This window comes from Megascapheus bottae, chromosome 6 (genome assembly GCF_031878675.1).
Source record: "Megascapheus bottae isolate mThoBot1 chromosome 6, mThoBot2.hap1, whole genome shotgun sequence".
Lineage (NCBI taxonomy): Eukaryota > Metazoa > Chordata > Mammalia > Rodentia > Geomyidae > Megascapheus > Megascapheus bottae.
In genome coordinates this window covers 12,942,766-13,060,901 of record NC_143514.1, presented here as the reverse complement: position 1 = coordinate 13,060,901, position 118,136 = coordinate 12,942,766, and the positions used below count along the sequence as shown (strand labels likewise).

Below are 118,136 nucleotides of genomic sequence, written 5' to 3'. Positions count from 1 at the left end.
GCAAGCACTTCAACCACTAGGCCAAACTCCTGGCCATATTTAAGAATTTTTAAATGCTACTCAAGCAGAGATCAGAAAGATTGCAGTTTGAAGCCAGCTCAGGCAAAAAGTTACCAACAGTCTCATCTAAAAAAACACTAAAACGTCACTGGGCTGGAGCAGGGCTGAAGTGGTAGAGTGCCTGCCTAGCAATCTGAATAGAGGTCAAACAAACCCTATTCCTGACCACTCTCAAACAACTAAGCTGAAGAAGGGCTTCTGTTTGGGGCAGTAGTAGAATAGCTTTCTCTGTTATAAACTCTGGAAGCAACTCTCTAAGGACCCTTGGGAGTCAGATGCAGACTGAGCTTTTGCCCTGTGGCACTCCCAGAACTTGCCAATGGGGTGGTCAGAACCACAGAACGCCGCAGTCTTCTGGTTTGTGGGAGTAGAAGATGGACGTGGGAGCTGTAGATAGAAACAAAGGTGCCAAAGAGGGGTCTTGTCACATCTGTGTATCTCTGGAGTCCTGGTCTGACTCGTGAGTTGCACACATGTCGGGATCCCAAAGAACCGGTGGAAGCCCCCGCTAGGCTACAGAAGCTAACATATTCTCTTTCCAGAGAAGGCGGCTTGAAGGGATGAGGGCTTGATATGCTCTTGGGTTGTTTTTGTGGTTTTTTTTTTTTTCCTTAAAGCCCAAGGTTAACCTATTATTAATCAAAAGTAGGCCTGGAGCTAGATAATTTCTATCAAAAGTAAGGGCAAATCCTTTAATCACAATGTAAAATCATGTTTCCATCAAAGTGATTAGCCAACAATTTAAATGCTAGCTAGAATAAATCTTAACATGTGTCAGTCTATAAAAAATGATGAGACAGTAAAATGTTGTGAAGCCTGGCTTTATTTTTAAATAGGCAACAGATCCCAACATAACCTAGACATTAAATTTAGTAGATCAAAGGATTAGAGGTGTGGCTCAGGTAGTAGAGTGTCAGCCAGTGAGCAAAAATGTCAGATCAAGAGTTCAAATTCTGGGCTGGGAGTTTGGTCTAGTGGTTTGCCTAGCATGCACGAAGATACGGGTTCAATTCCTCAGTACCACATACATAGAAAAGCCAGAATTGGTGCTGTGGCTCATGTGGTAGTGCACTAGCTTTGAGGAAAAAGCCCAAGGACAGTGCTCAGGCCCTGAGTTCATGACCCAGGACTGGCAAAAAAAAGTTCAAATTCCAGTCTTAGACAATAAAAAAAAAGGAAAATTTAGTAGAGCAAGATTTTTAAAACAGCCTTTAGAACTATGTTCAGACATGAATATGTTGAAATGTATAAATATCAGTGACAAATGAAAACTGGGGCCTTCATAGGCAGTTTCATAGATGTAACTGGATTCCCATAAAGAGAAAAGAAAGGAAATAGAGCATAAAAAATGTAAATAAAGTCCAAAATTGCCACAAATATGGTAAAACAATCAGTGCATATCCATTAAGATCAGTGAATCCCAAACAATAAATACAAAGAAGGCGATACCTACCATATCACTTAAAACTGATGAAAACCAGAGGTAAGGTAAAAGTCACAAGGGATGAGAGGGGAGCTCTGTATTTAAAATGAAAGCCTAAATATTTTAACTTTTTTGTTAAATCTAACAAGTTAACTTTATATGAACTTTTTTTTTGGGGGGGGGGGCAGTCTTGGGGCTTGAACTTGGCCTAAGCACTGTCCTTGGGCTTTCTCAAGGCTAGAGCTCTACCACTTGAGCCACAGCACTGCCTCTGGTTTTTTTCTTTGTATGTGGTACCAAGGAATCAAACCTGGGTCTTCGTGCTTGCTAGGCAAGCATTCTTACCACTAGGCCATACTCCCAGCCTGTTTATATGTAACTTAAAGCTTAACATAAATAAAATTATAAAATGAAAATTCTAGTATTCACCAGTAGGAAAAAAAGGACTAGTATTGTTTTCAGTCTGCTATCCTGAAATCACCAGTGTTTGGGACAGGGTTTATAGAACCTTGTGTCTTGTACCCATTGGCAGGGCCTTTCACAGTGAGTTACACCATCTGAGTTTAAATTATTCTATAACGGGGACATTGTCAACTACATGATACCCCAAAAACTCCCATTGTCCCTTTTTATTAGTCTTTTCCTACCCATAATCCCTGGCAAATTCTGATGTGTCCTTTATTGCTTTTCAGTTGGTTGAATGTCACAATGAATCTGACTTGTAGAAACATGCTTTTGAGATCCATTAAAGTTGTTGCATGTATCAAACATTCATTCCTTGTTAAGAGGCGTGCTAAGGGAGCTTGTTGAGGTTGGTTTAGGAAGAGGAAAATGGGTCCAGGGAAAGTCATGGAGTGGCCCACATTGCATGTCAAATGGAGCTCCTTTGGACAGCTGATACTAGTAAAAAACAAAAAAGAAAATAGTTGTGTGATTTTAAATGGGCAGACTGTTTATCCATTCCTATTGGGGATATATTTGGGTTATTTCTATTAGTAATCATATAGTTTTTGATATGTTCACTTGAGTTATTCCTCTAGAGTACAGGAACATTGCTAGATCTTAGTAAATCTAAATTTAATTCCATAAGAAACTGCCAGAATGGTTCCACAGTGGATATACCATTTTGAATTCCTCTGATTACCTAGGACTTCCTATTGCTCTGAATTTTTGCCAGTTCTTCCTATTGAGAGGGTTTTTTTTGTTGTTGTTTAGATAGGTGTGTAGCCATCTGTCCATCAAGACTAATTTGCTTCCTTTATGACTAATGATGCTTAGCATCTTTTCATATACTTATTTGGCATTGTAACATTCCATTTAATGAAGCATCTGTCTGTCTTTTGTCCTCTTAAGCTGGATATTTTTTATGGGCAGGTTTTGAATGAACTTCATAGTTGTTTGTTTGTTTGTTTTTGTTTTTTCCTGACAGCCTGGGTAGGAAATGGCATCAGACTCTTATCTCCAATTAACCAGCAAAAAGTTGGAAGTGAAGCTGTGGCTCAACTGGTAGATCTGTCATCTCAAGAAAAAGAGCTCAGGGACACTTCGCAGGCCCTGAGTTTAAGCCCCATACTGACACCCAAACATAAATACACAAGGTACTGAGGAAGAGTATTAAATACAGATTGAGACTGTTACCTAGTCTGCCAGAGCCACACAAGGAAGCTTCTCAGCGAGAGGAACAAACTTCTTTTAAAGATTAAAATACTGGCATGGTTCTAGGAAACTTCCTGCCTAAACTTGTGTAGACAGAAGCAGCTGCTGTAAAGGTGGCCATGGGTCGCTATGCACTGTGCTTTAGACCAGACGCTAACTAGAGGACACAGAAGATGGGGAGGCCCGGATCAGGAGTCCACAACCAGCAAGTCAGTGCAAGACACAGTGGGCTGGAAAAAGTAATCAGGAATTCAAAAGGCCTGGGCAGAGGCAGCAGAATTTCCTGTACTCCTTGTCAAGGCCAGAACTATTGCTGAACCGGGCAGAGGGGGAGTGGTTGAAATGAGAATGACATAAAACTAGGCCTGGACCAGATGAGAGTCGGGCCATTCCCAAATGGGATCCTGCTTGCAACCATCAGTTAAGTCCCGGGCCAGGGCAGGAAGAATGGAACTTAATAGATTCCAAAGAAGAAAGGGAAAGACAGTGATGAGCAGAGTTGGGTAAGGCGGTGTTTACATTTACATTTCTAAGAATTCTGTAAAGAATTCTAAATGGGAAAGATGAGCTTGAGTTTCCCGACCCCCCCCCCCCCGCTTTATTTTTGAATGTTTGATGTTGGTAGTTCTGCATGGAGGTGACAAAGGAGCCACTGGTGACTCATAAACAACATGGACAAGACTGAAGTGGAGAAAGAGAAGTAGGAGTTGTGGAAATGTCTGGGAAGAATGGGAAAAAGCATTTGTACCCTCTAAAAACCCCAATCCACTAGCAAACATGCAGATGGTAAGGCCCAAACATGGCATCTCAGACAAAGGATAAAAAGGTCATTTTGATAAGGGGGGGGAGGTGGCTCACACCTATAATCCTCAGGATTATGAGATCTGAGGGTCAGAGTTTGAAGCCAACCCAGGCAGGAAAGCGTGAGTCTGTTATCTCCAATTAACCACCTGAAGGCTGGAAGTGGAGCTGCTCCATGCTCTGGCAAAGAAGAGTACTATCCTTGGGAAAACAAAGCTCAGGGACAGTGCTCAGGCTCTAAGTTCAAGCCCCAGGGGTGGTGGGGGAGAGAGAGAGAGAGAGAGAGAGAGAGAGAGAGAGAGAGAGAGAGAGAGAGAGAGAGAGAGAGAGAGAGAGAGAGGGGGGGGGAGGGGAGGGGAGGGGAGGAGAGGAGAGGAGAGGAGAGAGAGAGAGAGGAGAGAGAGAGAGAGAGAGAGAGAGAGAGAGAGAGAGAGAGAGAGAGAGAGAGAGAGAGAGAGAAGGGGAGGGGAGGGGAGGGGAGGAGAGGAGAGGAGAGGAGAGGAGAGAGAGAGCACGCAATTTGGAATTTGGCTTTAATGGACCTAGCTGGAATACACTGAGATATGTTTATTGAGGTAACAGGATGAGAGGATCCTAGCCACTTCCCCCCTCTCAGCAGCTGTTCTTTCCCAGTTCACCCAATTTACAAGACACAATTGAGGTAAAGGTTTAAACAAATTTTATTGAGAGGATTTTTGATACATTTGTTCATGGTTCTTTTAAAAATACATTGGAGGGTAAACAAAATGTAAATGTGCAAGTAGAAAAGAGAAATATACATTATGGATCCTGTGGTATTGTACTTAGGCCAATCTAATGCTCGCTTTAGTGGCATTTTCAAACCACACTGTGACAGCCTGCATTGTGACACTGCCACCCAGAGTGTTACTTGAATGCTGTACAACTGTTCTGAAGCAATAATCTTCATCACAAACCCAACCCCAAAGTTGGCCATATGTTTAAAATCATTAAAGGCAGAGAGGTGAAATGTTGTTGGGCGATTTGGCAGTTTTCCATTCACAGTATTTCCCATTTCAAACATTCTGTTAAACAGAGAAAAGTTGGGGAAAGTATCACACGTGGGAGAATCTCACTGTCTGCTTGAGAAAGCAATGGAATTACAAAAGATGCACGGCGGGTGATGTGCGGTAGGTGAAACCAAACTCAACTACCAAAATATGGACTACAGCTTTTTTTCCCCAAAGCTGGAAGTCAAAGCAACAGTAGCAAGCAGAAGCAACAATACAAACAGGGAAATGAGCCAAGAAATCATGGAGTGTTCACAAGAGAACATGATAAAAAGGTAAAAAAAATTTTAGGAAAATTGAAACTGGTGAGGAAGGCATTAGGTGTTTTTTTTAGATAGAAGCACCTTTAAGAAATACTCTCTGAAAGAGTTTTGGATGATGATACATCTGGATAAAAAAAGGAAGACAAACATTGGCTTTTAATACAAATAATGGCAGCTTCCTCTAAAATTAAGAGAGACACCTCAGTTGCTGATTTAGCTCAACACAAATCTAAAATTTCGAGTGACTTAGACTGTAGTCCCAGTTCTGCCCAATTACTTTCCAATACTATACAAAAGAAAGCATCCATATCCATCTATGATACGTTCAAAAGAATGTGCCGCTCACAGAACTACTTTCAAGAAAATGGACAAAGTTGCTTAATTCTGCAAAATTCCAAGAAAGGCTAAGATATTTTTGTAATAATGACTGATTTAGCCTCTCCTTAATCCTTGCTTATTTACTATTAAATCATAGTTACTATCTGAACATTTAGAGATTGTACAAGTGTAAATTCATGATAAATCTGAGGATAAAACGATGGGTAAGACAAAGCAAGAAATCTTTTCTACACGTTTTCCAAAAAAAAAAAAAAACTACATTGAATTTTCAAAGCTTTGTTGACACATTCATGAAATCGATTTCTTCCTTTCAAAAAAAGTATGTATGGAATGTAATGTTTTAAATTAAATCCTACTTATCTTCCTCCTACCGCAGAAAACTAGGTATACTTCTTGACAGATGAGTTAGTTCCTCGTGCTGATAGAGGGCACTTACACGGTTTAACTCTGTAACAAAAAAATAGTCTTAAAAGTGCTCCAGTTCTCATTCTTTTCGGCTAGTAAATTTAGATCGCATAAATAAAGCATGCAAAAGAAGAAATCAGTTAAAATAACTGCTCCTCCAAGACAACTGTGTCAGTGACTGTCACCATTTTTCCCCCTGTGGTACTAGGGTTTGGACTCCGGCACTTGAGTTTGCTAAACTGGCACTTGACCACTTGAATTATACCTCCAGCCCTACTTATATTCTAGGAGTGTCTAGATGTGCTACACCTTCTTGGATCTTATTGAACGGCATCCATAAAACAGAATAATCATTAGCAAAGTACTGGGTTTGGATTCAGTGCTGTACCCCGGCTCTGCTCTAGGCAAAGGACTGTGCTGTCTCCTCATCTAATAAGATAAGGATTCCTTACTCAGGTATATGGGAACTGAAAAATATATTTGAAAATGTAATCTATTATAAAATCATGCAAAGTTCTTTTTGTATGGCTCTCTATAGGACCTGTAGTTAGGAAAAGCTTAATAGAAGGCAGAGCTCACCTCATCCAAAGGCTCCCAGCCATCTGGCCTTTAAACGGAATTGTATTTCTCTGAGCATTTTCTCAGGCTTCTGAGGGATGCCTTGAAACAATCTTCCACTAATAAGACTTCATAAATGCTCTTCAATTTTCCAAGGTTCTTTTGCATCTTGGAAAATAATTTGCTTCAACAAAGGTAAATTTTGTAGCAGCAACAAGAACAAAGCTTAATTTTGTCATATTTGATGAAGGATTAGAAGTAGTAGTTTAACATTTGGAATTCAAAACTCCACCCAACTGAGTTTTAGATTGGTTCTATACAAAATCCAATGGCTATTTTTGCACAGCTCTGAGAATTAAAAGGAAAAAATAACTCTCCAGTGGCTGAAACTGCTAAGTAGCAAGACTAAACTTATTCTCTAAAAAGTATCAGATTATAGAACATAAGGAATCTAAGGAATCTTGAAAGTGGCAGGAACTTTGGGCTCCAATAGTAAAAAAGATCCACTGTAAACCCAGCATCAGGAGGCACACAACTGGAATCCTGGCTACTCAGGAGGCTAAAATCCTGAAGATAATAAGGCCACCGAGGCAGGTAAATTTGTGAGACTCCATATCCAAAATGACCATCAAAAATTGGAGCTGGAAGCATGGTTCCAGTGGTAGAGTACCAGTTGAACAAGCAAATAAATGGGAGGACCTGAGTTCAAACCCTGGCTAGCATCAGTCAAAACAAAACAAAAAACTATCAATTGTACAGATGTTATCAAATCAGGACCTAATTTCCTTAGGAGTAAAAAAGTTAAAATATTTATAATATCTTCCACAAAAGGCACTCTGAAAATAAAATTTTCATTGTTAGACATAAAAAATGAGACAAAATTCCATTAATAAAGTGCCTAAATGTACCAAGATGGAGATCACATGACCTTTATTTACAATAGTCAATCACATTTACAGAAAGGCAAATACGACACTGGAAAGACAGCACAGTGGGATCTAACAAACCCTCCATTGGAAACAGGTCTGAATTTTAGTGCTGGCATTGCCACTAACTGTCCCTGTGACCTTGAATAAGTACAGCTTTGCTGAGTTTCCATTTTCTCATCTTGTGTAAAATGGGAGGTAGAGCTTGGCTACTTGCATGGTCCTTGCTTAAATGTCAAATTTTGTAAATGTAATATTCTTAAATCCCTTATGGATCAGTGTTCTTTTTGGTGAAAACTGCTCCCTACATAGGAAGTGGAAACACAGAATTTTGATCACTGCTGCTTTTTCAGAAGTACATGAAAGTCACAGTATCTTGGTTACAGTATACACATATAAGCCTTGAAGGACTGCAAGATGTCCCAGACACTGCCAAATGACATCTGCTACCCCCTTCCCCACCCCTGCCTGCACTACCAGAGGAATATCCTACAGAAACAGTGGTCACTGCTCTCCACAGGGAGTGTGGGAAGTTACTAGTGAAATGAGCAAACCCTGCTCACACTAAACTCTTCTTGAGCAATGAAAAAGGAATTTTAAAAATACGACCAATGTAGGTATATTTCTGATCAATACAAATTTGTTCTCCAGAGAAAACTTTGGTCTTTTAATTAGTGGCAAATTTACAGATAGTTTTTGGTTCAGTTTTGTACTAGTCAACCCAATCTCAAGGACATTTTAATGTTACTTTATAGCCATAATCAAGTGGTATTTCTAAGTAAACATACTACTTACTTTAGTAATATATCTCTGCCAAAACACTGATAAGGAAGCATTTCCTGTGGAAAAACAGTTGCATTCATACTAGTTTGGTTCTGTTTTTCTGTTATGCACATGGGTGTACAGACTATAATTAAACCATAAATGCTAATGCCACCCTGCCCAGTGTTCTAGCTGGTGATCGATCGCCTGTATGTACCACCAAGCTCTCTGCATACTCTGTCTTACCAAAAGGAAAAGTTACCCGTGGATTTGTGCTCTACAACAATAAAATGATACAATAAAGGGGATTCAGTGAAAAGCACAGTTGGATTTTCAAAACCCAAGGGCAAATTTTGTAAGCCAGTACAACTATCTCCATATGTGAAATGTCAGAACCATTACACGTAATTAGCTTGTATAGGCACACATCCAAAATTGCTGCCTACGTCCAGACCTGCCATTTCCTATAATAGACCGAAACCCACAGAAGATCTCCAAGTTCTTACTTCATAATGAAAATACAAAGACTAGTATCTGGACATTGGCTTTATACATTCCTTCTAAAACCTTAATCATTTTTCAAATAAACTACTGATGACAGGAATTCTTAGCTTTGGAACTGCCTGGCAGGGAGCAAAAATGTTGGGAAATCAACTCCATTTGCAGTTTAGAAAAACATGAAGAAAGTAGAAATTATCCTAATAGAGTACAGTTCATAAACTAGGCTAGAAGTAGAGAGGAAGAGGCTCTAAAATTCAGAAGAAAATCAACAATTTCTACCACCATGCTAAAAAAAAAGTGCTTATTATTGATTTACATTCTTAGCAATCAAAACAATCATTTTCCATTTCACCCTAGAAGAGGTTTTTCCTCAACAACATCAACATTTTTAGTTAAAAGGAATGTATGTTGTCATAAAAATGAAGTATAACAGCAAAATGTCCAATATCACTTCATAAAACAGAATAGTTCAGTGTGTAAACACTTGTCATCTCAAATTAAAATTTTGTTTGAAAAAAACACAAGAACCTAGAAAAGCAATTGGTTCCTCCTCTCCCCACCGCCCCGAAACCCCAAGATCCCTGTGGTAGGAAAGTTCTGGATGACCCTTTGCTTCATACTTCTACCAGTTCCAATGCAGTCAAATGCTGCTGGGGGCTCCTGAGAGCAATGGCATTTGTTTATGTACAGCTTACACTGGAAAGTACCCTAGTCACTTGGTATTTGAAGAACACAGAATAATACTGCAGCTTGCATCACTGCTTCAGTCCACACTGCCTTTCCCAGTCAGTAATAATCCATAAAAATGGTAAGAAGAGCTGTTGGAAATTTTATTACCAAGCCTTTATAGAAATTTGGAATTTAGTGGATGTTGCAGGACAAAATAATTTTCTCTGTAACAGAACTATCTGCAAAGGTTTGAAAACACAGTCCAGTCCACAAAGTAATTTAATATGATTATAGATTTTAAAAAAATCAAAACAACACCTTTTTGATGAGATAAAACAATGAAAAGAAATATCACATATCTATCTTAGGCTGGAAGTACACAACAGACAATCTGTATACTTCGCTTGCAAGAGTCTTATTTTGTACAGATTACAGAATATACATGAGCTCGATGGTACACTTCTAAGTTGGCAAATACATCTGTTAATACAAAGGCACTTTGAAAACCCAATATGGTTTGGTTCATAAGTTTGCAAGGTACAAACAGTTTCACAAACATATGATTGTACTGAAGATCGTCAACATCTGTGACATCACGTGTAAAACAGATTTCCTATTTTTTTTTTTTTTTGTAACACTGGTTTTGTGAGGATAAGAGCGGTGGTTTCCAGCAGCTTCTGTGAAGACATTTCAGATGGCTGTGGGCACACAGTCAAAATTTTTCACTGACTGGGTGGGGTGAGGGGACACAGTGAAGGCATCTAACATGAACCTTCACCACCATGGCCAAATAAAGAAGAAGAAAAAATGCATATATATCTATATATATATGACAAAGCATCACCCTAGAACAAAACCAGAAACCTCAGCAATCAGAATGGCTTAGTGGGATAAGCACAAAGCAAGACCCAGTCCAGGTGACTCCTGCTCAGTGAGGACCCCCTCTGCTGTGAGCTCCCTGCAGCACATGCTTGGCTGACCACGGGGTCTGCTTGGTGCTGGGGAGTTGCGGTGACAATTTCGCTAGTTTAAAGATCTGGGTACAATTGTACAGTACCAGAAAAACTGGGTCCAAAAAATAATTTCTCTTCATCCGCTACATGGCTGCAAAGTCAATCTGTACATAAAGCTGTCTCACTCCAGCCTGAAAGTTAGAAAGAAAAAGAAAATTAGGAAGTTGGCCCATAACAGACCACATAGAAAAACAGTAGTAGTAGAGGAAAAACATTTTTGTGTGTGTGGGTGGGGAGGGGGTAAGGACAAATCAACTAATCATATGCCATGTCAAAGTACTATTAGAAAAACAAAGTCCCACATCCTTCCACTATAGAGGACATCATAGTGCATCTCCCTTAAAAAAGCCCTCAGTAATTCTACCTCCTTTCTGGGTATATACCCATCTACACTTCCCTGGATAGTAAAACCCCTCAATAGGTGACCCCTATGTGCTGTCTAAAATTCCTTTTCTGTCAAAATCATTCCAATCAAATTTTACCTTCCACCATTCTACCTAAACTTTCCAGGTCTTCTTCATCTGAGTAAGGTCACTCAGTGCCCCATCCAGCAGTTCACTTTGCAGCTAGCCCAGTTTTTCTAAAGACCTCCAACCTGTGCACACTCTGGGCCATTCCTATCGGAGTTCATTGTCACTCACTAGCTCATTCTGCCACCACCACACTGGCCATTCCGCTTGGAACTCCATCCAGTTCCTCAAGACATGCTCTCTCTCTCATCATATCCCCACTCAGATGTCAAGAGAGGTCTCCTATGACCACTTGGCATAATATGCCTCTACTTCCCCAACCCAACACAGTTATAGTGCACTCCATGCAATGGAGTTACTCGAGTAGGAAAGTACACAAGACAAATCAACCACATAACCTTGCCTCCTAGAGGTCATGCTCTGCTGGGAGCTCGGTGGAGGAGGATAGATGATGAACAAATACGCAAGGAAACAGATGTGTAAAAAGCATTGCTTGGAGCAGAGAAGGGAAATGTCTCTGCACCCCACTTCTCTCTTCTCTTACCCCAGAAGTCATGAGATAAATTACTGAACCTCTCATTCATGAGGCTCACTGGTTACCATGGTTCTCTGCAGGGAAATAATGGTGCCTTTTTTGTTCATTCCTGATTTCCAGAACCTTACATAATATCTGATGCACTATACCTGCCCCATGAACATTTGTTGAAGGAACTACAATTCTATGAGTTGCTTTCTTCTAATGAATAAATGCAAGTCAGAAAAAGCTCTTCTTATCCACACCTTATAGGGAAACATGTAAAGCAGGGCTAGGACCACTGCCTTGCTCTGCCATACATGCAGGAGGTGCTGCTGGAGAGCGCTGAAGAGTCAGGTCTGCCCAAGGAGTACAGTGGGGAAAATCTTACCTAATATTACCAGTCAGGACGGAAAATGTTAAAAACAAACAAACAAACAAAAACCTCCCTAAGGTATGTCACAACTTTCTTTTTCTTTTTCTTTTCTTTTCTTTTTTTTGCCAGTCCTGGGCTTGAGTTCAGGGCCTGAGCCCTGTCCTTGGACTTTCTCAAGGCTACTGTTCTACCACTTGAGCCTCAGCACCACTTCCAGCTTTTTTTCTATGTATGTGGTACCGAGGAATTGAATCTGGGTCTCCATGCATGCCTAGACAAGCACTCTAGCACTAGGTCAAACTCCCGGCCCTGGTATGTCACAACAACTTTGACTCAAACTTATAGTACAGACTATAATTAACAGTACTCTTTCTTGGTTTACTCTTACAGGAGAAAAAGAATGAAATTAATACCCCTGAAATCCATAGATACAAATGAAAACCAAATCCCAGTTGTTTCATTTTAAAACTGTGCTGATGAAGTGGGCAAAAGAGGCTCATGCCTATAATTCTAGTTACTCTGGGGCCGAGATCTGAGGTTCAAAGCCAGTCCAGACAAGAGTCTGGAAGACTATTATCTCCAGTTAATCTCCAAAAAGTCAAAGTGTTATCTCCAGTTAACCTCAGAAAAAGTCAAAGCGAAGCTGTGGCTCAAATAGTGAAGCACTAGCCTTGAGTGATAAAGCTCAGAGACAATGCCCAGGCCCTGAGTTCAAGTCTCAGGACTAGTACAAACAAAACAAGAAAGAAAAACCAGCTGATCAATAGCAACATGATTTATCTTACAGAATACAGAATACCCAATATTTGTATATACATATATATTACACCCAATACTTGGTAAATATTTAATAAATCCTTGCTACAAACCAAGGACTATGAATGTGAGCTTATGAATGTGAGAAGGGATTTTATATAAGCTTTAGAAATTATTCTTAATTATGATTTTATATAAGCTTTATAAATTATCGTTATGATTTAATTTTCTCAATCTAGGTGACCCCAGAAATAACTGCACTTAGGGAAAAATTCTTGTATTTATAAAGCAAATAAATATCCTAACTTTTGGTTTAAAGTTATTACTGAAAGCGAAATAGAAAACTAAAACTAAACTGAGCCCTCATTGTCTCTGGGTTTCCTTACTTCAAGCCTTAACCCAGTGAAGCTGGTAATAAGAAATGAGTTGCCCAAGGCAATAAAAAAGAAAGCAGAAAAACAAAGAGGCTAGATAAATGATCTTTGCATAATCATGAGTTAATTACTCAAGCTGATATCAGGTCCCAGAAGGACTGCAGCTTTCCGCCAAAGCTTGATCTAACAGCAAAAATGAAAACATAATTTTTTTTTACTTTATCCATTTGTCCCAACAGGTACAGCTTCAAATTCTCCAGCCACTCATTTTCCTTCAAAGTAGAGCGAAAAGGAGAATTTCCAAAGACATCACCAATTCCCTAAATGCAAGCTAGGTTTGCTGTGCTTTGGAGATACCACAAAGATAGCATTTTCCAGCAGTCAATGATTTTTAAAAAAGGATGGGGGGGAAGTATGCAAGAGTGTGGCCTAGTGGCAGAGTGCTTGCCTAGCATGGATGAAGCCCTGCGTTCAATTTCTCAGTTCCACACATACAGAAAAAGCCAGAAGTAGTGCTGTGACACAAAGAGGATCAGGGACAGAACCGAGGCCCTAAGTTCAAGCCCCAGTTCCAGGAAACTGGCAGAAAAAGGGGGGATTAGTTACTTTGAACACTTGGAAACTTCTAAAAACAGAAATGTCAACCTGGTTCTACAAGCTTAGAATATCCCTAACAAATATTTATTGTTACAGAAAGGAGAATTAAAAAAAGAACTTAAAACTTAGAAAACTAAAACAGGAATATAACTGCAGAAAATTACTGTATTCTCTACCAGTCAAAAGCTATGGAAACTTTCCACATATATTCACTTCTATCCCTTTAAGACAAAGTCTTGAAAAACCATCTTACTCTATCCTGTAAAACATCCAAGTGGTAAATGAATGAGACTACCTCCTAAGAACAAAAATGGGACTAGGTATGGTGGTACCTCCTATAATCTCAGCACTTAAGAGGCAGAGACATGAGGATGTAGACCAGCATGGAACACAGAGCAAGATCCTTTCTCAAAAGACCAATGGATGGAATTATGCTGAGGACTGAGTACTTGCCTACTATGTACAAAACCTTGGATTCAATTCCTAGCACTGCAAAAATAAAAACAGAAGTAACAATCTGGATTTCCTTCTGTGAATTGTCTTATGAGGACCGATGAAAATGGTCCATACCCATCAGCGCTCATACTTAGCAGGCGCTTGGTAAATGCCAGCTATTGATGCAGTTACTGCTCTTATTGTTATTTCCACTATTATTAACCAACTGATGCGGGCATACCAACTGTATTAATTAAAAACAAGGAACCTATGGATATGATGGATTACAGATATGCTGGTTACCTCAATATCACAACCTTGTCAAGAGGGAGTGTTCTGGTAGATTTCTAGTCCATCTGAAGGAAGATAAGAGCCCAGTGGGGTGGCTCACACCTGTAATCCTAGCTATTCAAGAGGCTCAGATCTGAGAATTGAGGCTCAAGGCCAGTCCAGGCACTCAAGACCATAAGATTCTTATCTCCAATTTACCACCAGAAAACGAAGTGGCTCTATGGCTCAAGAGGTAGGGCAGTAGTCTTGAGCTGAAGAGCTCAGGGACAGCGCCCAGACCCAGAGACCAAGCCCCATGACCGACAAAAAGAGAGGTGGGGGGGGAAGAGATAATAAGAAAGATGTCTAAAGTTTGCAGAGCAAATGAAAGGAAAATTTTTTCCAAAGTAGCTGAAAAAGTTTATGTTCCTACCAACAGTGTAAAAGATTTCTCTTTTGGCCATATCCCTGACAGCACCTGTGATGGATAGCTTTCTTGATAATGGCCATTCTGAGGTGGAAACTCAATATTGTGTTGATTGGCATTTCTGTATGGCCAGGGATGTTGAGCATCTTCATGTGTCTATTGGCCATTCTTACTTCTTTTAAGAGGTCTCTCTATAAGTCTTTAACACTTTTATTAATTGGGTTGTTGATTCTTTGAGGATTTATTTTGGGAAGGGGGATTAATTTTCTGAGCTCTGAGTATATTTTAAATATGAGGTCCTTGTCTGATGCATAGCTAGTAAAGATCTTATTCAGCCATGGAAAGCAGAATGTTTAGTCAAACATAGAGCTTCCCTATGATCCAGCAATCCCATTCCTGGGCACTGATCCAACTGATCACAAACCTGGCCACACTAAAGCTACCAGCACAACCATGCTCACTGCAGCATTGTTTACCATAGCCAACATATAGAATCAACCCAGATGTGGATGAATGGAATAGATCAAGAAAATTTGTGGTATATACACACAACAGAATTTTCTATTTCCATCAGAAAGAATGATATTGCCCCATTTTTAAGGAAATGAAAAGACCTGGAAAAAATTATATTGAGAAGTCAAATCCAAAGAGACATAAATTGCAGTTTCCCTCATTTGTAGTAAGAAGAATGTGCCTACAAAAATCTACAAGTATACAAATTCAATGCAATACCCATCAATATCCCAATGTCATTCTTTAAAGAAATAGAAGAGGCAATCCAAAATTTCATATGGAATAATAAAAGACCCCATATAGCAAAAACACTTCTTAGCAGAAAGAACAGCGCAGGAGGAATTTCAATACCAAACTTTAGACTCTATTACAGAGCTATAATAATCAAAACAACTTGGTACTGGCACAAGAACAGGCCTGAAAACCAATGGAATAGAACTGAGGACCCAGATATTAAACCACAGACCTATGGCCACCTAATCTTTGATAAGGGAGCCAAAAAAATAGAACGGAAGAAAGATAGCCTTTTCAACAAGTGGTGCTGGCAGAACTGGTTAAGCACATGCAGAAAACTAAAGCTGGATCCTTCTTTGTCACCCTGCACTAGAATTAACTCAAAATGGACCAAAGACCTTGAGGTAAAAGGTGACACTGAAAACTTTACAAGAAGGAATAGGAGATACACTAGGCCTCCTTGGCACAGGTCAAAACTTTCTCAATAAGGATCATGAAACACAACAAATCAGAGAAAGGCTGGATAAGTAGGACTGCATTAAACTGCAGAGCTTCTGTATGACAAAGGATATAGCTAGTAAATTAATTAGGAAGCCTACAGAATGGCAGAAGATCTTCACTAACCATACAACGGACAAAGGCCTCATATCTAAAATATATCAACAGCTCAAAAAATTGAATCACTCCAAAACTAATCTCCAAAGTAACAACCATCCATTAAAAGATGGGCCAAAAACTTAAAGAGAGTTTTCTCTAAAGAAGAAATTAACATGGCCTATAGACACATGAAGAAATACTCGACATCTCTGGTCATAAAAGAAATGCAAATCAAAACAACTCTAAGATTCCACCTCACTCCAGTTCGAATGGCCAGGATCAAGAAAACTAGTAACAACAGATGCTGGAGGGGATGTGGCCAGGAGGGATCACTACTACACTGTTGGTGGGAGTGCAAACTTGTTCAACCAGTATGGAAAGCAGTATGGCAGTTCCTCAAAAGACTAAACATAGAGCTCCCCTATGACCCAACAATTCCACTACTAGGTATTTACCCAATTGTCCAGAAACAAGGGCATACTAAATCCACTAGTACAATGATGTTCATTGCAGCACTATTTACCATAGCAAAGATATGGAACCAACCCAGATGTCCCTCAGTTGATGAGTGGATCAACATGATGTGGTATTTATACACAATGGAATTCTATGCTTCCATCAGAAAGAACAACATCGCCCCATTTGTAAGGAAATGGAAAGACTTAGAAAAAATCATATTAAGTGAAGTAAGCCAGACTCAAAGGAACATAGGCCCAATAGTTTCCCTCATTTGTCATAATCAGTAGAAACCTTGGGCTCTCCTAGCAGAGATTTACAACAGAACAAAATCTAGAGACATTAGGCCAAATAGTATGACACTAAATGTAAGGACCTCCAGGAGAAGGAAACAAAAGCCATATAATAAGTGACTGTTGTCCTCAATGTACTATTTTATCTCTCCCCCTTTTGCCATCCCTTGGTTATCTCATATTGTTACAATATTTCACCTTATTATCTGATATATTTTATATGTGCTTAATTGGTTATTTGAAATTGGATAGGAAAGGGGGGAAATCAAGATAAGTGGGCGGAGGGTGAGAGGGAAATGGGGACCATGTCACAAGAAAGGCTATCAATGTTTGTGAAGTTATCACCTTCTATCTGGTGAATATAATGTAACCCTTCTACTAATCAAAATTTTTAAAAGTCTACAAGTAAACACAATGGATGGTAAAACACACACACAAAAAAAATCACACTTGGATATGACAAACTAAACAGGACTCTAAACATTCACAGGGAGACCAAAGGAGGATATTCTTAGGAGAGGATCACAAATGCTCAAGAGCTATGTGCATATGATCATATAAAATGATGTTGATCAAAATGTACTCCAAGGGTTTTTTATGATTTCTTTTTTTTTTGTTTTCCTTCTGTTGCTGTTTTTGCTTTCTGTGTACCTGGATGTAAGTTAATCTGTTTTGTTAAGGGGGAGCACAGTAATAGTGGGACAAATGGTGAACCAATTTAGCAATGATACTAGACACTATATTGAAAATGAACTAACTTACGGGGATAGTGGACTGGGAGAGGGGAAAAAAGGGGGAGAAAACGAGGGAACTGGTGACACTGTTTAAAAATAAATGTACCCATTACTTGACCTATTTCACTGTAACCCATCTGTAGATCATCGTTACAAAAAAATAAATTTAAAAAAGGAAAAACTGGAAAGGGTAGAAACATAGCAATCTACCTACACACGGGTAGACCCCTTCTCCTGCTCCCCTCTTGTCCTTCATGCTGGAGCAGCAAGGCCAGATGAAGTCACTGGTCGGAGACAGGGAGGGATTGCAACCGCAAGAGACTGTGGAGGGTGGAGAGTCTGGAACCCAGGCAACTCCCATTTGGCTTTTGGAGGAGGATTTTGCGTTCCTTCCTGGCTATCAGTGTTAACTTCTATTTTGAGGTCAGAAAACAGCACAAAAAGCTGAAGCAGGAGGCTGGGGCTTATGAGTTAATAGGCACAATAGAGAAGGCAGAAGAGCTGGAAGAAACTAAGGTGGTTCCCAGCAGGAGAAAAATATGCAATAGGCTTGGCAGTTTGGTGAATCTATGGAACCAAGGAGGATAAAGAACCTCAAATATAATCTAGTTTTCCTTTTTTCCCCCATTTCTTGGAGTTATTTTTATATGATTAATGCACATAGGCATTGTACCTTTGTGTTCTCCTTCTAAGAGTATCTTCTTTGGGTTTCATTGCATGTGAATGCCTAGATAGATTTTTCTTTAGCAGTATTTCTAACAAACTAAAAGTGAATTTAAAATGTAAAAGTATAGTATAATCAGGAAGTCTGTTGTTTAAAAAATTAGGTGATACTGGTCTGTTTAAAATATGAAATGTTTAGTTGCTTTCTAATCCAGTATCCTATGTCCTTTTCCCTTTCTACAAAATCTAAACTTTTCATTTCATCAAATTGCAAATGAAAACCTATTAACACAAAATAGTGCAAATGAATAAAAGAAGATGTTCTCTATGGATTATTACTTAATAATGTCAGAGTGTGATTCTGAAGTGACTCCAGCAATTTACAGTATTAGTCTGTATTCAAATGCAACAAACCTATTTCTTTAGCTGTTAAAGATTAACTAATAACTCCAAGAAATGACATTTGCAAGGATAATAGCTTAATATTAGCTCTAAAATAGTGACAAGGCTATAGTTTATTTATAAACAAAACAGAACATAATTCTCAAACTTTTGATGTTGATTCTTTTCAACATAGAAATTTTTTGTTTGTTTTTTGTTAGTCCTGGGGCTTGAACTCAGGGTCTAAGCACTATCCTTGGTTTTCTCAAGGCTCGAGCTCTACCACTTGAACCACAGCACCACTTCCGGCTTTTCTGTGTATGTGGTACCAAGGAATTGAACCCGGATCTTTGTGCATGCTAGGCAAGCACTCTACCATTAGACCAAACTCCCAGACCTCATAGAAATTTTAATAAGAATTTTTTTAGCCTAAAACTATTAAATTCTGATTTAAGAATAGATATAAAGAAGATGCCTCTACTGAACAGGGGGGCTTATGTCTGTAATTCCAGCTACTCTGAAAGCTGAGGCATAAAAGTGGAGAGTTCAAGGGTAGAAAAATTAGTGAGATCTCAAATCAAAATACAAATGCAGGAGCATGGCACAAAAGGTAGAGAATTCATCTATGATGTGCCAGTCTCTGAGCTCAATCCCCAATACTAAATGAAAGAAAGTATCAATTTGGGTCCTTTTTTTTAATGGTAAAATTTACAAATAAGATGTAATAACAGTAAAGTATAATTTAAAAGATTTTTAAATTCATGAAATGAAATGGTTATTCAAGTCCTGATATATATTCATACGCTACAGATATGTATTAAATAGGTATAAACAGAAATGGAAAACAATTTAAATTTTGCATATGTAAAAACTACAAAAGTAAGCCAGGTGTTGTTGGCTCATTGCCTGTAATCTTGGCTACACAGGAGGTTGAGATCTGAGGATCAAAGTTTAATACCGACCCAGGAAGGAAACTCTGTGAGACTTTAATTAACTACATAATTTTATAAAAAATTATAAAAATAAAAATAAAACAAACAAAAACCAGCAGTGAAGCTGTGGCTCAAGTGGTAAAGAGCTAGCATAGCGCCAGAGACAGCACCCAGGACCTGTGCAGAATCAGTACCAAAAGAGAAAAAGGAAAAAAAAACCTTACAACCATAATCATAAGACAACTTTTTAGAATTATTAAATATTAAATGTATAAATGAAAATGGTTAATGGGCTGATCCCTCAACTCCCTCTTTCCTGGCAGGAAAAATGTGCTGAACTATACATCGCAAGCTTCAAAGAGGAGTCTCTGGTGTCTGCCGAGAAGAAAAGGAAGCTGTCATGACCTTGGTTGATAAGAAGGCTGAACATATCCCAAGCCCAAATGTACTTTCCAAAACCAAAGCAACAGCTGAATAAACTTTCAAGTTCAACCCCTGTAAAAGCCAAGATTTCTAAAATTACCAGAACCTCCCTCTGCCTACTTCATTCAATTTCAATGATCCTCAGCCCAGACAGCAGACTGGCACACTTCTCAACCTAGAAACGTCATTCCTTTTCAGAGGGAGAACTGCCTCGGTGCCAAGGTCTTCGGAGGACCAGTGTGTCCCAGACACATTGTATGGACAGGGGCAGCTACTCTAGGAGGAAGGTGAGAAGCCTGATCGGACATGGCTTGTCTCCTCCTCCTGCTCCTGAAACATGAGGAAATATGACAGAAAATCCCATGAAGGGCTTATATGCTCCATTATGAAAGTCACAATGCACACTTACAGTGCCTGTTACAAAAAAAAAGATCTAGTTATTAAAGCTCTAGAAATGAATATTCTAGCATATTGCATACTGGAGAAAATCCTCACTGCATGGAAGAATGGATTAGGGTAAATCCTAATTACACATGATAATGTCATTAATTCATTCCCAAAGGGACCTACCCGCACATCTCTTTATTACAGAATGGAGACTGCTTAATTTATGGTAATGTCCTGAATTTTGCTGAACTGTGTATTCTGTTCTACTGCCCAGAACATAAGTGATAAGAGAAGGAGAACAGAAGACATAATATAGGTAGGAAAGAGAGGAAAAAAGAGAAACAGGTATATTTATCGCAGTATGACATAATACTGCCCAGGGTTAAGGTTAAAATAGAGCAGGGTCTGTCCTCATGGACAAGCCAGCTGTCTAGTGGGTTTGGGGAGGAAACGCCTGGCAATGCAAAGCAGGAAAGACTTGGAAAGTTAACCAGACCATGGCAGAGAGCTGGTGCTTTAACCCAATGCCAATGGCAAGCTTTTCCATGGTTTATTTTAGAAAGGAAAGTTAAATCAAGAGAATAATGCAATAAATACCCCTCTCCAGTTTTGTAAACATTCTGCCACATTTGGTGTATCTCTCTATATACATATCAATCGGTAATTGTTATTTTTCCTGAAGCATTTGAAGATTAAACAGCCTGACACTACTGATACCCTTAGCACATAGCTCCTAATCTTCTCTAAGCACAGTGCCATTGTTAGGCCCAAGGAATGCAATACCCACATGTGTGCATGAATTCTACTGCATAAACCCGTGTTCACAAGGGAGTCAATGTGACACTTAACAAGTTTCATATTTTGGTGCACTTTCATATTTTCGGACTAGGGATGCTCAATTGGTTAAAGTTTATGAAAATGTCCCCAAATCAGGGAAACTGAAAGATGAAATATTTCCAATGTCAAGCATTTTTGAAAAGAAATTCTCAATAGCCTATTACAATTAAGCTATTAAAGCACACAGAACATATAGTGTGAGAGACTACCTAGGCACCATTATGTATGGCAAGAAAAGACCCTACAGATTGGCTTTTAGCTAACGTCCCCAAACAAGTATTATGCTTATTCCTAATGTCAGGAGAGAATTCTTGGCATGAAATTACACCTAACATGTCTTACAAGAGGTGTACATAGTAGAAGGAGAATCCATTTTTACTTGGAGGTAATCAAGTTGTAGCTTATATATAATGAATAACTGATGGATAGAATAAATTTAAAGACCATGTAAAATGTCTAGTAACAAAGCAAAGTCATACCTGAGTGAAAATATTATGTGTTTGACTTAAAATCCACCTGGCATCAGCATCAGGTGCTACAAGTAACTTCAAGGTCCCAACATAGACATCAGAACACAAAGTCCAGAAGTGCTGCTCTTGTAAATTGTAAACTCCTTGCAGCTGCTGCACCTGAAATTCAAGGACAGACATTAATATCAAAACACAGGCTCTTATCTTGTAGTTAAAAGGGGAAAAAAAGGTGCAATGACTCACATCTGTAACTGAAACCACTTAGGAGGCAGAGATAGAGAGGATTTGTGTCAAGGTCAGCTCAAGGCAAAACATTACCAACAGCTCATCTGAGAAAATAAACTGAGCATATTTAGTCCAAGTTGGTCACCCGGGATATGTGGGAAGCATATGCTGGAGGATTGCCGTCCAGCTTTGGCCTGGACAAAACCTCTAGACCTTACCTGAAAAATAACTAACCCCAAAACAGGTGGCGGTGTGCCACTTGTAGGAAGCTCAAGCCTCCTGTGAGAGTGAAGCCCTGAGTTCAAATCTCAGGACCCATAACAATAACAACACTGACAAACACCAATAGAGAATGCTACTTTCTTCATATTTATTTATTTTGATGAGTTAGAACTGGAGTTAGAACTTAAAAGCTTCAGGCTCGCTAAGCAGGCACCCTACTGCTTGAATCACAGCTCTGGCTCCCATATTCACTTGTTCGTTTACTTGTCATGTTTTGGCAGTACTGGGATTGGAACACAGGGCTTTGTAGGCAGGTGCTCTACCATGGTTCTTGCAGTTATGCTAGCAGACATACTAAGGAATAATTTCAGCAGAAAGTGGTTCTCATGTCCATCTCCCTTCCACAATTCTAGTGATTGTTCTTACCTTCAATATTAACAAAAGACCTTAAAAAGATTGTCTTGCGTTTTCTTCATTTTCCTGTACCATTGTAATCATCCTGCATGATTTCACTATCTTTTCAATAATGAGACAATAGAAGCCACACTGAAAACCCTTGTCCATGTCTGTTTTCCTTTTTCCACTGTCTGTTGCTATTTGCACCTGAAGCTTCCAAGGAGTTTCGGTGTGTCCTCACATTGTCGGGAGCTCCACCCTTCAACAAGGTCCCCAGGCATCAATTCCTCCCCTTACTCCCTCCCCCCACCACTAGTCTCATCATGCTCTAAGACTGTGCTCTATAATACAAAGCCACTAGATGTGTGGCTATTAAATATATTTTTTTAATTTAGCAGTTATACCAGCCATGAGTGTCCACACTGCACAGTGCAGATTACAGAATATTCCCATTACTGGGAAAAGTTCTATGGGATGATGTTGACGAAAATATTCTATTTTAAAGGCAAGCAAATACTTCTCATGAAACTCCATCCGTATCTAGACTATGAACTTATTTCTTGGCCTCCATTAACAATACTTAAGCAAGATGTCAGGGATGGACACTTAACTCAAGTGGCATAGCACTAGCCATGAGAAAGCAGCCAAGTTAAGCCTAAGGCTCTCAGAAATCTTTTAAAAAAAATTTTATTGTTATCATGTACAGAGGGGCTACAGTTACACAACTACATCATCTCCCAGAATGGTTTCAGCAGTTCTTTAGATACTATCCATAAGCTGATGACTCCATTTCCTGGCCCTAATCTGTCCCCCAAATATTAGATTTGCAACTTCATTACCATTTCCCCAGAAGAGCAGGCAGTTCAATATAACACATCCCAACTATAACCCCTAATGTGGAAGAACTGTCCATTCCCAAGCAGGCACCAAGCTAGCTAGCCTCAATCGCAATAAGCAGCATTAGTGTTTACCAAGCTGTGAGGCAACACCTTTCTCCCACTCACAAGGAATCCACCACTTAGCGAACAGCCTGAATGTCTATCTCCATCTTCACTATTACTCCTACAGTCTCAATCAACACTTTTTTTCTCTCACTTAAGATGACAATGGTCTCCTAGTTTTCTCTGCTTTCTGTAATTTGTTCAATACATAGATAAAAATCACCTTATAAACACAAAAATCCATGACACTCCCCCTGCCCAGAAGCTCCTGATGTTTCTCATCAAGTGTCTGAGGCCTCTACAGGATGCACTGCTGCCCCCTCTCCAGCCCTTCAAACTTCTCCTGGCTTTCTGTATCAGGTCTCTTTCTGTCCTTCAAACGCATTAACTTTGCTCCAGCCACAGCCCTTCCATGTGAGAGATTTTCTTTCCTGACACATTCTTCTCCAGGGTCCGTTCACAACTGGTTCTTTCTGATTTCAGTGTCTTAAATTTGACTTGCTCAATGAGTTCACAGAGCCATCCATGCCTATCCCACCAACTTGCTTTCTTTCATTTGTAATTACGATCACTGACATTTTTTATCAACTCATGTAGTCTATTTTAGACTGAGCTCATGAGAACTGAACTGGTCAGTATCTGTCTTGCTCAGCATTGTATCTATCTAATGAAGTCTGTCTGCTACACAGAACTAAAACAAATTATGATGAATAAATAAGTATTTATTCTGGTGTCCATATTCTCTATTTTAAAAGAACTGCTTAATTTCTAGAGAAGGAAACAAACATTTCACCACATTTTCATTAGTCAAATGCAGTATCTTCTATTGATTTTACTCTGGTTTGTATAAGTGGCATTTGTGGTCAACATTTAATCTTAGAAGAAAGACTAAATTATACACACATGTGACCTACATTTATGGAAGCTGAAAACAACATAAAACCTGTGGTTTGGGAACTATGAAACTTACCCTGTGATAGCACTGAGGCAGAGAATTTTCCAACAGGGGAGGAGTTCTCTGCATTAATATTCCGACTGATTCTCTTAAAAGAGGAATAACGCTAAGGAAAAGATAACAAATGATCAGGGCTACATGTTGACAGTCTCACTGGGCAAAACAGTAGTAGAACACAGTAAGATTTATCAAATTTTTTATAAAGAAAAAGAACCACCAGTCAATGCTCTACATTATTATCAACTAAAATAAGAACTAGAGAAAAACAGATCAACATACAAAAGATTGAACTTATAGAATAGTGAATTATCTAAGTCTAAACACAGAATGAGTTCAACCTTCTAAGATAAGCACAGCCTACTGAACCCATTGGTCCTTAACATTAACCAAATATATACATGCATCTGTCTTAATAACTGTATAAAGGAAAAAAACAAAAAATTAATGTATCAGTCCATTAGTTTAATAATTCTCATCTGTCATTTATTAGCACACACAGTTCATTATTTAAAATATATACTGGACATCAATGGCTCATGGCTTAATCGTAACGACTCAAGGGATCTGAGGATCATAGTTCAAAACCAACACAGGTAAGAAAGAGTATAAGATTTCTATTACCTATATTGGATATATTTGTATTTGATTATTTGAAATTGGATAGGGAAGGGGGGAAAACAAAATGAGGGGTGGGAGTGGGGGGGAAAGAAATGGGGACCAAGACATGAGAAAGGGTATCAATGTATGTGAATTAATGCACCTTCTATCTGGTGAATATAATGTAACCCTTCTAATAATTACAATAAAAAATATTTTAAAAAAAGATTCTATCACCAATTAACCATCAAAGAGCTGAAAGTAGAGCTGTGGCTCATGTAGTAGAGCACTAGCTTTGAGCATAAAAACCTCAGGGACAATGCACAGGCCCTGATTTAAAACCAACACATACAGACAGACAGATAGACACACACACACACACACACACACACACACACACACACACACACAGAGGGAATCTTGGCTATATCTATAGATGTAATAAGGTTTAGCATTTCTAGACAGGACCCCCAAAACAGCGTTGATGGGATTGGTCTTTAAGCCTACTGCTTTAGGCTGTATGGGTGATTGACTGTACCAAATCCAATAGGATAAATGGCCAGCTGTCTCTAATGCAATGCCTTACTAACCTAGTAAGTATCGAGTTCAGCCTGCAGTCTCATTTGGTTTGCAATCTGACAGATTGAATAAGAACCTCTGAAGGAAGACCTAGGCATCTATGTACTGACAAAGGTCTTCAGTGACTGAGATTAGCCACAGAGGTAACAAAGGCCCAACTGCCCCTAGGAAGGACTGGGTTGAAGGCAGAAGTACCTTCATTACCTGAGTAGTGTAAGCCAGTGCTTACTTTTGAATCCTATAGAATCTCAAATTGTCCAAATACAATTCTCTTGATAACACCTGTGGAACATCTATCTTATTGAACAGTAGAAGTCCAACTGTTCCTTGAGAATTAGTGGTATTTCTGACAGAAATGAGAAGTATTAATAACCAATAGGGACAGAAATGATGTTTGTACTTCTCAATCATATACCCAGGGGCCTAGTAAAATACTGGTCACTAAGTAGACCCAAGGTAATTGTTGGTGAATGAATAAAAGACACACAGACATCAGGTGTTTCAGGATGAAAATAAAGGAACTACGAACCTGTTCTTATGTATAAGTATAGGTTTCTGTGTAATTTGTTATGTATCCATAGACAATGAAGGCAACCATTCTTTATAGAAGTACAGAATAATCTATACAAAATAGGGAGGCTGAGACAGAATAAGCACGAGTTTGAGATCAGCCTGGGCTACAAAGCAAGATCCTGTTTCAAAATAAAAACACAAAAGCAATGATGTCTATGATAACACTATATTCACAGGAATTATGAGGTAGTTTCCTTCTCGCACAACAATGAAAATTACTACAAGGGGTGAGCTGTGTCTTAGTGGTAGTTGGTAGTGTTCCCAGGATCTCAGACAGTGTTTGGGACCTAAGTGCATATGGAAGAGAAATGAAGTACACATAGTTAATTTTTTAGAAGTACATTTGTGGGTCAGGGTCAATAATAAGCCTTCTAGAGTGGACAGGATTTTTAGCAGTTAGAGAAAAGGCATAGCAAATAAAAACATCTGGAGAAGCAGGAAAGGATTTCTAGTGGGAACAAATGCCAAAATGAAGGAAGAACAGCCACATAAAGAAGCCATAGGTTAAGTGACAAAATACTGTCTGAGGCCTTCCATTTTACAGTTTCCAGACAAATCAAAGCCAGGATGGGAAAGTTAAGGGAAAAATAGGTAGAAAGCAAACAGAGGTTGGAGTTACAAATTTTGACAGTGAAGACTTATATTTTACCCATTTAAACTGAATAATAGTATCTATTTCTACATTCTGTGATATTATTAGATAGGTAAAGATTTCTGGGCAAAATGCACACATATATATACTAAGCATAGACTCTACTCTAGCCATACAGCAACAACTTGACACAGCTACTGCTGCTATCTTGAGTGACAAACACCATAATTAGCCCTAATTAGCCCTAGCCAGGTCCTGCAGTTTACAACTATCATAGAAAGTAATATGTAGACTCTCCTAGCAGAGGACTACAGTAGCTCAAAACCTACATACATAAGGCCATATAGGATGAGGCTAAATGAAAAGACCTCCAGGATATGGAAACAAGAGCTACATAATGTGTGATTATTGTTCTTAATGTACTGTTATTTCTCATCCCTTTTGTTTTCCCTTGGTTATTCTCATATTGTTACAGTATCTTACCTTGTTATCTGATATACTGTATATTCATTTATTTGTTTATTTGAACTAGGAAAGGGAAGGGGGGAAACAAGAAGAGGGGAGAGGCTAGGGGGAGGGAAAAGGAGACAAAAACATAAGAAGGGGTAGCAATGTTTGTGAAGCAATGTACCTTCTATCTGGTGAATATAACTAACCCTTCTACTAATTACAATAAAAAAAGAAAAAGAAATATGTGGGACTGTACAGTTCCAGGGATGCTTCCACTCTTCACTGATTTGGCTAGTTTGGAAAAATGTGGAATGTTGCCTCCTTATGGAAATTTCAGATAAAGCATATACAACAGCAGCAAGCACTTCACCACAGGATGTGCATATTCCTCATCATTTTTGTCCAATGGTGAGTTAAAAAGAATGTAAGAATTTCAGCTGTAAGAGCCACATTAGATCCTGACAGTTACAGAAGGTGTGTGCTCAATCCCACAGTGCCATCTTCAGAGTCAAGACCAATTTCCACAGTGATTTCAAAGACCATAAAAGGTAAAATACACTGGTAGAAACTTTAGCTTTTGACTTTCAAAACTGTGTCTAGCTTAGGATCTTGTGTCCATATTTTTCTGATTAACTATCGTAAAGGGAAATTACAGAAGAGATTTCAGCATGGATCTATCCAGCCATAATGAAAGGATATGTAGAAAAAGACAAGCTTTGCAAATTCCTGACTGAGCAAAAACTTAGAGCCACATCCAAACCAGAAAGTAAGCATTTGGCAACAATTAGAGGCTCACTTTTGGTTGACTAACTCAATTCTAACTCTCACAATGAAGTACTATTTTCCTACTATATATGAAAAGGGATGAGTCATTAGGTCTGAGGTTACCAATCATACAAGGTAATAATTTTATTCTTCAAGAGCTGAATGTAAAGCAAATTTATAATCATATGCTAATATATCTAAATAATCTAAAAGTTTAAATTATATAATATAAAGGGGAAACAGCTATTTAGTCATTTAGTTATTTAGTTGCTGTCATTAACTTGGCAAATAAAAACAAATTTAAGTCTTCTGCTTCAGAAGTAGCTTTCAGAGAAAGATGCTTACCCTATTTCAACATAAAATTACCTAACAATAATCATAAACAAGCAAATAAAGAAGGTAAGTAAGAATATACGTTACAAAGCTTTGAAGGACAATTCAACTAGTGGCAACAATCATAATTTTAGCAAAAACTTTCAGCTAAAATTATTTTCTGAAGCCTGATGCCTGTGGCTCATATTAGTAATTCTACCTATCCAAGAGGAGGCTTCGGTCTAAGGATCCAGGTTCAAAGCTAGCCTGAGAAGGAAAGTCTATGAGATTCTTATCTCCATTTAACCAGCAAAAAGTCAGAAGTGGGGGTGTAGTTTAAGTGATGTAGCAAAAGTCTTGGGCAAGTGGCCCTCAGTTCAGGGCCCAGTACAGGAACCAAACCAAAAAAAAAAAAAAAAAAGGAAGAAATTTAAGATTTGAGACCGAATATTCAATACTAAATAAAACATGCTGACTGATTCAACTTGTGAACTGGCTATTAGCCAGTGTTAAGTGCTCCTGCATTTTATAAAGGTTTTTTTTTCCTACTTTTTTTTGGGGGGGTGGGCAGTTTTGAGGACTAAACTCAAGGTCTACCACTTGAACCATGCCTCCAACCCTTTCATATTTTGCAAACAGAGCCTTCAGTTTATGTAGATACCAGCTTGGACCACACTCCACCTATTTTGATACCAGCTTGAACCATACTCTGCCTATTTTGCTTCCTAAAATGACTGTGATAACAAGAAGTGAGCCACCATGCTCAGCTTTTACTAGTTGAGGTGCGGTACCTCAAGCTTTTCTTTTTGTTCGGTTTGTGGGGCTTGAACTCTGGGCCTGGACGCTATCCTTGAGCTCTTCTGCTCAAGGGTACTACTCTACCACTTGAGCCACAGCACCAGTCCCGGTTTTCTGGTGATTAATTGGAGATGAGTCTCAGGGACTTTTGTGCCAGACTTGCTTTGAACAGATATCCTTAGATCTCAGCCTCCTGAGTAGCTAGGATTACAGGAGTGAGCCACCGGCGCCAGGCTGGTTCCTCAAACTTTGTGTCAGGGGTGAACTTGAACTCAATCCTACTGGGATTATAGGTGTGAACTGCTGTGTTTGATTACATAGTATGATTTTAATCTGTAACTGCCTTTTTATTGTAACAACTAAGTTTGAAGATCTAGTTATGTATTACATACACTCAAAAACTTTAGTTAAAAAAGTAAAAGAAAACTAGCTTATAATTGTAAAGTGATCTACATTTAACTCAACTATGCAGAAAACAAATTAAAATCACATTTGCAGAAAACAATGGTTTATCCATGACGATGAATAATGACTAAAATTATCTAGATATAAGCTAGAATTTTATAAACTTGGCAAAGAACAATAGATCATCTAAAGTCCTATCACCCAAGAATGTGATTTCTTTTATACTGAGCTGAAACTTATGGGTTAAATCTGTGCATATTTATAGTATATCTACTTTACTCAAGTAAGGACAGGAGGATACCCTGAGAAACCCCTAAAACTTGACGCCAAAGGCTTTTGTAAAAGGGTTGCCCTTTTCTTTAATCATCTGAAACTTGGTGGTAACACCCAATGCAACTGGTCTTTGGAATAAGTATAACAATAACATTATTAGTAAATAGTTCAGATTTTTCTTTTAGATAGTACTTAATAGCTTTTAAAGTGATTTTGTAAAAACTTCCTAATTTGGTCTTCACAACAGCCTTACGTAGTCTTAAGAAAACAGTAGAGACCTGGAGTTTGGCCTAGTGGTACAGTGCTTGTCTAGCATGCACCAAGACCTGGATTCGATTCCTCAGTCCCATATACATAGAAAAAGGAAGGGAGGGAGGGAAGGAGGGAGGGAGATGGTGTAATCAGACTCAGCAAGGCTAAGACAATTTGTTCTCTTTACAATAAAGCTGGGTCAGAGGCTGAGTTGGTAAGTCAAGGCAAAGAGGAAAGGCTTGTGCACATCTGTAATATGTCATCACAGCTACCTCTGCTAGGGTCACTCAGGGCATTTATTGTAGCATCTATTTAAAATGTTCAAATGTTAATGGAAAACTACTTCATTCAACCACTATAGAAAGCAGTATGGTGATTCCTCAAAAGACTAAACATAGAGCTCGCCTGTGACCCAGAAATTGCACTCCTTGGCATTTACCCCCAAATCCAGAAACAAGGACATACTAAAGCCATTAGCACAATGATGTTCATTGCAGCACTATTTACCATAGCAAAAATATGGACCCAACCCAGATGCCTCTCAGTTGATGACTGGATCAAGATGTGGTATTTATACACAATGGAATTCTATGCTGCCATCAGAAAGAATGACATTGACCCATTTGTAAGGAAATGGAGAGACTTGGGGGAAAAATCATATTAAGTGAAGTGACCCAAAGGAACATAGCTCAATGATTTCCCTCATTTGTAATAATTAGTACACATGTAGGACTCTCCTAGCAGGGGGTTGTAATAGCGCAAAACCTAGATACATAAGGTCATATAGGATGAGACTAAATGAAAGGAACTCTAGGATATGGAAACAAGAGCTTTATCTTGAGTGACTGTTGTTCTTAATGTACTGTTATTTCTCTTCTCCTTTGTTGCCCTTTGGTTAATCTCATATTGTTACTTTATCTGATTGTGTTACCTGGTATATTGTATATATGTTTATTTGAAATAGGAAAGGGAAAGGGAGAAAACAAGATGACTGTGAGGGGTGGGGGCAGGGAAATGGGGAAAAAACATAAGAAGGGGTATCAATGTGTGAGAAGTAATGCACCCACTATCTGGCAAATGTAACTTTAACCCCTCAATACATTACCTTGATTAAAAAAATAATAATAACCCACACTTATGCAACTTCCACACTGTCAATATAAAGAGCATAAATACCATTCCCCCCCCAAGAGAACCTCTAATAAATAGAGAAGCATTGAATCACATGTAAATAAGACTTATACTGAGACTACCACTTCACATTAGCGTGTGTGTGTGTGTGTGTGTGTGTGTGTGTGTGTGTGTGTGTGTGTGTGTGTGTGTTTAAATGGAGATGAGTCTCACAGACTTTCCTGCCCCAGCTGGGCTGGCTTCAAACCTCAATCCTCAGGTCTCAGCCTACTGAGTAGCTAGAATTACAGGTGTGAGCCACCAGAACCCAGCTTTTAACTCTTTTTTAAAGAGTAAAACGAGAGGATTAATTCAAAGAAATAAATGCTAGAGAATTTTTCAAGCTACCATTAAAATGGACTTTAGAAAGCTTATATGAAGTACTATTATGCATTGGAATAGTAAGGAAATCACATTTTAATAGTAATAACATCATATATATTGTATTTCATAGCAAAAAAAACAAGGAAAAGTGAAAAGCCAATTTAAGCTAACTTGTATAAAACATTAGCTTTCCTTAGTATAATTATTAAGGCTGGGGTTATGGATCAAGCAGTAAAAGCACTGAGTACAGACTCCAATACCAAAGGAAAGTTAATAAAATGCGTGCCTTTAGAAAGTGCTAAGGGAGGAAAGAGGTTTTCATATTTGATGCTGACAGTTATGCATATTTTTGTTTAATTAAGCAGTAAAACAAGCTTTCCTTTCACAGAAAGGACTTTGTCTACATAGTGTGATATGACTACCTGGGTTGACAGTGTAGACTAGGCTTTGATAAGTAGGCTGTACAGAGGGTATTTCCATGAACAAATCTGCACTGTGAAGATCTTGATGAAAGTACCAAATACAAGCTACAAAGAGAAAATTCACAGCATTCAGCATTTAAATTTGCAACTAAGTAGCTTCATGTAGTTAAGAGTCTATAGATTGTAACAGAGTTCTATTAACCCAACGTTAATTTCTCCCCAGTAATATTAGACAGTCCAATGAACATACAAACAATGTAAAATGTTAAATGAGACCAAAAAGCTATGCAAGTGTTCACATCATATGCTTAATCTACACGCATCCCTACTGGATGAAGCCTGGTTCTTCCATGAACACTCAATAATCTGTAAGGAAATTGGTTTAACTTAATATGCTAAGAATTATCTCTGACCTCCCTTTTTTTTTAACTATGACATGAAAATATCTAAAGTTTTAATCTACTTTATAGAGCAAAGAAGTGATTCCTAATTGTATTTCATAACCTAAACTGCTCCCAATTGTCTCTGTTATATCTCAGTGTCTAATTAGCTTCAACTTTCTAGCGATCTTTGTCCTTCAGTTCTGAAAACTCACTCGATATCCTTTGAATAGCCTATATTCTATAAATTCTATTTTCCAGTCATAGCATTGACATTTGTTTAGGACAGGGTCTCACCAGCCCAGACTGGGCCCAAACTTGCTGGCCTTGAACTCCTGGTCCTCTTACCTTCACCACCAGAGTGCTGGCATTATAAACATGTGCCAAGAAACCTGACTAAACTTAGCTTTTAACAGGCTAAACACACCATATGTAGACACTCTGAAAAGCAATTTATCATACAATCACAAAATCTGGAAGCTGCCAAAAAAAATCCACACTTGATAAAAATAAAAAATACAGGTCTAAAACTCTGAGTATTGAGGCTGGGAGTATGTCCTAGTGGTAGAATGCTTGCCTAGCATGCACAAAGCCCTGGGTTTGATTCCTCGGTACCATATACACAGAAAAACTGAAGTGGTGCTGTGGCTGAAGTGGTAGAGTGCTAGCCTTGAGAAAGCCCAGACAGTGCCCAGGAGTTGAGTTCAAGCCCAGGACTGGAAGAAAACAAAACAAAACAAAACAACCCCTGAGTATCAAAGAGCAAAATGATGCCAAACACTTGAGGGGACATGTATACAGTGACACATTTCAATGTACCGGTGGGGACATGTATAATGACACACTATTATCTTAGGAATAGAAGGAAAAGATTCAGGGAAGAATCAGCCTTAAAGCTGAGCTTTAGAGAAATACTGGGACCCTGATGAGGAACAGACGAGAAAGAAAGGCATTGGATATCAGAGCATTATGAGCAAAGATACAAAAGCAGCAAAGTACAGGGTATCCCTTACAAATCACAAGTTAACTAGGATGGAGGGTACAAAGGAACTACTGTGGTCTGTAAAGCAGGTGAGGGGTGAATAACGGAGCTCTTCGCCATAACAGATCTATTTTGTAAGCAGCAGTAAGGTACCATCAGTTCTAAAAGAGGGTAGCCTTGACCAAATGACCATTACACTGCTTTGTTGTGTTAACTCATTTTCTATCACTATAACAAATACCCGAAGAAAAATAAAGTTATAAAGATAAAAGGTCTGTTTTGACTCACAGTTTTAGAAGTTTCAGTCTAGGGTGAAAAGTGCATGGCAAGACAAAACTGCTCACATCCTACTACTTCTCAACAGCTTTTGTAACAGGGTCCTTTTGGGAACAATGTAGATCTAGCCTCTAGCACCTGTTTACTCTTTGTGGCCAGTTCTATATCGTTTTTTATTTGCATACAAGCCAGTCTCTTCCAGGGCTTTGCCAGGCAGATACTACTGATCTGGAGTTCCTCCCACAGATGGCACCACACACACCACGTGACTCCTCACTCCAAGATGCTAGGCATAGGACTGCAAGTACGTGTGTACGTGTGTGCGTGTATGCTAGGTGCTTAATGTTTAAAAGGAAACAAATGGATTTCAACCATGGATTTCCGTCAATAAATGGATTTCTATCAGAGTAGAAGAAGGAATCTTTAGTTGCTTTTCAGTTTGCACACAAATTTTTAGATGTGTAATACAGTGCTTTTCTCAGCAATGAATAAATACTTCACACCTAAATTGACTCCTACAAATCAGTTTTGTTTTACAGTATTTCTTTTTCTTTTTAATTTTTTTATTTTTTATTGTCAGGGGAATGTATAGAGAAGTTAGTTACATTTGCCAGGTAGTAGGTGCATTACTTCTCATACATTGATATCCCTTCTCATGTTTTTGTCCCCATTTCCCACCCCTCACCTCCTCCCAATCATCTTGTTTCCCCCCTTCCCTTTCCTATTTCAAATAAACATATACAATGTACCAGTTAACACAGTCAGATACAGTAACAATATGAGATTAACCAAAAGAGCAACAAAGGAGAAGAGAAATAACAGTACATTAAGAAAAACAATCACACAAGATAAAGCTCTTGTTTCCATATCCTAGTGTTCCTTTCATTTAGTCTCATCCTATATGACCTTATGTATCTAGGTTTTGCGCTATTGTGCTCTCTGCTAGGAGAGTCCTACATGTGTACTAATTATTACAAATGAGAGAAAGCATTGAGCCTATGTTCCTTTGGGTCTGGTTTACTTCACTTAATATGATTTTTCCCCCAAGTCTCTCCATTTCCTTACAAATGGGGCAATATCATTCTTTCTGACAGCAGCATAGAATACTATTGCTTATAAATATCACATCTTCTTGATCCAGTCATCTACTGAGGGGCATCTGGGTTGGTTCCATATCTTTGTTATGGTAAATAATGCTGCAATGAATATCATTGGTTTCACAGTATTTTTAAGTTTATTGTTTTAAAAGGCCTCATTTTCTCACAGGAAACAATGCAAAATAGTTAGGTTCTATCATGAATAACCAAGTCAGAGATCATAGGGCTAAACTTTCATGCTGAACTATGGCAACAGAACTATCTCCCACTATCCATGGTTTACTAATGGTAGGAAAAACCAAATGGTATTATAGCCTTCCAGGACATAAGAAAGTACTGAAGACAAAGCAAGTGATGGTTCGATAAAAGCTATTGAATTCTTATTGATTATTTCTTTTCTTTTCAGGCCTGAGAATAGAACTTAAACTCAGTTCCTGTCACTCTAGCTCACTGCCTACCACTCTACCAACTGAGCTATGCCTCCAACCCTGAATGTTTATTAAATAATATTCTTACACAATGACTTAAGTTCAAAATTCTTAGCAGCATTACTATGCTGCTTCTGCTCCTTCCCTTATTTTTACTACCATTCCTGTGGGCCTTTCTTAAGGTTCCTCACCTGAACCCTCAAATCCACAAAGGACTTCCTTAGCTCCCCAAGGAAGGATAATGTACAACCACTGTTTTTCAAGATTCACACCTAAAAAGTTAATGGTGATGCCCAAACAGATGTATAGGGCCTGTCTTCTTAAGAGTGTTACTAGAAAAAGGCTGTTAGATAAACTACTATGCTGTTTGGTATCTGTTAGTACAGATGAAGCATATAAATGCTCTATGATGGCTTTGTATACTTGTTAACAAATATAACTATTATGCAATAAAGTTCCAGTACATTTGCTTTTTCTATGCAAATACCTATGCAGGCAGCAAGTTACAATTTTGACAAACTATCTTAGTCTACTAGTTTGTAAATTTAACCACTTGAAAGGCAAACCACAACGGAAATTGTTAGGGAACACCCAAAAACAGTTTCTTATAAAAATCTATTTTTCATATAGGACTATTTGAAAAGATGATAGCTTTCTGCATTAAAAAAATTACTGTCTGCTTACAAACAGTATTATTAAGAATTAAGAAGTATTCAAAAGAGCTATCTTGGGGCCGGCAGTTTGGCCTAGTGGTTAAAGTGCTTGCCTAGCATGCATGAAGACCTGGGTTCGATTCCTCGGTACCACATACGTAGAAAAAAGCTGGAAGTGGTGCTGAGGCTCACGTGGTAGAGCTCTAGCCTTGAGAAAGTCCAAGGACAGTGCTCAGACCCTGAGCTCAAGCCCACGACTGGCAAAAAAAAAAAGCTATCTTGTTCAAATCCTGTATGTAGGAACACACACTAATTAAAATGTCAAATGCATAATTTCCCTTTTATTAATGTCCTTAAAAAAAAATCTTGCTCTATTTATGACCACCACTTAGTATCAAAAAACTTAGGGGTCAGGGGCCGGGATTTGGCCTAGTGGTAGAGTGTTTGCCTAGCATGCATGAAGACCTGGGTTTAACTCCTTGGTACCACATACATAGAAAAAAGCTGAAAGTGGTGCTGAGGCTCAAGTGGTAGAGCTCTAATCTTGAAAAAGCCCCAGGACAGTGCTCAGTCCCTGAGCTCAAGACCAGGACTGGCAAAAAAAAAAAAAAAAAAAAAAAAAAGTTAGGGTTCAATTTCTTCAATATGCTAACAAATATGTTATTTTAAAACTTTTTATAGCAAAAAGACTTTCACTTACAAAGATTTCTTTTTAATATTCAAATAATTATGGCCCAAGTACAGAAGCAACACATGGTAGATGACAGAAAACTGATTAATAAATAAAATCCAGTAAAGCTTCAGAAATACCATACTGGTAACAAAGCTCATTTCTGTGTTGTTTGTATTTTTATTCATAATGCACAGAACCCTTTTTTGGTGGAAAAAAATCAAGCTATAGAGATACATGTTCATCATTTTAAACTAGGAATTCTTTTTTTTTTTTAAACTTTCTTCTTTCTTTCTTTTTTTCTTTCTTTCTTTCTTTCTTTGTTTTTTGCCAGTCCTGGGCTTGAGCTCAGGGCCTGAGCACTGTCCTTGGACTTTCTCAAGGCCAGAGCTCTATCACTTGAGCCTCAGCACCACTTCTGGCTTTTTTCTATGTATGTGGTACCAAGGAATGGAACTTGGGTCGCCGTGCATGCTAGGCAAGCACTCTACCACTAGGCCACACTCCCAGCCCAAAAATTAGGAATTCTTTTATTATCTCACTACTAGAATCAAAGGAATGACCTTTGGGAAATTTCTAATAGGAAATATATTTTTAGAAAACAAAAAAATTATATTTTCAACATTACAGTCAATCTGGTTCCTCAGGAAAACAAAATGTACCACAATATAATCTTGTTTAAGTACCCTTCTTTAAAAGAAGAGCTACCTTACAAATCACCTTCCAACTTTATTTTAGAATAATTACTAACAGCCAGCAAGATAAAAAGGAAGCCCACAGACTTCACTTGCCACATAACTGACAAGGGTCTTATATCCAAAACATACCTACAGCTCAAGAAATTAAATCCTCAAAAACAAACCCTCAAAGAAACAACCATCCCATTAAAAGGGCTAAAGACTTAAAGACTGACTTCCCTGAAAAGGAAATAAAAATGGTTTATAGACACATAACGAAATGCTCAACATCTCTGGGCATAAAAGAAATGCAAATCTTGGGGCTGGGAGTTTGGCCTAGTGGTAGAGTGCTTGCCTAGCATGCACGAAGACCCGGGTTTGATTCCTCAGTACCACATACATAGAAAAAAGCCAGAAGTGGTGGTGAGGCTCAAGTGGTAGAGAAAGCCTTGAGAAAGTCCATGCACAGTGCTCAGGCTTTGATCTCAAGCCCCGGATTGCCAAAAAAAAAAAGAAATGCAAATCAAAACAACTTTGAGATTTCACCTCATTCCAGTTAGAATGGCCATTATCAAGAAATCTAATAATAACAGATGCTGGTGGGGATGTGGGCAGAAGGGATCTCTATTGTACTGTTGATGGGAGTGTAAACTTTTTCAACCACCCTGGAAAGCAATATGGAGGTTCCTCAAAAGACTAAACATAGAGCTCCCCTATGACCCAGCAATCCCACTCCTTGGCATTTACCCAAATGTCCAGAAACAAGGGCATACTAAACCTACCAGCATAACCATGTTCATTGTAGCATTATTCCCCATAGCTAAGTTATGGAACCAACCCAGATGTCCCTCGATACATGAATGGTTCATGAAGATGTGGTATATTTACATCATGGAATCTGCCATCAGATTCCATGCTGCCATCAGAAAGAATGACATTGTCCCATTTGTAAGGAAATGGAAAGACTTGGAAAAGATCATATTAAGTGAAGTAAGCCAGACCCTAAGAAACATAGGCTCCGTCATTTCCCTCATTTGTAAGTATTAGTATATGTTTAGGATTCTCTTAATAGAGGATAACAGCTCAAAAGCTATGTACATATGTTCATATAAGAGGAGGCTAAGCAAAATGAACTTCAGGATATGGAAACAAGAGGTTTATCTTCGTGATTACTGTTCTTAATGTACTATGTGAAGCTATATTTCTTTTCTCTTCTTTTCCCCTTAAGGTTTACCTCATGTTGTTACTGTATCTGACTTTGGTACTTGGTATATTATATATATATATATGTTGATTTGTGTATTTGAAAAAGGGAAGATAAGAGAAAAACAAGATGATTGGGAGGGGACTGAGAGGAAGGAAAGTGGGAGAAAAACATGGAAAGGGGTAACAATGTTCAAGAAGTAATGTACCTACTACCTGATGAATGTAACTACAACCCTCTGTACAGCACCCCAACAATAAAATTTAAAAAACAAAAAATAAATAAAATAATGACTATACCATTATACTGCTGTACACCATCTGAAAGCTTGAAATGGCTGGTTAAGCTTAACTACTGAGGTATTTTGTAGATGCGCACTTTTTAAATTGATCAAAGATCATAATAGTATTTGCCTATATATACTTTCACATTTTTCTTTTTCTTTTCTGTTGTATTTTACTGTCAGGCTAACATATAGAGGGTTTACAGTTACATTCATCGGGTAGTGGGTATATTAACTTCTTGAGCATTGATATCCCCTCTCGTGTTTTCATCCCTTCACATAATGTAAAGAGTGCATGTGGAACAGTGGTTAGGCGGCTTCTGAATGTGACAGTCTTGACTTCTTTACTTCTTAACACTTTCAGTATCTTCCATGGTTTTTATAATTATATGTTACAATGTTCGAAATAGGTTTAAAGAATTCTAAGAAAAACTTCATATATATATATATATATATATTTATAACAGTTCAGTAACAGTTCAGGGAAACTATGGGTAATTTTTTCCTCACCATTAACTGTATATTACCAAAGTTTGTCAAGCTAACTATTTCTCTAACTTTAAGTGGGCTGCCTTTTTTTTTTTTTCAAGACCTGGGGCTGGAACTCAGGGCCTGAGCACTGTCCTTGGGCTTTCCCAAGGTTAGTGTTCTACTAGTTGAGCCAAAGTACCACTGCCAGCTTTTTCTGTGTACATGGTACCAAAGATTCAAGCCCAGGGCTTCATGCATGCTAAACAAGCACTCTACCACTAGGCCAAGCTTCTGGCTCCAGTGGGCTGCTGCTAAATATCTAATTTTCGTGAATTCTTCAGGCTCTTCTCTTAATAGAGAGAAAGCGTAAGGAACACTGGTTACCACCCTGCACTCTCCCTGGAGCTCAGGAGCTTGCAGTAAGAAACTTAACCCCACCCCCTTTAGACCATTCCCCCCGCCCCCCCATTCCCCTGAAATCCTCACCCACCACAGGACTCTACCCTCTCCCTACCTACAATGCCAGCTGTGGAATTCTTCACTGTTCCCCTTTAGTCACTGCAGTGAGCACTGGGCTCCTCTGTCTCTACTGCTCTCATTATCCTTGAATGAAATATCCACCCAGACAGTCCATTCAACCTTTTGTCTCTATATGATGACCTTTTCCTCACTTCAAGAATTAAACTTCTGACATGAGACCTCAAGCAGTTCGGAATCTGAATAACCCTCCCCATGTCTGGGTCCCCTCCTTCACTACCACACAGCTCTCACTAAAGAAACTCCATGGGCTGGGAGCTTAGTCTAGTAGAGTGCTTGCCTAGCATGCACGAAGCCCTGGGCTCAATTCCTCGGTACCACATACTTAGAAAAGGCCAGAAATTGTGCTCTAGTTCAAGTGGCAGAGCAAAAAGTGTGTAAGGATAGTGCTCACGCTCTGAGTTCAAGTCCCAGGACAGGAAGGAAGGAAGGAAGGAAGGAAGGAAGGAAGGAAAGAAGGAAAGATCTCTAATCTACTAACCCTATCACTGCTTTAAAAGCCTTCCAATCTGGCCAGGAGTTTGGCCTAGTGGTAGAGTGCCTGCCTAGCATGCCCGAAGACCCCAGTTCAATTCCTTGGTACCACATACATAAAGAAAGCCAGAAATGGTGCAGTGGCTCAGGGTAGAATACTAGCCTAAAGGAAAGTCCAAGGACAGTGCTCAGACCCTGAGCTCAAGCCCAGGACTGGCAAAAAAAAAAGCCCACCAATCTTACTTCCCCACCCTAACCTCAGCCCTATTCCTTTCCCACGGTCAGTACTCACCTGATAATAGGTTTGGCTTTTTTAAGTCCAACTCTATCAATTCCCTAACTTTTACCAAGTAGCTAAAGAAGTCTGGAGAAAACTGAAGACTGTTTAGCCTTTCAATTCATGACCATCAACCCATGGGTCCTCAGTGCTGACATGCAATCCTACTGCTCCCCAGCCTAGCAGAAGGCTTGACAGCTGACTGCAACTGCCAGTCACGTCTCCTCTCTCCTCTTCATTCTTACCACTCTTCTGAGTGTCTAGTCTGTTAGCCAAGTTCCATTCCCAGGAGCTCTTACTAGGGCTGATTATCCCTTCCCGAGAGAAATGCTTCTTCACAGGCCTCTACGAAAATGCAGTTCCGATCTTTCCTCCTCACCCTGCTCCACTCTGTTCCTCCTCATTGCTGTCTCCTGTCCTCAGTCCTCTTCTCACCCAATCTCATGGCTTACTACACCCAAATGTGTATCTTTCAACCCCACCTGGGCGCTATACTGCTCTGCTCACTTCACCCCAGCTACACAGCTCAGCAGGCTCCTGCCTCAGTGCCTTTGCAAGTGACATCCCTCCATTAGGCATGTTCTTCCTCTAACAGACTCATGTTCCGCTCTTTCGATTCAATTCAAATGTCACCACATGCAATGGGCTGCTCAGGCCCTCCTGAGATACCACCTCCTACCCAGTTTTGTCATTGCACTGGTACCCGATGACATTACAATACATATTAGCATATTCATTTGCTTCACTGGGTGTCCCACATAATGATGTCAGCTACATGAGGATAAAGTCTTTGCCTATTGCTGTTAAGTGCCTGGTACAGAGTGGACACCACAGTATTTGTTGAACAATTTTAAGTTAGATTACAGTTATCTATTCTTTCTAGAAGGTAGGATTATGAGACATGTCAATAGCTAAATTATACAGTTCAACAATGAAGTTTTGTACAATCAGCATGTATTATTTCGCTTCTCTGACAAAAAGGACAAGTAATACAAATGTTAAAGCTTACTATTAAAAACAATCCAATTATCCTCCCCATACACACACATATAACGTATATGCATATATATATATATATATAGTATAAAAATGTTGACATTTTAGTCAGTGGACTCTAGACAAAGATGACAAATGTGTTTTTATCACAGGAAGCCAAACATTGCCTACCAGCTGCCTAGTAGCTTACTAGTTGTGGCTAGCACTATTTTGGAAGGAAGAATGCCATACCAAGGGTTATTTTCCTAAAAAAAAATAGGAGGAATGGGAGCAGTACATTCACACAGTTGAAAACTTTATATGGTGAGTTTGGTCTTATGGTTAGCTGACCACTACCAAGAATTCCACTTTTGCACACTCACTACCTTCTTGAAATTTCCACATAAATATCTACTAAGAAATCCCAAACTTGCACAATTAAACAGAACTTCTGATCTTGACTCACTCTGAAAAATGTTTTTCCTAGCCTTCTCTCTTTCAACAAAAAAAATCCTTCAATTCAGCCAGGTAAAAATCTCTATGGAAAGAATGCTGATTCCCCTTCAGCTCTGACCATGCATTCATAAAATGAGCAAATCTTGCTAGCTCTACTGGCAGAGATTTTAACAACTTAATTTTTGTCTCTCTATTGCCTATATATTAGACCACTTTAGTAAAAAGGATCTTAAACAACAGTCATTCATTATATGGCTTTTGTTTCCTTAACCTGGAAGTCCTTACATTTAGTGTCATACTGTTGTCCTTAATGTACTATGTTATCTCTCATCTCTTTTGCCATCCCTTGGTTATCTCATATTGTTACAATATTTCACCTTGTTATCTGATATATTTTATATGTGCTTAATTGGTTATTTGAAATTGGATAGGGAAGGGGGAAATCAAGATAAGCGGGGGGGGGGGGAAGGAAATGGGGATCATGTCATGAGAAAGAGTATCAATGTTTGTGAAGTTATGCACATTTTATTAATCACAATAAAAAAAAGGATCTTAAACAAATATCGTCACCCTGGGGCTGGGAGTTTGCCTATATACATATGGCCACTCCTTTATGATTTCACACTGAAATGAGTGGAAAATAACAGTAACTAATATTTGAATGGTTTATTTATTAATTTGATTCTCTCTCTCCCCCACTATTATCATATAAGATTAAAACAGGAAAGATCTCATCTATATCAGATCCTGACTAGAAAGGTATAATTACTAATATGTTTGCTGAAGATGATTTGTGCATATTTTAAAAGCATGGCTTATATTTCGGTTTTAAAAATCCTGTGTTGAGCCACTAGTGGCTCACGCTTATAATCATAGCTACTCAGGAGGCTGAGATCTGAGGATCAAGGTTCAAAGCCAGCCTGGGCACAAAAGGACCCGAGACTCTTATCTCCAATTAACCTCTAGAAAATAGGAAGTGGGGCTTGGCTCAAGGGTAGAGTGGTAGCCTTGAGCTGAAGAGCTCAGGGATAGCACCCAGGCAGAGATCAAGCCCATGACCCACCAAAAAAAAAAAAAAATCCTGTATTGTAGTCATTCATTTACATTTGTGAAATAAATAAATAAGAACAGAACTAAGTGATTCTGTTAATTAGAACTCCATCTTGGATGGGGGAGGGTTACAAAAAGTAATTTGCCAAGATTGATGTAAAAAAACCACAGCAATCCATTTTTTCTGATTCAAGATCAGAAATTGGCAGAATTGGATGCTCATTGTAAAACACTGGAAACAGTTTGCCTTCTCAGAGCACAAGAGAGGCAATAACACTGATTCTCTACATGGTAAATAAATGTCGTGAAAGGGTACTGTGATAGGTGTGAAATGGTTGTACTTCACCTCACCTGGGAGGCAGAGAATGAGGACATGTTTCCTGAAGAGGAACCATCTGAATTAAATCTGATCTGAAAGATTGAAAGACCTGGAGAGGGGGAGTGTGGATCTGGCATGAAATGTATGAAGATTTGGGACAGAGGAAATATGAGCAAAGCCTGGAAACTAGAGAATTCATACACACTTTCCTCTATTTGGAGAGCCAGAATTGAGAGCAAGACTGAAGAGGAAAAGAAGGTAAACAACATATTCATACCCTGGGAAGAAGTTTGGACTTCATCCTGAGAAGAGGAGTCAAGAACTAACTTAAAACAAGATCATTTTATATGTCACATACTCTTCATCAGAGAAACTGGGAAAAGTTTAGAGGGAATAAGAAACATCAACCTGGAAACTGTCAGTTATCTAGACAAGATATAACAGTAGCCAAATTAGGGTAACAATAGTGGAGACAAAGAATAGCAAACAATGAAAGGCTACTCTTAAGAAATATTAGAGGCCAGGAGTTTGGCCTAGTGGTAGAACTAGCATGTACAAAGACGAGGTTCAATTCCTTGGTACCACATACATAGAAAAAAGTCAGAAATGGTGCTATGGCTCAAGTAGTAGAGCTCTAGCCTTGAGAGATCCCAAGGATAGTGCTCAGGCCCTGAGTTCAAGGCCTAGAACTGGCAAAAAAAAGAAAAAGAAAGAAAGAAAAGAAATATTAGAAACAAAACAAATGAATACAAATCCTCCATAAAAATACTCAAGAAATATTACAAACAACTAAGACTATAATATGTAACAAAACAAGTGCATACAAATCCTCAATAAAAAGTGCCACATGTAAAAGTGATGGAAGTGTTCGGGAGTTAAGCTTTCTGGAATATGAACCATGGAGTATGATTTCCAAGATGAAGAAAAGGCCCTGTAAGCTCTAGAAAGCTTTTTTTATAAAAGAGTTTCTTCCCGTACAAATAACATTAAAAGTTACCTGAATGTTTAAAGTCTTTACTTTTGGGCAGAAACTTAAGACACTTCCAGTTATGACCAGTTTTAATATTGAAAATTTTAATATATTCACCTATGAGTTATAAAAAAAAATCATCACAACATGACCTCTATTTGTCTTGTCTATCATTACAAAGAAAGTTTTACTGAATAAAATCATATGGAAGCTGGGAGGGGTGGCTCACACCTGTAATGTTAGCTACTCAGAAGGCTGAAATCTGAGGATTGAGGTTCAGTGCCAGCCCGTGCCCTAAAGACAGTGAGACTCTTATCTCCAATTAACCACTAGAAAACTGGAAGTGGCGCTGTGGCTCAGGGTTATAGATGGCAGCCTTGGGCTGAAGAGCTCAGGGACAGCACCCAGGCCCAGAGTTCAAGTCCCACGACCGACCAAAAACAAAAGTATATGGAAAAATAAAAACATTCTTATTAAGACATATTATGCAAATTTCTAAGTAACTAAAGGTAGACAAGTAAATGAATACTTTTAAGTAACCTTCTTACTCTGACTTATCTCAGGATAGAAGAAACTCAGATGAAACTAATCATACAATCTAATTCAGCAAACATGAGAATTCACACACCTACACATATACGCACAAACACACACAAATACATTAGCACTGTGTTAGACAGTGACATGGTTAAGAGTTAAGAAAAAGATGCACCCTCAAAAACCATATCATCTCAATGTGGGGGGAGGTTGGGCATAAATTTATCTCAGCAAAAACTTTAATGAGACTTCTACAACATAATCACAACTTTAAAAAGTTCCAGCAGGTAAGACTTTTCTAATTTTGATAATCTAAAGCAAATATCTATAGATATGGATATCTAGATGTTAACTATAACATCCCAACAACAATTAATCCATTTTACATGTCCAATTCTTTACACTACACACACAGTGTCAGATTTAGGAAAATGACTTCTGATTTGAGTTATGATGAAAAACTCAACTACCAAATAGCAAAAAGGAACATCTACTTCCAAGACAGAAATAAGTGAGAAATGTGGAAAAAGCAATGACAATAAAGAGAATCTTCTAAGAACTTCTTAAAGATGAAAGGGAAAACACTATCTCTCCTTGTATTTTAGATCTATAATTTAAGTAGTAGATTTCCTGCCTTTCTCTGACTCATAGTTGGAAGTAATCCAGTGCAGCACTTACCTTACAACAATAAGCATGGCTATGAGGATTGAACAGATAGGATCTGCTATCATCAAACCAAAATTCTGCATCATGATAGCAGAGGCAATGACACCAATACTCCCAAGTGTATCTGCCAAAATGTGTAAAAATACACCTGGGGAGAAAGCAGGAAATAAGTGAATATGCTGTCTACATATGTGCAGATTAAAATGGCACTGACCTGAAATACCCATTAAGTATATCCATTATTTAATAGTTATATAAGTCAGTAGCTATTTATGAATCTAAATCACCTTTATAAAACAGAGGTTTAAATCTAAATGGTAAATTATACTTGTACTCTTCTTTCCTTCCTTCTTTTCTTCCTGCTCCCCCTTTCTCATTCAGTCACTGCTCCTCCCCCCATCTCTTCTTCCCTCTTTCCCTTCCTTCCTTCTTGCCTGTTTCTTCTTTCTGTTGTTGAGATAGAACCTCATGATACAATCCTACAGCCCCAGCAAGCCTAGCTTGCTATGTAGCCCAAGGAGGCCTCAAATTTGCTATCTTCCTTCCTGAGCATCCAGGTGTACTTGCCCTTAATACATAGCAAATGAAGAAACAAATTCTTTCTTACAATTTTTTTCTAAATGTTTGTTTCTGATTGGAAAAAGGATACAAGAATTAAGTAAAATAATGTCTTTAGGGAAGTAACAGCATTAAACTAAAAAAAAAAAAAAAAAAAAAAAAAACCCAAGAAAACATTATAATTCCAAATAAACAATGCACATAGCACCCTCTGCTGGTGAGTAAAATCACTACTCTCTGGGACTTAGATCTTTTTTTTTTTTTTTTTTTAGCATCAGACACAGAATTTATTGTGTAGCATCAGCTTTCCATGAATCAAACCAACACCTGTGATAAACAGCCCATAAAGACAAAGCTATTATTGGACTCATCGTCATCATTTTGGATGTTGCACTCCATAATGAGTTGGATTCATTGCCAGTGGTAAGGCAAGCAAGCTATCATCAAAGGGGAACTTAGAAAAACAAAAACATTCACCTGATGGCTGAGAAGTGATAGAAAAAGAGAGGAAGAAACTAGGACTATATAATCCCTTTACAGTGAAAGACCTAAGGACCTCCCACTAGAGCCGTCTTAATGTTTCCACTATCTCCTCATTGAGATTAAGCCTTTAACATGAAGTCCTTTGGGGACATTTGAGATCCAAACAATTACAGTACTAATCCAGTCACTTTGTGAATAAATTACTGCATTTCCCTCAAACCCCACATTTCATAAATACAGTATTACAAGTACTTCTAAACAGCATAAAGAATGCAAAACATTTTTTGCCTGTATCTCAGAATCCCTCCAATTGGACTTAGATCTTTTATGGACCCTAATTTTATTTTCCTCATAGCTTGTATAAAGACAACAGGAGGCCATATTTAACTTTCTTTCCTCTCACCTATGATAATTTTCAAAAGAAAAAAAAATTATTGAAGTTAAATTATAGCACTGACATAGCTATATCTAAAATAATTATTATTGTATCTCAACCAAGAATGTTCTAAAAGGAAATGTTTATAAAAGGAAAATTAGTGTCTAGAAGACACAATAAAGCCCCCTGAAAATAAATTCTTAGGTATGGAAGAACATATTATCAGCCAAAAAAATTTAAAAAGTATTAGACCAAAAACCAGCTGTAGTAGAAACTGGATCAAAAGCTACAGAGAAAGTTTCTCCAGTTTATCAACTGACAGTCCTGTTAGGAATCACCAGCTAATGCCAACATCTGTGATAGAAGCCTTGTCTGCACTTCATTTGTTAGATCTAAACTTCCCCACAGAACAGAAACACACTGAATGCTACTTTTAGAAGAACTGTAATGGTACACGACAGCAAATGTACTGGATATTGATATACTAAACCTGAGGAGGGGGAACAAGGGACAAAGGTATATTGGCTGATTTACCTAATATAGCATATAGAGACTAATCATTAAAAAGGCAACACTTTAAAATGTAGTTTAATTATGTAGGTTTCTTAAACACTCCAGACAATTAAACCTAATAAAACTGGGTTGAGAAATACACAACTGGCTTGTCTTACCTTGTAAAATCTGTCTACTGGGTCCCGTTGTTTCTTTTACAGAAGGACCATCTGTAGAGAATTAAGTTAAATTATTTTAAAATGTATTCAACTCTTGATTCAATTTTTTGTCATTCATTCAGAATCGTTTTCATTCAAATGTATTGTGAAGGATATGTGACTATGTAGCCACAACAGACCTAAAAAAAATGTTTTTTTACGTTTAGAAAAATTACTTAAGTAGAGGTAAGTCAGAAGTGATCATTTTTAAGCGTATTTTGGAAATTTTTGAATTAAAAAACTCAAGCATAAGAAACTCAAAATAATATGAAAATTTGCTAATAGTAAATAAAGTATCTTCTAAAACTTTTACAGTTGGAAAAGTCAGGGAAGATTAGATTTATTACTGAAGTTATAGGAGATCCAGGGCGGGGAACCAAGGTAACTTGATTATGGGGAACAAACAATACTTTAATATTTCTACACAAATATGGCAAGTTTTCTATACAGATGAGAGAAAAACTCTTGTCACAACTTTGCCTTTATGAAGGAAAAGTGAAATCATAATTTCTATACTTAAATACAGTGAGAGGTTTACACTGAAGCAGGAAACAGGTAAGCAAGCTCTCTTTAAGATATACAACATCTTTGGCTAAACAGGCATGGGGAACTTGCAGCCCTCAGGCCATCTAAGGCCCTAGAAATCCAGGAAAGATACTGTTTCTCACTGACTACCCCAGCCTATCTGCCTTTCCTGATAACTTTTTGTGGTACATAATGAACTTATGAATATCCAAATGACCTTTGACAAGAATACTTCCCCCCACCCCAGATGGGATTATCAGGACAGACAAAGTTCCTGATAAGCTCTAAGAATGACTGCCTGTAGTCAGTAGTTTTTCCGCTAACAGCAGCCCTGACAGAACAGTATAAACCTAATGTCATCACTGCAGCACTGGCAGAACAGTATAAACATAATGTCATCACTGCAGCACTGGCAGAACAGTATAAACCTAATGTCATCACTGCAGCACTGGCAGAACAGTATAAACCTAATGTCATCACTGCAGCATCGACAGAACAGTATAAACCTAATGTCATCACTGCAGCCCTGACAGAACAGTATAAACCTAATGTCATCACTGCAGCACTGGCAGAACAGTATAAACATAATGTCATCACTGCAGCACTGGCAGAACAGTATAAACATAATGTCATCACTGCAGCACTGGCAGAACAGTATAAACCTAATGTCATCACTGCAGCCCTGGCAGAACAGTATAAACATAATGTCATCACTGCAGCACTGGCAGAACAGTATAAACCTAATGTCATCACTGCAGCACTGGCAGAACAGTATAAACATAATGTCATCACTGCAGCACTGGCAGAACAGTATAAACCTAATGTCATCACTGCAGCATCGACAGAACAGTATAAACATAATGTCATCACTGCAGCACTGGCAGAACAGTATAAACCTAATGTCATCACTGCAGCATCGACAGAACAGTATAAACCTAATGTCATCACTGCAGCACTGGCAGAACAGTATAAACATAATGTCATCACTGCAGCATCGACAGAACAGTATAAACCTAATGTCATCACTGCAGCACTGGCAGAACAGTATAAACATAATGTCATCACTGCAGCACTGGCAGAACAGTATAAACATAATGTCATCACTGCAGCATCGACAGAACAGCATAGAAAAACTACATTAAAAAAAAACTAAGACTGTATCATGCACTGTCCTCAAAAGACAGCAACAAGTACAACTATTGCAAAAAAGCCAGTCCTTTATCAAGGCACAGACTGCTGTGTATAGCTAGAGCTAGAACAGTTATTCTTGACATCAGTATTTTGAAAGTGCTATCTTATTATATTAAATGTTATATAAAATGACCTAATTCCCAACGATGTAAATCTAATTGTCTTCTAGTTATATAACTTATCTGTGGCAGAGACTAGATAGTTGCTTGGCAAAGTCAGTCACTTCTTTATTTTCTCTCGGGTATACAGCTAACCAGCAGTTCTAGACCCCTTCCAGTGCAGTGCTAGAGGGTGGCTAAGCTGTGGACAGAGGTGTACATGAGCTATAAGCCACTCCAAGGCTCCTAAGACTGTACACTTGAGAATTGGAGGGAATCCATCAGAATCCAAGTGGGGGAATTCCACAGATAGAAAGGAACCCGAATCCCCAATTGCCATGAGGAACAGTTCCCACATTCTACTAACTTATTAAAAGAAATTAATAAATCTTTCTGCATATATTATTCAATTAGAGTGGCTTTATTTTATTTACAAATTTTTGAAGATAGTTAGCTTTACTCACAGTGGAACATTCCAATAAATATAGAGTTCACAGTATTTCCCAGTGAGAATACTTGTCTCTTCTGGATGAAAGGAAATCATGGCCCTATTACAAGGAATCCCACAGTGGACTTACAGAAAACTAAAGGCAGAATAATAGCTAACAGCACCAAGTTTAAGGACTGAATCCCCATCTTCACACCCTAAATTTTCAATGTATCAATTATTATGATTCCTTTGTGGCTTGGTCATGAGAACAATAGCTCTGTTTACTTCATTAGTCCATAAGGAAAATTTAAAAATTAACACATGTAAAATACTTAGAATATTTGTGGCAATAAACTGGGCATTCAAAACACCTAGTGAGGAGGGAAAAAAGGCCCCACCTACTAATGATCAATATTGCTTATTATTAAGATGGTGATTACTGGAACACTTGGGGGCTATTACAAATGCTTATTTTTCAACAAATCCATATAAAGTGGTATTTGCTCCCAGTCATGCAATACATGCATAGTATTTGTGTTAAACCCTAAACTGGCTTTTCTATTAACTTTTTTTAAAGCAAAACAAAACTTTGCTAACTATATCTCTACCAAGTAATTCTAAAAATCAAAATCTAATTTAAATTCTTTTAAAACTACAGGCTAAACAACCCTTTATCTGGAACTCAACTTGCTGAAAAATCTGAGACTATCCAAAGTCCAGCTTCTAGGGTATATTTCAGAGTTTGGATCAGGTATGCTCAACTGGCAAACATATACAAATATTCAAAAGAAAAAAAGAATCAGAAAGCACTCAGACCACACTCATTCTGGGTAAGGATCTCCCAGCCTGTATTGCTTGGTTAAGGGTTGAAAATTATCACAGCAAAATAGTAAAATTTTCAAACAAATAAATGCTACATACAGTGATAAATACAATGTTTAATAAGTTGATCTACATACAAGGACTGGGCTAGAATCTTAATACAAAGAACAGGATATAGCTCTTGTTGTCAAAAAGTTTGTAGTCTTTTTAAGGAGAAAGACAATATAAACTAATTTCACTAATCTATGACCTTCTCTGTCCTTTCCATTTCACTTCTATCTATGTTGAATGTCATCAATAAACAGTTGAAAATTCCCTTTTGGTTCTAGTTATATAATCACACCGTGCTGCATATTTTGCAATTATTCTACTAAATTAAAGAGTTGTTCAGAGTTTGGTAAGGAGAAAAATATTCCACATATGAAAAGGACCCAAATTCTAGTTCACCAAATTCAAAAGCTTTTCTAAAATTGATTGGCCTGAGAATGCCCCAAGGATAAGCCAATTCTTCTGTCCTTTAACTACAGAGAATCTTAGTTACAAAAAGGTGCCCAGGAACACCTGAAATAACATACTAGTGAACAAATCCTTTCATAGGCAATGTAGTTCCCTACTTCGCTTAAATATAATGTAGACATTAGTTAATGGAAGTCTCAATCAATTTCCTTAAAAAGTTTGATGATAGATAGCAACAACTTTTGGACTGTAATTCTGAAGGTATTCAATGAACTGACAAGCTGCTGGAACAATAGAAAGTTCTACTTACAGTTTCTTAATATTTCATTTATAATGGTAAAAATAGTAGCCAAACATGTCAGAATCTGTTCTAGGCCAATGAGTATTATTTATTTGTAAAATACTTTTTAATCTAATGATGTATCTAATTGTGAGATGTATATATGTATGTGTATATATATGTACATATATATATTTCAAGTTAAATGCTGCATTTTATGGCTACTATCCAAATATAAAAATCTGAGCTGGGCGCCAATGGCTCACACCTAGTAATCCTAGCTACTCAGAAGCTTGGGATCTAAGGATGACAGTTCAAAGCCAGCCCAAGAACAAAAGTCCCTGAGATTCTTATCTCCAATTAACCACCAGAAAACCAGAAATGGTGCTGTGACTCAACGTGCACTAGTGCACTAGCGTTGAGCCGAAGAGATCAAGGACAGCACCCAGGCTTACAGTTCAAGTCCCACAACCGAACAAAAAATTTAAAAATCTGAGAAAAAGTTATTTTGATAGACTTCATAGTTTGACTCAAAATTAATTACAAATATACTCTATTATTATTATTTTTTTGCCAGTCCTGGGCTTGAGCTCAGGGTCTAAGCACTGTCCTTGGACTTTCTCAAGGCTAGAGCTCTACCACTTGAGCCTCAACACCACTTCCAGCTTTTTGCTATGTATGTGGGGTACCAAGGAATCGAACCCGGCTCTTCATGCAGGCTAGGCAAGCACTCTACCACTAGGCCAAACTCCCGGCCCCAAATATACTCTATTATTACAAAACTCTATAATACACTAAGAGTTCAAGGAGAACTAGGATGAAGAATCTGTCATTGCTTCCATTGTTTTAAATGGGTGATAGTGGATCTCAAATCACTAAGGCAGAGTCCACAAATAGTAGTCAAAAGAATGATGCAGAAGTTTCATTCTGAAGTATCAATTATGGTACCCCAAAAAGAAGAGCCTTAAAAAATGCATAAACAATCTTCTCTCGCTTTTTTTTTAATTGCAAGTCCTTGGGCCTGGGCACTGTCCCTGAGTCTCTTTGTACTCAAGGCTAGTGCTCTGCCACTTGAGCCACAGCACCACTTCAAGCCTTTTCTGAGTAGTTTATTGGGGATAAGAGTTTCATGGAGCCAAGTAAGGCTCACCCTATAATCCTAGCTACTCAGGAAGCTGAGATCAGAGGATCAAGGTTCAAAGCCAGCCTGGGCACAAAAGGACCTGAGACTCTATCTCCAATTAACCTCTAGAAAATGGGAAGTGGTTGGGGGGTAGGAGGAGAGAAACTTGGAGAAAAACATGGGAAGATGTACCATTGTTCAAAAAGTAATATACCCATTACCTCACAAATGTAACTATAACCCCTCTAACACATAATCCTGACAATAAAATTCAATGAAAAAAAATTAAAGCGGTGATACCTAGACCCAACAGGAGGGGTGGGGATGAGGGGGAGGGAAATGGGGACCAAGACATGTGAAAGGGTATCAATGTATGTGAATTAATGCACCTTCTACCTGGCAAATATCATGTAACCCTTCTATTAATTACAATAAAAAATATATGAAAAAAAAGAAAGAAAATGGGAAGTGGGGCTTGGCTCAAGGGTAGGGCAGTAGCCTTGAGCTGAAGAGCTCAGGGACAATGCCCAGGCCCAGGGGTAGGGTGGTAGCCTTGAGCTTAAGAGCTCAGGGACAGTGTCCAGGCCGAGTTCAAGAGTTCAATCCCATGACCCACCAATAAATAAATAAACAAATATAGAGTTTCATGACTTTTCTGCCTTAGCTGGCTCTGAAACATGATTCTTAGATCTGTAATCCTGAGTAGCCAGGACTACAGGCATGAGCCACTGGCACCAGCTTTGCATAAACATTTTTTTAAAGTTGTTTTCTCATTTATTTTGCCACAGTAATGCAAAGTTTAACACATCTGCCTTCTTGGATATACAATTCTTTTACAAGAAATCAATATAAGAATGTGTAAGAGAAATATAATTTTCACAGTTAATGTGGAATGATGCATGAGTAAAAAGTTAGAAAAGTAAGCTTTCAGAGCATGGTAGTGCAATTATTGTGAACTAGCAAATTCTAAAGACTAACACAGGAAATGAGCAAAAACAGACCAACAGGAATACAAGCAAACTACACAGCTACAATGCTAAGCAAACAAAAGGAAAACAAATATTACCTGATTAAAAAATGGCCAAAGGAACTGAACAGACATTTCTCCAAAGAGGACATATAAATGGCCAAACAGGTATATGAAAAGGTGTTCAACATCACTAATCCCCAGGGAAATTCAACTCAAAACCTCAATGAGGTATCATCTCACACCTGGCAGGATGGCTAGTATCAAAAAAAAACAAAACACAAGTATTGGCAAGCATGTGGAGAAAAGGGAATCCTTGTACTACACTGCAGGCAGGAATGTCAAGTGATTCAGACAATATGGGAAAGTCAGGATATGCCTCAAAAAAATTAAAATCCGCCACACCATCAGCAATCTTATTCCTGGGTAAGATGCAATGGAACTGTAATCAGGATCTCTAAGAGATACCCGTACTTCCTTGTTCAGTGCAGCACTGTTTACCACAACCAAAACACGCAGGCAACATACGTGTACCCCAAAAGATGAATGGAAAAAACAGAAGGTGGCATATACATATAGTGTAGTATTAATTAGCCTTAAAAAAAGGAAATTCTGTCGCTTGAGACAACATGGATAAACGTGGAGGACACATTAGGTGATGAATAAACCAGACACACAGAATGATACACAGGATGTGATTTCACTTTTATAAAGAATCCATGTCAAGTTCACAGAAACTGAGAGTAGAAGAGTGTTTGCCATGGGCTTGAGTGAGGTGGAGGTAGGAAGGCTCGGCACGGGGCACCCAGGTTCTCATGAGGGGATAACACAGAAGCCCTCGGCACTCACCGTGGGCGTGGAGGTGTCCATGACCATGACCATGACCATGAGCATGGTCGTGGCTGTAAGCAGCTCCATGCTTCATCTCAGGACTATGGCAGTGATCTCCATGGCCCTGGGCCGGGTCAAGAGCACCATTAAAGAGGGAATGACTGTGTCCGTGGCCTAAGGAACAAACAGCACCACAAGAGAAAATTAGAACAAATGCACCAATAATTACAGTAAGTGGCTCCAAACCTAGGTTCGGAGCAATAAAAATTTTGCTTGGAAAAAGTATTATGGATTTCCTCAAACTATTCTGAGTTCCTATTACTGTGTATGAGAACAAGTCCTAAATACTGTAGGGTCAAATTGTATTACACTGTCTGAAAAGATCACGACTATAGAAATTACCTTCCGGAATGGTGAAAAGGGAGACCCGACTGTCTACAACAAAAATACAGAAGAAACAAGTAAAAAAAAAATCATGTCAGAAACTCTGCCATCTAATAATAAAACAAAATAAGTAGAAAAACATTTAAAGAAACTACTGAAGCTTGCTTGCCTAGCATGCACAAAGATCAGGGTTTGAGTCTTTGATACCCCATACACAGAAAAAGCTGGAAGTAGTGCTGTGGCTCAAGTGGTAGAGCTCTAGCCTTGAGAAAACACAAGGGCAGAGCTCAGGCCCTCAGTTCAAGCTCCAGGACTGAGAAAAAAAAGAAAGAGAGAGAGAGAGAAAGGAGGGAGGAAAAAAGAAACTATTGAAGCTTGTTGAAGTAAATCTTTAATGTCTTAATTCTAAGAGAGGAAGGGGAGGGGAGGGAAGAGGAGAATATTTGAATTGGAGGACAGTGGTTCACGTCTGTAATTCTAGCACTCGGGTGGATGAGATCTGAGAATAGCAGTTCAAAGATAGTCTGGGAAAAGACTCAAAGGAACATAGGCCCAAGAGTCTCCCTTATTTGTCATAATCAGTAGAAACCTTGGGCTCTCCTAGCAGAGATTTACAATAGAACAAAATCTAGAGACATTAGGCCAAATAGTATGACATTAAATGTAAGGACCTCCAGGATAAGGAAACAAAAGCCATATATATATGAGTGACTGTTGTCCTTAATGTACTATGTTATCTCCCATCTCTTTTGCCATCTCTTTTGTTACAATATTTCACCTTGTTATCTGATATATTTTATATGTGCTTAACTGGTTATTTGAAATTGGATAGGGAAGGGGGGAAATCAAGATAAGCAGGGGAAGGGAGGGAAATAAGGACCATGTCATAAGAAAGGGTATCAATGTTTGTGAAGTTATGCACCTTCTATCTGAGGAATATAATGTAATCCTTCTATTAATCACAATAAAAAAAAAACGATAGTCTGGGAAAGAAAGTCTATGAGACTCATCTCCAATCAACCAACAAAGAACAGAACAAAGTGTGAAGCCCTGAGTTCAAGCCCTAATACTGGCACAAAGAAGAAATGACTGGAAAATACTCCAATTCAATACAAACCTAGAAACCTTATAGTCAAACCCTAGAAAGTAAAACATAAAAAAAACTTGAGAGTTAACAGCAACAGAAAGATAACATATGTACAAAGAAACTATAAAATAGATGATTCTAGCTTCTGAAAGAACCTATAGAAGCTAGAAAGCAATGGAAGGTTACTAAAATGTTGGAGGGAAAATAAAGCTCAATCAAGAATTTTATATTCTACTACATATTCTCCATTAAAATAAAGTAGATTAAAACATTACAAATGAACAAAAATCTGTCCCTTGAAAATAAGTCTTTCATATGGAAATGAAAGAAAGAACACTACACTAGATAGTACCTCAAACCCGTAACAACAAGAAAAGAAGCAATGGTAATTGTAACTACAAAGATAGGAAGAAGTTAGATATATCTACCTATTTTTATTTCTAACTTCTAATATCTGCTTTAAAAGGCAGTTGCATAAATCAATAATTGCAAATTGTGTTGCTGGGTCTGTATAATAAATGTACATTTTTATAATAATGAAGGAGACATACATATATTGGGGCAAAGTTATTCTGAATTAATTTTAGTGAATAACAAATTAACCTTGTTATCCTCAGAAGAGCCCTGAGAAAACAGAGCCAATTAATAACTGGTAATGAAAAATCTGCTTATTCAGAGTGTATAAAAAAGTTAAGGCTTGGGGCCGGGAGTTTGGCCTAGTGGTTAAAGTGCTTGCCTAGCATGCACGAAGACCCGGGTTTGATTCCTTGGTACCACATATATAGAAAAAGCCGGAAGTGGTGCTGAGGCTCAAGTGGTAGAGTTCTAGCCTTGAGAAAGTCCAAGGACAGTGCTCAGGCTATGAGCTCAAGCCCAGGACTGGCAAAAACAAAACAAAAAAAAAACAAAAAAAAGTTAAGGCTTAGCTTACCCATTAAGAAGAATGAACTAGAAGTAGTTGAAAAACCAGGAAGAAAATTTTTTAAAATGAAAACAATTAAAATTTACAAGATTGTGCTTATGTCCTTAGAATAACAAATCCCTTTTAAGACAAAACTAGACTATTTTTGAAATAAAACGCCTAAATAAGACATGTGAAAGGGTATCAATGTATGTGAATTAATGCACCTTCTATCTGGCAAATATCATGTAACCCTTTTACTAATTACAATAAAAAAAAATAAAAAAAAAAAACGCCTAAATATTTAGACAAGCTATAGAATGGTAAAAGATCTGCAACACATAAAACACAAAGCATGAGAGTTGTAAAAATATTAACATAAATTTAATATTTATTAACATAAATATTAATGGACTGAAAAGACAATTGACACCAGCAAAAAAATAATAAAAATTCTAGAAAACTAGCCTGAAAGAACATGCCAGAAAGACATTCACCTTCACTAATGATCAAAGAAATTTAAAATAAAATTAGAAACCATTTTTATCAAATTATTAATAAAACTATATTAAATCTTGGTGGGGAATTGATGAATTCACATCTACTCCAGTAAGTAAATGTGAATTATAGACAGTTCAGAAGGCAGTTTGTAAATGTATATTGATGCTAAAAAGGTTCACATGCTAAAAATGTTAACATACTCTACCAATTCTGGTTGGCGAATTCAGTATAGCACAAGGTACTTAAAGGACTTCCTGGAGCCAGGAGTTTGGCCAAGTGGCAGAGTGATCACCTCACATGCACAAAGGCCTGGGTTCAATTCGTCAATGCCACAGAAAAACGCTGGAAGTGGCACTGTGGCTCAAGTGGCAGAGTGCTAGCCTTGAGCAAAAAGTGTCCAAGGACAGTGACCAGGCCCTGAGTTTAAGCCCCAGGAGTGGCAAAAAAAAAAAACCTTCCTACAATGATGGAAATGTTCTCTAGCTACACTATCCAATACACATGGTTACTGAGTATTTAAATGTCACAAATGTGAAGAGGTAGAGTTTTCATTTTCATTAACTAGAATGTAAATATAAAGAACTCCATATGATTAACAGGTACAATGAAGGCCATTACATATATCTGGAAAAACACTTGTATTATGTTCACAGATATTCTTCATATGGACTTAGTGACCTGAATCTATTCAGGAAACCAGGATTAAAAATACCAAAGTGACCCACCCCAGGGAGTCTCATATGTCCCTTAATCAGACCAAATGGAATGATTGTACACAAAGTAGAAGAACCTCAACAAACACACTATATAGTATATTTGTCTCACACTAAATTTCTAGTGACTAGATTTGTCCTGTGTTTCCTATATACTTGTTTTGTACAAATGGTATCTCTTCTGTAGAGAAGAGCTGCAGAAACTGGTGTGGGAGCCACAGCCAAGTCCTAGAGGCATACCACTGAAAAAACACTGGGGTGGAACAGCACAGAAATGATGGCTCAGAAAGACATTTGGAAAGTCTTCTGACATACCGCATTCGTTACTAAAAATCAATGTATAGTTAAACTTTCACAATGATTAACTTCTCTAAAGTAAGTAATTAGGACAGAAGGCAGAATGAAAATACAGAGACAAAGGTTCTGACCATCATACCAGAGCTGTGAGAATGTCCATGACCTCCATGCTTAAAAACAAATATTCCTATGAGGTTTACCACGAACCCAAGAATTGACACAAGCAGCAGTCTCTCATGGTGAACATCTGGAGGAGCTAAGGCTCTCTGGAAAATACAGAAAACAATAGACATAACAACATAGATATAATCTCTGATGGATCAACTGGTAAAAATATAAGGCAATATCACAAACGCTAGTCATTTCAGATTTAAAAGCATGCCAAAAGGTTTGGGGAAAGAAAACTAGTGCTCACAGACTTCAGAAAAGGTAACAATTGTCATTCTTAGAAAAATGAAAGTGTTTACAAGTGTGACTATTTGGCTATAAACCTGTTCCTCTTTGGTATCAAATGCCACCCTTTATAAATTCACTCATCTTTACATTCTCTTACTTATGATTGAAAACTAACACTAAAAACATTAAACATTAAAGATTTGCTAGAAAAGATCTCAAGATCTATGTGTTCTGAGAAGTTCCCACCTGACCTCACTACTCAGGTTAGACCTTCATTTCTAGGGTGTCAGAGACATCATGATTTCACTCCATTCCATTCCAGAGGTTTCACGTCTATTTTAACTTTGCTCAATGGTTTGTAAGCTCCTGCTGGACACAGTTAATATTTTGTCTACTCTAAGACAAAAGAGCTCTATTTCATATCTTCAGTGAATAAGCATTTTCATTAGAGAAACATAATATATGCTGGCTCTAATCATTGTCTACTATACCTCAACTCCTTCTGAGAAAATGAAAAAAGCAGTGAAGATCAGAAATAGGCCATTGACAAATCCAGCCAGGACTTCTGCTCTCACATACCTAAAGAGAAGCAAAACCAAACAAATGAATCACTTCTTTCAAATCAAATCATGGATTTATCATTTTAGACATTCTAAACCATATCAAATAGTTGTAAGTGCCAGAAAAGTCCTAACATTTATAGAATAGTCCATTTCCTTTTACATATATTGAGAAAAATAATGAGAATGAATTAAGAATTATGTTTAATAGCAGAACAGCACCAAGCCCCAGATGTCTACCAGCCAATCAAAAGACCTCCTTAGAGTAAGCAGGTTTAGAAAGACCATTCAGAGAAATGTAAATCTCAAGGTGCCACTAGAGAAAAAGGAATGGGATCAGTGGGCAAAACAAGATGTATCCACAGATATCACAATGGAAGAAAATGGCTGGCAATAGAGACTTTCAGAACTTACTTACTTCCTGCTTTTCCAAGAACTCCTTAAATGTTCTGTTCTGTACCTTTCAGATTTCAAATCTTTAGAAAGGAGAGCTTTTCTCTCAAGTAAAATTATTCCAGGGACAACTTGAGATTTATAGTATTTTCATTTATTCTTGAAGATTAATAAATTTAGCACAAATTGTGAATTATCTCTAGAATTAATTTTTGCTTCACATAATTCTAATTAAACTCTAAAAAAAAAAATCTTGCCTTTTCTCCATGGATTCCTGAAGCTCTCTGCTTCCTACCTGTGTGAGGTATTGAAGACTTTACTTTTCCACAAGGTATATTGGCTTAAAGTTAGAAAAAAAACTTTAGCTTAATATTTTTTTATATGTTCAAATTCAAAAGTATGCTAGCATCACTTAATCATTCTTGTCCTTAAACAATATCACAGAGCATCAAAACTGCTTGTACAGGCAAGGTGCAGTGGTTTATACCTGTAATCCCAGCACTTGGATGGCCAAAGCAGGAAGACAACTAGTTCAAGACCAGCATGGGCACAGATTGTGTGGCCCCCAAAAAAAGGCAATTAAAAAAAAAGGTTTTGGTTTTGTTAGCTTTCTATGTCAACTTCTCAATAATGTAATTTTTATTGTATATTGGAGGGGGGAGAGGAAGAGGAAGGACTTGAACTCTGGGCCTAGACATTACCTCTGAGCTTTTGTGCTCAAAGCTCTACCACTTGAGCCCATCTCTATTTATGACTTTTTTAGTGATTAGAGATAAGAGTCTCATGGACTTTCCTACCTCAGCTGGCTTCAAACCTCTCGATCCTTATTCTCAACCTCTTCAGTAGCTAGGTTTACAGGCATGACTCACTAGCTCCAGGCTATGAAAATGTTTCTAAAAGTGAAATGAAAAATCTTTTTTGGGGGGGAGGGGGGGTTTGTTTTGAAGACAAGATCTCCCTGTATGGAAACCTTCCTAGGCTTGCCTCAAACTCTCTATAGGACCCAGGCCTCAGCTGCTGGAGTGCTGGGACCACAGGCGTTTACCACAATGCCTGGTGAGAACAAACTGCTTTTTACACTTTGTTTTATTAGTTTTATTTTTATTGTTATTATAAAGGTGCTGTACAGTGGGGTTGCCATTACATAAGGCAGGTAATGTGAACATTTTGGGGGGAGCAATGTCACCCCTTCATTTGCTGTCTCCGTTTTTCCTTCCTGTCCCCACCCACAAGTTGTATCGTTCATTTCCAAAAGAACAAACTTTTTAAATGTACCCTATTTGGTTTTGTTAGTTAATCTTTTTTTTTTTTTTTTGCCAGTCCTGGGCTTGAGCTCAGGGGCCTGAGCACTGTCCTTGGACTTTCTCAAGGCTAGAGCTCTACCACTTGAGCCTCAGCACCACTACTGGCTTTTTTTTTTTTTCTATGTAATGTAGTACCGAGGAATCGAACCCGGGTCTTCATGCATGCTAGGCAAGCACTTTAACCACTAGGCCAAACTCCCGGCCCCTTGTTAGTTAATCTTATTAAGTACATTCCAACATAACATACATTTCTCTACTCAGAAATAATATATATTTATCTCTATCTTCCCATACATAAATAAATTAATAGATTACTTGTCAAAGCATTTTTTTTCCTACAGTAAAGTATTATTTAGGTTCAAATAATGTGTAGCAGATTTCTACAACTTTTATTTAGGGGGAATTTATTTAATAAACAAGATTTACTGTCCAACCCCCCCCCACCATATTCTATTAATCTACCCCAGTCTTGTAGCTAGTGCTAAAATAAAAGCCTTGAGACCTTGAGACTAGTTTTTAAGACCAAAGGCAAAATTTTTTTTCCCCAACCTTTTATTTCTAGTTCCTAGCTTAGAAGTATATTACATAAATTCTGATAAATTCTTAGAATCAAGTGATAATTAAATCAATATATTTGGTATACTTGGTTGCAGGCTTAACATGACAAGCTTATAAAAACTAGACACATGATTACAAAAGCTTGAACATAACAAGTCTTAGAATTAAGTCATATTTATTTCCTAAAAGTGCTTAAAAGTGTTTAAATTCTTCCTGCAGGGTCAAAATAAGACACAAATGTGTATACATGTGTATACAAGCACCTACATATGCACCTAGCTACCTACTAGATGTGTATTACTTTTTTTTTTTTTGCCAGTCCTAGGCTTGAGCTCAGGGCCTGAGCACTGTCCTTGGACTTTCTCAAGGCTCGAGCTCTACCATTTGAGCCTCAGCACCACTCTGACTTTTTTCTATGTATGTGGTACCGAGGAATCAAACCCGGGCCTTAGTGCATTATAGGCAAGCACTCTACCACTAGGCCAAACTCCCGGCTCCTAGATGTGTATTACTTTTATATTGGCTTTATCTTGAAAGGTTAAAAAAGGTGACAAAACACATAACAACACAGATAATGTATGTAACTAGCAATCTTGTCCTCTTCTTCAAGCACCCTGTTTTTTCTTCTACTACAGTTGCTCTGCTATTATGAACATTCTGCACTGGAGTTTATAGGAATCCACACATACCTATTCTCAACCTATTTAGTACTGCACATACGTGCATGCATGTATGTGTATGTATATGTGCGTATTTGGTATGCATGTGTGTAGGTGCATGCACCAATATAAGGATTTGAACTCAGGACTTGTCCTTAGCTTTTTCACTTCAAACTGTGTGAACTGGTAGGTATCAGGACTTCCTGTTCTATACTACAAAATAGTAAAATTAGCCATGCATAGTGGCTCACGCCTGTAACCCTAGCTACTCTGAGGATCGCAGTTCAAAGCCAGCCTGGCACTAAAGACCATGAGACCTTATCTCCAATTAACTATTAGAAAACTGGAAGTGGTGCTGTGGCTCAAGGGGTAAGGCGGTAGTCTTGAGCTAAAGAGCTCAAGAACAGTACCCATGCCCATAGTTCAAGTCCCATGACCAAAAAAAAAAAAACCAAAACAACAACAAAAAAAAGTAAAATGGATACTTTTGTCTAATTTTATTTTACAAATTACCATATCCATTTGGTTAACTAGAATCAGGGAATAACAGAGAATTTCATTTCTCTCTTTTAAACTTGTCGTAATGAAAGCTGTTATAGTATTTTCACAAAACTCTTTTCCCATCAGACTACTAGCTCCTTCAAGGCAGGAATCGTGTGTGTGAGAGCGCTAAAGAACAAATGAAAGTTGCTGAGAAACAAACAGTGAAGAAACAGGAATAAAAGAGAAGACGAGCACGATGGCTGATACCTGTAATCCTAGCTACTTGGAAGGCTCATTTAAGGAAGATCTTGGTTCAAGGTCAGACAAGCAAAAAAGTTGTGGAAACCCTATGTCAACCAAGAAAAAAATATCAGCACAGAAGCATGTGTTCCTCATATAAGCTATGTAGGAAGCATAAGAGAACTGTGGTCCAGGCTAACTTGAACAGAAGGAAGAAAGAAATCCTATTTGAAGAATACTAGCAAAAAGGCTTGGAGTATAGAACTCACGGTGTAGGACACCTGTTTGGCAAGTAAAAGGCCCTGAGTTGAAACTTGCAAAACAACAACAAAACTTAGACTGAAAGGTTTAAGAGACAAAACACATAAGAATATGGATATAGCAGAAGGGAGACGAGAGAAACTACATAGGAAAGGGTAAAGTTGAATAAATGAAACAGAGACTAGGGAAGTAAGATAGTGACCAGAAACAGTTTAGAGACAAGAATTAGAAATAGCCTGAGACACAATGGTAAATGCTAGAGGAAAAGAGCAGGAATAAGGAAACAATAAAGAAAAGATATGCAGGCTGGGGTTGTGGCTCAATGGTAGAGTGCTTGCCTAGCATGCATAAGGCTCTAGGTTAGATTTCTCAGTATCACATAAACAGAAAAGGCCAGAAGTGGTACTGGGGCTCAAGTGGTAGAGGGCTAACCTTGAGAACAGAGAGGCTCAGGGACAGAGCCCAGGACCTGAGTTCACGCCCCAGGACTGGCAAAAAAAAAAAAAAAAAAAAAAAAAATAGGAGAAGAAAAAGAAGGAAAAGGAGGAGGAGAAGGAGAAGGAGGAGGAGTAGGAAAGGAAGGAAAGAAGGAAGGAAGGAAGGAAGGAAGGAAGGAAGGAAGGAAGGAAGGAAGGAAGGGGAAGGAAAAGAAAACAAGAGAAGAGAAAAGGTATACAGGGAGAAGAGAAGGGGGAGAAAGAGGTAGAACGGAAGAGAGAAAAAGGAAAGGTGCATGCAGGGAAAAATGGGAGAGAGGGAGGAAGAAAAGAAGAAAGGGAGAAAAGGGAGTGAGAATTCAGGAGAGGATGAAAGACAATGAGTATGAAGATAGGAACAAGAGAGAGAGAGAGAGAGAGAGAGAGAGAGAGAGAGAGAGAGAGAGGGGAGGAGGAGGAAATGCTGATAATGTAGAATAGAAGAGAACTCTTGGGAAGAAAGGAGAAATAAGAGGGGAAGACCAAGAAAGAATCACTAAGTGGGAGAGAAGAGCACAGAATGGGAAAGGGATAGAAGAGAGAGAAAAATTACTGAATTCTGCTCACATATAAATATAATTGTACTGCAAAATGTTCTAGGAGTTCAAATGAGGAAAGTCAGGGTTATTATTAAATAACAGAAATACTTCCCCAATCACATGAAGCAGAAAACCAATTTGGACTCTTAATGTGATCAAATTCATATCCGTGGCAAAAAAAAAAAAAAAAAATGTGGCCAACTGTCCAAATCAGCAAGGGTATGAAAAGGACTATATATAAAAGTAGAGCTCAAAGTCAGGCACCAGTGGCTCACACATACAATCCTAGCTACTCAGGAGGCTGAATTCTGTATATCTTGAAGAAAAAAATTATCTGTTCCAGTCTTACCCATAGGAGAAAGCATCATTGTCTCTCCACTTTGAAATGACAGAAGCTGCCAATCCGGCCAAAATGGCAGTGCTATCGAAAAACATGTGGAAAGAGTCGGAGATCAGGCCTAAGCTGCAAAAGACAAACATATCAGCTGATTATAACACAAATCAAGTAACAGGCCTGCTTCTCTAAAATTCTAAGGTCTAGTCTCTGTTCATGAGAAATTAATTACCTAAGGAGGAAAAACATGATACAGAGAAGGATATCCACACGCACACACAAGAGAAAGCTGCAGCAGAGAGGTGAGGAAACAAGTTGCTAGGAGAAAGGCAGGAACCCCCCTTCACTGACAGCCCCCTCTAAGAAATAGGCAGAAAAAAGCAGCCATAGGCTACTGGGGGTGAAGCTAAATCTTAGTCAAGTTTTGGATATTGCATAGTGCAAGGACCAAGTCTGCTATTAAATGCCCCCCCCCAACTGTCTGTCACTGTCTCTCCCTCTCTGCATCCCCTCCCTCCCTTCGTCTCTCCACACCCACCCCCCCAAATCTCAGGCTGTGGAAGGGAAAAGAGGAAGATTAGGAGCCTGCATGCCTTCCTGAGTTACTTGCTCTACCATGAGATGCCTTTGCCAGGCTAATGTGCAATAAGGACTTTTCCCAGGGCTTATACTTAGATGTTGACACCCCAGCTGCCAAGCCCAAGTCTTCAATTCAAGTCTTGGATATTGTATAAGGCAAATACAATCTGCCACCGAGAGTATAAGGAGACATTCCCCCATGGCACAGACACACCAAAAGTAAGAATTCCAAGAACTTCCTCCAGTACACCAAATATCATACTAATCTTAACACAGTGACAATTACTACAAAAATCTGAAGTCCATGGTTTATAGAAATTAACTAGCAAAAACTATCCTCAGGGGCTGGGTGTTTGGCCTGTGGTAGAGTGCTTGGCTAGAATGCATGAAGACCCAGGTTCGATTTCTCGGTACCACATACATAGAAAAAAGCCAGAAGTGGTGCTGAGGCTCAAGTGGTAGAGCTCTAGCCTTGAGAAAGTCCAAGGATAGTGCTTAAGCTCTGAGTTCAAGCCCCAGGAATAGAAAAAAAGAAAAAGCTATCCTTAAAACCAGCCCAATCACTGACAGATTTCAGAATCCTAACCCACATTAACAATCAGAAAAATAAATATGCTCATTTCTGAGCATATTATTAATCTCAGACTCAATCATTTTTTTAAATACAATACACAGCCTAGCCAATAATATGTATAGGACATAGCAAGATGGAAAGAAATACAAAAAAGACTCACTGTCAAGAGCTAAAGTAGTAAACAGAATCAGAACCAAAAATGGAATATGCGTTAGAACTATCCAAGAGGGGCTTTAAACACTATACTGCCAGGTACTGGTGGCTCTCACACTGATACTCCCACCTTTAGGGTGAAATCTGAGGACCACAGATCAAAGCCCAAGCTGGAAAGTCGATGAGAGCTGGAAGTGGAGCTGTGGCTTAAATGGTAGAGTGCCAACCTTGAGCAAAAAAGCTAAGAGAGAATGTCCAGACCAGGACTAGCACAAAAATAGGCAAATAAATAAGCTCAACAAAATGGAATACCTAATAATCTAAGCTCTTTAGATAAAAATAAACAAAGAGAAAGCAAAAGGTATTGTTTTAGCTAGTAGATAATGCTGTCTTTGAAAATGGAAAAGTTGATAAGACTTAAGTAGATTAATGAAAGCATTTTCTTTACCCAACAATTACTTTACAAACATCTGTCAAGACAAATTATACAGCAGGAGCTAATAAGTACTCATTATTGTCTTAAACAATTCTTAAACAAACATTTTTGAACTCTATGAAAGACATTAACCTTTGGAGTAAAGGGGAAAAAATGGATCCAATGGCTTCAGTAAATAACAACTGAAATCAAATATTTATATAGATGGCAAAGTAAAAATGAAAGAGAAGATCGTAACAAGTAAAACAAAGTACACTAAGATGGCACAGTAGGGAAAGTAGGCCCTGCTACCCTGGAAAGCATAAAACACTGGGTCTCAATTTTCTACTTATAAAAGATGTTAAAATTACACTGTATTTTTTTTTAAATCCAGTTCCACTTCCTGAAACTATGGTATCCATATCTTCTCTTTCTTAGTAAAGAATCCTTGTTTAATAACAGACTACATGGCTGACATTTGCAAGTAGGCATGACCATTTGATAAAAGTCTTGTTGAAAGCACTGCATGTCATTCAGATAAATCTCCTTCAAAAACAATGTGCGTACTTTCTGCCTCTTTCTTCCGTACTTCTGATGTTCTGATATAGGGATGGCGGGAACTCCACCAGCCATCTTGGAATGAACGTTATTATCTTGTTTAAATAATAACTTGAAAACAAGCAATTCCCAGTGTGACCAAATCACATTACTATATATTACTTTTAGGTTATACAGTTACTCACAATAAGTAAACTCCTGAGAAACAAAATACTAGAAGAAAAAGCACTCTAATAGGAAAGAAAAAAACACATAATATTCCAACTAAATTCTAAAAATGAAAAAAAACTGCTTCAAGTCCAGGATCCTACCACCTAACAGAAGTAGGTAACATGTTTGGTGTGGCTAGATTAATTCTACATATTCAATCTTCCCTCACTTCTTTATTTAGCAAATTTGTATTATACACCTAGAAGGTGCTACATACTAAAGACCTGAATAAGAAAAAAAATGACTCACATTTTAATAAAATTTGTATCCTTAAAAGGTGGCAGGAAGTAGGTAAAGAGGAAAATACTCAAAATGTTTAGTTATTCTTTCAGTGAAGACAACACACTATCGAAAAGATAAATCAAGTGAAGAAATGCACCTTCTATTTGGTGAAAATAGTGTAACCCTTCTATTAATTACAATAAAAAAGATAAATCAATTACAATTAAGGTCTTCCTTTACAATGCAGATCAGAACAAGAACCAAACAATGTCATATCTGTTGCAATTGCATCAGCTCTTCCTATGAACCATTATTCATTTGTGCAGAGAACTGCTTTAAGCCCCCCAGGGGAAGAACATTTCTCCATACTTCCAGTTCTCCACAATTTGAACTTTGTGTGTATGTGTGAGTGGTAGGGCTTGAACACAGGCCCAGGGCGCTATCCCTGACCTCGCTCGTTTTGCTCAAGGCTAGCACTCTACCACTTTCAGCCACAGCTCCACTTCTGTTTTTTTGTTGTTGTTGTTTGTTTTTGAGTGGTTAATTAGGAGTAAGAGTTTTGTGGAGACTTTTCTGCCTTGGCTGGCTTTGAAATGTAATTCTCACATTCAACCTCCTGAGTATGCAGGATTGCAGGTGTGTTCCACCAGCAACCAGCCTTTGAACTTTATTTCTCTACACTGAAGATGAAGACAGAAATTTCTAGGATAAAGAAGATTTTGGTGAGAAATATGAAGAACTTTAAGGAAATGTAAGGAACTTAAAAGCTACCTAACCCTATAAACAGAAAATTCAGTCACACAAAGAAATTAATGAACTATTGAAAGCAACCAAAAGAACTGAAAATTATGGTCTCTAAATAATATAAAAAGCTAGATTATGAGGTGGATGCTGGTAGCTCACATCTGTAATCCTAGCTAATTCAGGAGAATACAATCTGAGGATGAAGATTTAAAGCCAGCCTAGGCAGGAAAGTCTCTAAGAATCTTATCTCCTACTAGAAATAAGAGTTGTGGCTAAAGTGGTAGAGCACCAGCCTTGAGCACCAAAGCTCAGGGACAATGTCAAAACACTGAATTCAAGCCTTAGGACTGGCGCAAAAGGAATTGATGATGAAGAGGAGGAAGAGGTGGAGGAGGAGGGGGAAGAGGAAGAGGAGGATGAGGAGGAGGAAGAGCAGCCAGATTATGGAAAGGTCAGAATAATTGTTCAATCTGCCCAAACATCAATGGGAACTATTAGTACCTCATATCAAAATGAGTAATAAGTGATTGTGGATATAAATTCAATGTGCATATGCATAAAAAGATAAATAGCTAAGTGATTATGGTATGACAGATAACAGGGTTACATTTCAAACCTGAAGGATTTGAACACAATGAAAAGATAAACTGAAAGGGTATAGATGAACCAGTTACCCAATGGCAAAACAGCCAATCACCTAAACAGAACAGCAACCTATCATTGCTATCTTCCTTATGTAATGGCATCTGTTGACAAATGGCATGGGAAATAATAGTTTTAATACTTTTCTTACTTGATCTTTTATGTAAGAAGTTAAGTCTATTTATATAACTTTCCAGGAAAGAGATGGTTTAAGCACTTAGATATGAATCCTTTGAATAAAATATTTCACAACATGATTTATTCTGAGGTAATAAATCCATCCTGAATCTAATGTATTGCAATAAAAAGATAGTAAAGCAATGTAACAACATAACTCAGATACAATTAGCAAATACACCAAAAGTATGGCATAATTGAGAGGAAAATGTAAAATACAATTGCTCAAGAATAGATTAGACTACAGTACTTTTAACCTGTAGAATACATTAGAAGGTATTAACTATGGGATTAAAAAAAAGTCAAAATATGAGTAGAAATTCTACACACACACACACACACACACACACACACACACACACAGATTCCTGGCCATTTGAAATGGTTACAAGCTTTGGAGAATGGCAGTTCAAGGTCAATCCTTCAAGAAAAATTAACTAGATTCCATCAGTATGATAACCAGCCAAAAGCCCAGACAGAGGGATGGTTCAAGTGGTAGAATATCAACCAAATGAGCAAACTGAGTAAAAATGGTATAAAATGTATCAAAATTTAATTGTGTCAGTATATCTTTTATACCCAACTGATGGCAAAACTACCTTTATAACCCACTGACTATTGAGTATTTGTAATAAAACTGAATTGACAGTTGAACTGAAAAGCTCACTTTTGTACTTTTAACACTATAAATGTTTCAAAAGCGCAATCTCAACAGAAATAAAGGTCCACCCACTCTGAAAAGGACAAAGACTAAATCTATTTAATTAATAGAAAAAAATCCATAAGCATCACAGTTTTGCAATCTGGTCTCCAAGGTTTATTTCACCCTAAAGCATTGAATAAGTTGAGTGCTCTCTTTCATTAAAAATTTTTGTGGGTATGATGAGGAACCTAGAATAGCATGCAGCCTAGACTAGACAAGTACTCTACACTGGGCTACAGGCTGTAGTCCCAGCCTTTAAAAACAAACTTGGACTTGTTTTTGTCATGTGCTTTATCATCTCAGCCACCTCTTCAAGCCTGTTTATGTTTCTGTTATTTTTTGGAAAGGGTCTCCTTTTTGCCAGGTCAAACCTCAAGTCTCTGACCTATCGGTTCCTGCTAAAGAGTACAGTCACATGCCAGGAAGTCAATTTTATTGCTGAGATGAGATCTCTATATAAGGTTTACTCATGCTGGTCTAGAACTACTATACCTCCATCTCCACCTTCAGAGTATGTGGTATTATAGCCATGGCCCACCATGCCTGGTTCTTTCATTAAATGTTTTCTGAAATTATGTCAGATCTAAAGAGTTAGTACAGCTAGATGTGTGATAAAGAACAAGTTCACAAGCCCTTAAGTAACTACACAGCAAATACCTGAATATAACTTCATTTCCAAACTTATATTGAAGGCAGTTTCAAATACAACAAAAATCAATGACGATACCAGAAATCATCAACTCAAAAAGTGTTTTTGGAAAAGTCTGTGGGATTCTTCCACGGTAATTGAGGCCAGAGAAAAATCACTAAACCGTTTCAGCAGAAAACTTAAGAGAATGACCTCCATTTTTTTTCTCAGCTATTTGGTTCTTCTTTTAAAAAAAAAAAAAATCCCCCTCCCCCAAAACCACGTTTATAATCAAAGGTTATTCAAAGGCCTAGTAACGAACTGAACAGAGCATCTCAGATGAGCCATCACAGAAATCCACACACATGCCACTCCCACAAAGAGACAGGCAGCGGGCTTCTGAGGGCTCTCCAGCTTAATTCCAAGTGGGCTAAACTGCGGAGTGCGGAGTTACGGAAGGGCTGGCGTTATCCATCCGCCAAGACAAGGAAGGAGAGGAAGGAGGAAGCACAGGACAGGCTCTGATCCTAACAGATGTAACCCAGCCGGATAGGTGCGGGGAGGAGAAAGCTCCGGCGGCAGAGGTGGTGCCAAAGGTAAAACCCTGGTCTCCCCGCGAAGCGCTACGTGGCACTCGACAACGAGTGCCCAGCCCCCCCCCCCACACACACACCCCTGCTCCCGCTCCGGCCATTCTTCCCTTTTAGTTACCAGTTGCTCCAGATGCCATACAGCAGTTCCACGAAAGCGAAGGAGAGGTTGAGGCACAGTTCGCTTTCGTGGAACTGCTGTATGGCATCTGGAAGCAACTGGTCAACTCTAAAGGAAGAATGGCCGGAGGCGGGAGCAGGGGTGTTGGTGTGTCAGGGGGGGGGGGGTCCGGCACTCGTTGTCGAGTGCCACGGCAGCGCTTGCGGAGCAGGCGGGGGTGGAGGGGGGGCGCTAACCCGGGCCCGGCCCGGGGGTGGGGGGCCGGTTTTACCTTCGGCCTCCCCCGCCCAGCACGCACGGCCCCCCGCACCTAAACCAGCCCGAGATCTTGCCGAACAGATTGAATTTGGGTGGTTTGTACTCGTCATCCTTGATGGACAGGGGCAGCATCTTCTCCGCCCGGCGACAGGGCCGGGCCTGCTCCCCTTCCTCCGCAGGGACTCCGCGGGATGGTGACAGTGACAGCGGGCGACGCCCCTCAGGACGGGAACCCCGAGAGCTCGGCCGGGGCCGTGGCCGCGCGCCGCCGCGAGACACAGACACACACGGACACGCACCCGGGAACCCGCCGACTTCCGGTCTCGGCCGCGCAACGCGTCCTGGGACGGGAAAGGGGGAGGTGGGGACGTGGGGCGGGGCATCTGCGCTAGAGGGCGGGGCCTCCACGGCTGCCGACGGTCTTTCCGCCGTGGTGGGCGTGGTCTCCGCCTCGAGGAGCCGCTCCTCCGCTGGATGGGCGTGGCCTCCGTGGGAGCGGGCGGGGCTTGTAAGGGAATGTGAATCGCTGAGCTGGTTTGGAATCCTGGAGAAAACCTGGGGGCTGTAACCCGCCTGGCTCGGGGCGCTGGGAGGTCCAAGGCCTACAGGCACCCACTCCAGCCACCCACCACCACTGTTCCCAGATGCCCCGGAGCCCAGCGCTGCCCCTTCTCCATTAACCCTCTGAGGGGTGCAGTAGATAGCATGGCTTGAGGCTGTGCTGCCGGGCTTGGGGGTCGCCGCCTGTGTGGTCCCTCTAGCACCACCGAAACGGAGACATTGAGTCATCAGAACTCTTTCACCAAGGGATCCGCCGAGGCTGTAGCTTTGAGCTTTGTGCAAGCATGGCTTCCTCGCCACCCCTACCTACTGAGGGTCCCTTTCACTTCCAGGTCATCCCCGGGCAGCAGCCACCGCCACCATCCAGCATCTCACTACCAGATGCGGACCGAAGTCGGCCGCGCGGGACTGGACCGGGTGATCCCCTGCGGCCCCTCCCCGATCGCGGTTCACCCGCCTCCGAGAGCCTTCGTGGGGAGAGGGGGGAATCTGGGCTGTGGTCAGGTGGGCCGTCACGTGTGGGATTAAAAGTTGTTACCTAGGAGAAATGGGGAAGGGGGAGACTACAAAACCCAGCTTCTCAGGGATGCCTTCGGTGTAACAGGAAGTGGAGCGTCATCGAAGGGGGAGGTGGCCACTCGAGGGACCGCCCCCCACACCCCGGCTCCGGCTCCTGGGGTGCACTCTGCGGGAGGCACCGCTCCCGGGCTAACCGTCCTGGGGGAAAAAAAGCCTGCTGCCTGGTTTAGAGGAAGAAGAAAAAAAAAAGAATAAATGAAAAGAGGAGGAGGAAAAAGAGCCAGCCAGACGCCTCCGCCGGTCCATGCCAACCGAGCTGCCCGCGAGTGAGTGCGCGGGCCCCGCCGCGGTGAGCAGACACCCCCAAGCTTTCGCCTTCCCATTGGGGGGGGCGGGGTGGGGAGGGGGCCGGTGAGGGTGTATGCCTTTCTGCTTTCGGTTTTTTGGGAACTTTGTTTAGTAATTCTGGGGTTTGATTTTTGAAGCTATTCTGCAGGATTTGGTTTGTTTGTTTGGGTTTTTTTTAATATTCATGTTTTAAAACTGCTGCGTAAAAAAACAGCAATGTAAGTTCTGCAGGGGGGAGGGACTTTGCTTTTCGTCGTATTATAATTTGAACAGAAATATTTTCAATTGGCAGCATTTACTTTTTTTTTTCCTTTAATAAAACAGCTTTCACGTTTTGCAATCGACTTTGCATTTTACTGTACTGCATTGCTGAGGAAACCTTTAAGGCGATGCAAACAAGGTAGTTTAATGAGAATATTTCCATTACAGTTGGATTTTTTTTCCTCCTCCATGTTAGCAGTAATCTAAATAAATAACAACATTTCAGCAATTGATTTCGAGCATTTTTTTAAAATCTCATCAAGGTCAGCTGCAATATGAGCCTGATTTTATATTCTGCCTGTGAAGAGAACTGTTGTATTTTACCTTGCACAGCTACAAGTTGGATTTGCTTAGCTGGTTTATGAAGAAACCTGCATTATCCTTTATCAAATAGTTTTAAAATACATTGGAGAAACAAAGTTTGATTTCCCCGTTCAATTTCCAGAGCCTTCCAAATTTTCACGTTCCCAATGATATAGAATAGTTATTCCAATGAAAAATCTTCCTATGAAAAAAAAAGTAGCAATGCTGCTCACAGCTCTTAAATTTTGGAAAGCACATGGCAATCAAGTTCAACAATGAATTCAGTACCTGTGCACTGTCACTTAGCTTTTTCTGTTCAAGTCTGATGCTATATCACTTGAGTCACAGTGTCACATCTAGTTTTCTTTTGGTGATAAGATTTTCATGGACTTTTCTGTCCAGGCTGGCTTCTAACCTCAATCCTTAGATCTCAGCCTCCTAAGTAGCTAGGTTTATGGACATGAGCCAGGACCACCAGTACTCAAAACTGAAGGCACTTTTATTTATAGCAAATTTAAATCAGAAAAAGATCTATAAGCAAAATTCTTCCACTGTGCCGCCCATTTGCATCTTGAAATAGTAACTTGTTCCATACATGTTAGCATATATTTGTTGTCATGTCTAAGTGATTCTTTCATTCAGAAGTCATTCGATGGATATTTGCCATATGCAAGGCTGGATACTGGACTATAACACCAAGCTGAAAGTCTTTCCCTGAAAAAATCTTCAACTGAAAAATGTAACGAAAGGAAGGTAGAGACAGATCAGCCCTGTACTTGTGATGTTTAAGTTGTGCACAGTCTTTCTGAAAATGGTAATGCATTCCTTTGCCTCCGCAATAACTTTTACCATGGAAAAACATGGCATTGGAAAGCCAAAACTGATTCCTCAGCACTATTTTTGTAGTCATTATCTTGAAATTCTGAATCAAATAAAATACCTTGTAAGACTCTACAGTTTTTTTCATAGGTTACAAAATAAAGTGGGTTTCTCAGAGTATAAAGTAAGTAGATAGAATAACGAGTAAATGTATTCTGTTGTGAACTTTATTATTCAATCACTGATTGCATTGGGTTAACTGCAAATACAATATATGGATTTAAAAAAGAAAAAAGGCCAGCTTCTTTCTAGCAATGGTCAGCAAGACTGGAAAGGATTCAGCCCCATCATTTATTTATCCACAGTCCTGTTTTAGACTCTTTGGTGTTTTTGTTTTTTAAATTTTTTCCAGTTGAATGCTCTGTGAACTACTGCTGGTACAAAAATGAAATGTGATAGTAAATAAGAGTACGGATACATGGAATTTAGAAATTGAATTCCAATGCAAATTGTTGGCAGAAGTGGTTCTGCTCCCTGCCATGAATGCTATGGATTTCAAATGTGTAAGCATTGGATAGTGGAAATGATGTCAATTTATTTTGCTTCCAGATCCTCAAAAGAAAGATATAAGCAAAATATAGCAGTGTTAGCACCAACCAGCAAAAAGCCGTTAGCTACCTCATTGCCTAAAAGTCATTTTGAGAAAGCATAATAGGAAATTATAACTTGAAGATAAGTTAATACATTTGTTAATTTCCTGCTGATTAACCAGAAACGAAAATTTCACTGAACATTCTTTGATTTCTCTTTATAGTGCAAACACAGCTTGTTCCAACCAAACATAAGGAATGTTTAAAATAAAAATCAATAACAGAATGAGGTAAGTAGCAAATTTTGAGTTTGTTAGTTTATTTTTTAAATATGGCGACATAGATATAACAGAAATGTTATCATCTTAACCATTTTCAAATGTATAGTCCATCACTGTCAAAGTATTCTTCACATTGCTGTTGAACTTATTACCAGAACATTTTGCATCTTGCAAAACTGAAACTTTATACCTGTTAGGAAACTGAATCATGAGTGTCAGGAAAGGCCAAGTGGACAAAAGGACAGAAAAAAAGACAAGAGACCAGGCTTTAATTACCACTGCAGAGAAAAGGCAGTAAAGGGAAAGGTGTTAGGTTTTTTATACATTCAAGGATGGCATTCTTCTTTGGTATGACTTTCTGCTGTCTTGTTAAGGATTTATTGTAGGAGTGTCCTTCTGATGATAACAGCCCTGCACTTTCAGATAAGATCACAGTTCAAAAAAAAAAAATGAAGTTTTCCTGAGAACCAGGAGGGGTTCCTGGGGGGAGGGTGATCAGTGAGCTCTATGAGCAAGATGGAGTTATGACAACAAAGCAGATTTCCAGCATTTGAGACTTGACAGCGTTTAAAAAGTTGAGTGACATCGTGGTCTTTCCTGGATACTTCCTGCTGACATAAGGACATGGAGGAGTCACTGGTGCTAGGTCTGTAGAGTCTGAGTCTGAGCTAGATAGGACCGTGTAAGCGAAGCCTGCAGTAATAGCATGGCTTTGACTTGTTCCCAGATTGTGTCCTGAGTGAGGGTTGTTACCCTGTAAAAGGTAAACTTTTGAAAAAGGTGAAGGAAATAGAGTCCAAGAGGGAGGAATAAGAGGATGACTATTGAAAATCCTAATAGGGGCTGGGAGTTAAACCTAGTGGTAGAGTGCTTGCCTAGCATGCATGAAGATCCAGGTTCAATTCCTTGGTACCACATACATAGAAAAAGCTGGAAGTGGTGCTGTGGATGAAGTGGCAGAGCACTAGCCTTAAGAAAGCCCAAGGACAGTGCTCGGGCCCTGGGTTCAAGCCCCAGGACTGGCAAAAAAAAAAAAAGTTCTAATAGAGGGGCCAGGCAGGGGGACCATGAGGGAATCCCACCAGGATGTCCATTGGAGTAAGTCCCATCATCTATGGATATGTTTCTGCAGTTGATTTGAGATCAGACAAAAGGCTGACAAGGTGGCAGGACTGGTAGATATAAATGATACTGAAGAACACACTCTGGTCATGAGCCAGAACGGTTCTATTTGGAGTACAAACCCAGTGTTGGCCCATTACAAGGAAAGAGGAATTTCTATATAATTGGAATAGGGGCAGGAAGGGAGCATCTAGGGTTTCTGGTGACTGGGTAGAGGAGAGCATGGTACACTGGTTAAAAATAATACCCAGAGGCTGGGAGTTTGGCCTAGCGGTAGAGTGCTTGCCTAGCATGCAGGTCGACCTGGGTTTGATTCCTCGGTACCACATACATAGAAAAAAAAAAAAGCCAGAAATGGTTCTGAGGCTCTGGTGGTAGAGCTCTAGCCTTGAGAAAGTCCAAGGACAGTGCTCAGGCCCTGAGCTCAAGCCCAAGACTGGCAATAATAATAATAATAATAATGATAATAATAATAATAATACCCAGATACTGTATAGGCTTTGGCTTTGTACAACTCTAGCAGTCAGAAGCTAGGGCTGAATTGGAGTGGATGAGAGCTTGGTGGGAGGCCTTAACCATTTCCTGTAACTGGGCTATAGATGTCTGCCAAGCATAGCTGAGAGACTAGAAAGGTACTAAGGCAAAACTGTCCTGACTACAAGAGGTAGACAAATTTGGGCATTAGCTAGGCATGCCTATGAACTGTTTGCTTTTGATCTCTGAATTGATTACTTTTTATTTTCTTTCTTTCTCTCTTTCTTTCTCTCTCTCTCTTTCTCTCTCTTTCTAACTTTCTTGAATTATTTCCAGGATATCAAGTTTTTTACATAGGGCTTACCTTGAACTTACTAAGAATAAAAGTTATATTTGACGAATAAATACTTATAAGAATTATTTATGCCCCTGAGGGTCTGACTGTAAATGTTGGATCAAATCTGTAATAACAGGGCTTAACAGTAGTCATTATTCAAGTTTTAAAACAGTAACTGATTAAACAATTTAGTTACTTTTAATTACATATAGCATTTTAAGATACTAATTAAGATTGAAACCGTTGTAGGTGTCATTAAGTGTTTTCTTGTTATAACAAAGACTGCAGGAATGCAGGAGCAGAGCTCTGTATCTAAGGCAGCTTAAATATTTGGGAAATAGATATATTAGACAGCCTTTTTATTTTACCTCGACATTTATAATGTAATCATTTGATGGACTTTGACATAAACACTTAAACAATTACTTTCATAGATGGATGTGACGAATTGGTTTTACATCAGTGTGTTAATCTTGACCTTAGGAAAAAAAATCTTCAGATAAGTTTTGAAATCACAGTCAACTGTGCTACTGTTTACTTTGTAAATGTGGCAGAATTTATTGAGTAAGTAAGCAAACAGACAGACAAACAAGCAGAAAGGCAGAGTCCTAGAGAGAAAGAATTTATCCTTTGAGATAAGCACTTTGTACCCAGAGAAGAGCTTTTTACTATTACTCAGATGTTCTGTGGTTAGTGTTCATTTTTCCCTTTTTCTATTTTGGAACAGACATTTAAGACCATTTTTCCATTCCGAATACTTACCTGAAGGATACCTTTTTTGTTTCCTCAATTCCCTTTCATAAAACTTTGCTTACACTAACTTCCTTTTCTTTACATTCCCGTATCTTCTTCCTGATATTTTTTTAATTTGTTTGAATTACTTCTAGTAATTTGAACTTAAATAACACAGCTTATTATAATAACTCTCAGATGCATTTGTTTGAAACCAAATGTGATGACTTTTACACTTTGAGTTTAAAACTACCCATTTTTTCCCTTTGGTCTGCAGAGCCCGTTTAACTCTTACACCCCGCACAATGACTCTTAGACACAAAAGAGATACAGGAGATTTTGTGAAGGCAATTTACTTTTGTGCAAAAGTGTGCAATACCACTCCCCAGAGCTAGCCAGGCACACTGGGCAGAACAGTTTGTAGATTTGTATCTCTATCCAAACTGTCAAGGAGTTAGGTTCCTGTTGTAAGTATGATTGATTACCAAGATTAGAAAAAGATCTATTCTTTTTTTTTTTTTTCAAAGATTTAGCTTTCTCTATCATAATTAGTTGGGAGTGGGACTGGGAATGTGGCTGGCAGATGCTGTTGGAGGAGGAACAGGAGGTCAACGACTACATTTACAAGACAAGAAAAGAAAGTTGCTTTATCTTTGGAGCCTTATGCATCCCTATCCTGTGTCAGACATACAGGCCTGGTAGACACTGGGGCAAAAGTCTACAGAGGGCGTTTGCTCAGCAAGGATCGGCAGGTTCAGACGAGAGAATCTGGGCCACAGAGAACAATGTAGTTATAGGAGCAAGGAAGGAAAAAATGGCTTGGGCTTAAGGAACCTCTGACCATTTGCCATTTGGTTGGAGAAAGTTATTTATGTCTTGCAATATTGTGGGGTTAAAAGTGCTGTATTCAGGCCAGTGATTACAATTATCCAATTAGTACTGAGGCCAAATTTCTAAGTGGTTAAGTTTTTTGATTTTGCTATTTTCCAATTGATAATAAGGCCAAATTTCTACACAAAAGCAGATCAATTTCTTTGACTTTTAGAGCTGATTTCAAGCCCAAGAATGGCTATCCTCGGGGAAACCCAGCCTGCTTCAATCCTAAGAGCTTAGCCAGAGTAGGATGTTATGACCCCATGGAGAGAGCAGTGAGGAAAAGGAATGATGGCCAAGAACTGGTATTAGGGCATCCCCTAAAACTAGGTTAAGGTCAACTGGCCCTCCATTTGAGGGCCTGGGCATCCCCAGAAATCAGTCAGCCAGAGAAGGTCCCTGAGACCTGTGCACTGGAAGTTTCCCTCTGGAGGGCTCTTTAAGAGGGAACCAGCATCCTTAACTCACAGGCCCAGAGCAGGGGTGCTCGCAGGAGAAATGGCCGGTGGCAGGTAAAGGTGGTTAAATGACAAGTGATCTCTGGTTTTGAGGTCAACAGAGATAGAGGGAAAAGGACAAAAGAGATTAGAGGAAACAGTGGGCAAACAACAGAGTTTGCCAAACCGGTCAGTAAAGACCTAGGTAAGCAGCTGAAGCTGTGACCCAGCAGAGGTGAAGACTTCTAGTCCTATACAAGCTGCATTTTCACAGCTGAGGGTAGGGAATGAGGAAGGGGTTTCTGCCTCCCTGTTAGGAGGCTCAGGGACCACTGGGCTCTCTGAAAGCTACTGTTTCAGAAAGGAAAAAAAGAGGAAAGGGAGAAGGGGTGGAGGTAAGATGTTCAGTGGTCTTATGACAGTTTACTAGGCAAGTCAACATAGGCCTAAGACAAGGCCTAGCTTCGCTTACATGGCAGTGAGGTGGCAGTATCTTAGAGTTCTGAGTCCCATTCCAGTGGCCCTTCAACTGTAGTAAGCAGGAGGGAGCGACTGGCTCTCAGAAAGCTGCTGGGGAGGAAGAGGAAAGAGGAGAGAGAGGAGAGAGAGAGAGAAGAGAGAGAGAGAGAGAGAGAGAGAGAGAGAGAGAGAGAGAGAGAGAGAGAGAGAGAGAGAGAGAGAGAGAAGAGAGAGAGAGAGAGAGAGAGAGAGAGAGAGAGAGAGAGAGAGAGAGAGAGAGAAGGAGGGAGGGAGGGAGGGAGGGGGGAGAGAAAGAGAGAAAGGGAGAGAGAGAAAGAGAGAGAGAGGAGGGGGGGAGGGGAGAGAAAGCATTCCTACAAGGACAAGAACCTTGTGGAGAACACTGTTCCCACTCAGGGAACCATCTGTTAAGAAATTGAGCCATGAATGTTAGGAAAGATCAAGCATACAAAAGGAGAGAAAGAGGGCAGAGATCTCAGCAAATCAGAGCAGGCTTTAATGTCTGCTGCAGGGTGGGAATGTGGAGGGTGTTATGTTTTTATACATTTGAAGATAACATCCTTCTTTGGAATGCCTTCGACCTGTCCTGCTGGGGATTTATGGTAAGGGTGTCCTTCTGACGCTGACAGTCAAGGTCAGGGATGAAGTTTTCATGAGAACCAGGAAGGTCCCTGGTCAGGGGACCTTGGGAACTGCATGGAGTTATGGGGAACAAAGCAGATTCCCATCAATACCCCTTAAACAGCAGTCTATTTCCCCCTACCTCTTGCCCCTAGCAATAGCAAATCCATTTTCTATTTCTGGGGATTACATGAAATCATAAAATATTTGTCTTTTGAGTGAGTTAGACTTATTTCACATAGCACGATGTTCTGAAGATATTGTATATATTGGAGCATGTGTTAGAATTCTGTTCCTTTTTAGAGCTGAGAAGTCCCTCATGGACGTTTTCTGACTGGCTCATCTGTGGACATTTAGCATCTTGTGGTCTTGTGCATCTTGGCTGTTGTAAGTGATGCTACTGTGAACATGAATGAAGTGCAGTATTTTTATCTGCGGAAAAGTATTTTCTTCAGACATGCTTTTCTTTTCTTTGGAAACCGAAGTTCTTACTTGAGCCAGGATTTGTAGATCCCTTGACATAAGAGTCCAGATTGTAGAATGAAGTCAACAAATGTACCTATGCCCATCTTTTTTCTTGGTGCTAGGGACTGAAATGCCGAGTATAATCCCCTGCCCTCTGCCACTGAGTATGCCTCCAGCTTCAACACCAAAAATGTGAAATTTCTTATAGACTAGAATCTAGCGGAAAGTCCAGACCAGGAAGAAGATTAAGATAATTCAAAGGGGCCAAACTATGAGAATCAAGTATTTGATTCTGACTCACAAAGTTCTTTTACTAGTCTGACTCAACTATCTCATTTACAAAGCAGAGTGAAATTGTTGTTTTCCTTCTTTTAAATTGGTGTGTGTGTATGTGTGTGTGTGTGTGTGTGTGTACGTGTGTACGTGTGTGCATGCATGCATGCATGCATGTGTGGCTTTGTAAATCATGGGTCAAGAACTCCTGGCCTGCACACTGTACCTGACCTTTTTTGCTCAAGGCTAATGCTCTACCACTTGAGCCATACTTCTACATCTGGCCCTTTTCCCCCTCTATTTATGGGGCTTGAACTCAGGGCCTGGGCACTATCCCTGAGCTCTTTTTGCTCAAGGCTAGTACTCTACCACTTTGAACCATAGCTCTACTTCTGATTTTCATGCCTAGGTTGGCTTTGAACTGTGATTCTCAGATGGCAACCTCCTAAGTAGTTAGAATTACAAATGTAAGCTACCAGCACAGAGCAGATTTTGGCTTTTTTGATAGTTAATTTGTTGTAAGAGTTTCATTGCTTTCTTGCCTGGGCTGGCTTCAAACTGTGGTCCTTAGATCTCATTCTGCTGAGGAGCTAGGATTATAAGCATGAGCCACTGGTAATCTACCCTTTAAAATTGTTTGAATCATTGCTGATTTGAAGAATTACAAAAGGAGAGAGGGAAGCTCTGAAGCACTGTCATTACTCTTGTTAAGTGGAGTGAGGACAGAAGCTGTGTCTGCTGCCCACTATACCTAACAGCACAGGACACATGCCAAGCACCTATCAGTATTGGTTCCCTGAAATAAATGAGAAAACTCATGTGCATTGGGGTGGTTTCTAGCTTAGCTTAGTTTTGGTATCCAAAAATACTTAACCAGCTCCAATTCAAATGTATGAAATCTCATTTCTCTTACAGAAGTAATTTTGGAACACCAGTATTGATGAAAAGGGAAATGTTCTGGAGAACAGTTCAAGGATCTGTTATACCATGATCCTGACCCACTGCCCTCCCCCTCCGTTATCCTACAACGAAAACTGATAGTGGCTTAAATGAAAAGATCCACTATTATGAGTGGTACAAATAACATATGCAGATGTACTTAGTTTCTTTGTTGGCCCATTTCTGGAACAAATTGTGCATTGCACTGTTCTAAGCTAAAATTGCTTTTCTATTTCTAGCTTTCTTCTTAAGATATATTGACTTCTACAATCCTAGCAAGTCTTCAGCACGTCTAAGAACAAAGTCACCTTACTTGTACCCTAGTATATGTGTGTTGGGTTAGTCCCAGCATCATCATCATCATCATCATCATCATCATCATCAGTTCCAATTAATAGACAATTCCAAGAGAAAGGTACAAGATTAAAAAGAATGTTCATCTCTCATCTTTCACACTTGTATACTTGGAAAGTAGAGAGGACCTCACTGTCTGCCTCAGTGACAAGTGACTGGATTGAAGGAGGCAAATTTTACTTTACAACCCTTTTATATTCAGTACGTATTTTGTTCCACTTAGATCACTGAAAATAAACTCTGATCCATTGATAGAAAGAATATGAAGCCTCGAGTAGAAAAGGGAAGAAGAAACATTGACAATGACATGGGGGATCTGCAGCTTTTGCTTGTGGCACGGGGTAGGATAAGGATGGGAAAGAGAGAGGCCAAGGTACTTAATCATTGGAATCCATGTTTTGAAGGCTGCCTGGTTCATTCTGACCTGATTTAACCATACAGAAATGGCTCCCTCTGCCTAGCTGCCCGCAGTAGGCTTGGCACGGCATGTGATCCATACAGAAATGCTTTTCTCACGGCTTGCACTGAGACATGACCTCTTGTCATACCATCTATCCATTCTTGTAGAGCTATTCTTCAGTATGCTTTAGAGATTCCATTTCAGAGCTCTAACTTTAAATAAAGTAGTTAAAAGTAGAACGAGGACTTCTAACGACTCAATTTTAAATAATGGTCAATGAGCTACACACTGGTGACTCACAACTGTAATCCTGGCTACTCAGAAAGCTGAGAGCTAAAAATAGTGATTTAAAGCCAGCCTAGACAGAAAAGTTCATGAGATTCTTATCTCCAGATTAACCAACAAAAGACTAAGAAGCAGAGCTATGACTGAAGTGGTAGAGTACTAGTTGTGAGTGAAGACGTTTGAGGCCCTGAGTCCAAGCCCCAAAGCTGGAACAAAATAAAAATGTGTTTTTGTTAGTAGTCTCTCTCTCACACACACACATACACACACTCACTCAGTTATACTGGCAGTAGAAAAGATAGATATATTTTTACTCCAATAGTCCATTGCATAGTCGACCCTCCTTAAAAATAATCCAACATATAGTTATTAGAAATGAATACAGTAATATCCCAAGATTAATCTGTCACACTACATTGTCCCTCTTATTATTTTAAGTTTGTTCTTGTTCCTACCTTACTGGCTATATGATTAACGCTACTTTACTTTGATATGTTTAGATTTGTGAGGAAAGTAACAGGAGAGAAGAAGAACCTTGTAAATATATATATATATATGTTTGAGGGGAAAAAAAGTAAAAGGAAGCATGTAAGGACAGCGTAGAATTTGTAGATTGGAGAAGCTGTGTGATCTTCCTAAGATTACAATGATAAGAATGAATTTCCTAAATATAGGTAAAAATTTTACGTCACCAACTATTCCCCACCCATGAGCATTGGCTTAAGCTTGTCATTCTAGCTACAGAGGAGTTAGAGACTGAGAAATCACTGATTAAAGACAGTTCTAGCAGAACTTGGTGACACCTGGTCTCAACCAGTGACTGGGTGTGTTGGTTCATAACTGTTGCCCCAGCTAGAAGGGAAACCCCACGGCTGCAGTAGCACAGTTATTCACACTTGTCATTCCCATCAACATGATGAAACACAAGTAGGAGGATTGCAACCCAGGTCAGCCCGAGCATAAAGCAAGACCCAATCTAGAAAAGACCCAAAGAGCTAGAGATGTGACTCAAGTCACAGAGTGCCAGGCCAGCAAACACAAAGCCCTGAATTCAGTCTGCAGTACAAAAAAATGAAAAGCCCACAATTCTCAAAATACTATCTAATACAAAACACAGTTGTACTGCTATGGAATTCTGAAAAACCCCGTGAAAAAAACTGGCCTTTGATGTTTTATTTCTGGCACTCTTTAGTGAACAGTGGAGTAAATTTGAGTTACGTTGCTTAACTTTTTAAAGGAAAAGACTCAGTATGGGCAGTGGTGGGTTGCTTCGATTTCTTTCTCTGCCAGTCATCCTGAAGTCTACAGTTATTGTCACTGTCAGATCCCTAGCTAAATTTTCACTTGTTAACTAGGTAAAGACTTTTGTCTGTTTAAATTTTGCACACTACTTGCCTGCTTAAGTAATCGAGTTTCTGATTATTGTTACTACCTAAGTCTCCTTGGGGAAATTCACAAGTGTAATATTGTCTAACAAATGATGCTTTCCTTCCAAGGCAAATTGGTACATTCACCAGGAACCTTCATAGGAGCAGGAATGTGTGCACCTACCCCCCCACCCCCCAGCCGATTTTTTTTTCAATGCAGATTATTTTTGGAAAGATGTGAGGGGAAAAGTGGAGACCTAAGACACAGTCGGGCCACGGTAGTGGATGATGTGCATGGTAGCTATTGGTTAGAGATCAAGTTCATAAGCGATTCTTCTCAACAGATATCAGACTGTTGGAAACACACAAGGACACTCCTATTTCTTGCCTTTTTGTTCCTGGCTGTAAGACCAGTGAGTACCTCAGGGAACAGTGCATCACTCAAGGCATTGTCTGTCTTCATCCCCAGATTACCCAGTAGTGGGAACGCCGTTCTTTGGGGGGGGGGGGCAGGCAGGGAGATCTCTTCTTCGAGAAAGCGAGGTGAAGCCTGTTGTATTGATCCCTGCATAACAGCACAGCCTCCTAATCTCATCTCAGAGGAATGTGTGGAGTGCTACTTCAGAATCCTGGGGGTCTGGGCTTCTCCCCAGCCTTGGAATGTCTGGAGCTGGGCAGGCAGGCTCCACCATCCCTGAGATTTAAGACAGTAGATTTCAGTCAGGAGGCTCATATGGCACAGCACTAGCCTTGCATGAAAAGGCTAAGAGACAAAAGAACCTAAGCCCTGAGTTTAATCCCCAGTAGTAGCACTAAATAAATTAACAAACCTATCCAGAAACTGCTTATCCTTTGTACAACTATGGCTTCCAAGTTTTCATCGTGCAGATTCATTGTAGGAAAATCCACATTGATCTCTATATTGCACCTTGAAATGACGTTATCTCTTGGCAGATAAAGACTTTTTTTTTCTTCTTTTGAGCATCTGCACTCTATGATCATATGTTTTTGGGCAAATGTGTGTAAATTCTGGAGGATGAGCCTGAAGAGAAACAATCTGTGCAGTAACAAGCCAATGTCATCGTGAAATGGCAGGATAGCATCTTTCTTCTGCCATCTGTGGCACAAGATGAAATGACAGCTTCTCCTTTTATGTTGTCAAATTGCTTGTTACTTTTCTACCTTATGAGCTAGAGGCACAGCTAATCTCCCTTCATTCTCTCTGAATAATTATTATTTTCCCAATCTAAACAAACTAGCCTTGAAAAGCATTTCTTCCACAGTATTTCTCCTAGATAACCTGATAGCTACTATGGTTTATGGCTGAATAACAAATCTTTGTTAATTCAAGTAGCCTGGTCCATTTAAAAACATATGTGAGAGAATACATAACTATTGCTTCATGGACTAGGTATTCTTTACCTTTTTTTGGTACAAGTTCTGGGGGCTTGAAGTCCAAGCTTGGGTATTGTCCCTGAGCTGCTTTTTGCTCAAGACTAACACTCATCCCTTGAGCCTATACTACTTCCTCAGTGGTTATCAGTTCCTGGATTGCTCGCTTTCCTATGCAAACTAAAAATGTTTGTATAATCTTCTTGGATTATAATAATAAATATGAAATTAAATATTGATAATCTAATTCTAAAGTCAGAAATAACTTATACCTCCAGAAACCTTTCTGATACAGGTAAAGTAAGGGATTAAGAAGTATTTGAAAGAGAAAATTTCCATGTTGGCCACAGGCAATAAACTCCTTAAAAGTAAGGATAAAAGTAAGATAAAAATAAAGGAGCTATTTGAGTGTCTTTGACACTGTATATTTGTAGTAAGATATAACAAGCTCCATTGTTTTTTTTCTGCACCAAATTTTCAAGTAGTGAGTTATTACTATTTAGAGACTAGAAAAAAATTTATATATGTTGTATAATACCCCATGTGGCTGCAGAAAATAAAGACTAAGACCGTGATTCTGGCATGCACTATTTAAAGCAGTTGGAAAAATGCTTTTTACTCATTGAGGGTTTCCAACTGACCATCTTTATGCAGAACTGAAACTGTTTTAAGGAACTTGTTTCTGATTTACGACTTTCAAGGTCTTTGAACCTCGATTATGAATTCATGTAGCTTACATTTAGTTGGATATATTAGCGGCATGTGTGGTTTTATTAAGAGAATACATGAAATGAAAGTGTTCTACTCTGATGCCTTAAATTGCTGTCCTTGAAAAACAATCACAGTAGAGCTGAGGTTACTTAATACATAATTCAATTTATTCATATCTTAGGATTGAGGCCATGATAAAAAAGCAAACACAAAGCTACTTTTCTTGATAGAACAAACTATAGAAAACGTCTAAAACAGAATAAACTTGGAAGCCCCTTAAAGAGCTGGCTGTGTAGGTAACATTGGTTTTCAAATCTGAATTGTTGAGGAGCATTGCTGGACATGTTCTTCTCAATAAACTCCTTTTAAGGCCAGATATGGTGAAGCATGCCTATAATCTCAGCAGTCAGGAAGCAGACCGAGGATCATGAATTCAAGGCCAGCTTGGGCTATGTAAGTGCTGGCTAAGGAAGTAAGATTGAGACTAATCTGAACTACAAAGTAAGATACTGACCCAGAAAACAAAACAAAATAAAATAAAATAAGCTCTTTCTTATCTTGGATGTTACTCAGTACAGTATTATATCATGGAGTGTATGCCCTTGTTCTGGGAGTTCTCCATTCTCATAGTCTTAAAGGGATAATGTTAAGGCCTCAGGCTCGCACTCTATCTGAAAAAACTATGATCCCATTTAAAAAAAATCTCTGGGGAGGAACAGTGATGAAGGAGATATGGAGGTGAGTCTGATCAAAATACATTCTATATATTTATAGACATGTTTAAATGAAACCTACCTGTACAACTAATTGATAATAATAAAAAAGTGGAGATAATCTTTGGCCAGATTGTTAGCACTAAAACAAGGGGGGAAATTTAGTTCTTATTTGGTATATCACTACAAAACAAATAGGCCTCAAAAGAAGGAAATGTTAAGACTACATTTTGCTAAATCACTATGTCAAAGCAAGTGAAAAGTTGGCCCACATCTGTCATCCTAGCTACTGAGGAGGTTGAGATCTGAGGATCATGGTTCAAAGACAACCTGAAAAAATAACCCAGGAGACTCATCTCCAATTAACCAACAAAAAGCTAGGATGGAGTTGTGGCTCAAATGGTAGAGCCCCAGCCTTGAGTGGAAAAACCAAAGGAGAGCATGACACTGTGTATTCAACCCCAGTACTGACACAGAGAAAAAGACAGACAGAGAGATACACACACACACACACACGGGTAGATTTGAATGAACTAAATTTAAGACTGAACACTCTTGAAAAAGCATAAAAACACTGACTGCCCTGAGAAACACTCACAATCTGTATTGCATTCCCATTTCTGCCCCAGGTGTTGCTCCATCTGCAAACTTCCTGGGAGAGTCATGGGAATCCCGGTGCTGCGATTGTCTCTGGTGATCATCCTTGTGTTACTGCTAGTGGCCGGAGCTCTGACCAACCTACTTCCCAGTATCAAAGAAGACAAGATCCTTACCCTGCGAAGGGAGATGAAACCCCAGGGCAAGCCCCCGCTGGATTCCTTTACACTCATCATGCAAACGTACAACAGAACCGATCTCTTGTTAAGACTTCTAAATCATTATCAGGCCGTCCCCCAGCTACACAAAGTGATTGTGGTGTGGAACAATGTGGGAGAGAAGGGGCCAGATGAGTTGTGGAACTCTCTTGGACCACACCCTATCCCTGTGATCTTTAAACCACAAACAACAAACAGAATGAGAAATCGGCTACAGGTCTTCCCAGAACTGGAAACCAAAGGTGAGCTAGGGCTGACATGTAAGTCTAGAAGGGTTGATGTGAGAATGTGGATTTGGGGTTATTGCAAAACAGTAGTTTCTCTGGGTACTAGTGGCTCATCCCTATAATCCTAGCTACAGGAGGCTAAGATCTGAGGTTGGAAATTCAATCCCAGCCTGGGCAGGAAAAGTCCCTGAGACTCTTTCCTCCTCTACCCTCCCCCTGGTCCTGGGGCTTGAACTCAGGGCTTGGATGCTGTCCCTGAGCTTCTTTTCTCAAGGATAGCACTCCACCACTTGAGACACAGCACCAGTTCTGGCTTTTTTCCGTGTAGTTTATTAGAGATCACAGTCTCACAGACTTTGTTGCCTTGACTGGTTTCGAACCACGATCCTCAGATCTCAGCCTCCTGAGTAGCAAGGATTATAGGTGTGAGCCACCCTTGCCTGTTTTCTAAGACTCTTATCTCCAATTAACCACCAACAGGCTAGAAGCAGAGTTGTAGCTCAAATCATAGAGTGCTAGTTTTGAAGAAAAAAGTTTAAGGACTGCACCCAGACCCTGAGTTCAAGCCTGAGGACTGGCATATCATACATACATACACAAACACACACAAACTCAAGAACACTTTAGAAAGCTGAAGGAAGTTTCCAAGATTTCAAGTAGCACTTCCAGTGAGGAAATCACTTATCTTGTAGAAGTAACAGTGAGGCACCACTGTTATAAATTTTATAAGAAAAAAAGGTATGACAAATGATATAATATACATGACTAATTATAACAAAAGTAGTACGATGCTGGTTAGCTTATGCTTCATACATTTTTGTCACTCTCTTCCTCCCATTTGTAACCCTTTCATGAAACTGTAATTTGCTTATAAGAAATTTTATTTGCTTTAAGATCCATTAGTTTCTAGAATGATGGATGCTAATTACCTGCTTATTTCCCTCTTGAGCTATTGTGAAATCAATTATAGTTCAGAAAGACTTTTTTCTACTAGATAAATCTATCAGAAGACAGTTATAATTTACTAACTGGATCAGAAAATACTTCATTTAAGTGGGCTATATAGATATAATTGTATCTATATTGCTTTTGTTTTCAATTCCAAAGAGTTCAATGTAAATTTGTTTTCCTTTCCTTTCAGCTGTGTTAATGGTGGATGACGATACACTCATTAGTGCCCAGGATCTTGTTTTTGCTTTCTCAGTTTGGCAGGTAATGTTGCTAAAACTTATCCAGTGCTTAAATCAAGATGCTGTAGTTGAATGTGGGAGTTACACAAAACATCAGCAGCAGTATTTATCTTTTTAAAACATAGACGTAAGTGGATCAGGTTTTCCTAAGCCTAATTAAGCCATCCTGAAAGTTGGCTTAATGTTGGGAGGAATGGGGAAGAACAGGAATTATCTCCTAGAAAACAACTAAGAAATCACTTGACACAGCAATGATGAGAACACAGAGATAATTTCTACAGACCATAGACGTGTCTCAAACGAGAAAATACTTCGGGGTATGTGTCTGTGTGTCTGTGTGTCTGTGTGTCTGTGTGTCCTGGGCCTTGAACTTAGCTTTGAACTTAGCCCATCCTCTAACCTTCCTCCTCTCCTCCAGTTGCCTCTCTACCCCCAATGCACTCATTGACTTACCCTGCTGCATTTACCGCAGGTGCATTCTCAGCATCGTGGCTCTCGTGGCTCTCCTGGCTCCCTGCTCCCTATCCATGCTGAACGTCCCTAGGCTGAAATTTAGGAAATGGAATTTGAACTAATTACAAGAATGAACTCAACTTTTAACTTTCATCAAGCCTTTGCCCCTTTGTCATGAGTGTTTTTTCTTCTGCTCTGACTGATTTTTTTTTCTTGTCTCAACCTAATCATACTGTTTTACTGCTTTATGGTCTTCAAAGTTCTTGATGAGTTTCCTACTTGAATGGCTACCTAGCACACACACACACACACACACACACACACACACACACACACACACATAATATTAGAGATATATAAGATTTATATATGTATATATAAGGCATATATGAGATATATAAGATATATATGGGATGTATGTTTTATAGTAGCTCATATTTGTAAAATGGAAATATTCAAGTCAAAAAGAGATTCAAATGCTATTTCTGTTCTTCCTGTGGTACTGGGTTTTGAGCTCAGGAGGTGTGCCTTCAGTGCAGGGTCTCTACCATCTGAGTTACACCCTAGTCCTCTTTGCTTTATTTTTCAGGCAAGATCTCATGTTTTTGCCTATACTGGCAAAAACTTTCCCAACCTCCACTTTCCTATAGCCAGGAGGACTTACGAGCAGAAGGCCCCTCATCTCACCAATATAAAACATTAGAAAAAATTAACAGTGACCTTCAAGTACATTAAACTTATGAATCAGCCTGGGGTTAGATGAAACTAAGATACAGAAATAGGGAAAAGGGAAAAATTACCAAGTCAGTTTTATTCGCTTTGTAATAAATGGATAATCTCTTTATGTATGTATCTATGTGGTATGCATGTATGTATGTATGTATGTATGTATGTATGTATGTATGTGTGTTTGTATGTACGTATGTACATCCTGGGATTTGAACTCAGGACCTGGGCACTGTTTCTTAGCTTTTGCCCTCAAGGAACTCTTTGCACTTGAGCCACAGCTCCACTTCCAGTTTTTTGGTGCTTAATTGAAGATAAGAGTCTCAGGATTTGTCTGCTTAGGCTGCCTTTGACCCTTAATCCCTAGAATTCAGCCACTTAAGTAGCTAAGATTATAGGCATGAGCTACTGGCACCCAGCCTCACTGTGTCTCTAAAGAAATGCTGCACTTACTAATTGTTTTCCTCTCTTTGCAGCAATTCCCTGACCAAATTGTAGGATTTGTGCCTCGAAAGCATGTCTCCACTTCCTCGGGAATCTATAATTATGGCGGATTTGAACTTCAAGCCCCAGGGTTGGTAAATGGGGATCAGTACTCTATGGTACTGATTGGAGCCTCATTCTTCAATAGCAAGTACCTGGAACTCTTCCAGAGGCAGCCTGCAGCCCTCCACGCTTTGATAGATGAAACTCAAAATTGTGATGATATTGCCATGAATTTCATCATCACCAAGCACACTGGGAAGACTTCAGGGGTATTTGTAAAACCTGTCAACATGGTTAGTCTGGAAAAGGAAACCAATGGCTATTCGGGAATGTGGCACCGAGCCGAGCACTTTCTGCAGAGGTCTTACTGCTTAAATAAGCTTGTTAATATCTATGATGGCATGCCCCTCAAATACTCTAACATTATGATATCTCAGTTTGGTTTTCCATATGCCAATCACAAAAGTAAAATGTGAAAGGAAAGCAGAGGAAACTCTTTGCACCACTATCTTTAGATCTCAGCCTCCTGAGTAGCTAGGATTTAAAGCCGGGAGTCACCAGCATCCAGCCAGTTGATTGTTTTCATGAGAAGCCTTGAAAGCCCTCTTTAAGCAAAAGCCTACAGTATAGGGAAAAGCCATTAAAGACAGTTTTAATCACATGTAAAAAGGAAATGTCCCTCTCCATGGCTCCCCCACCCCACCCCCTCACCGTGGCCCTTCTGACTGTTGTTTTGATTTAGCCATCAGTGCTTTTCAGTTTGCTAATTAGCCTGCCGGGATTGAGAGGATAAGTGACCTAGCTCAATAATGTCTAGTTGTTTGCTTAAGTTGTGTCAGCACTGATTGCATGAATCACTCCAAAATGCAGAGTTTCTTATATGCATCAGTGGGCAGCTAAGAGAAAATGGTTACTGCATTTTGTCACTGAGTCTGACCTTACTAATACCCGTCAGTTTCTTAAGTTTTACCTAAACTCTATGTTTTATAAACATGCATAAAATAACTCCCTAAAGAATGTTAAGTAAACGCTTGCTGAAGTTAAAACCCTTAGTATAAAATTATTTTTATTATTAAGGCATAGATTATCTCATGGATACTGAGCAGGTGTGCGTGTATCACACACAAATTCAGAACATTTCTCCCCTCTGTTTTTCAAACAAGACCCAAAACACTATGCATCCTGATGAAAATTCAGTTACACCCGAAGCACTGATCCCAGCAAATGGGAGTCAGAGGCAGCCACTCCTTGTTACATGAACTTGTGGATTCCCCCCCCACACACACACACCAATCTGTTCTAGATTACAACTGCTGCTAAGGGACACTTGATTAGGCTTCCATCACTTCCTCTTCCTCCTCCCACTTCCCCTTCTCTCATCCCTCTCCTCCTTCTCCATCTTTTCTTCTCTCCCTCCTCCTCCTCTTCCTCTGTGTCTTCACATTAATGTCTGCACATTCTCAAAACAGAACTGTGAGAATGTGGAAATCACAGTCAACATTCTCATAATGAGACACTTGTGCAATTGATCTGATCTGTGTTTCTTTACAATGGAGTGAGTCCATGCCTGGATATCATTAGATAGGAAATAAAGAACTTTGAACCTCCATAATGTCAATTATCTGCTTTCTCCAAACTTGGTAGTACATACTTCCTCTTGCCTCTTGGTATTCTACTATTGGATGAATAAATAAACTTTAACCATCCAGTGTTCAGTGTTAATTCAGCAGACTCATGTTTTGTAGAAAGTTTGTGTGTGTGTGTGTGTGTGTGTGTGTGTGTGTGTGTGTGTGTGTGTGTGCTTCTTACAACTTTCTACATACTTTAATATCATGGGTGAGAAAGGAGTAAAAATACTACCCACATTCTCCATGGGAAAATATTTCTCAATTTCCTTTCTCATCTGTTTTCAAACTTAAGCATAAGGCTCATTTTTTATATATTTTCAGGTATTGGGGAGCATTGCCTTTCCCTCAACACATTTTTTTCCTTTGTCGATAAAGAGTTTGAATTCAGGGCCTTGCTCTTCCTAGGTAGGTACTCTACCACTTAAGCCATATCTCCAACCCTCTTTTTACTTTTGGCTATGTTCACATAGCCCCTCACCTCTTGTTGAGGGCTAGCCTTGGACTATAACCCCTCTAAACACTGCCTCCTGCATATCAAGGATTACAGACATACACCAGAGCACCCAATTATACGTTGAGATGAGTGTCACAGTTTTGTTTGGCCTGGTTTGGTCTCAAACTTGTACATCCTAATCTCTGCCTCTCTAGTAGCTGTGATTGCAGACAGGAACCACACTGCCCAGCCTTCCTAAGTACCTCTCATTCCCCCCATGTTAGTGAGATAAGATCTGTATGTACAAGCAGCAATGTAGAAGAGCAGTCAATGTGAGAATATTCCAGCACAAATTCTTGCCTCCATATTTACTTAACTATGATATACAACTCCAGTCTGCTCCTCTGTGACCCTTTCTCATTTTTTCCCCCAAAATGTTTTATGGTCTCAAAATCACAATGCAAAGTGAAGAATAAAATAGGCATTGTGAGGTGGGGCTTGGGTGTGAGGAAGAAAGGAAAAACCTTGCATAAAAATACCACCACACTTCCATGTTACAGGTTCTAGAAATGAAGCTTAGAAGTGATTGGATGCCTAACACGAGGGCAAAGTTAATGGCACAGAAAGGACCTGCATGCACCGGGTAGGACAGGAGGGGATCACTGCGACAGACAAGGAACTGTGGGGTTTCTGTTCACTTCATCTCAGGTAACCTTTATTCCCAGCATGGAAGCAATGCACACTCATTCCAGCAACTTTGGCATATTCAAAAAATGACAAGAAGTTAATGTCCACCAACCCAATTAGCAGTGGCATTTTGGAAACATTGTTTAAGGAATGTTTCAACAGCATACTTACTTGATATTTCATCGTATGGCTAAATCATGATTTATATAATTAATTATCATAATACTACTGTTGGGGATTTGCATTCTGGTCTGGCCTTTGCACTCAGGGCTGGCACTGAACTACAACTTGAACTACAGCTCCACTTCTGGCGTTTCTTTTTTTTGGGGGGGGGGGGGTAGGGGTAGTAAACTAAATAAGAGTCTTGTTGATCTGTGGCGAGGCCAGCTACAAATAGTGATCCTTATATCTCAGCCTCCTGAATAGCTAGGCATCTGGATTACAGGCATCAGGGCATCCTTGCCATAAGCACATATCTGAGGCTATCTGTAAGGATTTCTTTAAAAATGAGTTCAGAGGTTCAGAGTTTGGCCTAGTGGCAGAGTGCTTGCCTAGCATGCACAAAAACTGGGGTTTGATTCCTCAGTACCACATACATAGAAAAAAGCTGGAAGTGGTGCTGAGGCTCAAGCAGAAGAGCTCTAGCCTTGACAAAGTCCAAGGACAGTGCTCAGGCCCTGAGCTCAAGCCCAGGACTGGCAAAAAATAAATAAATAAAAATAATAAAAATGAGTTCAGTAAAGTTCAACACCTGGATCTATCTAATGGTTTTGTGTCTTTAGAGCTTTTATTTAATTGTCTCCAGAATCATTGCCATGGCAACAGTATGAATGTCATTGCTCAGAGCACCTGTTCCCTATTAGTCTTCCCAATTTCACATATTTAAATACTTCTGCCGTTTGGTTATTCCATGGACAAAATATTTGAATGTTGCAGGATTCTGAAACTTATTCACAGAATGCTGGAAAGGGCCTTAAAGATAGGCAAGGAACAGCCAAATGGAAGATTCAAGGGCCATATGAGCTTTTGGAAGTTGTCTGTGTGTTTGTGTGTCTGTGTCTGGTGGTACTAGGGCTTGAATTCCGGGCCAGGGCACTGGTCCATTAGCTTTTTTGCTCAAAGTTGGCATTCTTCCCCTTGAGCCACAGCTCCACCACCAGCTTTTTGGTAGTTAGTTGAAGATGAGACCCATGGAGTTTCCTACTGGGGCTGACCTCTAACTGCCGTTCCCCAGACCGCAGCCTTAGGAGTAGCTATGGTCACTGACATGAGCCTCCAGTGCTCTGCTCTTCAGGAAGCTTTTAACATGCTTCTAGGAAGGAGACAGTGAATTGCTGTCGTTTTCCTGGTCCCAGTAGTAAATCATTTTAAAGGAACAACAACAAAACATTGCTCACATGTTCCTCTTAAAAAGGCCTAAGGCTGTGACTCCAAAATTCTAAGTGAGTGAGTGTGGGGGTGAGGCGAAGGGTTCTGTAAGTAGACATTCACTGGAATGTTAGTCCCAGATGTTATGACCTGCTAGAGTCCTGCCGGCTGTGTTTCCTCTCTCCACATTTGCGTCCCTCTCCCATCCTTCTCTCTGTTTCTCCTTTCACAGAGGCAAAATAGTTTCAAAACTACTCCGAGTCCTGGCACCCACCTATTTTCCTCCTTTGTAGAATGAGGAGGAGAACATGTGCCCTCAAGATGCAAGTTCCTGTGCTTCAGAGGACACATTGTACAGGAAAGAATTTTGTAGTGCCTGGGAAAATAAGATTCTTTTTATTTTTACAGCCATTACAGACACAAAGAACTGCTTAGCTTAAGGATTTGCGGGAGAAAAGCTGAGTTATAAAGTAGCAGATCAAAATTATACCTTGGAGCAAGAAAAGGAGCTAGAATGGCTGGATGCAGTGGCTCACATCTATTATACCACCTACAGTAGAGGCAGAAATCAGAACAGCAGTTTGAAGCCAGCCTGAGCCAAAAGAAGTTCTCAAGTCCTCTTTTCAACCAGGATCGGTGTGATGGTTTGTGTCTGTAATCCTGGTTAAATACCCAGAAGCTGTAGGTCTATGGCTTGAGTGGAGGAAAAACATGAGATACTACCTCAAAATTAAAATAAACTAATAAAGCAACAACATAGCTAGGTGGGCTGGGCACTCATGGCTCATACCTGTAATCTTAGCTACTGAAGAGGCTGAGATGTAAGGATTGAAGTTTGAAGCCAACCCAGGAAGGAATGTCCGTGAGACTATCTCCAATTAGCCACCAAAAAGCTAGTACTAGAGTTGTGGCTCAAGTGGTGCAGTGCTAGCCTTGAGCAGTTGAAAAGCTCAGCGACAGTGCCAGGCCTTGAATTTAAGCCTAAGAAGTGGCAGAGGTGGGGCTGAGGAATAGAAATTGGCTTAGGTGGTTGAATGTGGGCAAGTATGTGATCTTGAGTTTAAATCCAGAGAGAGAGAGAGAGAGAGAGAGAGAGAGAGAGAGAGAGAGAGAGAGAGAGAGAGAGAGAGAAGCAGAGGAGAGGGAGGGAGGGAGGGAGGGAGGGAGGGAGAGGGAGGGAGAGAGAGAGAGAAAGAGAAAGAGAGAGAGGAGAAACTATAACATAGAATGAAGAATTAAATAAAGTATTTAATCTGGAAATTACTTAAACCTCTTAGCTCAGTATTTCCTATAGGTTTTTGTTGTTTGTCAGGCTTGGGGCTTGAACATAGGGCCTCAGCTCTGCCCCTGAGCTAATTAGCTGAAAGCTAGTGCTATACCACTATGAACCACAACGCCAATTCCAGTTTTCTGGTGATTAATTGGAGATAATAATCCCATGGACTTGCTTATCTAGGCTGGCTTTGAACCTTGATCCTCAGATCTCAACCTCCTTAGTAGCTAGGATTGAAAATGTGAGCTATCAACAGCTAGCTTTCTCTTTGTTTTAAAAGAAAAATAATTAAATGCCCAATTGAAATCTTTTCTTTTTTCCCTTTAATTTGAAGAAAGCAGGCTAACTACACAATAGCTTTTCAACCTGGGTTTATTTGCACTCCCCCCTCACACTTCTAGGAACTGCTGGTAATGCTTGGAAATAGTTTTTGTTGTTAAAACTGGAGGCAGATGGACTGGCATCTGGTAAGAGGAGGCCAGGATGCCTTCTCTCCTGTCATTGTCTGCACAGAACGACACAGTGCCCTAATTGAAGAAAAGCATGCTGTGGCATTGCACAGGAAATATGGCTATTCGTGCAAGATTGCATTTCTAAACTGCTGCCTGGGTAACTATGCCTAACAGGACTAAAAATTAAAGGAGACTTTTTGCTTATATTACTGATAAGACATCTAATGCATGATTCTGTGATCAATCTTGAATAAGAAGAACTTTCCCCAGTTAAGCTTTATATCTGGGTTTGGTGATTTAGCCTAGTAGAAGAGCACTTGTCTACCAAGTGAATGGCCTTGCATTCTGTTCTCAGCATCGGGGAAAAAATACAAAAAATAAAAATAAAAAAACAAGTTGGTGCTGCTTATTTTTTTCTTGGATCAGAAACTACACATTCCCCTTCTATTCTCAGATCTGAAGAAAAAGAAAGTGTAGGTGATTGTCTGGGAAGGAGATCTGAATAAACATGTATTTCTGACGCACCAGAGAGCATTCTTACATAACACATTAGTTATTTAAACATGTCTTTCCATGGAGAAAATTGGAGTCATTGAGCTGAAATGGGTTAAGTAAAAATTCCTAAGCATATTTATAAATCTATATATTTGGTTAAAATAATAAGCTGGCTAGGTTCCAGTTGCTCAATCCTATAATCCTACCTATTAGGATACTGAGCTGAGAGGATGGAGATTCAAAGTGAACCTAGGCAGAAAAGTCCTCAAGACTCCATCTCCAGTTAACCAGAAAAATGCTGGAGTGGAGGCGAGCTTGAGTGGTAGCATGTCAGCCACAAGCAGCAAGCCAAGCCTTCAGTTCAAGCATAATTAACAATAAAAATCATAATATACAGCAAGTGAAAATAATTTCTATATGAAAAAAACCCTAGAATGGAAAAACCAGGAAAGTTTCAGTTAGGTCCAACTTATTTAAATTTATCTAGGTCTCAATTTCCATATCTCCAAAAAATAAGGGACAAAATAAAACCATTTCGTTCCTACTGTACAATTCTCTGCTTCTAAATGAGTGTGTTGATTTGCCACCTTTAAAATTAGGTATAAAGAAAAATAAAATAAAAATAAAATAAAATAAAAATAGGTGTATTGGGCTGGGAATGTGGCCTAGCGGTAGAATGCTTGCTTAGCATGAATGAAGCCCTGGGTTCGATACCTCAATACCACAGACACAGAAAAAAACAGGAGTTGTCCTGTCACTCAAGTGGTAGAGCACTAGACTTGAGAAGGCCCAAGGATAGGGCCTGAGCCTTGAGTTCATGCCCCACGACCGGCAAAAAAAAAAAAAAGGAATATTGTATTTCCTGACAAGAAACTTTCCTGCCCATGAGTTTATCCTGTGTTGGAGTTCACATCTACAACTAAATCTAGCTCGGTAATAACAATCTCTCAAAGTGAATTCTCATATAATAAACATTTCTGTGTATTGCAGTGATTTAGGACCAGAAGACAGGATGACAATTGACTGGAAGAGGTTATTATTTAGAAAGTATGGCTCTCCTTAATAAGTGTACATTTATACGTTTAAAAGATTTCGCTGGTGGTAACTTGGGCTAACAAACCACTTGGATCAAATTGAGCTGTTAGTCAGAAGTTGTCATTTGCAGCCATCAATTTGTTAAACTCAGAATGCAAATGCATTGGAAGACTAGCGTTTTCCACATAAATAGAAAATTCATAAAACCTGAGATTTATGAATTTCCTATCTCACCAGCAGGTGTCAGTGCAAGCTAGCGAGCTAACATTTTATCACTGCTGCTTGAAACAAAGTCTTAACATGTACTGTCAGTGAGTTTGATTACGAATATCTCCTTCCCTCCCTCCCTTCCTTCCTTCCTTTTTATTTTTGCCAGTCCCTGAGCTTCTTTTGCTCAAATAACCCCTCTATACATTACCCCAACAATAAAATACAATAAAAAAATTAGGAAAAAAATTAACTTACACATTACAGACCTGGAACCAAATGAACTCATTTATCTGAGACAACAGCACATATTAATTCATAAGAAGTACAAGCCATCAACAGTGTGATTTATTTATTTGTATACTAGAATATATATGAGCTTTTGCTTTTAGCAAACAATTTAAACCAACTGACAGTAAGAGTAGCACTTATTTTGTGATGGATGCACAACTTACATTCACCATATCTTTATTGCAACTTCTCCTCGAAAGACTTACATCATCTACAGTTTGGGGATATAAGAACTGGTTCTCCTAGAACTCATCTGCTTATCAAATAAGAGTTATAGCCAAAATAACAAGTTGCTGAGTCTAATACTTTCCCCTTTCCATAATAACTCATTTTTCAAACAGAAAATATTATTTATTTTATAAATTTGTATGGAAGAGATTTCATGCTTTTTTGTCTCCCCTGGAACATTCTCTCCAAAATATTTCTATAACAGTGATATAGAACACTACCAAATAAACTGAACTGAACCAAAATAAAATAAGATAAATAAGTGAATATGTGTGAAATTGCTTTATAAAAATAAAAACTATTGTTTCCCAAAGTTGAACATGCCTTTACTGTGGGGTAGAAATCCTGTCCCTAATATTTACCTAGGAGATATAAAAATATATATTCACACAATGACTTATAAAAAGAGATTTTTCAAAACTTTATTCAGAATTATCAAGAGTTGAAAATGAGCGTGAGTCCAGCAAAGGAGACTGGAGCTGCATGTCCCTCATTCTCCCCACACTAAGTAAGGGTACACGACAAAGATAAACAACCCTAGGGGTCTGAAGAGTAGCAGGCAATGACACAATCCTCATGGAGATAAAAATCCAACATGGCGCCATGAAGGAGCAGCATCTTGCCTCTGCACATGCAAACTGGTTCCAAGCCGGAATAGGCATTTTACAGGGAGAAGGTAAGTGGAAGATTCCCATGGATTTCATGCCCACTGAAGACTATTATAGAAGAGACTCTGTAGACCACACAGGCCTCAAATGCAGTTTGAAGAGTTGCCCAGAGTTCACATGGCTGTTTTAACACAGAGTAGGGAGCACATAGTACGCCTTTTTACCCCTAATCAAATATGGTGTGACACTATCTTATAACTCAACCCAGTAGTGGAGGGTACATGGCCCTCTTTGAAGGAATGGTCACAGCTCCATTCTTGAGAATTCACCTTCTTTCCATTCCTAGCTGCTGTGAGTGTTGGCCCAACAATTCCAAACCCATTCCCATCACCCATTACCTCTCCTCAGAGCGCACACACACTTGAGCTGAAAAGAAATGGGGAAAAAAAACTAAAATCTTTTCCAATGCTACACCGAGAAATATTATCCCTTAGATATAAAGAAGTAAAATTTTTCTCAAAACCTAACACTAGCACTATACTAATCTTACAAGAAATGCTTAAGTCAGGCCCTACATCTACAAATAAAAATGTTAAGACTACCATCACAAAAGCACACAAAAAGGAGTTAGTAATAGCTCACCATTTCTTTGGAGAGAGAAATTATACAATTTGCCCAGTAGGTGTCATGAGCTCCTTTATAGAAAAGCTAACTCCTTTCCATAGTGGTTGAACGAGTTTGCACTCCCACCAACAGTGTAGTAGTGATCCCTCCTGGCCACATCCCCTCCAGCATCTGTTGTTATTAGTTTTCCTGATCCTGGCCATTCTAACTGGAGTGAGGTGGAATCTTAGAGTTGTTTTGATTTGCATTTCTTTTATGACCAGAGATGTTGAGCATTTCTTCATGTGTCTATAGGCCATTTTTGTTCTTCTTCAGAGAACACTCTCTTTAAGTCTTTGGCCCATTTTTTAATGGGATGTTTGTTACTTTGGGGATTAGTTTTGGAGTGATTCAATTTTTTGAGCTGTTGATATATTTTAGATATGAGGCCTTTGTCCGTTGTTTGGTTGGTGAAGATCTTCTCCCACTCTATAGGCTTCCTAATTAATTTACTAGCTATGTCCTTTGTCATACAAAAGCTCTGCAGTTTAATGCAGTCCCACTTATCCAGCCTTTCTCTGATTTGTTGTGATTCAACCACTATGGTAAGCAGTATGGCAGTGCCTCAAAAGGCTAAACATAGAGCTCCCCTATGACCCAGCAATTCTACTACTTGGCATTTACCTAACCGTCCAGAAACTAGAGCATACTAAATCCACTAGCACAGTGATGTTCATTGCAGCATTATTCTCCATAGCAAAGATATGGAACCAACCCAGATGTCCCTCAGTTGATGAGTGGATCAACAAGATGTGGTATTTGTACACAATGGAATTCCATGCTGCTGTCCGAAAAAAAGTCATCGCCCCATTAGTTAGGAAATGGAAAGACTTAGAAAAAATCATATTAAGTGAAGTAAGCCAGACTCAAAGGAACTTAGGCTCAATGGTTTCCTTCATTTGTCATAATCAGTAGAAACCTTGGGCTCTCATAGCAGAGATTTGCAATAGAGCAAAACCTTGATACATAAGGCCATATAGTATGAAGCTAATTGAAAGGACCTCCAGGATATTGAAACAAAAGCCATATAATGAATGATTGTTGTCCTTAATGTACTATGTTATCTCTCATTTCTTTTGCTGTCCCTTGGTTATCTCATATTGTTACAATATCTCACTTTGTTATCTGATGTATCAGATATATTTGTATTTGGTTATTTGAAATTGGATAGGGAAGGGGGAAAACAAGATGAGGGGTGGGGGTGGGGGGGAGGCTAATGGGGGCCAAGACATGTGAAAGAGTATCAATGTAAGTGAATTAATGCACCTTCTATCTGGCAAATATCATGTAACCCTTTTATTAATTACAATAAAAATATTAAAAAAACTAACTCCTTATATCAAATGCTTTTCTATCTGTGGAAATTATTAACACTATTTCTCTGTATAAATACTTAGAGGAAAGAAAATGTTCTAACTATCCTATCTGTTTCTCATCTCTATTTGAGTACTATAAATCTATGTAACAAGATGGAAAAATTATTTTATTTCATTATCTTCAGTTTTCATAGATTTTAGAAAATATACTCAACAGCTTTACAAACAGTGCTTGCTCAATCTTGGTATTTTAGTGACTCCTTTCATTCATTCTCAATGCCTCCTGAGTAAGCTCTCTTCCTCACACATCATAAAGCTTCATTCTAATCACAAGTCTTCCATGTTGCTTTGTAACATTTATACAAGTCTTTCCTCTCTTTTGGTCTTCCCTTCAAGTGGTAAGTTCCTAGAAGAACTCTATACCAAACATAACATAGCCCCTTGAGCTCACAGTTCATTGGTGACATGCAAATAAGTTCATTCATACTTAGATTGAACTCAGTATCTGGGTACTATCCCTGAGCAGTTTTGCTTAAACCTAGTACTCTACAACTTGAGCTACAGCTTACTTCTGTTTTGGTTTTTTTTTTTTGGTGATTAGTTGAAGATAAGAGTTTCATGGACTTTCATGCATATGCTAGCTTGGAATAGCGATCCTCATATCTGTCTCCTGAGTTACTAGGATTGCAGGCGTGGGCCACCAGTGCCTAGTGCATTACACATAAACATCCTAAAGCAGGTGTGTCTGTATGATCAGGTAAAAAAAAATAAAGGAACAATAGGTGGTCAAAACAACTGACAAGAGTCAAATGGCACACACTATTTTCCCTGGGCACACATATGCCCAATTGTGGTTTATAGAAAGAAATATGACAGCAGTATGTAGCAATTTAAATATCCAAGATAATGGGACAGGTGCATGCTTTCTGTCAAAAGCTACCAGAAGTCTTAACGTGTTCACTTTAAACACATCTGGGTTTTTGGCATTTGGACACATCTGTGGATTCCTCAGAATGTTCTTTTTATCCATAAATGCACAGAATTACTCAAAACTAATTACATTTAAATAGGGGTTATCAAAATATTTTAAGCAATTTATTTATAAGATTTTGCAACAGGCTTAAAATAACTACTACAATTTCATAAAACTGATGAGTAGAAATGATATTTTCAGAAACCTGAGACAAGTGTAAAATGATATGAAAAAATATTTTTGACAGTCAGAGTTACTGTGAAACTTCTGTAGTTTTTATGTAAATTGAGAATTGGTGAAAATGCTAGGTTTCACGGTAGTGACATTGAAGTTGCAATCTTTTCTCCTATGTAAAGGGTACCACAGACCCATTCTTTTTTTCATATATTTTTATTGTAATTAATAGCAGGGTTACATTATATTCACCAGATGGAAGGTGCATTAATTCACATACATTGATACCCTTTCTCGTGTCTTGGTTCCCATTTCCCTCCCCCCACCCCCACCCCTCATCTTGTTTTCCCCCTTCCCTATCCAATTTCAAATAACCAAATACAAATATATCCAATATATCAGATAACAAGGTGAGATACAGTAATTATATGAGATAACCAAGGGACAGCAAAAGAGATGAGAGATAACATAGTACATTAAGGACAACAATCATTCATTATATGGCTTTTGTTTTTATATTCTAGAGATCCTTTCATTTAGTGTCATACTATATGGCCTTATGTATCAAGGTTTTGCTCTATTGCAAATCTCTGCTAGGAGAGCCCAAGGTTTCTACTGATTATGACAAATGATGGAAACCATTGAGCCTAAGTTCCTTTGAGTCTGGCTTACTTCACTTAATATGATTTTTTCACAGACCCATTCTTAAGAACTCTGAGCAGGAGGAAAGATAGGGACACAGGAGTTATGAAGGTAGGAGCCAAAAGGATTTGCTTTCTAAGGGAGAATCTTCACTCTCTCTATTCCTTTAGAAAGCTCATTGTATTCCTCATTTCCCTTTCATTTTGTGTTTGTGTGTGTGTGTGTGTGTGTGTGTGTGTGTGTGTGTGTGTGTGTGTGTCTGTTGTGGCTTAAACTCAGCCTCATGCTCTCACTTGGGCTCTTTTGCTCATGTATGGTATTCTACCCTTTGAGCCATGTTTCCAGTTTGGCCTTTTGCTGTGGATAAGAGTCCTTTCTGCCTGGACTAGCTGTGAACTTTAATTCTCAGACCTGAGTTGCTAGAATTACAGGAATGAGCCACCAATGCCTAGCTTCCCTTCTCATTTATTCCTTAGCCCTTTACAATAAGGATCACAGCCTAGACACTCCATGAAATCCTTCTATAATCACATAAGTCAGTGTGTGTGTCTTGATCCATAAATTATCTGATTTCTTGGTTTTTGTTTTTTGCTTTTTTGGTTTTTTTTTACTGTGAACCATTCTCTTGTTAAAACTTTTCCTCTGCCTTATCTCTTTCTTTTGTCTTTTTGAAGACTCCCTTTGTAGATTCCTAACGTGTGTCTTCCTCTTCCTACCTACGTATGTGTCCCTGGAGTTATATCTACCTTTGGTTTGTCTAGTATCCTGCTCTCTGTCTCTGTCTCTCTTTGTCTCTGTCTCTGTCTCTCTCTCTCTCTGACTCTGTCTCTGTCTCAAGTCAAAATCCAAGGTTTTCTCAAGGCTAGAACCCTACCACTTGATCTACAGCACTACTTCTGGCTTTTTTTTTCTATGTATGTGGTACCAAGAAATCAAACCTAGGTCTTTGTGCATGCTAGGCAAGCACTCTACCACTAGGCCAAACTCCTGGCCCTTTTTTATTTCTTTTTAAATTTCTTTCTTCTTTCTTCCTATTTTTTTTCTGGTGCTGGTTCTGGAGCTTGAATTCAGGGCCTGGGTACTATCTCTGAGCTTTTTGCATTCAAGGTTAGGATGCTAAATATGAGCCACAGGCACCCAGCTGAAATCTATTTTATTTTAACTTCTTTCTTCCACCAACATATAAAATTAATTTTTCAAAATTATTTTCTCTATGATCTCTTCAGCTGGGCCCTTTCATTCTAGCCCCTCCATTATCAACATAGACTTCTTCATTGCATGCGTAGTGTGAGGTGGTGTGCCATGTGTTCTCCATTGGCTGTCTTCTTTAGCCCTCCATTCAGCCCATGGGGTGAGAGTTATGGTAAGGACACTGAAGTCAAGGAGGGGTTAGAGCTTGTACAAGGTCATAGGGCCTTTTCTTTTTCACTGCAAAACTATGTGCCTCCTTGTTGTTCCCAGGCTCTCTAGTATGGGATAAAATCTAGGCACCATTAAAACTTGTTCTCCCAGAGGCAATTTTGATCCATTTTACTTAGCTGTCTGTGATTCCTCAGGGCAACCTGAGTTAAAGTGCTCAAATTCCTGCTCTCTGCTCGCCTCCCCCAGTCTCCTCTGTTTCACACACACACACACACACACACACACACACACACACACACACACACACACAACTTGTACTCTGCACTTAGGGGCTCTCCACACTACCTTACACCTCACCCTGTCCTGATGTATTCTATGGCTTATTCTTGCTGTCAAGGCAAAGCACCACAGATTCCATGGTTATATTCTCAGGATTCTAGAGATGGAAATCAAGACATCAGTATGGCTGGTTTCTCCTGACCTGTCCCAGACATCTCTCCTTGATTTACTTTTGCTTTTCCTCACATGGTCTTTTCTTTTGTTTTTTTTTTAGCAGTAAACTCAGCCAAAGACTTATTTATATGTAAAAGATCCTCTTTGTGCTCCTAACACTTCGCAACATTACATTACTGTGCTTCTGACCTTAATTTTATTTTCATTTTATTTTTTATTATCGAGGTATTTCATGGAGGGGTTACAGTTGCATTCACCAGATAGTAGGTGCTTTACTTCTCACACATTGATACCCCTTCTTATGTTTTTGTCCCCATTGTCCTCCCTCCACCCCCTCCCAATCATTTTGTTTACCCCCTTCCCTTTCCTATTTCAAATAAACAAATAGGCAAATATACAATATACCAGGTAACACAGTCAGATACAGTAACAATATGAGATTAACCAAAGGGCAACAAAGGAGAAGAGAAACAACATAGTACATTAAGAACAAAGTCACTCAAGATAAAGCTCTTGTTTCCATATCCTAGAGATCCTTTCATTTAGCCTCATCCTCACATGCTCTTTTCTTTTGTGTGACACTTTGTGTTCCTGGTATATCTCTGTTCTCTGTGTGTCCATATTTTCTCTCTCTTGTCTGTCACTTTGTTCTCTGTGTCTTTGTCTCTCTCCCTTTCTTTCTCAGTACTGGGGGTTGAATTAGTTAGTGTCTCAGGCTTGCCAGGCAGATGCTCTACCACTTGATCCACTCTGCCAGCCTTTCTTTTTTTAATAATTAAATATAATGTAATATTTATTTAAAAGAATTTCTATAATATGTTAGGTTTCTTTTAAAAGATTACAAGATATTACACACAGTATACTCATATTTGCATATACATATAAAATATGGAAAACAGAGAGGGTAGGAAGCCTTGGGTTTAATTCTCTCACAGCACCACAAGTCACCAAATTAATAACTTCCAGCCTTTTCGATAGTAGCTGTTTTCTAAGATCAGGGCTCATTAGAACACAGATGATATGTGAATGTCATATTCTTAATTGGAATTTTGCATTCTATTCAGATTAACATGCACAAAGATTATTCATGAAAATCACCCAAGGCCCAATTAAAATGCATGTAGTCCATTGCTGCAATTTACCACTTTGAGTGACTTTTCTCTTGTAGCTTTCCCAGTGACTCTGACTTAATTCCAGTGTTTGCCTTTTTTCCCAAATGGGTTACTGATGGGTGAATGGAGAGGGAACAGGCAGTATGATTAGCCCTCAGCCTCCAAACCCCACTGAGATAGTTTTGTGCTCTGCAAAGGGACTGAAGTTACTTCCTCCAGGGAAATGTTTCATTTCTCCATCTGTGATGGGAATGGAGAAGTGAGGGTGCCGAAAGAGGTTATCTGAGGCCTTTGGAGGTCATTTGAAGGGCATGTAGGTTTTCCTTTGTAATTTGGCTACTAGAAAACATTCGGCTCACTGTTTATTCTTAGTCACTATGCAATTCTCAACATGACTGCCCAGATACAGATTAAATGCAAAACATGATAATGGGTCCTAGTCAGATCAACCAAAGCCAAATACTCAACTGAGTTCCCTTCCTTGCAAATGATTCATCCATGGTCTTTATTTATTCATCTTCTATTAACAATTAAGAACTCTTTGTTTTGGCATGTTGAAGTTTAAACATAGAGCCTTGTGAATGCAAGGGAAGTCCTTCCCTTTGTCTAGCTCATTCATTTTGATGAGGAAGATCAGTTGATTAAAGTGCATGAAACAGTGCCTGGTAGATTGTGACTGGTCAATAGATGTAAATTAGTGTTATTTTTCTTTGTCTTATAGAACTGTTTGTGCGTGTGTGTGTGTGTGTGTGTGTGTGTGTGTGTGTTTGTATATGTGTGTGTGTGTGTGTGAGTGTGTGTGTATGTGTGTGTATTGGACCTGGGGCTTGAACTCAGGGCCTAAGCATTGTTCCTGAGTTTCTTTTTCTTTGTTCAAGGCTAGCACTCTACCACTTGAGCCACAAGCTCTAGGCCCAACTTTTTGGTGGTTATTTGTAGATAAGGGTCTCATCTTTGTTATTGGGGACAGCTTTGAACCATGACCCTCAAATCTTAGCCTCCTGAGTAGCTAGGATTACAGGTATGAACCACTGATGCCCAGTTAGAACTGTTAAAATTTAAGTGAATCAATATATTCAAAGTAGCTACCTACTCAGTGTCCAACATCTAGAAATCACTTACTAGATGTAGCAAAGGAAAGGAAACCAAATAAAATCAAAGTAAGTAAACCAATTAAATGCCTCATTCTTGCTCTTCTCCATCAAATCCCCACCTGTAGCCTCAACAGAGGAGGCCTTTAAGAAGCGAAGAGAGATGTATCAGAGTCCTTTGCACAGCCTTTAGACTTTCTAGAGCTTTAGGGCTCATTCAAAACAAAAGCCAAAGGCCTCAGAGGATCTGCAGGCTCTTAAATGTTCAGATCTCATACTTTCTCCTGCCCTTTGTGCCACACCTTCCTCTGTTAACACTGGCCCTAGACTTGTCTTTGAACATGCCAATCATTTCCCTCCTCAGCCCTGCCATTCCTTGTGCCAGTGGTCCCCTGGCTGCGAGCCAGTGGGTAGATGCTCAGCTGGCAGCCTCCCACCATATGGGTCTCAGCACTCACCTTAACTCCATGAAGCCAACCTTAGTCTTTCTGTTGCCTTGTGTCACATGACCTTTCTGCTTAGTCCTTGCTCCTGTGGCACTATGTATCTTACCTTCTTGCTTATCTAGCCCTGTCTTCATGTGAGAAGTCAAATTCACCTTTACAATTTTCCACTTGCTACGCATGCATATATTTCTCCATGACCATTTACCCAAACTACAAGAGACCCTGTAAGTTAATAGAGATCAGCCAAGTGCTGATATCCTCGCTAATCAGGAGGCTGAGATCTGGGGATTGTGATTCAAAGCCATCCCAAGCAGAAAAGTGTATGTGACTCTCATTTCCAAAGAACACCAAAAAGTTGGAACTGTAGGTGCAGCTCAAGAGGCAGAGGGTTAGTCTTGAGTGAAAAATCCAAAAGAGAGCATGAAGCCCTAAATTCAAACCCCAGAACTAACACACACACACACACACACACACACACACACACACACACACACACACTCATTTGCAGATATCAAATTATTTATGAAGAAAACTTTTTTTGTAGGTAAACTTAGGAAATTTGTGCTTAGAGTCCAGCAACTCATTTTTTCTGCTTACCAAATATTCTCTGAGGTAATATCAAATTTAAAAGGCTTCTTCTTCCTATTTGTTTCCTCCTCTTCCTCTTCTTTTTTTTTAGTCCTAAGGATTAAACATAAGGCTTTTTTTTTTTTTTGCCAGTCTTGGGCTTGAGCTCAGGGCCTGAGCACTGTCCTTGGACTTTCTCAAGGCTAGAGCTCTACCACTTGAGCCTCAGCACCACTTCCAGCTTTTTTCTATGTATGTGGTACCGAGGAATCGAACCCGGGTCTTCATGCATGCTAGGCAAGCACTTTAACCACTACACCAAACTCCCAGGCCTAAACATAAGGCTTTCTATCTGATTTAAGGTAAGTGCTCTAACACTTGAGCTCTGCCTCTAGTCAATTTTTATTTCTGACACAAAACAACTTACAATTTTCTATACTTATTTCAGCTCTTTGGTCTGGAAGTAATAGAATTCATTCATAATATATCATGATCATTTTGCATATTGCTAGTTTGAGTATTACCAATTTGTTTTTATATATAATTATATCTACATGTATGTATAAGTAAAATTTATACCTTGAATTCATTCTCAGAACTCTGATCCTGTCTAGGGCTTGCTTTATGCTCTCATCAGTTGGAAGATCTCTGATGAACTAATTATTGAAAGAAAGGTATAAGGAGCTAGGATCTAGAAAGCCTTTCCAGACATTTTCAGCAATATCTTAACAATCTTGTTTTGAGCTTCCATTCCTCACAATTTTCTTTCCTTATCACAGGAAAAAAAAGTTTCCTCTGGAAAGGAAAAAAAAATCAGCAAAGATTTGATTTAATATTTACATTATGTAAATATGATCAGAAACTTGGCATTATCATTCTCCAATTGCATTGTGATTCCCTCTTTTTCTTCCTCAGGCCTCTGGTGGATAAGTAGAATAAGTAGAATGGCCTGAGTGTATAGTTCACAGACAAAGTAATACAAGATAAAGCAGTAATTCCACATCACCCTATTTCTAAGGATTTTATTTTGATTTTAAAATACTTAAAAATATTCTAGTCTCAAACGAATATAGCTTTGCTGGAAACCCAAAATGCGTTTCTGGGACTGGAGCTCATTTTTGTCATATGTGAAGACATTTTCCTAGGTTTTCCTTGCTAACAATAGATTTTTACTACAGGATTTACCTGTACAGGTGGAGAATATTGGGCAGTGAGTTACTAAAGGCTCATCTGTCTTCATGTTTCAGTTACATATTCCTTACTCTTACTCTTATTACTTTAAAGTTTCTTTCCTGTCCCTACAGAGTAAGTAAATTATGTTCTCCTTGAATTTCCAGTACTTGTTTCTGTGGTGGCATTTAGGGCCTCCTCTCACTTCATTGCATATGTCAGTACATATACATACATACTCATATATGTATGTACATATGTATATATATGCATATAGATAAGGCCATTTGAGCAGGGTCAGAATTGAAATACTGTTGCACATCCAGTGCCAAGACCCATGACTCACTTGTAGAAAAAGTTAAAAACAGAAAAGGAAACAATAGCTCCTGATTGTATGAATAAATGAACACAGTCATTGATGTCATTTTCACCTTTCCTTACCCACCCCTAATAGATGAGATGAGGAGAATTAATAGCAAAATGCTTAGGTAGGTCTTTTAACCTCATTACCAACTCAAAGAAGAATACTATATATAGAATCTCTACAGAGAGTCAAGTTTTTGCTAAAATATTTCCAGAAGAGGGAATATATGAAGCTGTTTCCATTTATGGAGAGTCTATTTTTAGAAAGTGATTTTTTAATTGGATAAAAATCTGTCTCCTTTCTACCCTTTGGGTTTTAGTTGATACCCATTTCTATAGAATAATTCTCCAATTTTGAAAAACCACACAAAAAACAAAAATAGTTTAATATCTGATGAGGCTGGTTTGCTTTGTATGGATATCTCCATCAGTCATTTTGAACTCAGGAATTTGCACAGTGGTCATAACCCAAAAGGAACAAGAACACTGATGGGTGTGGTGAATAATAACTAACCAGGAGGGAAAATTAACTTGATTTTTAGCTTTAAATTTCATGTGAGAGGTAGTCCTCTCTCTCAGGTTGTTTATGACAGATGACATATAAGATAGGGCTTTGTATCTGATGGGAATCTGTTTTACACTTGAAAACAGTCACCAGACTTTCTCTGTGTGAATTTGTAATGGTCAATATTGCTAATGTCTGGGTGTCACTGGCATATTCATTCTACATTCTAAAGCCCACCTAAAGTTCTATTTCCCTCTACAAGTTTTTGTCCAAATTGCTCTAGGTCTTATCCATCGCTTCTTTCTCCCTGTTATGATGTTCTTTTCTCTTTTTTTTTTTTGCAAATTACAAACCTAAATGAAAAAAAATGTGCACAATGTAACCATTAAAGATAAAACGAACACCATGTCATCCCCTAAGACAGGGGACTGTGGAACTCTGGAAGCCCACCCTCTGTCTCTGTTTCTTTTCCCAGACCATGTTTTAGTATTAATAGCCTGTACCATATAATTTAGCCCTTATAGTAATTAAGTACCATCTTGAGATGGTGTGCTGACCTGATTCCACCTACTCAATGGTGGGCTCTTTAAGGGCATGGACTACATACCCTTGTGTAATTGAGGCAGGATAGATTAGGAAAAATGAGGCACAAATACAGAAGATAGTCATCCATCTGCGTCCCGTAAGATTAAAGGATCAAAGTCATTTTAGGGGAAAGTGAGGCAGGATAAATTAGAGAAAATGAGGCCTGATTAAGGCAACTCAGAAACAAGGTATTGAAAAACATAGAAATACTATCTGGGCTTCTAAGAGATATGACAGGATACACTCCTTAGCTTAAGAATTAGCATGTGTAGATGTTCATTGCAGCTCTATTTACCATAGTGAAGATATGGAACCAACTCAGATGCCCCTCAGTAGATGACTGGATCACGAAGATGTGGTATTTATACTCAGTGGAATTCTATGCCCCCATCAGAAACAGTGACATCGCCCCATTTGTAAGGAAATGGAAAGACTTGGAAAAAATCTTATTAAGTGAAGTAAGCCAGACCCAAAGGAACATAGGCTCAATGGTTTCCCTCATCTATAATAATTAGTATACATCAAGAATTCTCCTAGCAGAGGATTACAATAGCTCAAACCCTAGATACATAAGGCCATATAGGATGAGGCCAAATTAATGGACCTCCAGGACACGGAAACAAGAGCTGAATTATAAGTGGCTGTTATTCTTAATGTATTATGTTTTTCTCTCTTCTTTTGTGTTGCCCTTTGGTAATCTCATATTGTTACAGTATCCCACTTTGTTACCTGATATATAGATGTTTAGTTGTTTATTTGAAATAGGAAGGGAAAAATGAGGGGAGATGATGGGGTGAGGGAAATGGAGACAAAAACATAAGAAGGGGTATGAGTGCCGGGAGTTTGGCCTAGTGGTTAAAGTGCTTGCCTAGCATGCATGAAGACCCGGGTTCGATTCCTCGGTACCACATACATAGAAAAAAGCCGGAAGTGGTGCTGAGGCTCAAGTGGTAGAGCTCTCGCCTTGAGAAAGTCCAAGGACAGTGCTCAGGCCCTGAGCTCAAGCCCAGGACTGGCAAAAAAAAAAAAAAAAAAAAAAAAAAAAAAAAAAGAAGGGGTGTGAATGTGTGAGAAGTAATGCACTTTCTATCTGACGAATATATCTGTAATCCCTCTATACATTAAAATAAAAAATTATTTAAAAAAGAGAGAATTAGCATGTGTTTGGTGGTGGGACTCATACCTTCCTGAGAGAAATGTTTCCCCCAAATTAAAGGATAAACCCAAAGCTTAAGCCACCAGAGTGGGAAACAAGAGCTAGGAACTTAGTGTAACAGTACCAAGAGTGACTGAGGACAAAGACAAATAACTATCTTTGCCTAACTTTTAAAATCGGACCCTCACCGTTATCATCATACATATCTTTGGTGTTGGAGAGGTCTGTTTCTCTCTCCCTTTGAGAGCATCCACACTCTTCCTTTCTGCTGGTTTGTAGGGGGTTTTTTTGTCTGCTAGTCTGCTTTCTTACTCAATAAAACTCTGCCAGGTTTTTCTACCATTATGACTTGTTCAGAAATTCTTACTGAAGTCAAGGACCCTTGGTTTCAGAGGGAAAATACACCGACTTTGACCTGCATCCGGTAATATAACGATTATAGATTAGGAAGAAAAGACATCAAAGTTCTTGTGTTTCATCCTTCTCCAAGAGCTAACATTGAGTCATCAAGCATTTCCCTGAGAAAATAACCCGGTTCTATTTTCTTAAATTATTTCCCAACATATTATATTCTTTGCTTTCTCTTTTCGTTTCCTTGCTATGGCATTTGGTTTCCTTGGACATGCCTCTGGGGAATTTCCAGTTTTGCCAAGCAGAATATAAAGGAATACCTTGTCAATGAGTGGAAGCTTGGGACAACATGATAGCAACACCGAAGATCACTCCTTTCTACCATTTAAGCACTATTATCACCACAAAGCAGCCTTCTCCCCTCCATTGCACACTTCTGGCATTACGAAAACCTTGCATTGTTCTCAGGAGACTGAGATGTGGAGAATCTGTGTGGATAGAAAAGTCTGTGAGATTTCACCTCAAACCAGCAAAAGGCTGACAACTTGGCTCAACTGGTTGATCATCAACTGTGAACAAGAAAGCTGAGAAAGAGCTCAAAGCCCAGACTTCAATCCCCAGTACCTGCACACATGTGTGCATACACACACACACATACTTTTATGTTACTAAAGTGAGTCTGCAGCCTACGTCATTCACAGATGAGGAAAATAATTATGTTACGAAAGTAAGCCATCTAAAAATTACGCTGTTTGGTCAGTTAGACAAACAGGCCAAACGTCACACAGGAAAGGAAGGAAAGAACTGTTTGGATGACTACTGCACTCACTCATTCATTCAGATAACAAGTATTTGAAGTCTCGTCAGGCGCCAGACCCTGCTGTAGTCACTTCGGATACAATGGTGAGCAGAACAAAGTCCTTGCTTGAAGTTTACATTGAGGTAACTGTATGTTAATTGTCATTCCGATTGGGTGATGAGCCGTTGTATGGCTTGAAATTTATAAACCTATATACGCACACACACATATGGCAAATAAATCGAATAGACACTTCTTGACAATGAAAGGCAAATTGCCGATAAATGCATAAGAAAATGCTCAATATTCTCTGACTGTAAGTAAAATGCAAAACAACACTGAGATTTTATTTCATCCCAGGCAGAATGGACATCATCCAAAACACACACACACACACACACACACACACACACACACACACACACACACACACACCCCAAATGCTAATGAGGATGCAGGATAGATGGAACTAGTATGGGACTTAGTAAACATAGAACTGCTATATGATTCAGAAATACCACAGTTGGACATCTACTTACCTTAGGGAATATAAGTCAGTATCTAATAGAGGCACTTTATTGTTTAGCCATCAACAAGAATGAATTATGTTGTGTGCAGGGATTTGGAAGTCAGAAGCCAGGCTCAGAAGGACAAAGCTTGTATGCTTTCTCATATATGTCAGTGCTAGACCTAAAAGATAAACATATGTACATACAATACAGGATCTCACAAATATATATGTATGTGTGCATACTTGTGTATTTAAATTGCTCATATGTATGCCCGCATATGAAAACATTTTTGTAATTGGTGAGTGTTTTAAGGGAATGGCATGGGAAAAGAAATTTAGATGGTAAAAAATATCAAAATACATTACACCTGCCAATGGAAATGACAGAGCTAAGTTTTCTGAAAGCTATAGAATAATATGAATAAGGAGTCGGAAGAATGTGAGAGGGTCAGTTCTGATTGAAGTGTGGCATATATGTCTGAAATACCACAGTGAAACCCATTTGATCAATTAGCATACACTAAAAGTGACAGGAATGTAAAACACGTCCTCTGGTGAGGGGAGCCAGTAGGAAGGGGAAAGGAAAGAGAGACCTTATTGGAAGACTTCTGACTGACTCCTCCTGCTGAAAATGCCACAGAGAATGAAAAGTCAGGCAGAGAAGGCCAGCACTCAGTGATGAAGCTCTTGTTCTGTAAATAAATCAGAGTATCTCAGTAGGTTTCAGTGATGTCACAATTTCCAACTTCCCTCTTAACCAAACTCAGCCTTTCTGAAAGGAGAGTATGAGAAAGATGTTTTGTGTAGACTGCCTAATAACTCAGAATATTCTTCTTCTATCCTAGTAATTGGTGTGTGTATAGTTTAGCTGGCTTTCTCTACTGTACTATCTGGCATGTGTCTAGATGAGAAATCAATTCCAGATTTCCTCTTGTCCACACAACTTTAATAATCTCACACTATTAGTTTCTATTAAATTATAATTTCTCTATCAGGAAGCATCAAGGGTCTATTGAAAAAGTACATAGGGGCTGGGAATTTGGCCTAGTGGTAGAGTGCTTGCCTAACATGCATGAAGACCCAGGTTTGATTCCTCAGTACCACATACATAGAAAAAGCTGGAAGTGGTGCTGTGGCTCAAGTGGTAGAGCACTAGCCTTGTGGGAGTCCATGGACAGTGGTCAGGCCCTGAACTCAAGCCCCATGAAAAGAAAAAAGAAAAAAAAGAATTGTCTTTTTTTCCCACATATTTCTTAAAACCCTCAGGGAGAGTAGTTTCAGTGCTTAGTTTCAATAAAAAGCCGTGGTTGTTTATGTTGTGCCTGAATACAAATTAATGCTTGTTATAAATAACTATTTTCATACTAATTCATACAAACTGCCACGTATCAGATCATTCCTTAACTAACTCTGACAGCTATCAATGGAATAGCAATGACTCAATGCACCCCCCTATCTCTTTGTTGAGTCTTGAACTCAGGACCTGGGCCCAAGGCTGGTGCTCTGCCACTTGAGCCACAGTTCTGCTCGTGGCTTTCCTGCTCAGACTGACTTTGAACTGTGATCCTCAGAGCTAAGTCTCCTGAGGAGCTAAGGTTACAAGCACGAGCCACCACTGGCGCCCTGCTTAATTTCCGATCGGAAGGGAGGAAAAAGTCACACCCAAAAGCTTATTATACTAGGACATGTTTTCTTTAGATTTTTGTCATTTAAAAATATAGAAAAAATTTCCCTTAGTGGTGTGCAAAGGAAATGAGATAATTTACTTTTAATAGCAGTATGTCAACTCAGTGAAAGCTTGGAACACTTATTTTAACTGAAGAGAATCTTGAAACAGAGATCCCTGTTTTCCTGGGAAAATTTCTGTGATTCATAAAATTCAAATCAGATGAAAATGAAAAGAAACTTAAAATTCCAGTTTTGCTTATCAATATTTTAGAAGTATAAAGCTGAAAATCAGAATGAGGAAGTTGGGCCGGATGTAACACAGATTAAGACCATCTTCTCCAACCCAATTCCTATTAGCTATATAAAAGATCCAACCCTGTGGTTAAGAAGGGCTGAAACCATGATTGGGGCTTATCTTCACCCTCATTCACACCACCAGTTAGTGGCCATCTAGTTTCCCAGGGCTTTCCCAGCAGGCTTTCCATCCACGAAGGAATGGACAGTTTAGTGTGAAGACAAGGGCAGTAGGTGCAGCGTCTGATATGGCCCCGGGGATGTGAGCAAATCCATTTCCAGGAAAGTACTGAAGTTGTCCTCATGCTCAGAGAAGAAAGAGGCAGGCATCACTACTTCTCCTGACTCCCTGGTCATCAAGGGACAGAGACCAGAGATTACTCAACTTCCATAATAAATACTGTGTCAACAAGACCACTTAGGAGGCTGAGATATAAGGGATCATGGTTTGAAGCCAGCCCATGCAAGAAAGTCCGTGAGACTGTTATCTACAATAAACTATACCCCCTCCCCCTCATAAAAAGCCAGAAGTAGAGCTGTGACTGAAATGGTAAAGCACTAGCCTTGAGCAAAAGAAGCTCAGGGGTGATGCCCTGACTAAGCCCCCAGGACCAGCACTCTCTCTCCCTCTCTCCCCCCCCCCTCTCTCTCTCTCTCACACACGCACATTTTTATGAAAACTCAATAACATATCAATAGCAGCAATATGACTTCTTTGATAGTCTTGGAGCTCAGGATAACACAAAAATGATGAGAGAACATCACCATGCAATCAATATTTTGTAGATTGTTCTTATTCTCAACTGCCCCAGAAGGTTAAATAATTTGATCAATGTTACAACACCTATAAAAAGAGTTTGAGCTCAGAGCCTCTGCCTTCAACTGTATGGCTAATTCCATTCACTATTTCCAACATTTGCACTTTGATTTACGAGTAAAGCTCCCTAATAGGGCTTGTGTGTGTGTGTGTATGTGTGTGTGTGTGTATGTGTGTGTGTGTATGTGTGTGTGTGTGTGTGTTTACCACAACCATAACAACAACAGAAGAAACAAACAAAACTACCTCAAAATTCCCAATGTCTTTGGAAATACCTTCCCAGACACACTCTCTGCTAATATCCTAGTTATTCTCTCAATCCAATCAAGTCAGCAATCAAGATTAATCACCATACATGTTTCCTATTCCAACATCTCAAAAGCAAGGATTAGCAAGTGTTGTGACTGAAGAAGTTGAGGAAGAAATTCAGAATTGAGGGAGACAGGCTTTATGATGGGGGGATCACATCTAAGCCAAGAAAGGCCTGTGTTCCAGGATGGCACCAAGAGGCTGGAATTTGAATGGGACTCAGGACCCTGGGCTCCACATTGCTTCCTCCAGAACACTATGCAATACTCTCAAAATCAAGCGAGGAAGATGCTTGCATTTCAGAAAGAGGGAGGGAGAGGGATAGGACAAGGAATGAAGAAGACAGAGGAAAGAGAGGGCCGAGGGTAAGGAATAGTGGGAAAGTAAGAACAGTATATAAAATAAGGTGGCAGTTATGATGTATAATTTAAGGGCTGTTAGGTATCACTTTCTAATAGATTTCACTGATTTAAAACGTCGATGGCAGGATTTATAGGGGCTTTTATTCTATCTTTGTTAAAATGTCTCTCTGTTTCTAAATCAGGCTATGTAAAACTAATAATGGGCTTATTGATGATCATTGTTGACATTTTCAGTGTCTCCTTTAACCCTGTTGGTCACAGCATAGGGTATGTGAGCAGCACTTTTAGCTTAGCTCCTGACTTCTCTCAAAGCTTCTGCTAGCTTTCTCTGCTTTATAATTGAACCATGTCCAGATATCCAGCAGCAGTCTTGGCTCAAGATTCTGCATACTCAGTGAACTGGGTAAGGAAATGGCATTGGATCAGAATCATCTCACACCTTTTCTAGAAAAACGAAGACTTTGTCCGTTATAGACTTCATTTTAACACACTAAGACTTCATATAATTATAAAAAATTAACAATGGCTGGATGCTGGTGCTCACATTTGTAATCCTATCTACTCTGGAGGCTGAGATCTCAGGATCATGGTTCAAAGCCAGCCTAGGCAAGAAGACCCATGAGACTCTTATCTCCAATTAATGACTAAAAAGCCAAAAGCAGAACTGTGACTCAAATGGTTGAGTGCTAATGTTGAAGGAAGAAAGCTCACAGACAATGTTCAGGTCCTGAGTTCAAGCTTCAATCAAACAAACAAACAAACAAATTCACACAATTGAGCCTAAGCTATAATCTGGTTAGACTTTCAGTAACTTTTAATTTTCTAAAAAAGTAAATTAATAATAACTAGCAATTACTGATCATATCAATTTAGGAATTATTCAATAATTATTTAAAAATAACAGCAATTCATCAATACTGATATCAAATTTGTTATTATTATATTAATTAATTTAATAATATAATGTAATAATTGTTAAAGTCTTCATGTAGTTGTACACAGGGATTTCAATTCAAGATGTAAGTTGAGGAGTGTAAATGCATCTTTTTTTATTGTAATTAGTAAAAGAGTTACATGATATTTGCCAGATAGAAGGTGCATTAATTCACATACATTGATAATCTTTCACATGTCTTGGTAAATGCATCTTGATCAGTATTACCTCCTGCCTTGTTCTCCTCCAATCTCTCTCAACTGGTATCTCTCATTTGAGTAGAATGAGCCCAGAGAAAGGTGGGATTCTGGTCAAAAAGAAAGAGTACATTGTGGCAACCCAATCAGATATGAGAAAAGTCAAGCACTGTCGTCTCTCCAGCCCCTCTGACAATATAAATCCCATGCATACACAGTATAATTGATATGTTTCACCAGTGAATATTATAATCTTTTAAAATCATTTTCAAACCACAGGACTTGAGTCGTGGTGGAAATCTCAAGAATTATTATTATTTTCTTCTACTCAGGAGGGCTCAATTTTTGCATTTCATCTATAGAAATGTATG

The 118,136-nt window shown here is 39.1% G+C and overlaps 2 protein-coding genes across 4 annotated transcripts; one reads left to right on the top strand and one right to left on the bottom strand.

Moving 5' to 3' along the window:
* Positions 1–7,725: 7,725 nt before the first annotated feature.
* Positions 7,726–70,905, bottom strand: Slc30a7 (solute carrier family 30 member 7). The gene is made up of 11 exons (XM_090334279.1): positions 70,739–70,905; positions 70,429–70,536; positions 64,128–64,241; positions 58,797–58,884; positions 58,049–58,175; positions 54,045–54,200; positions 47,265–47,315; positions 45,189–45,324; positions 24,298–24,388; positions 21,553–21,702; positions 7,726–10,535 (listed from the first exon to the last, which is right to left on the bottom strand). Exons 1-11 carry the CDS (start codon positions 70,816–70,818, stop codon positions 10,488–10,490), a joined length of 1,149 nt encoding a protein of 382 aa, XP_090190405.1. The 5' UTR covers positions 70,819–70,905; the 3' UTR covers positions 7,726–10,487.
* Extl2 (exostosin like glycosyltransferase 2) lies at positions 70,808–91,944 on the top strand. 3 transcript variants are annotated; one of them, XM_090334276.1, is made up of 7 exons: positions 70,808–71,006; positions 71,580–71,664; positions 71,852–72,115; positions 74,312–74,377; positions 86,973–87,400; positions 88,527–88,597; positions 90,231–91,944. In XM_090334276.1, exons 4-7 carry the CDS (start codon positions 74,346–74,348, stop codon positions 90,714–90,716), a joined length of 1,017 nt encoding a protein of 338 aa, XP_090190402.1. In that variant the 5' UTR covers positions 70,808–71,006; positions 71,580–71,664; positions 71,852–72,115; positions 74,312–74,345; the 3' UTR covers positions 90,717–91,944. The 3 variants fall into 3 exon arrangements, with proteins under 3 accessions (XP_090190402.1, XP_090190404.1, XP_090190403.1); XM_090334278.1 differs by lacking the exons at positions 70,808–71,006; positions 71,580–71,664 and adding an exon at positions 81,361–81,536 and having other exon boundaries at positions 71,711–72,115; XM_090334277.1 differs by lacking the exons at positions 70,808–71,006; positions 71,580–71,664 and having other exon boundaries at positions 71,712–72,092.
* Positions 91,945–118,136: the final 26,192 nt, after the last annotated feature.

What these genes read in the sequence shown, in the direction of transcription:
- Slc30a7 (XM_090334279.1), bottom strand. Translation starts at nt 70,818, where the DNA reads ATGCTGCCCCTGTCCATCAAGGATGACGAGTACAAACCACCCAAATTC. An exon ending in TTTTCTCAGAAGGAGTTGAG is followed by an intron (nt 58,176 to 58,796) that starts GTATAGTAGACA and finishes TGTATTTTCCAG; the next exon opens with AGAGCCTTAGCTCCTCCAGA. An exon ending in TGCCTCAGTGCTATCACAGG is followed by an intron (nt 21,703 to 24,297) that starts GTAAGTTTCATA and finishes CTTGAATTTCAG; the next exon opens with GTGCAGCAGCTGCAAGGAGT.
- Extl2 (XM_090334276.1), top strand. Translation starts at nt 74,346, where the DNA reads ATGTTTAAAATAAAAATCAATAACAGAATGAG. An exon ending in AAAATCAATAACAGAATGAG is followed by an intron (nt 74,378 to 86,972) that starts GTAAGTAGCAAA and finishes TTTCTGCCCCAG; the next exon opens with GTGTTGCTCCATCTGCAAAC. An exon ending in TTGCTTTCTCAGTTTGGCAG is followed by an intron (nt 88,598 to 90,230) that starts GTAATGTTGCTA and finishes CTCTCTTTGCAG; the next exon opens with CAATTCCCTGACCAAATTGT.